Consider the following 144,179-nt stretch of genomic DNA (forward strand, 5'->3'; position numbering starts at 1 on the left):
CCTCCCGCCTCAGCCTCCCAAAGTGCTGGGATTACAGGCATGAGCCACTGCACCCAGCCACCATCTTCCCTTTAAAAATAGCAACAAACACCAACCAATACTAACGTTCCCCAACTGGACACACAAACTTGTAATCTGGGAATCATCACCTGGTTTCTCTTCTTCATCCCTCCTATCCAGTCCTTCACCAAATATGATTAAATCCATCTGTTACCATTGGGTCTCCCTCTTGTCTTTCAGAGGCTGATGCAGTCATCTCCCAGCTCTGGCTCTGGCTCTTTCCCCTACACACCACACTGCTGTCAAATGCATCTTTCCAAATATGTCACCTCTCTGACTATGATCCTTCACAGTTCCTAAATTTGCAATGCCTCCCTACTGTCTACAGAATGAAGTACAACTTCTTTATTATGGACCTTTAGAAAATCAATATCTGGCTCCTGCCTACCTTACCATCCTCTCAGATCACTCAAATAATTTATACTCAGTAAGCGACATATCATGGGTGATTTACCAAGCATCTTATTTGTTTACATGCACCTTTGTATATATTACTCTAGAAAAACTGGTAAACCCCCCTTTATTTCCTACACATGTTCTGATGGTTTTTACTAATATTTGAAAAATAAGTGCAGTAGCTCACACCTATAATCCCAGTGCTTTGGGAGGCTGAGGTGGGAGAATCACTTGAGGTCAGGTTCAAGATATTTTTTAAATTAGAAAAAAAAAAGTTTTGGCTGGGCACAACGGCTCACGCCTATAATCCCAGCACTTGAAGCCGGGATGGATGGATCACCTGAGGTCAGGAGCTCAAGACCAGCCTGGCCAACATGGTGAAACCCCATCTCTATAAAAATACAAAAAAAATTAGCCGGGCATGATGGCGGGTGCCTGTAATCCCTGCTACTAGGCAGGCTGAGGTAGGAGAACTGCTTGAACCAGGAGGCAGAGGTTGCAGTGAGCCAAGATCACGCCATTGCACTCTAGCCCGGGTGATAGAGTGAGACTCCACCTCAAAAAAAAAAAAAAGAAAGAAAATTTTAATGAAAATAATTACCCAAACTATCAATTGACTTCTAATATTTTCAAGGCAATTTTAAGAATATTCCAGGTTTAGGCCAAGTGCAGTGGCTCATGCCTGCAATCCCAGCACTTTGGGAGGCCGAAGCGGGTGGATCATTTGAGGTCAGGAGTTCAAGACCAGTCTGACCAACATAGTGAAACCCCATCTCTACTAAAAATACAAAACTTAGCTGGGCGTGGTGGCACATGCGTGTAATCCCAGCTACTCAGGAGGCTGAGGCAGGAGAATTGCTTGAACCCGGGAGGTGGAGGTTGCAGTCAGCTGAGATTGTGCCATTGCACTCCAGCCTGGGTGACAGAGCAAGACTGTCTCAAAAAAAAAAAAAAAAAAAAAAAGTTCCAGGTTAATACTGCAATATATATTTAGTATCCATCATTACACATACATTATATACTTGATACTACTGTTGATATTCAGACTTAATGAATACATTTACTTTAAGATCCTCAAGGGGGCTGGGCACGTTGTGGCTCATGCCTGTAACCCTACCACTTTGGGAGGCTGAGCTGGAGGATTGCTGAGGTCAGGAATTCAAGATCAGCCTAGGCAACATAGCAAGACCCCGTCTCTACAAAAAATGCTTTTAAAAACTAGCCAAGTATGATGATGTCCACCTGTAGTCCCAGCTACTCAGGAGGCTGAGGTGAGAGGATTGCTTGAGCCTGGGAGGTCAAGGCTGTAGTGAGCTGTTTTCGAGCCACTCCATTCCAGGTTGAGCAACAGGGCAAGACCCTGTCTCAATTAAAACAAACAAACAAACAAAAAACCTCCATGATTCTGAGAGATACAGTAAGTGATTTGTCCAATATAACACAGCTACTATACCTTCTTGAAGTTAACTGAATGGTAATGGAAATAACCCTTAAACCAGATCAACAGATAGACAAAAAATAGACCATGCCACATAATACTTTGATTGCTATTCATTGATAGTCATAACCAATCTAGTTTTGTTGATTGGTTAGTTGGATTTAATGAGATGCAACCAGGCAAACAAATTGAGTGTTTTTCAGTTCTATAGACCACTTATTCAGAGAAACTGAAGTTGGCCTAAAATGCAGCCAATCTTCAAAACTCAAAGATGCCATGATAAAACTATATGAATTCATTTGTTTATAAGTATAGTACTTGCTCCAGGTGACTACACTCAAAATTAGCCATGATTTGGCCTAGACTTCAAAGATATCAGCTGGTTTTTGTTTTGTTTTTCAAATGGACATCTTGAGATTACTTGGATAAGATTTAAATCAAGGTAAGTTTTATTTACCCAACTTTACTGATAATGAAGAAATTCTCAAGTAAGACTCTCTAGGTGATAACACCTGAATAATTTTTAGTCTGGACATATCTAATTCAAGGAGTATTCCTTCCAAAGCTGAGTGTCTTCTGCCAAAACCAGAACTGGAGACAACTGAGGGACCAGATGAGGAAAGTGTCATGAAACCTCTAATGTCTATACACACCAATTGTATATACGCCCAATTTTCCCAGCATGCCTCTCACTTAGCCCAAGCAATTCTCATCAATTTCAAAGGGAGAGATGTGCATCACAGATACGAGTTTGCAGTATCCAGGGCTTACTCAGCAGGAACAGATACTATAAATTACATTACCAGACTTCATTTTTTCAAGCCAAATCAACCCAGCTGGATTTTCAACCTTTAGTTCTTAGAAATAATCAGCTGTCCCTTAAAATATCAGATCTGCTTGGCTTTATTTCATACATCAATCCTGCTGATTACCTAGGATAAGTCATAGTTTAGGTTGATATTCAAGACATGCAATGTAGCTGTATACTTTACTACCATGTAGCTTTATAGTACCAAATCACCAAAACTTTTCTGGAGGTAATTTTATGCATAGCAAAGAGAGAAGCAGGAGATACAATTTCACATGTTTGCTGTTTAACAATATTTTAAAATATATAATTCTGTTTACAAGTATGGTTCTTCAGCTTTAATTTGATACTTTATTACCAGGTAAATTATCTTTTAATGTAATTACTTTTATATAATAATTATGGTCTTTAAAGTCTGCAAAGTGATTAAAGGGTATTTTCTAGGAAACAGATTTCTGTATTTAAATTATGCAGTTTTTCTGCTTATGGTTTTGGTGTTATACCTAATTTATTATTTTCATTATTATTATTACTATTATTAAATTCTTATTAAAAAGCATGTGTAGAGATAGACCTTTACAAATATCTAAGACTTTAGGTCTAAAATGTTTTTAATCATAGATTTTTAAAGTTGACACAAGTATATCCCCACTATCTTTTTTTTAGCACTTATTAGTTTTGACTCACTCTAGCATGTTATACACATCAGCACCTGTGCCCATTTAGCAAAGAATTTCAGTACAAATCACTCTGAATTGAACAGACATCTCTAAGAAGCATTACAATTGTTGCAATATTTTTAGAAACTGAAACAAGGAAATAAACAACTTCAGTAAAAGTGATTTAAATAACAAATAACGTGTCTTTATAAACAGCTTATCTCCTTGAGAACAAAGAATAAACAAGGAGACAAGGGTTTTTTTTTTCTTCCACTATTAAAGCAGATCACAATATGAATGGGTGAAATGTCATGAATAATTGGAGAAAATCACAGAGTAATCTTCGACAAAAACATCTGATTTATTTAAATTGTCACTGTTTGTCTTATTAGAACCTTTATTTAACCTTGTTATCCACAATGCAGTATTCAAGCTGGTTTATCAAAAATATACTTTGGAACTAACTATATTTTGAAAATTTTGACTTTCTCAAATGCAAGTTATAGTAATATAAACCTCTCATGGTAACTGTTTTACTTCAGACCTAGTTAATTGACATTGCATTGAACTGAAATGCCTATGAAAACCAACGTTTTGAATCTAAGACAACAGTAAGTCAAACAGTTCAAACATTCTATCAATAGATTTAAGCTCAGGTTTCCGGTCAAGAGAATAATCAATTCCATTATTAGATTCACCTAGATATAACATTCATTCGCTATCCTCAGCTAACAAACCCAGCCAAACACCACCAAACGCCACTCCTTATTGTGGGATTCAAGGTCTCATTTCAACCATGTTCTTTCTTTCTTGATAAACTCATTTCCTTATTGACTTCTACACAGATTACAGGTATTTCAGAGCTTACCAAGTCTCTGGTGCTGTTCCAACTGTCTTACAAATATTAACTCTTTCAATCCTCGTAACACCCTGTGAATTAGGGACTATTATTGTCCCCATTTTATCCATGAAGAAATGGAAACCCAGACATGTAAAATAACTTGCCTAAGGTTACACAGCTACTAAGCACATCTCTACCAACCCTTGGTTAAATAGAATTGATTTGCTTATAGTACTGTCTTCAAACCAGACAGATTTATATAAAATATAAAATTCTAGGCTGAGTGTGGTGGCTCACATCTGTAATCTCAGCACTTTGGGAGGCAGAGGCAGGGGATCACCTGAGGTCAGGAGTTCAAGACCAGCCTGGCCAACACGATGAAACCCCATCTCTACTAAAAATACAAAAAAAAAAAAATTAGCCAGGTGAGGTGGCGGGTGCCTGTAACCCCAGCTACTCGGGAGACTGAGGCAGGAGAATCGCTTGAACCCGGGAGGAAGAGGTTGCAGTGAGTCGAGATTGCTCCACTGTACTCTAGCCTGGGCAACAAGAGCAAAACTCCCTCTCCAAAAAAAAAAAAAAAAAAAAAATTCTAGCCAAGAAATAATTTATAATATAAAAGCAAAGTATACCAGGATAGTGATATGCACATCATGCTATTATTCACAATGGACTGAAGAGATTAGAGAAAGCAAAGCAGTATATGGAGAGCTCTATAGTCTAACATTAAATAAATTAAGTTATGGCAGGGAGGTGGGGTGACGGGTAGATGAGAAAGACAAAAACATGTCTCAGAGGTATAAGCCCAAGTAATTAGATAAGTAATGATAATATTTGCAGCAGAAAGGTTGTAAATATTGGGAAATGCTTAGGGGTAAATGGCATTAGACTGACTTCAGACAAGTTGAGCTTTATTTAGTGAGTAGGATAACAAACAGAAATAGCCGGTGAGTGCCTGTGTGAGTGTTCGGTGTGACAGGTGGCAAAAGTTGTAATGATATTCTCATACTTCGTTGAGGTAATTAAAGGTTTGGGAATATTGGACAGTTTGGTACACCAAGTCTTGTCTGGCAGGCCTGGTCAGAGTCTCTACCAGACCCAACCCATGGTTTCCTGACAAATATACCTCCTGTGAGGATGTGTAAATGAAAAGTTAGAAGAAATTCCTTTGCAAATACAATTGGGAATCAAACCTGTTGTTCCTGGGAGTACATATCCCTGTGGCTAAGGGCTTTCATTAGAACCCTGAAAACAATCCACAGAGATTTGCCAGGCCCTCCACTCCCAGTGGAAGTCATGGTGCTTTTTATATCCTGACATCTTCCTCTGACCTGGCATCTCACAGACTTCTGGTCTGAGCAATCTTCAGTTGTACCTTCTTTGGGTCAAATCAGAGAAACAGGGTAAGTATTTCTCAAGTCCATTAATTTCTCCACATTCCTACTGCTACTGTCTTTGTTCTGTCACAGTTAGCTTTTTGAGCTAAAAATAAGTTACACTCATTCCATGGTTTACTTTAGAGTGTCTTTAGATAGTGTCTAGAACCATAAACATGGACTATGATGCCCTTCGTGACCTTGTCTCTCTGGCCTGAGTCCTGATCTTCTTTCCCTTTCATTCCAATAGTCCTTAACTACACTAGTTCCCTAAGTGTCCCGTGCTCTCTCTTTCCTCTGGACCTCTTCAGCTGTTTATCTCTACCTCTGGAATATACTTCAGACACTTAAGCACACCCAAAACATATGCAATTTGCCTGTCAAACACCAACTTCATGTCTCAGTTTCCTTGTTGCTTCCTTCTGGAATCCTTCCTCCATTACTCTTCCCCCCAAGACTGGGCTATGTGGCTATTATGACACTCTCCTGACATGGCTTTGTTCATTTTCATGCCCCTATGACCAGACTGAAAGATCGTGGCCGGGCATGGTGACTCCTGCCTGTAATCACAGCACTTTCGGAGGGTGAGGCAGCAGGATCACTTGAGGCCAGAAGTTGGAGACCAGCCTGGGAAACATAGCAAGATCCTGTCTCTACAAAAAATAAAATTAAAAAATTATCCAGGCATGGTGGTACTCACCTGCAGTCTTAGTAACTCAGGAGGCTGAGATGGGAGGACAGCTTGTGCCCAGGAGGTGGAGGCTTCAGTGAGCCATGATGGTGCCACTGCACTCCAGCCTGGGCAGCAGACCGAGACTCTTTCTCTAAAAAAGCATAAAAGACAAAAGATTGTGGAAGGAAAAACTGTATCTTGTTTACCACTTTGTCTCCTCTCCATATGCCTCACACCCACCCTAGCACCTAGCACAGTCCCTGGTTTCTTGTAGGTGCTCAGTACATATTTGTCACATGAATAGCCAGAGGGTCTGAGAATCCTAAGAAATCCATATCTGTTCAGCCAAAGAGATCACATGATGCTAATGGTTCTGGAATGGCACCCTCCACAAGATCCCATCAATTAATCAAATACATCTGGCATTCTTGAGATTCTCTACATCCCTGCTACTCAGTGTGGTCTGGGGACCAGCAGCATTGGCATTACCTGGAACTCGTTAGAAATGCAAAATCTCAGGCCTCATCCTAGAACTCCTGAATCAGAATTTGCATTTTTACAAGGTCCAGGTGACCTGTATGCATATTAGTGTTTGAAAAAATATTGCTCTGGATGGCGAGGTGGCTTACTCCTGTAATCCCAGCACTCTGGGAGGCCAAGGTGGGAGGATCACTTGAGCCCAGGAGTTTGAGACCAGCCTGGGCAAAAAAAGTGAGATTTGGTCTCTACAGAATTTTTTTTTTTTTTTTTTTTTTGAGATGGAGTCTCGCTCTGTCGCCAGGCTGGAGTGCAATGGCATGATCTCAGCTCACTGCAACCTCCACCTCCTGGGTTCAAGCGATTCTCCTGCCTCAGCCTCCCAAGTAGCTGGGACTACAGGTGCACGCCACCATGCCCAGCTAATTTTTGTATTTTTAGAAGAGATGGGGTTTCACCATGTTGGCCAGGATGGTCTTCATCTCTTGACCTCGTGATCCACCCGCCTCAGCCTCCCAAAGTGCTGGGATTATAGGCACGAGCCACCGCACCCGGCCCCCCAACTTTTTTTTATTAGTCAGGTGTGGTGGTAGCACACACCTCTAGTCCTAGCTACTGGGGAGGCTGAGGGTGTAGGATCACTTGAGTCTGAGTTCAAGGCTGCAGTGAGCTCTGATGGTACCACTGCACTTCAGTATGGGTGACAGAGCAAGACTGTCTAAAAAACAACAACAATAACAACAGTTGAAGAAACACTGCTCTAGATAGATACATTGGTGGTTCTTTACTCAGAAAGTGGGTAATTCATCTTCTTGAGAGAAGCAGTGAAAATGCCTGGTTTCCAGGATTCCTGTGGCTGAGAACTTTTTTATTTCTGCCCTGATCCAGGTTTACACTAACATGTAACATGGCCTTACATGGTTGAAATCACACACTCTGCATGATATCAGGCGCTCCCCTATCTCAACAAAAATTCTGTGCCTATGATTTTTCAGAAGCTAACCACCTGACTTGAGACAAGAATTGCACATGTTGCACATGTCATGCTTCCCTTTGACTTTTTCAGACATTGTGTCCAATGTCATCTATAAAGGAATAAGCCTGCCTTAGTATCCCTGATGTGCTTGGCCGTTGGCTGGGAGCAGCCCATGGAAAGTGTAGCCTCTGAGCAAATGCAGTAGTCATGAATTTCAGAGTACAGCAGGTGAGGCCAAAGGTTAATTATGCTTTCCACAGTTGGAGATCTGAGAGACGCAGTCTCACGGCTGCCACAACGCGTAAGGGAGAAGATAAAAATAGGTAATTGATGGAGAAGAACTTGACAAAGGTGGTTCTGATGTTCATACAACCAACCCAGCACTGCCTGATTTACCAACATACAAGAGGCAAGGCGCAAACAATGTAACAGAACAGAAACTTGTGCCTTGGAAGAGAATTTGTAAAGTCTAGCAGGGAGTGAGACCCCTTAATGAGCATGCCTAAAACAAAACAGATGGTCACTAACCTCCCTAACCTACCAAGAGTGAAAGTCAAGTTACCACAAGGGGCCTGGCACAGTGGCCCACGACTGTCATCTCAGCACTCTGGGAGGTCAAAGGGGGAGGACTACTTGAGGTCAAGAGTTCAAGACCAACCTTAGCAACATAGAGAGACCCCCATCTCTATAAAAAAAAAAAAAGAAAATTAAAAGTTACCACCAGGCTTATTTTGCTGAGATGGAATGCAAGCAGGGGCTGGCTCTTTCCTGCTCTTCCCCAGCAGTAGTTAGCCTCTTCTCTAAATAAAACTGAACAAATATACAAATAAATCAGTGTTCAACTAAAGTATTAGCCTCCCAGAGCCATCAAACTCAGGCTGTCCAGAGAGCAATCCATGTGCTGATCTCTTCATGACTGTGGAAGTAGTTAGCCTTTGAGAGCAGGGAGACTGATTGATATGCTACTAGAACACAGCAAGATGAGAAGGGCTCTTCATGGGGGTTGGCAAGGGGTTCCCAGGAGGACCATCACAAAGGAGCAGGTCACATAGGTCCCGTCACAAAGGACTTCAAACAACATTAACATCATCTCCAAGGTTATGTGTGTAGTCTCTGATTCTCCTGGTACCAACTGGGTATCCAACAATTCAATCCAATTCTGACACTAATTATCCAGAGTTAGTGCAGACCCCACAGGTTAAGGCTCAGTCCCATAAGACTGCCCCCACTTCAGATGCCAGTTGCAAATAGGATGTCCAGACTACCCACACTTCTGCCCAGCCCCTACTAATTTGGTGCTTCTCATAACTGCCACCCCCTCCCCCTGCCACACACACATCCTTTTCATACATTCCAACAAGCACTTCCATACATTGCTGAACAGGGTATAAACTGGCAAAACCTATGTCAACCTTCAATAAGGAGATTTGGGAAATATGTTAAATGTAGAGTTTAACTGAGCCCAAAGCTTGAGGATGGCCACCCAGCAATGTTGATTCAAGTCGCCCTGAATATGCACTCCTATTAGCAGCAGTTACAAGTGGGGTGGGTCTTTCTTTTCTTCTCTTCTCCTTCTTCTTCTTCTCTCTCTCTCTCTCTCTTTTCTTTTTTGAGACAGATCTTGCTCTGTTGCCCAGGCTGGAGTGCAATGGTGCCTTCACACCTCACTGCAGCCTCGACATCCTGGGTTCAAGTGATCCTCCTTTTTCACTTCACCCTCTGTAGTAGCTGGGACTACAAGGGCACACTACCATGCCTGGCTAATTTTTTTAAAAAAATTTTGTAGAGGTAGGTCTCACTATGTTGCCCAGTCTGGTCTCAAGCTCTGCACTCAAGCAATCCTCCTGCCCCTCCCTAGGATTATAGGTGTGAGCTACCGTGCCCAGCCACAAGTGGATTTTTTTTTTTTTTTTAAGATAGCAACGAGGTCTCCCTTTGTTGCCCAGCCAGGCTGGTCTCAAACTCCTGAGCTCAAGTGATCCTCCCACCTTGGCCTCCCAAAGTGCTAGGATTACAGGCATAAGCCACTGCGCCTGGCTATAAGTGGGTTTTTAAAGGAAAAAAGAAGACATAGTTCCTAAGTTGTTTCGCAAGAATTTACATGAAAATAACATAAGAAGCTGGGCCTGGTGGTCTGTGCCTATGGTCCCAGGTATGTGGGAGGTTGAGGCAGGGGAATTGCTTGAGCCCAGGAGTTCAAGGCTTCAGGGAGCTATGATAGCACCACTGCACCCCAGCTTGGGCAATAGAGCTAGATCCTATCTGTAAAAAATGAGAAGTAAACAGAAGCTATTGATTGCTTATACTTTATTCTTTTTTTTATTATTATTATACTTTAAGTTCTAGGGTACATGTGCACAACATGCAGGTTTGTTACATATGTATACATGAGCCATGTTGGTGTGCTGCACCCATTAACTCATCATTTACATTAGGTATATCTCCTAATGCTATCCCTCCCCCAACCCCCTCCCCACAATAGGACCCAGTGTGTGATGTTCCCCTTCCTGTGTCCAAGTGATCTCATTGTTCAATTCCCACCTATGAGTGAGAACATGCGGTATTTGGTTTTCTGTTCTTGCGATAGTTTGCTGAGAATGATGGTTTCCAGCTGCATCCATGTCCCTACAAAGGACACGAACTCATGCTTTTTTATGGCTGCATAGTATTCCATGGTGTATATGTGCCACATTTTCTTAATCCAGTCTGTCACTGGACATTTGGGTTGATTCCAAGTCTTTGCTATTGTGATAGTGCCGCAATAAACATACGTGTGCATGTGTCTTTATAGCAGCATGATTTATAATCCTTTGGGTATATCCCCAGTAATGGGATGGCTGAGTTGAATGGTATTTCTAGTTCTAGATCCTTGAGGAATTGCCACACTGTTTCCCACAATGGTTGAACTAGTTTACACTCCCACCAACAGTGTAAAAGTGTTCCTATTTCTCCACATCCTCTCCAGCACCTGTTGTTTCCTGATTTTTTAATGATTGCCATTCTAACTGGTGTGAGATGGTATCTCATTGTGGTTTTGATTTGCATTTCTCTGATGGCCAGTGATGAGCATTTTTTCATGTGTCTGTTGGCTGTATGAATGTCTTCTTTTGAGAAGTGTCTGTTCATATCCTTTGCCCACTTTTTGATGGGTTTTTTTTAATACTTTATTCTTTATATCACAGACTACAGAAACATGAAGATAATGGGTGAGGCAGCAAGTCAGGAACAAAATGCCTTTAAGTATTTGCCCTTAAGAGGTCATGATTCAAGTCCCATACTCATCAGGTTTTTCATTGCTGTTGTTTGTTTTTTTTTAAGACAGAGTCTCACTCTGTGGCCCACGCTGGAGTGCAGTGGCACAATCTCAACTCACTGCAACCTCCACCTCCTGGGTTCAAGGGATTCTCCTGCCTCAGTCTCGCCAGTAGCTGGGATTACAGGTGTGCACCACCATGCCCCACTGATTTCTTTTTTGTTTTTTTTGAGACGGAGTCTCAGAGTCTCGCTCTGTCACCCAGGCTGGAGTGCAGCGGCGCGATCTCGGCTCACTGCAAGCTCTACCTCCCGGGTTCACGCCATTCTCCTGCCTCAGCCTCCTGAGTAGCTGGGACTACAGGTGCCCGCCACCACACCTGGCTAATTTTTGTTGTATTTTTAGTAGAGACAGGGTTTCACCGTGTTAGCCAGGATGGTCTCGATCTCCTCGTGATCTGCCCGCCTCAGCCTCTCAAAGTGCTGGGATTACAGGTGTGAGCCACCACGCCTGGCTAATTGTTTTATATTTTTAGTAGAGATGAGATTTTGCCATGTTGGCCAGGCTGGTCTTGAACTCCTAACCTCAAGTGATCCCAAAGTGCTGGGATGACAGGCGTGAGCCACCACGCTCGACCAGGTTTTGAAGAAGCAATGCACTGATCAAGTTTACAAGGAACTGGCTGTTAAAACAGAATTCCAATTTACTAATTTAAAATAAGAAATATAAACTATCTGCTCCCACAAGGCAGTACCTCCTTTTGCCTATTTAAAAAAAAAAAAAAAAAAGTCTTGTTAGGCATGATGGCTCATGTCTGTAATCTCAGCACTTTGGGAGGCTGAGGCGGGTGGATAGCTTGAGTTCAGAAGTTTGAGACCAACCTGGGCAATGAGGCAAAATCCCAACTCTACCAAAAATACAAAAAGTATATGGGGGTGGTGGCATGCACCTGTGGTCCAGCTACGCAGGAGGCTGAGGTGGGAGGACTGCAGGAGCCCAGGAAGTCAAGGCTGAAGTTGAGGCTACAGTGAGCCATGATTGCACCGCTGCACGCCAACCTGGGCGACAGTGATACCCTGTCTCAAAAAAAAAAAGAAAAAAAAGGTCTTTATTGCTTAAAGTTTCTCTGGGCCTGATAAATTTTGCATACCTCTCCAAGCTCAGGCTGCTTTGAACTATTTTTTTCTCATCTATATGAAAGGAAATTTTTACAATACCTCTCAAAATTACAAATGCATATATCCTTTGCCTCAGTAATTCTATTCACAGCAATTTATGCTACAGATATGCTCCCATGTGTATAATGACTGGCATATTCAAGGTTATTCATTATAGCACTATAATAGTAAAAGATTAGGATCAACATGTATTTGTCAGTAGAAGATAAGTTAAATAATTATGGCATATCATAGAATACTTTGCTCTTGTACAGATATAGATGTGTAACTACCTTGGCATATAACATTTAAGTGAGGTAAGGTGCAAAACTGTTTGTATCCTATCATACTATTTCTCATATATATATGAGATACATAAGAAACTGCCAACAGTGGCTGTCAATAGAGAAGGGAGGATGGCTGGAGACAGGAATTGGCGACAGATTTTTCAATGAACACCCTTAAATACATTTTGATTTTTAAATAATGTAAATGCTTTATCTACTTAAAAATAACAAACAACTCACAATGCCCTTAAATAATTTCCTCAGTACCAAAGTTGAAAATGTCCAGATCCTCAAAAGCTGAAAGTGGTGTGGGTCTGCTTCATGCTCTCAGAAGTTCTGAAATTGACTCATACTGTAAATAGTCTTTTGGTAGTGAGGAGGGAGACACTGAGCTTCATGGTTTTTACTTTTCTTTGTGCAGGAAGAAGTAAGGTTATCTGCTGAGAGTAAGGAAGAAGAATGCAAAATGTGAGAAGAGAATTAAACAGGGGAGGCCAGGCATGGTGGCTCACATCTGTCATCCCAGAACTTTGGGAGGCTGAGGCAGGTGGATCACCTGAGGTCAGGAGTTTGAGACCAGCCTGGCCAACATGGTGAAATCCCATCTCTACTTAAAAAAAAAAAAAAAAAATTAGCTGGCATGTTGGCAGGCACCTGTAATCCCAGCTACTCAGGAGGCTGAGGCAGGAGAATTGCTTGAACCCAGGAGGTGGAGGTTGCAGTGAGCCAAGATTGCACCATTGTGCTCCAGCCTGGCGACAAGAGCGAAACTGCATCTAAAAAAAAAAAAAAGAATTAAATGGGATTTCTGAGATGTGTCTAAGGATCAACTGAAGTTGGAAACCATAAATTTGCAAAGGTGCCAGTAGGTCTAGATTTCCTCCAGGAATGCTCAGCAGCCTGGGAGCAGGAGTTTGGAGGGTAGGTCAGGGTGTGAGATTTGAAATGCTCCACATAGGAAAAATGATGTAAAAGAAACCCACCTGGCACTTGAGAAGTTGACAGATCTCATTAGGTTTGCCACGTAAACCAAAAATAAAATTCTAAGTCCCCTCAACCATCTAAATGGACCCCTCCTCTCAGACAAAGGCATTCCAAAGTTAACCTGAAAAACTATTTCAGGCCATGATGGGAAGGGAGAGTCAGACATGCCTTATCACACCCTCCTCCCTTTTGGAATTACCAATAGAACAGATTCTTTAGATCTGATAAGAAACATTTACAATCTATTTTCTCTGAAGCCCTCTACCTGGAGGCTTTATCTGCAAAATAAAACCTTTATTTCTTCATAACCCCTTATCACAACCCAGACATTCTTTTTTATTGATAGTAACTCAACCAATTGCCAATCAGAAATCCTTTGAATCTGCCTAATGGCTTGGAAGCCCTGACTTCCAGTTGTCCCGCCTTTCTGGCCCAAATCAATGTATATCTTACATGTATTAATTGACGTCTCATGTCTCCCTAAAATGTATAAAACCAAGCTGTACCCTGACCATCCTAGCGTCATGTTCTCAGGACCTCCTGAGGCCTGTATCATGGGCCATTGGTCACTCATGTTTGGCTCAGAATAAATCTCTTCAAATATTTCACACAGTTTGACTCTTTTCGTTGACAGCCATAATTCCAGAGTCTGACACTTCAGAGGTTCAGTGACTTGATTTTATTCTTTTCCTTTAGAAGTGATCAGGTTTTGAGGAAGTGACACATTAATCAAGTTCACAAGGGACCGGCTGATAAAACAGAATCCCAATTAATTAATTAATTATTATTATTATTTTTTGAGGTGGAGTGTCACTCTGTCACCCAAGCTGGAGTACAGTGGTGTGATCTCGGCTCACTGCATCATGCACCTCCCAGGTTCAAGCAATTCTCCTGCCTCAGCCTCCCAAGTAGCTAGGATTACAGGTGCATGCCACTGCGCCAGGCTAATTTTTGTACTTTTAGTACAGACAGGGTTTCACCATGTTGACTAGGCTGGTCTCGAACTCCTTATCTCAAGTTATTCGCCTACCCTGGCCTTCCAAAGTGCTGGGATTACAGGCAAGAGCCACTGTGCTCAGCCAGGAATGGATAATCTTTTTTTTTTTTTTGAGACGGAGTTTCACTCTTATTGCTCAGGCTGGAGTGCAATGGCACGATCTCAGCTCACTGCAACCTCCACCTCCTGGGTTCAAGTGATTCTCCTGCCCCAGCCTCCTGAGTAGCTGGGATTACAGGCACGTGCCACCACTCCCAGCTAAGGAATGGATAATCTTAATGGCCAGAGCCTTCAAACTGTGATAATTAATATTCTACTCAAGGGACATACCTTTCAGGATGCCCACAGCAAAACCAGTACACAGACAACTTACTTGTTTTAGAATTAGGCCATTAAGGAAAACAGAAAATTGATGATAGTTTTCTAACATTTTACCTCCTCCTTAGAATATGTTTGTCTCTTCTCCTCCTACCTCCACTTCAATTGCCACCCTCTTAAGCTACCAGCGCTAATACCCTGGTGTATATCCTTCTATACTTCTCCCCATGCACATATAAACATATACAAATATAAATGTAGGGTGATAGGGTGGGTTTTTTTGTTTGTTTGTTTTGAGACAGAGTCTCACTCTGTCAACCAGGTTGGAGTGCAGTGGCGTGATCTTGGCTCACTGCAACCTCTGTCTCCCGGGTTCAAGCAATTCTCTTGCCTCAGCCTCCCTAGTAGCTGGGATTACAGGTATGTGCCACCATGCCCAGCTAATAATTTTTTTGTATTTTTAGCAGAGGCTGGGTTTCACCATGTTGGCCAGGCTGGTCTCAAACTCCGGACCTCAAATGATCCACCTGCCTCAGCCTCCTAAAGTGCTGGGATTACAGGCATGAGCCACTCTGGCTGGCCTACTGATAGGGTTTTGTTTGTTTACCCAAATGGACCATAGCAGACAGATTATTTTGTGATCCTCACTTACCAGTATCATGGTCTCTAGTAGTCTAGTGGCTAGGATTCAGTGCTTTCACCAATACATCAGGATATTCCCCCTCTAATTCTAATAACTAAAAAATAGATTATTCTAATAAATGAAAATATAACTAGTTAATTTACTTTAATCATTATACAATTTCCCACAGTTTAAATATACTATAATTCAAGCATTTTCTTTTTCTTCTTTTCTTTCTTGAGACAAGGTCTTTGTCTGTTATCTAGGCTGGAGTAGAGTGGCATGATCATATACTTACCAATATACTTACCAATATTTTATGCAGCCTCAACCTCCTGGGCTCAAGCAATCCTCTCACCTCAGCCTCCCAAGTAGTTGGGACTACATGCACACACCAGCATGCCCTGCAATTTTTAAATTTTTTGTAGAGATAGAGTCTCCCTATGTTGGTCTTGACAAGTGATCTCCCTGACCTGGCCTCCCAAAGTGCTGGGATTACAGGTATGAGCCATTGCCCAGCCTAATTCAAGCATTTGTAAAAACTGATACGCCTTGGAGCTGTTTCCAGTTTTTGCCACTACAAACAAAGATGTGATAAACATCCTTGCCCTTACAACCTTGTGTACCATGGACTCTTGCAGCAAAAGTTAGATTTGCAGGTAAAACTACTCTAATAGTCTTACTTTTGATAAATATCATCAAATTACTTTTCCAAAAGGATGTAACAATTCATACTCATGTCATCAAAATATGAATGCCTGTTTTCTTACTTTCCTACTGTGTGCTTCTGTTCATTTGGATTTTTGTCATTCTGATAGACAGAAAAAAGTATTCATGTTTAATGTGCATTTATATGATTAGTAAGTTTGAGTATAGTGGCAGTTGAAGTGGAGGTATGAGGAGAAGACATGAATATATTCTAACAATGAGCTAAAATGTTAGAAAACTATCATCAATGTTATGTTTTCCTAAAGTGGCCTAATTCTAGAAAAATAAGTTGTCTGTATACTGGTATCGCTGTGGGTGCCCTGAGAGGTGCGTCCTTTGAGTAGAGTATTCATTATCACAGTTTGAAGGCTCTGGCCATTAAGATTATCCATTCGTGTTTATTCTGAGCTCACTAAACAGTCAGCTGATAGTAATTTCATTTCTTTTTTATGCTTATTGTCCATTTGAATTCCTGCCTAAGAGGCAGCATAAAATATTGGTAAGTATATAAATTCTGGAGCTAGTTTTGCCATTTCTTTTTTTTTTTTTTTTTTTTTGAGACGGAGTCTCACTCTTGTCACCCAGGCTGGAGTGTGCAGTGGCGCCATCTCAGCTCACTGCAACCTCCACCTCCCAGGTTCAAGCCATTCTTCTGCCTCAGCCTCTGGAGTAGCTGGGATTACAGGCGCCCAGCTCCATGCCCGGCTATTTTTTTGTATTTTTAGTAGAGACAGGGTTTCACCATGTTGGCCAGGCTGGTCTTGAACTTCTGACCTCAGGTGATCCGCCCATCTCGGCCTCCCAAAGTGCTGGGATTACAGGCGTGAGTCACCGTGCCCAGCCGAGTTTTGCCATTTCTGAACGATAAAACCTTTGGGCCAGGTGCAGTGGCTCACACCTGTAATCCCAGCACTTTGGGAGGCCAAGGTGGGTGGATCACAAGGTCAGGAGTCCGAGACCAGCCTGGCCAACATGGTGAAACCCCGTTTCTACTAAAAACACAAAAATTAGCTGGGCGTGCTGGCGGGCGCCTGTAGTCCTAGCTACTTGGGAGGCTGAGGCAGGAGAATAGCTTGAACCCAGGAGGCAGAGGTAGTGAGCCAAGATCGTGCCACTGCACTTCAGCCTGGGTGACAGAGCAAGACTCCATCTCAAAAAAAAAAAAACTTGACTCATTGCCACCCATCCATCCAAGGTAGGAGTGGGTGAGTAAAACTAACCACACTGAGATTCTAATTGTATTAAGTTATTAATTTTAGATAGAGTGATATTTTTCTGATATTAAGTCCTCCCATCCAGGAACACAGACTCTTTTCTCTTTAGGTTTTGTCTTACATCTTTTAATACAATTTCATAGTTTTAGTCCTATGTTTCCTTTGCTCCCTGTAGCTCCTATCCCTTCCTTCCTAGATATTTTGTACTTCTGGTCATTTGTGAACAGGGTATTTTCTTCTATTTCCATTCTAGCTAGATATTGCCTAGACAAAGGAAAGCTATTATATTCTATATTTCTATTCTGCCACTACATTTTGTTAATTCTAGTAGCTTATTCTTTCTGGATTTGCATTCTAGAAATGCAATCACAATTCCTGAAAAATAAAGATTTTTTTTTTCCTGATATTTACACCAAGAAGGTCTTCTTTGGCTATACAACTGTGCTATGATCCTGTGCTGCTGTCCCTCCTAGCCGCTTCCCCACTGCAGGCATTTGTTCCGGCTGCCCAAGTGTGCCCTGAGTGGCCACCAAGGAATCAGACAGAAGCATTCTATGAGAATATTCTATGATTGCTTTGTTCAGGTGTCACCGATGACAACAAATACAGTAGTTCCTGGTCTCTTAGCTTTCATAGACTTCAATTCAGAGCCATTGATATACATTTCTTGAGCTCACATTTCTAATCATACCAGTCAAATTCCCATTTGGTCTGTTGTATTAGGAGACATGCCCAGCATTAATATCTAATGAGCTTGTCTGTCGCTATCTGTCACATTATTCAGTTTTGTCTCATAGCACCAATCATATTGGCAGGTGTATTATTTACTGATTTGTCTCCCTAAGATAGACTATATACTAGGTTATAAACCTGACTTATCTACCCTTTAATCTCTAGCACCTAGAATGAAAACATCTAATAGGCCTTCAACAAATATTTGTTGAATGAATAAATGAATGTTGTTTTCTGGAAAATAATATACATTGTATTTAAGTAATTTCTTTTTCTTTTCTTTTCTTTTTTTTTTTTTGAGACGGAGTTTTGCTCTTGTTGTCCAGGCTGTAGTGCAATGGCATGATCTCGGCTCACCACAATCTCCACCGCCCAGATTCAAGCAATTCTCCTGCCTCAGCTTCCCGAGTAGCTGGGATTACAGGCATGTGCTACCACGCCTGGCTAATTTTATATTTTTAGTAGAGACGGGGTTTCTCCATGTTGGTCAGGCTGGTCTCGAACTCCCGACCTGAGGTGATCCGCCCGCCTCGGCCTCTGAGAGTGCTGGGATTACAAGAGTAAACCACCGCACCCGGCCAAGTAATTTCTTTTTATTCCAGTGTTTCTTAGTGTTATTAAGAATGGTTGCTGTTGGCCGGGCACTGTGGCTCACGCCTGTACTACCAGCACTTTGGGAGGCTGAGGCAGGCGGATCGGCTGATGTTAGGAGTTCGAGACCAGCCCGGCCAACAAGGCGAAACCCCGTTTCTACTAAAAATACACAAAAGTTAGCTGGGTGTCGTGGCGCACGCCTGTAATCCCAGCTACTCGGGAGGCTGAGGCAGGAGAATCGCTTGAATCCGGAAGGTGGAGATTGCAGTAAGACAAGATGCGCCACTGCACTCCAGTCTGAACGACACAGCGAGACTCCGTCTCAAAAAAAAAAAAAAAAAAAAAAAAAGAAAGAAAGAAAGAAAAGAAAAGAAAAGAAAATTTCAGTTCAAGGGATCAAGGGACAGATCAGGCTGAGCACGGTGGCTTATGCCTGCCATCTCAGTACTTATGGTAGGCTGCGGCGGGAGGATCACTTTGATGCTAGGAGTTGGAGACCAGCCTGGAAATCATAGTGAGATCCCGTCTCCACAAATAATTACTAATAACTTAAAATATAAAAAAATGGGGGAGAGGGGAAGATCAGGTTAAAGTAATTATAGGATTAAACTTGACATATTAAAAAATGCAGAAATAGTTGTGAGACCATACCATTAAGAGGGATAACTCTCTGGACAAAGAGAGAAAAATGTATCGTATCTCAACATTTAAAATCTGCATTTCCCATTAGACCATGAGAGATGAACTAGGACCTAATTCCTAATTAACTGGGTTTTCTCCCCGTTTCTTTTTTTTTTTTTTGAGACGAAGTCTCACTCTATTGCCCAGGCTGGAGTGCAACGGCACGATCTCGGCTCACTGCAACTTCCGCCTCCTGGGTTCAAGCGATTCTCCTGCCTCAGCCTCCTAAGTAGCTGGGATTACAGGCGCACACCACCACGCCCAGCTAATTTTGCATTTTTAAGTAGAGATGGGGTTTCACTATGTGGGCAAGGCTAGTCTCGAACTCCTGACCTCGTGATCCGCCCGCCTCGGCCTCCCAAAGTGCTGGGATTACAGGCATAAGCCACCGTGCCCGGCCTTCCTCCCCGTTTCTTAAAAAGGCTTATGTGAGTTGCATTTCCAGTCCTGTAGAGGTACGTTTAATACTTTCAAAAAAAAAAAAAAAACTTACCAGGACTTCGTGAGAAATGAAAGCGGACATCCAAGGCAGCTTGCAGCCGGTCTACTGTTACTTTGTTTTAGCGGGCCGACCTGTCTCCAAATATGGTTTGACCATAATGCTAGGATTTACCTAGGGCTTTTGTTTTTATTTCACTCCCACACTTTACTGGTTTCAACTTATCAATTCAGATGGGTGTCTGGTGGAACGCTCAGGTTTATGGCAAAATCATTTCAGGCATTTGTTTAACCCTCTCCAGAAAGGCATTTACAAGGGTTCACTGTTGGTACAGTTAGTAGGGGCAGTTTTGTTTCGATTTGCTGGCGAATCTCTAAAATCTCCCCGTTTAACTTTCGCCCGCAATTCCTAACGCCGCGAAGGCCGTTTCCGGCGGTCTGCCCCGCCGCAGGCCGAGGCTGGCGCACAGAGACAGGAAGCACCGCCCCTCGGCGTCTCGGTCCTCGCTTCATCGGCCGCAGCCCCGCGGCGGCGGCGCTCGCGGTGCGTTGTGGGCGCTGTAGTCCGGCCGGAACCTGTTTGCAACCGCGAGTCCCATGACACCGCTTCTCCTCACAGCCCAACCCGCAGTGCCCCTCCCTAGCTTCGGCGGGTCCTCCCGGGACCCGAGCGCGGCGTTCCAGCGAGTCAGCTGTTTCTCCCCTGGGCTCGGACGCGGAAGCTTGAGGGGCGCGGGGAGGAGCTTCGCGTGCGGGGTGAACGCCCGCTCTACGTGCTCGTTCGCTTCGCGACCGCTGCGCGCGAGCCCCGTGTCCCCACGGCGGGCAGCAGCGGCGGCGGAGGCTGAACGCGGAGGGGGCGGAGGGAGCCCGCGGCGGCGGCGGCTATAGCGAAATGGCGGAGACCGTGGCTGACACCCGGCGGCTGATCACCAAGCCGCAGAACCTGAATGATGCCTATGGACCCCCCAGCAACTTCCTCGAGATCGATGTGAGCAACCCGCAGACGGTGGGGGTCGGCCGGGGCCGCTTCACCACTTACGAAATCAGGGTCAAGGTGAGGCCGTCTTTCCCCTCTCCCAAGAAACCCCTCCCGCTGGCTCTGGTCACCCCCCACTCGGCCCAGGAGTGAACCTCCGCGGGCAGCCACAGCCGCCCAGGCCGGGAGCCCCCTTGCAGAGGCTGGCCGGGGTCGTGAGCCAGGGCCCCTCTTCCTGTAGGGCTGGTGTGGGGGGCTGCAGAGCGAGCCCGGCGCCCTAGCACTTGGAGAAGGTGCTCGAAGAGGAGGGCGTGGGTTGAGCGCCGCTTGCCCCTCCAGCAGCTGATCTGGGAATGACATTTGAGTTGGAAAGGGGTAGATCTTTCGAGAACACATCCCTTCACTGGGAAGGGAAGGAGATGTTGACTGAGAGAAGGGGCTTGCGCAAAGTTAAAGCCTTTTCCCAGTTTTCTCTTCCTGGAGACTTCCCAGAGGTAGCAAGCCAAGCCCGCTGCTCCAGGCCCTTCCCGAGCTACTAAAGTAACCTAGGTTGTGTAGTCTTCTAAACGGGACTTAATGAAAGTTCACAGAAGCCTGACGATTTTTGATAGGGCTGAGCCAGACCAGAAGGGTGATTGGACATGGTTGACTTAAGCACTTTGGGCCACCGCCCTGCTAAAGGCTGAAGTGTGGTGTCACTTACCTCATAATCCAAAACTACAGTTGCTTTAAGAAAAGCCTATTTATTTAGAGATCTTGCTGTCTTAATTCGAGATTTGCATTTAACTGAATGAAGAAATCAACAGAAATAAAATATACCTAATTTCACAACTAGTGTTTGTTGGCAATAAATAATTCAGATGATTTGAAAGATATTGAAAATAGTGCTTCACTTTCACTCTATAGTTAAGTATTAAAGAATTTGCCCATGTATGGAAGCATCTTTAAAAATTAATTACATTAACTTAAAGATGACAGCAAATTACTTTATTAAAAATTAAGTATGAGGATTTTGCCTTTAATCAAAATTTATATGACAAGCTACTATTAACATTTAAGTGAAATAATTTCTCATTAACTTACGCACTTTGTGTCGTAAAAAACACAAAACGTGAACTTTGCCATCCTAACCATTTTTAAGTGGACAGCTCATTAGTATATTCACTTAAGTTGTGAAACTTAAGTATTTTTTAAAAATGATTCTTATGTAGTTAGTATTGATTTTAAAAAATTAAACTTTAAAATATGAAACGAATAGTTTACTGTTTCAAGCCACTGTTGTCTTCTTATGGATGTGTAAAATGTGAATCATAGGCCGGGCGCGGTGACTCACGCCTGTAATCCCAGCACTTTGGGAGGACCAGATGGGCGGAACACCGAGGTTGGGAGTTCGACACCAGCCTGATCAGCATGGAGAAACCCTATCTGTACTAGAAATACAAAATTAGCCGGGTGTGGTGGCGCGTGCCTGTAATCCTAGCTACTCGGGAGGCTGAGGCTGGAGAATCGCTTGATCTAGGGAGGCAGAGGTTGCAGTGAGTCTAGATCGGGCCATTGCATTCCAGCCTGGGCAACAAGAGCGAAACCCTGTCTCTAAATAAATGAATAAAAATTGAATCATAGGCTATGTTGCCATAGGGAAACTGCAAAATCCAGTCTCCAGTACACCTGGGGAACTACATTCCCACATGAACTTAGCGGAAAAGTGAATGTTTTTCTAATTGTCTGTAATACCTGACAGATGGTTCACTAAAAAGAACTTCCTCTTTTGCCCTATACACCAGTGTTTTCTTTTTTTTTTTTTCTCTTGTGCTAAAACAGAACTTGGTATTCTTGTTTCTAGACTTCCATAGCAGGTACTTCCTGTCACAAAATTGAATTGGAATATCCTGCCTACACTTCCTCCACTTACTAACTGAGTTTATCTTGCCGAGTGCATTATATTAAATGGATTCTAGTATAATAACTTAATCCTCTTTTTTTTTTTTTTTTTTTTTGTAAATACAACTAATACCTTAGCAAATAACTGATGTGACACTTAAAAATGGTTTTTGGGCGTGGCGCAGTGGCTCACGCCTCTCGTCCCAGCACTGTGGGAGGCTGAGGCTGGTGGATCCCTTGAGCTCTGAAGTTTGAGACCAGCCTGGGCAACACGTTGAAACCCCTTCTCCACAAAAAAAGAAATTAGCTGGGCATGGTAGTGCGCATGCCTGAGGTCGCAGCTACTCCGGAGGCTGAGGTGGGAGCATCACTTGAGCCCAGAATAGTCATTTGTATGTTAAATAAAATAATTTTTTTTTTTTTTTTGAGATGGAGTCTTGCTCTGTCGCCCAGGTTGGAGTGCAGTGGCGCTATTTGGGCTCACAGCAACCTCCGCCTCCCAGGTTCAAGCAATTCTCCTGCCTCAGCCTCCTGAGTAGCTGGGATTACAGGCATAAGCCACCATGTCTGGCTAATTTTTGTATTTTTAGTAGAGATGGGGTTTCACCCTGTTGGTCAGGCTGGTCTTGAACTCCTGACCTCGTTATACACCTGCCTTGGCTTCCCAAAGTGCTGGGATTACAGACATGAACCACTGCGCCCGGCCTGAAAATAATCTTTTTTAAGAATGATTAATGAGTCAGAGAACTAACAAATTATACACTTACTTTGGTTTGTATTTTTGTATAAACCAACTCACTGGGTGTTAATAGCTGTTAACAGTCGTAAATGCAGGTGCCTATATGAAAACCTAATTGAGTTTTTAATGCATGAAATGCCTTTGGATTTCTTTCTTTCTTTTTTTTTTTTTTTTTTTTTTGAGACGGAGTCTTGCTCTGTCGCCAGGCTGGAGTGCAGTGGCGCAATCTCGGCCCACTGCAACCTCTGCCTCCCGAGTTAAAGCCATTCTCCTGCCTCAGCCACCCAAGTAGCTGGAACTACAGGCATGCGCCACCATGCCCAGCTAATTTTTGTACTTTTAGTAGACATGGGGTTTCACTGTGTTGACCAGAATGGTCTGGATCCCTTGACCTCATGATTCATCCGCCTTTGCCTCCCAAAGTGCTGGGATTACAGGCGTGAGCCCCCACACCCGGCCTGGATTTCTTTTAGTATGTAATGTGTTAGCTTAAAACTAAGGACACTATATAGTAAGGAAATTAGCCCTTATTTGAGCAGCATATGATTTTTTTAGCGTAATTATAGTCTTGCGTTAAGGCAGAGTGGCTATGACATGAATAGTTTAATATTTTGTAATTTTTTTTTTTTCTTGAAATAAGAGTCCCGCTCTGTAGCCCAGGCTGGAATGCAGTGGCGTGATCATGGCTCACTGCAGTCTCAAACTTCAGGGCTCAAGTGTTACCCCCGCCTCAGCCTCCCAGGTAGCTGGGGACTACAGGGTGCTACTACCCCTGGCTAATTTTTTTTTTTTGTCAGTTGAAACTTGCTATGTTGCCCATGATGGTCTTGAACTCCTGGCCTCAAGTGACCCTGCCCCACTCAGCCTCCCAGTGTTGGAATTACGGGCATGAGCCACCCCACCCAGCCCTGCAATTTTATTATTCTCTAAACTGTTGCTGCTCTCCCTAACCCCTACTGACTACCTTTTGCTATTGAATTTGCTATATGGAAAACCATTTTATGTTCCAGAATTTGAACTTTTAAACTATCTTACAGTTACTGTCTTATTCTGGTCTTGAGAACAATTTTCAGTTTTACAGGATCTGATTGAAATTACTCTAATTCACAGGGCAATTTTATCTGGATGGTGGCACTTAGAATGCAAGTTTCCCAATCTCCATTTATCTTTTGGTTTTAGGATAGTGTTTAAGACTATTAGGATCACTTGATTAGTATCTCTGGGCTTTTGAAAATAATTACACAGTGTTATGTTTTTAAAAATTGTTCTAATGGATAGGTACAGCAGAGAGCGCCATAAATGATTAAAGGTTTAGGAAAGTTCAAGGTCTAGAATTATTTAGGCATATTAAAGAGAAGGCTGAAAGTAAAATTCAGTCACTGTTTATAAGTTTGTGCTGTAATGTAACTTTAATATTCTGGAGATTTTTAAATTAATCAAGATCTATTTTACCTGGAGACCACTGTTTTGAACAGGAATGGAATTAGAATCTTTCTTGAGCTCTGACATAGTCCTCAGTTCAAAGAACAGATTTAGCATTTCCTAGCTGGGTAGGGTACAAAATCAAAGCTCCACTTCCCGTCTGTGAAATAGGTGTGCTAATAATAGTACCTACCTCTTAGGACTAAATGGGATAAGGCACATGAATCTTTCTAGCACAGTGCCTGGCACATAATAAGCACGCAGAATTTAGCTCTTTCTGAAGATAGACATTTTCTAAATTAAACGTCAGTGATCAACTACATTTTCTGTGTTAACGTGTGGTTGAGTTACTAAAATTGTTAGATTTTCTTACCAAGAAACCTACTTGTCTTGGAAGTGTACCTTCATTAAGTAAGCATGGTATAAAAAGAAGCTATCTTATTTGGTACTTAACCAAGTAACCTTTGTGTATGTATTTATTTTTTCAAGGCAGGGTCTCCCTCTGACTCTCAGCCTAGAGTGCAATGGTGCAATCACAGCTCACCGAAGCCTTGACCTCCAAGCTCAAATGATCCTCCCAACCTCAGCCTCTCTAGTAGTTAGGACCACAGGCACACACCACCACACCCAGCTAATTTTTAAATTATTTGTAGAGACGAGATCTCACTATGTTGCCCGGGCTGCTCTTGAACTCCTGGGCTCAAGTAATACTCCCACCTCAGCCTCCAAAACTGCTAGGATTATAAGTATGAGCCACCATACCCGGCTGCAAATAATCTTTTAAAGTTGAGCTTTATTAAAGCATAAAGCTGAATAATAACGTTGGCTGGTAAAAATTTTAGCAAGATGCTAAATAAATGTAGCATCTTATCTTGACTGCTTGCCTTTCTAAACTTGTATGTTTTTTCCTCTGGGTCAGTCATCTAATCTTAAATTAGGAGTCATTAATACCCAGATTGGAAGCTGAGAAATAAATTTTAAAATCTTAGACTTAATATTAGGAATTATAAACATGTATTATTGAAGGGCTAAAATATTAATAGTATTTTAAAGATTTGGGGGGTCGGGCATGGCAAATCCTGTATGTAATCCCAGCACTTTGGGAGGCCAAGGTGGGAGGACTACTTGAGCTCAGGTGTTGCCACACGGCCTGGGCAATGCAGTGAGACCCTGTCTCTACAAAAATTTAAAAATTAGCCAGGTGCGGTGGTATGTGCCTGTAGTCCCACCTATGTGGGAGGCTGAAGTGGGAGGATTTCTTGAGCCCAGGAGGAGGTCAAGGCTGCAGTGAGTCATGATCACACCACTGCACTCTAGCCTGGGTGACACAGTGAGACCCTGTCTCTAAAAAAAGAAAAGAAAGGCCAGGCGCGGTGGCTCACGCTTGTAATCCCAGCACTTTGGGAGGCCGAGGCGGGCAGATCACGAGGTCAGGAGATCGAGACCATCCTGGCTAACACGGTGAAACCCCGTCTCTATTAAAAATACAAAAAATTAGCCGGGCGTGGTGGTGGGCGCCTGTAGTCCCAGCTACTCAGGAGGCTGAGGCAGGAGAATGGCGTGAACCCGGGAGGCAGAGCTTGCAGTGAGCCGAGATCGCGCCACTGCACTGTAGCCTGGGCAACAGAGCAAGACTCCATCTCAAAAAAAAAAAAAAAAAATCAGGACATTTTGATGCCAAAGGACATCTGCAGAAATATCAATTGGCCAATGAGATGTTGTCTGTTATACATGTTCCTGCCAGCTATGGCTGACATATCTAGGATCTCCATCAAGGAGAAGCATGCTATTAGCAGTGAAGATTCTGTTCTTATCTCATCCATCCCTTAAGAGAATGGAGAGTGGGGGAGGAAGACAGTGGCAATTTTAAAGTAGCCCTGTTATATTGAGTTTTTAGGGATTCTGTTCTGTTAAGGGATGTATCATTTGAGTATCTATTATGTGCAAGGCACTGTGCTGTATGTGTAAAATTTAATATTGAGATAACCAAGCAGAGTAGATAATACTCCTGTTTTGCAGATGTAGAAGCCGAAGTCCCAATTGATCCTCATCTCTTGTCCTTTCCTCATTTTGACTCCAGTCCTGAACTGGTATCTCCCAATTAAGCTGAGTTCTTTTGTATCCAGGCCTTTTGCACACACTTCCTCCTCTGTTAAGAACAGGCTTCCTTTAACAGCCTCATCTGGTTACTATGACTTATCCTGCAGGACTCAGCCTTAATGTCCCCTTTTTAGAGATTTTGCTGATCCCTTGACTCTGGACCAGATTTCCTTCCTGTGTGTCCTAGTAGCCTTGTTAGGATTAAATTTGTTTGCTTGTCTTTGGCTTCCTGTAAGTTCCTATCACCCATTATAAGCTCTTAGAGAACAGGGAGTCATAATCACCCTTACTCAATATCTAACACTGCTTGGCACATAGTGAACACTTATAAATAAATGAAGTTTAGGAAAGTTAACTTCCCCAAGGTCCCAGCTATTAAATGGTAAAACTGGGATTTGAACCTAGATTTTTCTGACCTTCAGAGCCCATATTTTTTTTTGAGACAGGTTCTCACTCTTGCCCAAGCTAGAGTGCACGGTGGTGCAATCTCAGCTCATTGCAGCCTCAACCTCCTGGGCTCAGGCAACCCTCCCACCTTCACCTCCTGAGTAATTGGGGCTTCAGGAGCATGCAACTATGCCTGGCTAATTTTTTTGTATTTGTAGAGACAGGGTTTCTCCATGTTGCCCAGGCTTGTCTCAGACAAAGGTTTCACCATGATTGCCCAGAGCCCTCACAGAACATTCATACCACCTGAGGAGCCTTTGAAACCATTCAGGTTTTCTTTTAATTGGGGTGGGGTGGGGTTTGGGCAGTGGTGGGGTTTTTTTTCTTTTTTTTGTCTTTGAGACGGAGTCTTGCTCTGTCACCCAGGCTGGAGTGCAGTGGCACGATCTTGGCTCACTGCAAGTTGCACCTCCCGAGTTCACGCCATTCTCCTGCCTCAGCCTCCTGAGTAGCTGGGACTACAGGTGCCGGCCACCACGCCCAGCTAATTTTTTGTGTTTTTAGTAGAGGTGGGGTTTCACCATGTTAGCCAGGATGGTCTCAATCTCCTGACCTCATGATCCACCCACCTCGGCCTCCAGAAGTGCTGGGATTACAGGCGTGAGCCACCGCGCCTGGCTGGCAGTGGTGGTTTAAAAAGCATCCCAGTAAGGGCACTTTACTGATATGCAGCAAGGATTTCTGCTGCTGTTTATCATGCTCTCTGTCTCACTGAGATAGACAGTAGAGAAGGAGGAGAAATATACATAGAACCACAGTGGTTGGTAGCTTTGATGGGGTTAAAAAAAAAAAAACAGATTCTAAAATAGTAAAACATAAAATGAATAGCAGATCTTGGCAACAGAGAGGAAAACCAGCGACATTTGCCAAAGATAGAAAACTTTTTGGAGGGGAGGCATTTAAATATTAACTGAAAGCATACTGATCTCTACAGCTTAAGGTTTTGGGAAGGAGGGGAGACACAGACTACATCCAGTCAAGCCAGATCTTTTTACCTTTGTCTTGCATCATCCATGTCTACATCTCTATATAATAATCATGAAAGTAAGCCAGAAGTAAAAAACAAAAAAAAAGACAAAAATACATATTCATTTAAGAAAGGGATTTTTTGGAGACAGTGTTATGCTGTGTTGTCGAGGCTGGTCTTGAACTCCTGGGCTGAAGTGAGCCTCCCACCTCAGCCAAGTAGCTGGGATTACTGTTGCATGCCATCAAGCATGCCTCAAAAAAGGAATCTTTTTTTTTTTTTTTTTTTTTTTTTTTTTTTTTTGAGACGGAGTCTCGCTCTGTCGCCCAGGCTGGAGTGCAGTGGCCGGATCTCAGCTCACTGCAAGCTCCGCCTCCCGGGTTCCCGCCATTCTCCTGCCTCAGCCTCCCGAGTAGCTGGGACTACAGGCGCCCGCCACCTCACCCGGCTAATTTTTTTTTATTTTTTAGTAGAGACGGGGTTTCACCGTGTTAGCCAGGATGGTCTCGATCTCCTGACCTCGTGATCCGCCCGTCTCGGCCTCCCAAAGTGCTGGGATTACAGGCTTGAGCCACCGCGCCTGGCCCCCCAAAAAAGGAATCTTTATAAATATTGTCACTTTATACTTTTAAAAGGGGAAAATCTAAAAAAATGCTTTGAACTATCCTGGTGATCACATGTAATAGAAATTTTCCTCTCCTGCTCACCTTCATCATCATGCTTATCTCACCCCTTCCAAAAAGTACTAGACTGTTATTATTAGATACTTTGATGTTTGTACCATGTAATGCTGCTTTCATGTAAACAGAGCCAGCAATTGAATATCAGATAAGAAAGATGGTGTCCAAGAAAATCTTGGAACTGCTATTTTCTTTTTTCCAGAAGTTTATTCCTAGGGCCGGGTGCAGTAGGTAGCTCATGCCTGTAATCCCAGCACTTTGGGAGGCTGAGGTGGGTGGATCACTCGAGATCAGGAGTTCGAGACCAGCCTTACCAACATGGCAAAAACCCATATCTACTAAAATACAAAAATTAGCCAGTGTGGTGGTGCATGCCTATAATCCCAGCTACTCAGGAGGCTGAGGCACAAAGATTGCTTGAACCCTGGAGGCAGAGGATGCAGTCAGTCGAGATTGCACTACCACATTCCATCCTGGGTGGCAGCGAGACTCTGTGCTTAAAAAAAAAAGAGAGAGAGAGAGAGAGAAAGCTTATTCTTACGTGTGCAACAGGCTCCAAGACGTTTCATCCTTTGCTTCCTAGGGTGGAAGCAGAAGATTTTATGGTAGGAAATACAGATATTTAAATAGGAATGGGATCAAGGGTCATCATTGCCTCGGGCACAGTGGTTCGTTTTTTGGTTTTTGTTCTTGTTTTCCAGATTTCTCCCTTCTAAGTACTAACCAGGCCCAACCCTACTTAGCTTCTGAGATCAGACGAGCAATTGGGTGCATTCAGGATAGAATGGCCATAGACTTTTGCCAGATTTGTTAATTCCACCTGTCAAGGGAACCCTTCCCTGTCGCCTTTGCTTTTAGCTCCCCAAGTTTTTTCTGCTCCTCTTTTTGTTTCTGCTTGAAATCCTTGTCTTCCTCATACATCTCCTTGGCCTGTTTCTTGTCAGGGGCTTCTTGCCATAGGTGCCTGTCAGGAACGCTGGCCGTGGTGCCTAGCATTCCTTCCCCAGACCCTGCATAGGAAACTGGAACTGCAGTTTACTATTTTGATTCCTTAGTTAAAAGACATAAAGCTTTCAACCAAAGTTCTACTTCGTTTTTTGTTTTTTTAATTTTATTTATTTTTTTAGACAGAGTCTCACTCTGTTGCCCAGACTGGAGTGCAATGGTGCAATCTCAGCTCACTGCAGCCTCCGCCTCTGTGGTTCAAGCAATTCTCGTGCTTCAGCCTCCCAAGTAGCTGGGAGTATACAGGTCGTGCACCGCCATGCCCGGCTAATTTTTGTATTTTTAGTAGAGATGGGGTTTCACCATGTTGCCAAGGCTGGTCTCAAACTCCTGGCCTCAAGTGATCTGCCCACTTCAGCCTCCCAAAATACAGGCGTGAGCCACCACGCCTGGCCACTACTTCTTTAAAGAAATATTTAACTGACAACCTAGGAATTTGGAATGTGTTGGTAAAATGTGATGTTTGCTATAGCTTGCCAGAAAGGTTGTATCAAATAGTATGGAGTTTGGGCTGTTCTCAGATAAAGAAGATAATTTTGTTGTTCTTTTGGTTTTTTCTCCACATGGAGAGGTTTCAGGCACGGTCCAGAGTTAGTATCGTGGCTTGACTATCAGCTTCTAATATATTCACATTCTAGTCAGGGGGAAGGTTTATTTCTGCCCTTGAAGGACACAACCAGGAAGTTGTATTATTTCTGTTTCTGCCCCATTGCCGTACTTAGCTATAAAAGAAGCTGGGAAATTTAACCAGGCAGCCATGTGAAGAAGGGAAGAGTAGATGCTGTTCTTTGCTTTGCCACATTAACAAATGGTTGTGGTTGGCCCTTCTAGGATATGGCTTTAAGCTACACTGTGATCATCTCTTACTCCTTTTTTTTTTTTGCTGATGCCTGGAATTTCGGTTTAGAGTAAGTTCATTTGATTTGCAAGAAATAAAATTGTACTTTCATTAGTTTGGAAGTCTTAAGTGAGTAAGTTTTGATTCTTTCATGATAATTTTGTTAAGTTGAGAAAAAAGGCAAGCATGAAGACATGGCATATCTGATAGGGGTATACCTTGAGCTTGGGCTAGAGATTCTAAAAATAGTTGATTAACCTTTTTTTCCCCTTCCAAGGCTGCTTAAAACTATATTGGTTTTACTTAGGCCCACCATTGAAGTTGCTGACATTGAATGATGGGAGTATATAATTTGAGCCACCAAAATAAATGAGGCCAGTGTCTCTTAGCAGAGAATCACTTAATCTCCTAGCAGAGAAGTAGATAATTACTTAAAATAATTTCGTAAAGTTACTTTGTGTCCAGCAGTATCGGAATGGTCATTCCATAATTATTTGTTCTGTAAACTTAGATTTTATCACTGATGGAGCATTTCTTTTGGCTTTCGTAAAGTTATTTTAGCACCTGTCACCTATAGCTTGTTTGCTTTCTGTTTTTTCTAGTCCTGCCCTTGTGGAATGACCTTCTCTGTTGTACAATAAGTCTCATCCATACTGAGAAACAGTATGTGTCTGGTCTTGGTATCTCACCCCTCTCTTGTGTTGACTTTACTGGTTATCTTCAAGTGGAAACAAGTAGAGAAAAATCTTGTCAGCTAGGCATGTATGTGTATATCACCAGGTCTTGTCTTAAATTTACACCCAAAGATTCCCCTGTGGTATATAACTGAGGACATTCGTAGGACACTAAGGAGTATAGATAGAGCAGGGGTTGGCAAACTGTGGGCTTACCTTTTTAAATTTATTTTATTTTTTATTTTATTTTTTTGAGACGGAGTCTCACTCTGTCGCCCAGGCTGGAGTGCAGTGGCCGGATCTCAGCTCACTGCAAGCTCCACCTCCCGGGTTCACGCCATTCTCCTGCCTCAGCCTCCCGAGTAGCTGGGACTACAGGCGCCCGCCACCTCGCCCGGCTAGTTTTTTGTATTTTTTAGTAGAGACGGGGTTTCACCGTGTCAGCCAGGATGGTCTCGATCTCCTGACCTCGTGATCCACCCGTCTCGGCCTCCCAAAGTGTTGGGATTACAGGCTTGAGCCACCGCGCCCGGCCCCACCTTTTTTTATAAATAAAGTTTTATTGGAACACAGCATATCCATTTCTTCCCGTATTATGTAAGACCACTTTTATACTATAAGGGCAGAATTGAGTAGTTGAAACAGTATGTTTACTATCTTGCCCTTTAAGAAAAGGTTTGCCAATTTTGTGTCTAGAATTTGCTCATGTGACATTGAAATAATGGAAATCAAAAGGTACTTGGAGAATCTTTTATCAAAACATGAGGCCAGGCATGGTGCCTCACTCCTGTAATTCCAGCACTTGTGGAGTCTGAGGTGGGTGGATCACTTGAGGTCAGGAGTTCAAGACCAGCCTGACCAACATGGCAAAACCCTGTCTCTACTAAAAATATAAAAATTAGCCAGATGTGGTGGTGTGCCCCTGTAGTCCCAGCTACTCAAGAGCCTGAGGTGGGAGGATCACTTGCACCCTGGAGGCGGATGTTGCAGTGAGCCAAGATCACACCACTGCACTCCAGCCTATGTGACAGAGTAGAACCCTGTCTCAAACCCTAAAAAATATCTTGAGGCTATGGAAAGAATATTCATTTAGGAAGCCAGTAGTAAACGACTGAGGAAATAGTCATTAAATATAACACTGCACATTCATCAAATAATAGGATCTTAATGCATAGCCCTATTGTTGGGTGGTGAATGAAATATTAGATACCATTCTTTCCTCCTAGAGGTCCAGTTTTACATAGAAATTGTAACTTTGTGTTGTCATCCCACTGGTAATACTAAGGCCAGGCACAAGGATTTTCAACTTTTGAAGTTTATTTTCTCACTCGAAGCCATTTATGTAAACTCCTTTGAATACCCACATAAAGCAAAGAAAGTTGGTGCTGATAAACTAGTGGGCACCAGGTTCATGGTGGTTCAGGGTCGGTCAGCAAACCAGTGCCAACACTGAAGATGATGCAAAACAAAATTGACTGCAATCAGTTCTAGCCAGGATCATGGTTTAGATATTTTCTAGCCAGAATTAATTAATTTTTTCTTTTTTTGAGACGGAGTCTCACTCTGTTGCCAGGCTGGAGTGCAGTGGCGCGATCTTGGCTCACTGCAACCTCCACTTCCCGGGTTCAAGCGATTCTCCTGCCTCAGCCTCCCGAGTAGCTGGGATTACAGGCGCGTGCCACCACGCCCAGCTAATTTTTGTATAATTAATTAATTTCTTATACAGTATCATCATTTAATGATTTGTGGGGTTTTATGTGTGTGTGTGTTTTTTAAGAGACAGAATATCACTATGTAGCCCAGGTTGGTCTTGAACTCCTGAGCTCAAGCAATCCTCTTATCTGCCTCAGTCTTCTGAGTAGCTGGTACTACAGATGTGAGCCATTACACCTGTCTTAATGTTTCGTGTTCTTACATGTTAAACCCCTATGTAACAGGGCAGTGTGCCATTGTATAAATAATAGTTATTAAAATTTAAATTAGTCTTGGTTGAACTATTAGGTAAGTCCTTTCTACAAACTTTGTCTGTCTGTCTAAAAGCTGGGTGTGGTGGTGCACACCTGTAGTCCCAGCTACTCAGGAGGTTGAGGTGGGAGACTCATTTGAGCCCAGGAGGTTGAGGCTGCAGTGAGCTATAATGGTACCACTGCACTCCAGCCTGGGTGACAGAGTGAGACCCTGTCTCAAAAAAAGAAAGGAAGGAGTTAAGTGGAAAATTGAGAAACTGTGATACCGACTCTAAATGGGACAACGCAGTAAACTGATAGAATTTTTGTCTTAGTTTATAAGGCCAGATTATGTTGATATACTTAAGTTGGGATAAATTGCCATTTTAGAGCGTTTTTCTTTAGACATCAGGATATGATTCTTATCTATAATTGATATTTGCTGAGTTTTCTTCCTTCAAGACATCTGATCAATTGTTTTTTTCTAACTAAATTTCTTTTTTAGAGTTGTTGATTTTAACTTGAGTAGCTCCTGTGGGTCAGTTGCTTTATCGAGTACTTGGAATGCTAAGTTTAATAACATATGTTACTGCATTTAGTAAGTTCCCAACCGCCTGAAACAGGGCTAGATTTCTCTGATAAGTTTTCCCCAGAACTGTCCAATAAATGAACATTTATGAACTGTCTGCTATATTCCAGACATTGCTAGATGCTTGTTTAAGAGATGAATAAGACATGCCTAGCCTTTAGAAGCTTCCAAACTGGTGGTAAGGAGAGTAGGGAGAGGTAAATTCGTAAAATATGCATAAGGTGTAGTGGAAACCCAGGTCTGCCCTGAGGGGCCAGAAGTGTGTGAGGGCAAAAAGAGAGCCAGTAGTGTTTTAGGTAGGGGGAGCACCTGTCTCTTCTGCCCTTCACTGCCAACATCTGACGTCAATGGCCTGCCAGAATCGCACAGTAATAATACTGGAGTGGTTCCTTGTTACTCTCTGACTCAAACATTTTTCTCGATTTTTATTTATAATTTTATATATAATGTATAATTTGGTTTTAAAATTGTTATTTTAATTTTATTTTTTTAATAAACAGAGACAGGGTCTCGCTGTGTTGCCCAGGCTGGTTTTGAACTCCTGAGCTCAAGCAATCCTCCTTCCTCTGCCTCCCAGAGTGCTGAGATTACAGGCATGAGTCACTGCACCTGGCTATAATTTGTTTTAAGCATCTGTGTTCAGGCGGTATGGTAGGCACTTTCACTCTGTGTTTTCTCTGATATAGTTTATTCTACTGCATTTTCTTACAAACTGTAATCACTATTATTTCCACTTAAAACAGATGATAGACTGGACATGGTGGCTCATGCCTATAATTTTAGCACTTTGGGAGGCAGAGGTGGGAAGATCACTTGAGCCCAGGCATTCAAGACCAGCCTGGGCAACACAGGGAGACTTAAACTTTTTTTTTTTTAATTAGCTGGGCATAGTGGCATGGACTAGTAGTCCCAACTACTTAGGAGGCTGAGGTAGAAGGATCACTTGAGCCCAAGAGGTCGAGGCTACATTAAGCCGTGGTCATGCTACTGCACTCCAGCCTAGGTGACAGAGTGAGACCTGGTCACACACTCAAAAAATAGATCATAGATATCGACCACTTCATCGTTCTTACTTAGCAATAATCGTTTCCTGTTTCCTCCTGTCTTACTCCATTTTCACACTATAAATTTACTACCTGAGACTGGGTAATTTATAAAGGAAAGAGGTTTAATTGACTCACAGTACTGCATAGCTGGGGAGGCCTCAGGAAACTTACAAGCATGGAAGGCAAAGAAGAAGCAAGTACCTGCTTCACAAGGCGCCAGGAAAGAGAAAGTGAGCAGAAAGAGCCCCTTATAAAACCGTCAGCTTTCGTGATAACTCACTCATTATCACGAGGAGAGCATGGCGGAACCGCCCCCATGATCCAGTCACCTGGGGGGTTACACGTGGGGGTTACAATTCAAGATGAGATTTGGGTAGGGACATACAACCAAACCATATCACTTCCTGATCATGCTTTATGATATAGCTAAGAAAGTTTACTTGCTCTTTTCCCATGCTAAACTCTAATGATCTTTCCTGATTCCTCTTGCCAAAAGGTAATCCAGTGTGGACTTGAGCCTGTAGTCTTAGCTATTTGGGAGGCTGAGGTAGGAGGATCGTTTGAGGCCAGGAATTAGAATCTGCACTGAGTTATGATCTTGCCACTGCACTCTAGCCTGGGCAACACAGCAAACCCTATCTCTTAAAAAAAAATAAAATAAAATGCTGAGAACACATTCTCTTCTATAATGAGTTTGTGTTCCCAGGCAAAAAAAATAAAAAGAATCAACACAATTTTAAGAAAAAAAAAAAGAGCAGGTGCAGTGTCTCATGCCTATAATCCCAGCATTTTGGGAGGCCAAGGTGGGTGGATCACCAGAGATCAGGAGTTTGAGACCAGCCTGTCCAACATGGTGAAACCCTGTCTCTACTAAAAAGACCAAAAAAAAAAAAAAAAAAAAAAATTAGGCAGACATGGTGGTGTGCGCCTGTAATCCCAGCTAGTCGGGAGGCTGAGGCAGGAGAATCACTTGAACCTGGGAGGCAGAGGTTGTAGTGAGCTGAGATTGCACGTCTGTAGTCTAGCCAGGGCAACAGGGCATGACCCTATCTCAAAAAAAAAAAAAAAAAAAAAAGGAATGCTCAAAGCTCTTTTAAGAATTTCTTACTTAGAGGCCTCAGAAATAACACCACACATCTACAACCATCTGATCCTCGAGAAACCTGACAAAAACAAGCAATGGGGAAAGGATTCCCTATTTAATAAACAGTGCTGGGAAAACTGGTTAGCCATATACAGAAAACAAACTGGACCCCTTCTTTACACCTTATACAAAAATTAACTCTGATGGATTAAAGACTTAAATGTAAAACCTAAAACCATAAGAACCCTAGAATAAAACCTAGGCAGTGCCATTCAGAACATAGACATGAGCAAAGACTTCATGACTAAAACACCAAAAGCAATGGCAGCAAAAGCCAAAATTGACAAATGGAATCTAATTAAAAAGGTTCAGCACAGCAAAAGAAACTATTATCAGGGTGAGCAGGCAACCTACAGAATGGGAGAAAATTTTTGCAATCTATCCATCTGACAAAGGTCTAATATCCAGAATCTACAAGGAACTTAAATTTACAAGAAAAAAACAACCCCTTCAAAAAGTGGGTGAAGGATATGAACAGACGCTTCTCAAAAGAAGACATTTACGTGGCCAACAAACATATTTTAAAAATCTCATCATCATTGGTCATTAGAGAAATGCAAATCAAAACTACAGTGAGATACCATCTCACGCTAGTTAGAATGGTGGTCATTAAAATGTCAGGAAACAACGGATGCGACGATGTGGAGAAGTAGGAACGCTTTTACACTGTTGGTGGGAGTGTAAATTAGTTCAACCATTGTGGAAGACAATGTGGCATTTCCTCAAGGATCTAGAACCAGAAATATACCATTTGATCCAGCAATCCCATTACTGGATATATACCCAAAGGATTATAAATCATTCTCCTATAAAGACACATGCACACGTATGTTTATTGCAGCACTATTTACAATAGTGAAGACTTGGAACCCACCCAAATGCCCATCAGTGATAGACTGGATAAAGAAAATGTGGCACATATACACCATGGAATACTATGCAGCCATAAAAAAGAATGAGTTCATGTCCTTTGCAGGGACATGGATGAAATTGGAAACCACCATCCTCAGCAAACTAACACAGGAACAGAAAACCAAACACCGCATGTTTTCACTCATTAGTGGGAGATGAACAATGAGAACACATGGACACAGGGAGGGGAACATCACACACCAGGACCTGCCAGGGACTGGGGGACAAGGGGAGGGAGAGCATTAGAACAAATACCTAATGCATGTGGGGCTTAAAACCTAGATGACGGGTTGACAGGTGCAGCAAACCACCATGGCACATGTATACCTATGTAACAAACCTGCACGTTTTGCACAAGTATCCCAGAACTTTAAAAAAAAAAAAAAATTTTCTTGGCCGGGCACAGTGGCTCATGCCTGTAACCCCAGCACTTTAGGAGGCCGAGGTGGGTGGATTACTTGAGGTCAGAAGTTCAAGACCAGACTGGCAACATGACGAAACCCCATCTCTACTAAAAATACGAAAAATTAGGCGGGCATGGTGACGAATGCCTGTAGTCCCAGCTACTGGGAAGGCTGAGACATAATTTCTTGAACCCAAGAGGTAGAGGTTGCAGGTTGCAGTGAGCTGAGATAGTGCCACCGCACTCCCACCTGGCAACAGAGCCAAAAAAGAAAAAAGAAAAAATTCCTTATATTCTTACAGACTATATTATTTTAAATGTGGATATTCTAGAGATTGATGGTGGTGATGTTTGCATAACAATATGGATTTACTTAATGCCACAGAACTCTGTACACTTAAACATGCTGAAAATGATAATTTTATGTTATGCATATTTTACCGCAGTAATAAATATGGAAACAAATAGTATGGAGGGGCCAGGTACAGTGGCTATCTCCTGTAATCCCAGAACTTTGGAAGGCCAAAGCAGGAGGATCACTTGAGGTCAAGAGTAAAAAACCAGTTTGGGTAACATAATGAGACCCTCCTCTCTACAAAAAATACAAAAATTAGCTAGGTATGGTGGCGTGCACCTATAGTCCCAGCTACTCGGGAGACTGAGGTGGGAGGATTGTTTGAGCCCAGGAGGTCAAGGCTGCAGTGGGCCAGGATTGCACTACTGCACTCCACCCTGGGTGACAGGGTGAGACCTACCATCTCATAAAGAAGGAAAAAAAAAGGGGGGGGGAACTGGAGAGGGCAGTTTCTTTCCCTTCAAACTATCAAAGCAAGGAAAAAAGTAGTTCTTTATGACTTTTTGCCAAGAACCCTCAGTTCTTACTCATCTGTTGTGTTTTACAGTCTACTTTATCTAACACTAATATAGCCAGTCCAGTTTTTTTATGAGTATTTGCAGGGTATGTAATTTTCTGTCCTTTCACTTTTAACCTGTTTTGATTTTTGAGGCAGAGTCTCACTTTCTCACCCAGGCTGGGGTGCAGTGGCACAATCTCGGCTCACTGCAACCTTCACCTCCCAGGTTCATGCGATTCTTGTGCCTCAGCCTTCCAAGTAGCTGGGATTACAGGCGCATACCACCACGCCTGGCTAATTTTTGTATTTTCAGTGGAGAGGGAGTTTCACCATGGTGGCCAGGCTGGTCTCGAACTCTCAACCTCAGGTGATCCACCCCGCCCTTGGCCTCCTAAAATACTGGGATTACAGGTGTGAGCCACCACACCTGGCTCTTCATGTGGATTTCATTTACCATCTGGTATCATTTTTTTCAGCCTGAAGGGCTTTCTTTAGTATTTCTTTTTTCTTCTTCTAAGGTTCCCATCAGATGGGTAATGTGCTGAAGTCATAACAAGGTTTGAAGGAGGCATGTCACACACATGAGCATGAAAACCCAATCATCATGCTTACAAACTACAGAAGGATTTCTTTAGTATTTCTTATAAGTCAGGTCTGCTAAGTATGAAGGCTTGTAGTCTTTTTTTTTTTTTTTTTTTTTTGTCTGAGACTGTCTTCATGTTTTTATTTTTGAAGGATAGTCTTGTTAGATGTATTAGTTTTTTATTGCTGAATTAAAAATTACCACAATTGTAGCTCTCAAAACACCCCCAGCCAGGTGCAGTGGTTTGTGCCTATAGTCCCATCTACACAGGAGGCTAAGACAGGAGAATCACTTTAGCCCAGGAGTTTGAGGCGGCTGCATTGTGCTGTGATCATGCCTGTAAATAGCCTGTACTCCAGCCTGGGAAATAAGCAAGACACTGTGTCTTTGAAAAAGTAAAAATTTAAATAAATAGATTGAGTTTTTAATTATTTAAAAAACACCACCAAATATCTCACAAGTTTCTGTAAGTGAGAAGTCTGAATATGGCTTATCTGGACATTTTGCTTGGAGTCTCACAGTGCCTATAATCAAGGAAGGTTGGTCAGGGTTGTGGTTTCATCTAAGGCTCCGGAGTTCTCTTCCAGGCTTACACAGTTGTGGGCAGTATTATTTTCCTGGAGCTGTAGAGTTTAGAGTAGCCTTCCTCTTAAAGGCCAGTGGAAAAAAACCTCTTTGATCTCAGTGAAGACTAAAGCCCCTTTTTAAGGGGCTCACCTGGTTAAGTCAAGACTACTCACAAAAAAACTCGGTGAAGTCAAAGTCAAACTGATTAGGGAGTTTAATATCTGTAAAATCCCTTCACCTTTGCCATGTAATGTAACCTAATTATGGAAGTGACATCCATCTCATTCATAGGCCTTTCTCACATTCTCAGGGAGGTGTGTCTGCCAAGTGGTGGCAATTTTAGGCACCATCTTGGAATTCAGCCTACCACACTGGATAGGGAATTCTTTGTTGATTTTCTTTTTTTCTTTGAGCACTCTTAATATGCTACTGCTTCCTTGTCTCCATTGTTTCTGGTGAGAAGTCAGCTCTTAATCTTACTATGGATCCCCTGTATTGATGAGTAGATTTCTCTTGCCACTAAATTCAAGATTTTGCTTTTCTTTAGCTTTTAACAGTTTTACTGTGATTGTTGGGTGGGGATCTCTTTGTGTTTATCCTACTTAGAGTTCATTGAGCTTCTTGGATGTATAGATTAAGGGTTTAGTCAAATTTTTAAAGTTTTGAGCCATTATTTATTGTTTCTGTCATCATGGGACTCCCGTTACATGTGTGTTGATAGGCTTGTTGGTATCCTACAGGTCCCTGAGACTCTGTTCATTCTTATTTTTTTCTTTCTTTCTGCTTTTCAGATTGGACAATTTCTTGATGTGTCTTCAAGTTTGCTGATGCTTTTGTCTGCCAGTTTGAATCCACTGTTGATCCCCTTCAGTTAATTTTTCGTTTCAGCTATTATACTTTTCAGCTGTAGAGGTCCAATTCAGTGTTTTTTTTTTTTATAATCTTTTTGTTGAGATTCTCTATTCCTTGAATCATTGTCATCATGCTTTTCTTTCAGTTCTTTAAGCATGGTTTCCTTTAATTTGAACGTATTGATAGCTGCTTGGAAATCCTGGACAGCTGAACAGCTGAACCTCCCCAGAGACAGTTTCTGACTTTTTATCCTATCTATGGCTCACACTTTCCAGTTTCTTTGCATGTCTCATAATTTTTTGTTAAACTGAACGTTTTAGATAATACATTGTGGAGACTCTGAGTTAGATTGCCTCCTGCCCCTTCCCAAAGGGAGGTGGTGGTTGCTATTTTTTTTTTAGGGAGTTGCCTGCATTAAGTCTGTAGTATGAGGTGGTGATAGCAGAGATCAATTTTTTTTTGCCAGGTTTTCTAAGGGTCACCCTGAGTCAGTTTGTCAGTTTCTCTTAGTGGTCAGAAATGACTGGTCAAAGGTTATGCGTAGCTACTGCAGCCAGTGAGGCTTCAGCCTTTTTCTTTTTTAAGAGACAGGGTCTTGCTCTGTTGGCCAGGTTGGTCTTGAACTCCTAGCCTTAAGCAGTCCTCCCACCTTCGCCTTCCAAAGTGTTAGGATTACAGGCGTGAGCCACTGCACCTGACTAGCTTCTGCTTTTTGCCAATGCAAGTTGGAAAACAAAGTCAAAGTTCAGGCAGTTTACAAGTTTGCCCCAGCTTTTACTTCGTGCCGTCTTCTCATGTCCATGGCTGTCCTGTGTCTGTTAAAGGTGTCATTGAGCCATGGATGTTTCTATGACTAGGGTCCTTTCCAGCTGAGCATGCATACAGCTTTGTGTAAGCACACATACTTTTTTTTTTGAGACGGAGTCTTGCTCTGTCGCTCAAGCTTGAGTGCAGTGGCGTGATCTTGGCTCACTGCAGCCTCCATTGGACCTCCTGGGTTCAAGAGATTCTTCTGCCTCAGCCTCCCAAGTAGCTGGGATTATAGGCATGTGCCACCATACCCAGCTAATTTTTTGTATTTTTAGTAGAGACAGGGTTTCACCATGTTGGCCAGGCTGGTCTCATACTCCTGACCTCGTGATCCACCTGCCTCAGACTCCCAAAGTGCTAGGATTACAGGCGTGAACCACCGCGCCTGACATCACACAGACCCTCAGACCTCCACAGATACCTGGGAGCTAATCAAGGCCCACCATGGCTATGTAATTCTTCTGGTAAGTCTGCTGGTTTGTTGCTTGCCCCCAATATTGCAACCTTGGGTTGCTGCAATATTAGCCTTCCCAACTGTTTGCTGCCAATATTGCTGTTGGTTTCAACAATAGTCCCGCATTTGGGACTTTTCTATATTCTACTCCTAACCAGTGGCCCCCCTCCAGCAGTGATGGTGTTGGTTTTCACAGCTTGCCCCATCCTGGTAGAACTACCATTGATAGAGCTGGTGGAACATGGTAACAATAGCCCTAGGTTAAAACACACAGACTTCTGGCTGGGCACGGTGGCTCATGCCTGTAATCCCAACACTCTGGAAGGCCGAGGCGGGTGGATCACCTGAGGTCAGGATTTTGAGACCAGCCTGGCTAACATGGTGAAACTGCATATCTACTGAAAATACAAAAATTAGCCAGGCGTGGTGGCGGGTGCCCGTAATCCCAGCTACTCGGGAGGCTGAGGCAGAAGAATCGCTTGAACCCACAAGGCAGAGGTTGCCAAAAGCTGAAATCGCACCACTGCACTCCAGCCTGGGCAACAAGAGCGAGACTCCTTCTCAAAAACAAAAACAAAAAACTCACATGCAGACTTCTGCTCTTCTTAACTGAGTTGAGTAGTTTTTCTTGAATGATCACTTTTCAATTTGTTATACGCCTGTGCCCACTTTCCAGAGTTCTGATATGGTGGTTTGGTGTGTTTGTCTAGTTTTTTTCATTGAATTTTGGAGAGAGGCTCTGTTGAACTTCACTCTACTATTCCAGCAGTTCCCCCTTTACCTTTTTATTTTATACCTTTTAGGTTCTCATATTTTTAAGAGAAATGGTCTTATTCATGTTATGTTTTTCTTTACGTTATTATGCTTTTACTCTTAATTTATGGGTGCTCAGAAACACTTTTTATGCAGTGTTTAAATGTTTTTAGAAGCCTCTTAATCAAATATTCCCATGCCCCTTGAACATAGTAGTTGTCGAGGTAGTCATTAAATGCTCATTTAGTAGAGTTTTAAAGCTTTATTTAATATCTGCTTTGGGTCAGGTACTATAACCATAGTATGACTTTAGAGCATAGACTTTAAAGTTGAACCTGTGCAAGAATCCTCTCTCTTGTTAATGGAAATGTGACCTTGAACAAGTTGCTTAATTCTTCTCTTTTGAATGTCTTCAACCATAAAATAAAACTTCAGGGGAGTAAATGTGACTTAAGGCATAATATTTGCCCTACATTAAGTATTCAGTAAGTGATAACCTGTGACAATATGTGAGAAGAATGTATAATAATAGTTTCTACTTAATTATTAAGGTAATTGACAGTATTTTCTTTCTTTTCTTTTCCTTTTCCTTTCCTTTCTTTTCCTTTCTTTTGCTTTCTTTTCTTTTCTTTTCTTTCTTGAGACAGGGTCTTGCTATGTTGCCCAGGCTGGTCTTGAACTCTTGGCCTCAAGCAGTCCTCCGGAGTAGCTGGGATCACAAACATGAGCCACTGCACCTGGCTCATTTTAAAGATGGTAAAACTCAGATTAGAGAAGGAAAGTAATTTGGTAATTTGGCGTGATCATACTGTTAATGAGTTCCAGAAAGAGGAGTTGATCCCGGGTCTGCTTGACTAATCCATTTTTCCCTGCTACTTCTAGGAATCAGAAAAGGCATCAAGGGCTGGGCACAGTGGCTCACGCCTGTAATCCCAGCGCTTTGGGAGGCTGAGGCGAGTGGATCACTTGAGGTCAGGAGTTCGAGAACAGCCTGGCCAATGTGATGAAACCCCGTCTCTACTGAAAAATACAAAAAACTAGCCGGGCGAGGTGGCGGGCGCCTGTAGTCCCAGCTACTCTGGAGGCTGAGGCAGGAGAATGGCGTAAACCCGGGAGGTGGAGCTTGCAGTGAGCTGAGATCCAGCCACTGTACTCCAGCCTGGGCGACAGAGCGAGACTCCGTCTCAAAAAAATAATAATAATAATAATAATAATTAGCAGGATTTGGGGGCACATGCATGTAATTCTAGCTACTCAGGAGGCTGACGTAGGAAAACCGCTTGAACCCAGGAGATGGAAGTTTCAGTGAACCGAGATTGCACATGGCAGTCCAGCCTGGGTGACCTGTGAGGCTCTGTCTCCAAAAAAAAAGAAAGAAAAGGTGTCACGGGTTTGTGGTTAGCTCTTATCATTGGTACAAAGCAAATATTTATTTGTTTGCATTTTCCCCCCACCTCATGCAACATGTCAAGAACTTCCACTACAAAAGTGATACACCAATTATTTGAACCTTGTTAAGATACAGCCTTAGTGAATAAAACCTGGAATTTCTTAGGTGAGCGGAAAAATAAGAGACTTTAAACTCTTCATCCACAAATGTGAGCATCAAAACTGGGACACTTTTTTTTAAAAAAAAATTTCTTTTTTAGGGGGGTTTGAGGTGGAGGTTTCACTGAGTTGCCTAGGCTGGTCTCAAATTCCTGGGCTCAAAGGATCCGCCTACCTTAGGCTCTCTAGTAGCTGGGACTACAGGCACATGCCACTGTACCTGGCTCTCACAAACGCTTTTGATACATAATGGTGTAAGTAGCTATAAAAAGTATACTTAGAACAATTTTGTTAGCTTTAAAGCCTCTGAGACTGAAACATTGTACATACATGTTTTTATCATAATGTACTCCAAAAATTGTGTACTGTCTTACAGAAACCTCCCTAGTGGTATTCCTTCTCTTTAATTCTCTTTCCTGACCTATTTTTGTCTGTACTGTGACACCTACTCTGCTTGGGTATCCTCTTATAATTCTTAACTGTGTCATAAAATCAGCTAATGCAGGGACACAATGTTCATGTACGTAGTTCATGGTAGATTCTTTTTGGGGAAGAGGGATATCCATTATAGTTGATTCTTTTTTTTTTTTTTTTGGAGGCAGAGTCTTGCTCTGTTGCCCAGGCTGGAGTGGGCAGCTCACTTCAGCCTTGACCTCCTGGGCTCAGGTGATCTCCCACTTCAGCCTCCCGAGTAGCTGAGACTACAGGCGTGTGCCACCATGCCTGGCTAATTTTGTATTTTAGTAAAGATAGGGTTTTGCTATGTTGCCAAGGCTGGTCTCAAACTCCTGAGTTCAAGCAGTCAGCTTACCTCAGCCTTCCAAGGTGCTAGGATTACAGATACGAGCCACTGCACCCAGCCTATCATGGTAGATTCTTTTTTTTTGAAACGGAGTCTCACTCTTGTCCCCCAGGCTAGAGTGCAGTGGCGCAATTTCAGCTCACTGCAACCTCCGCCTCCCTGGTTCACGTGATTCTCCTGCCTCAGACTCCTGAGTAGCTGGACTACAGGCACTCACCGCCATGCCTGGCTAATTTTTGTATTTTTAGTAGAGATGGGGCTTCACCATGTTAGCCAGGCTGGTCTCGAGCTCTTGACCTCAGGTGATTGATCTGCCTGCCTCGGCCTCCCAAAGTGCTGGGATTACAGGCGTGAGCCACCGCACCTGGCCTCATGGTAGTTTCTTCATGCCTTTTATGCTGTGTACTTATTAGCATTCTAAGTAAAATCATTTTAATGGCTAATGAGCTGTCATAATCAATATTGATAGATGTCATGGTTTAAAATCTTACCATGCTTCCAAGTAAGATTTGAGGGCTAGAGATAAAGGATCTGGAATGATTTCCTTTTCTTACGAACTCTGCAACTCAGAGTAGAGGGGAAGGTATTGGAAGGTAGAGAGAAAGGTGGCCGAAGTACTTAGAAATCAACTTTAAATTATGAGGAAAAGAACCAGAATATTCTGCTCTCCAGCTCCACCTCAAACGCTTATTATACCTAACAGTTAAAGAAGCCAGAAAATATTTTAAATTGTGCTGACCTGATTATGTATTGAAACTTTTGATGGCAAGTCGCAGCTCCTCTTAACCATGGTTTATTTGGGGGATTCTTAGACAGTTACTTTCCATTTCTAATAAACAGATTTTTATGTTAGTGATTTGAGTACTCTCAGGCTGTTAGAACAATAAACATTCTTTGTGGAGCTTTATGAAAGGAGTAAAGTGTTGTAATGGCACTACTGTCAATCTGCAAATTTAAAGCATGCATGTGTGTAGTGTTTAATGTCATTGTCTAGTTGCTGTTATAGCTAATCACTCTGACTGGAAGAGTTTATTACTATATGTATCACTCATGTGTTAGAGAATTTAGACTTATTAAACATTCATTTTCATGTTTTTTATAGTTTTCCAGGTAATACTTCAAGCTTTGAAGAAACAGCTTAGTTTTGTTCTTTTATAATATAGGTGGCAAACTATTTTATATATATATAGAGAGAGAGAGAGAGAGAGAGAGAGGTAGAGAGAGAGACAGGGTATTGCTGTGTTGGCCAGCTTGGTATTGAACTCCTGACTTCAAGCAATCATTCTGCTTCAGCCTCCCAAAGTGCTGGGATTACAGGCACAAGCCATCATGCCCGGCCAAAACTGTTTCATACAACTATTCTTAGAGGTTTAGTAAGTTATTTATTGTAGAGAGCAACTCAGTCTTAAATTACAGTTTTTATTTAGAATCTTACCTTTCTTTAGCATAGAAAAACTTTAGCTCATTTTATCAGATTTCTAAATTATGAAGGAATTCTTTCCTTGCTGAATAATCCAGAATTAATTGACTTTTCTGTATTACTGAGGAACCTCAACTACTCAGAATATAATCAGAAGCTAATTAAGGAATTAGAAAAGAAGTAAAGAGCAAAGAGTTAAATAACAAGTCTTATATACTTTTTTTTTTTTAAGGTAGAGTCTCACTCTGTCGCCCAGGCTGGAGTGCAGTGCGTGATATCAGCTCACTGCAACCTCTGCTTCCCAGGTTCAAGCGATTCTTGTGCCTCAGTCTCCCGAGTAGCTGGGACTACAGGCATGTGCCACCATGCCTGGCTAATTTTGTATTTTTAGTAGAGACGGGGTTTCACCATATTGGGCAGGCTAGTCGTGATCTCCTGACCTCAAGTGGCATCCCAACATGCTGGGATTACAGGTGTGAGCCACTGCACCTGGCCCAAGTCTACATACTTTTGAGTTACCAAGTTTTTAGAGATGAAATACTATCCTCTCATAATCTGTGTCTTGTTTAGCATAACTCTACCAAAGTCAGGTTATTGCTTCAGTTGATTATTGCTATGTAAAAACCCTAAAAGTTGGTGACCAAAAACAGTTACAATTAAACATTCACTTCATTACAGTTCTACAGTTTGGTCAGGTCTTAGAAGTCATGACTTGTCTCTATTCCACTTGATATCTGTAGAGACACTTGACTGGGACTGGAAGATTTATTTTCGAGATAACTCAGTCATATGGCTGGCTGCCAGCTGGGAGCTCAGATGGGAATGTAGATCAGGTCCTCAGTTCTTCATGGGGAGAGCTAGACTTCTCACAGAATAGCGGTGACAGGATCCCAAGAGAGAATGTCTTTATGAACAGATGTTCCAAGAGGACAGGCCCCAATTCACAAATGTTTGATCAAAGGCAGTCACATGGCCAAGCCAGTGTGAGAGAGGATACAGAACAATATTTAAATATTGAGTGTTATGGTTTATTGTAGGCTACTAAAGTAAAGTAGCTACTACTACTGCAGTGTTCTTCTCATTTTACAGCAAAGTAGCCTTTCTGGAGGACAACTTGAAGACTTAATATTTATTTATTTATTTATTTATTTATTTATTTATTTTTTTTTTTTTTTTTTTTTGAGACGGAGTCTCGCTCTGCCGCCCAGGCTGGAGTGCAGTGGCCGGATCTCAGCTCACTGCAAGCTCCGCCTCCCGGGTTCACGCCATTCTCCTGCCTCAGCCTCCCGAGTAGTTGGGACTACAGGCGCCCGCCACCGCGCCCGGCTATTTTTTTGTATTTTTTAGTAGAGACGGGGTTTCACCGTGTTAGCCAGGATGGTCTCGATCTCCTGACCTCATGATCCACCCGTCTCGGCCTCCCAAAGTGCTGGGATTACAGGCTTGAGCCACCGCGCCCGGCCTGAAGACTTAATATTTATAGTCTTTGGCCTAGGAATTTCACCTTTAGGGTTTATCCTAAGGAAAATATTTAAACTCCCTGGATCTGTATCAAGGCTTCATCTAGTTTTCATCCATAGCATTTTGCCCAGAGTTAGATAGCTGGTTAATGCAGGAATTCAGATTAAAACCAGATTTTCTAGTTCCAGAACTGTGTGCTTAATCATTGTACTATACAGCCTCTCACCCAGGGATGCCTATATATAATCATGTCAATGATATGAGAAGCTGATAATGTATTTAATAAAAATAAGATTTTTTTGTTTGTTTTTTTTTGTTTTTTTGTTTTTTTTTGAGACAGAGTCTCGCTCTGTCGCCCGGGCTGGAGTGCAGTGGCCGGATCTCAGCTCTCTGCAAGCTCCGCCTCCCGGGTTTACACCATTCTCCTGCCTCAGCCTCCCAAGTAACTGGGACTACAGGCGCCCGCCATCTCGCCCGGCTAGTTTTTTGTATTTTTTAGTAGAGACGGGGTTTCACCGTGTTCGCCAGGATGGTCTCGATCTCCTGACCTCGTGATCCACCCGTCTCGGCCTCCCAAAGTGCTGGGATTACAGGCTTGAGCCACCGCGCCCGGCCAAGATTTGTATATATAAAAATCTAAAAGGCTGTATACTGAAATGGAATATCTACAAGCCAGTATGTATGTTTTTTAATTGTAAGGATATCTTTTGTACGTCCACCATGCAAACTCAGTATATTCACATGTATATGTTTTGTTTTGTTTTTTGTGACAGAGTCTCACTCTGTCGCCCAGGCTAGAGTGCAGTGGTGCAATTTTGGCTCACCACAACCTTCGCCTCCTGGGTTCAAGCGATTCTCCTGCCTCGGCCTCCGAGTAGCTGGAACTACAGGCATATGCCCCCATGCCTGGTTAATTTTTATACTTTTGGTAGAGACAGGTTTTGCCATTTTGGCCAGGCTGGTTTTGAACTCCTGACCTCAGGTGATCCACCCGCCTCGGCCTCCCAAAGTGCTGGGATTACAAGCGTGAGCCACCGCACCCAGCTGTCACATGTATATGTTTTATATATATTTTAATTTTACCCTGATTCTCAAATACTGGTCTCCACCCTTTCATTCAAACATCAAAGAGCTATGTGATTGTGGTTGTAAATGCCACATGTAATGAATCTTGGAAGAGTATTCCATTCTCCCGTCCCCATCCCCCCTTCACACTGTAAATATAATGTAAATATAACCCTTGAGGAGGATGTCTTGAGATCCCTGTGGTCCATAGCGGCCTGATGCTCCATATGTAGAAGCTTAGAAAATACGAGTACTTACTGAATAGAGCTTCTTAACCAATATTCTTTAACTGGCTTCCACATCATAGTTTTACTTATAATGACTTTACACTCCATTCTCACAGTATTATTCCAAATCACTACCCTTAAAGAGGTAAAATATTATCGCCCATATCTGTCCCAGCTAAACCAGAATTACTTGGTGGTTGTACGAATTCTCAAGTTCCTACCCTCTTTCACATTTGTTAAGTCTAGGGCAGCAGTTATTCCCTCTGTCAGCCAGGCTGGAGTGCAGTGGAACAACCTTGGCTCACTGCAACCTCTGCCTCCCGGTCTCAAGCGATTCTCCTGCCTCAGCCTCCCGAGTTGCTGGAATTACAGGTGTGTGCCACCACGCCCGGCTAATTTTTGTATTTTTAGTAGAGACAGGGTTTTGCCATGTTGGCCAGGCTGGTCTCGAACTCCTGGGGCAGCAGTTCTTGACCCTGGATGCACTTGAGAATCATTTGAAAATGCTGATGTCCAGATTCCACCCTAGATCAGTTGCAGGAGATTCTCTAGTTGGTGTCACTTGAGTGTGTTTCTTAGCATGGACAAGTTGGGAAGATACAGAAAATAGTTTTGCATTTTAAAGATTGTCCAAAAAAGGTGTTAGACTATTAATAGACAGTTTTATTTCAGCATAAGCCTGTAGGATTATGTAAATCTGCATGAATTGTTGTGAATGAATTTTCCTTTAAAATAGAGTTATTATTGCACAGTTTCATTAGAGATTACTCATTGAAAACCTTGTGTGAGCTCTCCAGTGAGTCTTGTTGCTAATTCACAAATGAAGAATATGGGCAATGTAGGAAAATATCTGGAATTCCTTGGTTTATGGATTTAAGCTAGTCTAGATAATTCTCTACTGTTTTGGAAATTATACCATAAAGGATACTTCTTTTAAAATAACGAGGAATTGTATCACTGGAAGGCCATGTCCTTATTTTTTAAAGAAAGAAACTAAATACTTTGGCTTAGTGACAATCTACATTTCAAAGGTTCTCGGGACTAAAAGCTTATTCTTCATTTAAATGACTTCTTCTCAGCCTTATTAAGAGTTCATCTAGGTTATAAACCATATCTCCAGTTATTCATGCTGTTCCAGATTGGGTAAAACAGGTATCAAAAGTACTGAAGGGAGAAGTAATAGCTTAAGCACTTCTCAGTTTATCTTTTATCTCTAGATGTAGATATTTGGAGAAATGCGGCTGTTTAATGAGAACTGTAGTGGGGCATCCATTTACATCTCTTAGGATTGGTTGAATAGAGTATGGCCTATTGAGTATACTTTTGATGTTGTTGCCAGTCTCTTTTCAAATGTACACGTGACACTATCTGAAGAAATACTAGAAACACCTAGTAAACATTTTTCTAATATCTATTGTTAAGCTATATTCAGGTGATCACATTTTGAGGCTTGGTTTTCTGCTTGGCTATCAGTGATAATCAGGTAACATATAGGGTATCTGTGAGCTGCTGACTTTAATAGGTCAGCCTGTGTAAGTGTATAAGACCTACCTTTTTGGAGACCAATAATGTGGTAGTTTCTTATGCTTAGACTTGAAGGGAGCACTTGTTTTAGACCTCTATACCATGGTTTCAAAAATCTTTTCCTTAGTATGTAATGTCCATTTGCATTCCTGATGATCTTACCCTGTGTGATTAGTAATACTTTTTGTAGAAAATGGCTGGTTTAGTATCTGGCATACACATGTGTCTCTTAACATTTTATCACTTTGCAGTTTTGTTCCTGGTATATACAAATAGCAACAAAATAACATTGAACAATTCTCTTCAGGTTTTTAGTCTTGTTCTTTTCTAGTTCTTTGAATGTCCCAGGATCTTGTAATTATTTCATCACTTTTTCATGAGCCAAGCAAAATATATTCTCATCTTGCAAATGAAAAGCAAGATACCTACTAGCTTGAGCATTACCCTGAATTTCTCCAGAAGAGTACAAATATCGAAGTAGACTATAAACCCTTCTTTAATTCTGTTTATTAAATCAACAAATTGAGAACATACTGTACTTAATACATCTGTATATTAATACTGTATTTGGCAGGGAGTGGGGCTTTCCTTCAGTAAAGCAATTTCTCTCCTAATGGTTAAAGTTAGATAAATAACTTCACCTAAAAATGTGAATTCTCCAAGAAGCAGAGTTTATTCTGTGGTCTGATAGTTTTGTAAGTTCAAATTCGCTGGGCAAATTCTAAATGGCACTAAATTTTATTATGAAGGGCTGGTTCAAGAAAAAGGTATTAAAAGGTGGGAAAGATAACTATTGGAGGAATCTGACCTCTCCTTACCAAGTGACCCAGTCATGGGACAAACTGACATTATATGCCTTGTGATGTGATGCCTCAGAAAACATCAACATTCCTGTGGTTTAGGAACATTACTGCCAATAATGCATAACAAAACTGGTCATGAGGAAACAGACAAACCCAAATGTAGACTGTAGCTCAGATAGCTAGCCTGAACTCTTTATTGTCAATGTCTTCAATGACAACAAGGCAGGGGCGACTCTTCTAGGTTAAAGATGACTAAAGAGGCCGGGCGCGGTGGCTCAAGCCTGTAATCCCAGCACTTTGGGAGGCCGAGGCGGGTGGATCACAAGGTCAGGAGATTGAGACTATCCTGGCTAACATGGTGAAACCCCGTCTCTACTAAAAATACAAAAAACTAGCCGGGCGCGGTAGCGGGCGCCTGTAGTCCCAGCTACTTGGGAGGCTGAGGCGGGAGAATGGCGTGAACCCGGGGGGCGGAGCTTGCAGTGAGCCGAGATCGCGCCACTGCACTCCAGCCTGGGAGACACAGTGAGACTCCGTCTCGTGCCTTGAAAAAAAAAAAAAAAAAAAAAAAAAAGATGACTAAAGAAACAACGTGCAGTATATAATTCTTGAATATTCTAAAGCGTAGGGAATGGTGGGAAATAAAACCGAAAAGTTTAAACTGCACTCTAAATATGGGGCTAAGGTGTCTACCTGTGACCTTGAGATATGGTTTATAACCTAGATGAACTCTTAATAAGGCTGAGAAGAAGTCATTTAAATGAAGAATAAGCTTTTAGTCCAGAGAACCTTTGAAATGTGCAGTGGCTCACGCCGATAATCTCAGCACTTTGGGAGGTCGAGGTGGGGGGATCACAAGGTCAGGAGTTCAAGACCATCCTGGCCAACATGGTGAAATCCCATCTCTACTAAAGATACAAAAAAATTAGCCAGGCATGGTAATGCGCGCCTGTAATCCCAGCTATGCGGAAGACTGAGGCAGGAGGCAGAGGTTGCAGTGAGCTGAGATTGCGCCATTGCACTCCAGCCTGAGTGACAAGGCAAGACTCTGTCTCAAAAAAATAAATAAATAAATAACCACCAGAGGTGGGAGGATCCCTCCAGCCCAAGTGTCTGTTGTATGCTAGGATCTTGCCACTGTACTCCACCCTTGGCAACACAGCGAGACCCTCTGTTTTTTCCTGTCGTCTTTGATAATATTGGTAATCTATTTTATAGTTTTCCAAAGAAATGTTACTAAGTAGTGGTAACAGATTAGCATTTGGCAAATAACAATTAACAAAGGCATATTTTGAGTGTGGAATAAGATAGTTTTATAGACTCAGTGGATTCCAGGCAACGAACTTAACTTTTTTGAGATGCAGATAATTATAATTATCTGCTCTTTAAATGTTAGTTTGGGCCCTGACATAGCTTTAAGTGACTGTTAATATTGGGTTTCTTACATAGAACCCTTGAGAGCTATCCAGATTATTTGAGCCTCTGTCTTTGCTTCAGATATATGATGAAACGTGATTTGCAGAACTTTTGAACTCCATGAACAAAACTGAAGTCTAAAGTAGTCCAGGGTTACTCAAACTCACTGTCTTCGGCATTTGCTAATATATACCTATACAAATAGATGAAGGCTGTGGCTTACTTTTTGGTTCTTGCCCCATGCTATACTTTTGCTTGTCTCCCATCTTACCTGTCTGTGATCACTGTGCCCATATTGGCTGATCTATTGTTATTTACCACAAATAACATATTTCTTGTATTTCCTACAAATACTATTTCATACAGATGGTTGTATTTGACACTTTTACCTGTTAGGAAATAAAATGAACAGTAGCTAGGAAGAAAATTATGGCTTCCACTTCATACTCAGCCTGATACTAAGAAACTTCTCTTAAAATTGGGGGAAAATATGAATATTGGGGTGAGAGAATACTAAATCTTGCTGTTTAAATTTCAAAAGTTTTAGTCATCTTAAAGTAAGTTAACAATATTTAAGCCTGATTTACATTTAATTTCAGAATTCATTCTTTCTGGATAAATCTAGAGCATTTAAAGTGACATCCAAGATAAAACCTTTAAGGGATTTTTGCTGTAATTTGCCTCAGTAGTCTGACTCTTGTCCATACACTTCAAAGCAGATAAACCTAAGAATTAACTAGAGCCATCTGTTCTTAATTCTACACCTTAAACCTACATGCAGCTCATCTGTGGCTTCTACTTCTGTGGTAACTTCTCTGTTCTATTTTTTCTGTTCATAGCTATCATTTTTCTATTCAAACATATTAACTCCCGGTGCTCACAGGTAGGCACCTTAGCCCTATATTTAGAGTCCAGTTTAAACTTTTCAGTTTTATTTCCCACCACTGCCTATGCTTTAGAATATTCAAGAAATATATACTAAATATACCCTGTACTTACTTCTTCTCTGCATTTAGCTCACACCATTGTCACCGTTTTCAACTGTCTTATAGTATGGCTAGCTCTGTCCTGGCTGAGGCCATTGCACTCTAGCATGGGCAACAAGAGCGAAACTCTGTCTCAAAAACAAAACAAAAAAGAGTCCCGGCTGGCTGTATGCAGTGGCTCACACCTCAAATCCCAGCACTTTGGGAGGCTGAGGTGGAAGGATCCCTTGAGCCCAGGAGTTCAAGACCAGCCTGAGCAACTTAGGGAGACCCTGTCTCTAAAGGAAGGAAGGCAGGGAGGGAGGGGAAGCAGAGAGACCGAGGAAAGGAAAAAAAAGGAAGGGAAAGAATGAATGAATCCGGGCCAAATCAATTGTCAATTCCTTCGTGCTTTTTGTATTACACAAATGGTATTATGCTATGGAATATACTGTTCTGAAATTTTTTTGTTGTTGTTGAGGTGGAGTCTCACTCTGTTGCCCAAGCGGTAGTGCAGTGGCATGATCTCACCTCACTGCAACCTCCGCCTCCCGGGTTCAAGCGATTATCCTGCCGCAGCCTCCCGAGTAGCAGAAATTATAGGCTCGTGCCACCTCGCCCAGCTAATGTTTGTATTTTTAGTAGAGATGGGGTTTCACTGTGTTGGCCAGGCTGGTCTTGAACTCCTGACCTCAAGTGAGCCACCCGCCTCGGCCTCTCAAAGTGCTGGGATTTGAGGCATGAGCCACCGCGCCCGGCCTGAAACTTTTTATGTGTCATACATTCTAGACAGCTTTTCTGATTAACCTATGGCTGAGTTATATTTTGTAAAAGGCTGTGTAATGTAAGTTTGTAATGTAAGATTTATTGTTTCTGGTCTTTTTTTTTTTCTATTACAAACAATGCTGAAATATTTTTGTATGTGTGGAAATATTTGTAGGATTAATTCCCATTGAAATTGTTCATTCAAAAGTTATGTGCATTTAATACAGTAATGGATAATGTATTCACCAAAATGCCCCGCCTTCCTTTTTTTTTTTTTTGAGACAGTCTCCCTCTGTCACCCAGGCTGAAGTGCAGTGAGTGATGTGATCACAGCTCATGCAGCCTCAGTCTTGAAGGCTGAAGCCGTCCTGACACCTTATCCTCCCACTACAGGCATGTGCCACCATGCCCAGCTAATTTTTTTTTTTTTTTTTTTTAACAGAGTTTCGCTCTTGTTGCCCAGGCTGGAGTGCAATGGCGCGATCTTGGTTCACTGTAGTCTCCACCTCCCGGGTTCAAGCAATTCTGCCTCAGCATCCCAAGTAGCTGGGCTTACAGGCACCCGCCACCACGCCTGGCTGATTTTTGTATTTTTAGTATAGACAGGGTTTCACCACGTTGGCCAGGCTGTTTGCGAACTCCTGACCTCAGATGATCCGCCCACCTTGGCCTCCCAAAGTACAGGGATTACAGGCTTGAGCCATCATGCCCAGCCAGTTTGTAGTCTTTTTAACCATGGAAATTCAACTTTTTATGTGCTTATTTTCTAACCTCCTTGGTTGGTATATGTTTCATAAGGGCCAGGTCTGCACCTTATTCATCATTATAAATAATGATTCTACCTTATCTAGCATGGTGCCTTTTATAGATGATCAGTAAATAATAGTTTAGTCCTCCTGAAGCTGTAGGTAAAAAACCTGTCCTCCCTTCAGTCATTTTATAAAAGTTGAATAAGTTGAAAGTGACCAATCACAGGAGTTTCAGCAGTGAACAAACAACAACAAAAACCCCCCACATTTTCCACTTACTTATTTTAATCGGTGACGTTGAATTACAAGTCCTTGTAATGATCAGGAAGATGTTTAACAAGCTAAGTTAACCACTGCATATGTAATGGGCAAGTGATGTTCGAATTTCTTGATGTGACTTTAAACTCTAAAGAAGTCCTCATGCAAAAAGAAATCATAACCAGTTAAGAAAACTAAAAGAACTTTCTTAAGCTAATCATGATCCTCTGTAAGTATATAAACTATCAAACTATTAGCTAATCAGAGAAGGGAAAGGACTTTTCCCCCATCACCCCTCCCCTTTCTATTAGAGTGAATCAGATATAATCATGATTGTGTCAAAAGTTCAAAAGGGAAAATGGAAGGTAAAATGAGCTGAATTGGCACTCTTCTCTCAACATTGTACCTGTAAGCTTGATATGTTGTTTCAGAGATTAACTTTATAGACTTCCGTACCCAGAAGTATGAAAATTCTTAGGGGACTCTTTTCACAAGCTTGATCTTAACGTATTTGAATAAAGAGAGCAGTTAATCCCCTTTGTAAAGTAATTTGAGAGGAGGGAATTCAGAATGTAAAATCTCACCTGCAGAAAACACTCAGCTCTGTAAAGGCCTTTTTATCTTTAAGACACTTACAAAGACTTAATATTTTAATGCGGAAGGGTGAACTTGGTTAAAAAGCCAATAGGTGAAATTAGAGAGAAATAATCCAGTGCTTTCTTTCTGGGAATTATTCTACTCTCCAGGGGACCTAATTTTATTCCCTGTGGGGAATGAGAATACCCTCTGTACAACAAGCCAGCATCTTTAAATATAAGCTTGACTTTTAGTATAATAAGAGTCTTGTTAGGTGCAATTATTTCCTTAGTCATTAATACAATGAACAAATGTTGTGGTTACCTGGGAAAGAAAATTCAAGTGCTTTTAAATCTCTTGTGAGATTTGGTTTCATGCTTGAAACCTATACGCTGTTATGCCCAATAGCATCTGTTGAGAATTCTAAGCTATAAGGTATACAACATAGAGAAGTTAATACACTTAGGAAAAAATTGAGACCACTACAAAATGGATGTAAGGTCCTTAATAAAAAGCTTTTATTGTGTTGAGTGACAGCTATTTACCAGTGGCATTAAGCTTAACAAATAGGTAGAACTTTCTTAGGAGTTAATATTACAAGATGATGTCCCTGTATACACAGTAGGAAGCCAGTCTTTCCTTCAGGTGGCACTTAACTTTTTTCTTCCAGTTGTAAAACACTTTGCAGTTCTATGCAAATTCTGTGCTAATTAATTCAAGGTCTGAATTAACAGACAGAATATAATCTAAGAGAATATATAGTGTTGAGTAGTATTTTTGGTAGAGTATGGCATTAGTTATTGTGTTAAGTCATTTCTGTCACCTACAAACTCTGTGATATTTTGCACATTTTAAAATCTTTTTGGCTGGGCACGGTGGCTCATGCCTGTAATCCCAGCTCTTTGGGAGTCTAATACAGGTGGATTCCTTGTACTCAGGAGTTCAAGACCAGCCTGGGCAACATGGTGAAACCCTGTCTCTACCAAAAGTACAAAAATTAGCCAGGTGTGATGGCATGTGCCTGTAGGCTGAGCTACCCAGGGGGTTGAGGTGGGAGAAATCACTTGACCCTGCTGTGATCATGCCGCTGCTCTCCAGCCTGGGTTAGAGTGAGATCCTGTCTCAAATAAAATAAAATCTATCTTCTTTTTTTTTTTTTTTTTTTTTTTGAGAGAGGGTCTCGTTCATTGCCCATGCTGGAGTGCAGTGGTACAATCACAGTTCACTACAGTCTTGAACTCCTGGGTTCAAGAGATCCTCCTACCTCAGCCTCCCAAGTAGTTAGGACCACAGGCACATGCCACCATGCCCAGTAAATTTATTTTATTTTTTGTATAGATGGAATCTTTTTATGTTTCCCAGGCTGGTAACTCTTGGCGTCAAGCAGTCCTCCCACCTCAGCCTCCCAGAGCACTAGGATTACAGGCATGAGCCACCGTGCCAGGCCTGAAATCTCTTCTTAATTATAAAATACTGGTCTCATACCACTCCTAATAGTCTTTAGTGTCTTTAGTCATAAACCATTTCTTATTGGATTTGGTAACATCTTTTTTTTTTTTTTTGAGTCAGAGTCTTGCTGTCGCTCGGGCTGGAGTGCAGTGGAGCGATCTTTGGCTCACTGCCACCTCCACCTCCCGGGTTCAAGCAGTTCTCCTGCCTCAGCCTCCCAAGTAGCTGGGATTACAGGCGCCCGCCACCATGCCCAGCTAAGTTTTATATTTTTAGTGGAGACGGGGTTTCACCGTATTGGTCAGGCTATTGGTCAGGCTGATCTCTTGCTGGTCTCGAACTCTTGACCTCGTGGTCCTTCCACCTCGGCCTCCCAAACAGCTGGGATTACAGACGTGAGCCACCCCGCCAGGCCCAGCATATTTTTTCTTTAAAAGGAATCCAGTAAAAGATAATAGAAATCTTTCTTGTTACTTTTTTTTAAATGTAGAAGTTGACTGAAGTGGCAACAAGTAGCCTTTGCAATCTTATAAAGAACAAAGTCTCCAGAAATTTTCTTACATTCTGGTGTAACTTCCAAGTACTGGGTGTTATGTTTTCGGTTCTTGCCCTCGCTTTTAAAGCTCTGGGTTTATGAGCTTGGTCTACTGAGTACGATTTAATTTCCTACTAGTGGTAAGACCACAGACACTGTATGCAGCACTTTCCCTGCTGTTTTTGGCATTTTTTAGGTGGCCGTTAAGAATAATGTTTTATTTAGGTCTTTTTTTATGCAAGATCTAATCTAGTCCTCTTAACAAAATATTTTGTTTTCCTTTAAAAGTAGCTAAGTGGGCGGGTTACGGTGGCTCACGCCTGTAATCCCAGCACTTTGGGAGGCTGAGGTGGGTGGATCATGAGGCCAGGAGATGGAGACCATCCTGGCTAACACGGTGAAACCCGTCTCCACTAAAAATACAAAAAATTAGCCGGGCGTGGCGGCTGGGCCTGTAGTCCCAGCTACTTGGGAGGCTGAGGCAGGAGAATGGCATGACCCTAGGCTGCGGAGCTTGCAGTGAGCCGAGATCGTGCCACTGCACTCCAGCCTGGGCAACAGAGCAGACTCTGTCTCAAAAAATAAAGTAAAGTGAGCCAGCACAGTGGTATGACCCTGCAGTCCCAGCTACCTGGGAGGCCAAGGCGAGAGGATTGCTTGAGCCTAGGAGTTTAAATCCAGCCTGGGCAATGCAGTGAGACCCTCTCTCTGGGAGAAGAAAAAGAATTTCTACATCAATGGGCAGTGATAGGCATTGAGACATAAGTTGGGGTTTTGCTATAATGAATGAGCACCAAGAAAATTAAATTTTAAAATTGAAAAGGTTAATTGTATTTCCCCTATGAGGACTGTTTGCTGAGGTACTAGCTAGAAGAATAGTCAAGAGCTAACCTTTTTTCACCCCTGCTTAGTTGACATTTTTAAAGCTCACCAAAATAATAAGAAAATGACCTACATTTATGCAGATAGCCCCAGGCAGAATGACATCCAAAAGCATGCATGCAAAGGTACATTTAAAAGTTGTATTCTTGTGTAAATACTTTTAAAGAACTAGTGGGCCAGGCAGTGGCTCAGGCCTGTAAGCCTAGCACTCTGGGAGACTGAGGCGGCAGATCACGTGAGATCACGAATTTGTGATCAGCCTGGCCAACATGGTGAAACCCCGCCTGTACTAAAAATACAAGAAAATTAGCCAGGCCTGGTGGCAGGTGCCTGTAATCCCAGCTACTTGGGAGGCTGAGGCAGGAGAATCACTTGAACCCAGGAGGCGTAGGTTGCAGTGAGCCAAGATTGCATCTCTGCCTGGGCGACAGAGCGAGACTCTGTCTCAGAAAAAAAAAAGAACTAGCAAAGTTTTTTTTTGTTATGGGTAAAAGGTCATCTTAAAAACCTCATGATTTCGGCCGGGTGTGGTGGCTCATGCCTGTAATCCCAGCACTTTGGGAGGCCGAGGTGGGCAGATCACCTGAGGTCAGGAGTTCAAGACCAGCCTGGACAACATGGTAAAACCCCATCTCTACAAAAATACAAAAATTAGCTGGGCATGATGGTGGGTGCCTGTAATCCCAGCTACTCAGGAGGCTGAGGTGGAGAAATCACTTGAACCTGGGAGGTGGAGGTTGCAGTGAGCCGAGATCGTGCCATTGCACTCCAGCCTAGGCAACAAAGCGAGATTCTGTCCCAAAAAAAAGAAAAAGAAAGTCATGATTTCTTTTGGTAAGGTAATCAGATTTGCCATATTATCAATTGGCAAGCCTAGATTCCCCCATTCCTCCATTTTTTTGACGTTTCCTTAATGTACTTCAATTTAGGAGTAACTTTTTTTGTTTCAGACAAATCTTCCTATTTTCAAGCTGAAAGAATCTACTGTTAGAAGAAGATACAGTGACTTTGAATGGCTGCGAAGTGAATTAGAAAGAGAGAGCAAGGTAAGAATGATTCGAAATGCGGTTTTAAAGCAAAACATTCCAAGTTTTAATGTTTAATATTTCTCAGGAAAATGATCTTGAATAAAATGGGTAAAAGCAAATGTGATTTCTTTTTTTCAGATAGTTCGATGTCATTTTATAGAGGTAGAGTCTTTGTAAATTTTCCTTAGAACTCTTTCTCTTGTCTACTTTGGCTCAGTTGAGGTCTTTGCTGACTCACACTTGAATAACACTTCTTAGAATCTTCTTGCTATTACTTCCTTCCTTTCCCTCATCGTCCTATTCCATCTTCCCCTCTCCACACACTTAAGCCAGGTTTCTCTTTCTCAGTACATTTTATAAATGTCAGTGTATTTCCAATTTTGTTTTACTGACACATAAGTTTTTTTCATCACACGTGTTCATGTAACAGAAGTTTCATAAAGCAGTAAAAGACCTCACTCTGTGTGATATATGTTGATACTTTTCAGATTAGCGTTTTTAAATGATAGCCGTGATCCACTAGTGGGTTGCTGCCTGCAATTTAAAAACACTGTTACATGCCTGATCTTCTTAGAATAGAATTTGGTAGCTTTGGCTTCAAAATAAGTTAAAGCAAGGTCTCACTCTGATGTCTCTCATTTCAGCCCTGCCTCAGAATGACATCAGAGGCAAGGAGTCATGGAAGGACATGGTATGCTCAGAATGATGAAAAGTTATTTTGTGACTAGAAAGTAGGTGAAAAGAAGTGGGTATGGTAGGAGTCCTGAACTAGATGAAGGCTAGTTTGTACTCATTTCTCAAGTTTAATAAGTGTTTTGGTTGTTTTTTTTGTTTTTTCTGTTTCTAGCTTAAAAATGGCTGCATAAGAGCACAAAATATGCAGATAATAGCATTCCAACAAAAATATAAAGAAGGCCAAGCATGGTGGCTCATGCCTATAATCCCAGTACTTTGGTAGGCTGAGTCAGGAGGATCTCCTGAGCCCAGGAGTTCAAGACCAGCCTGGGCAACATTGTGAGTCGCGCCCCATCTCTTCCAAAATGTTTAAAAAGGAATAAAACTAGAAATACAAAATCCATGTTAAGAAAGCTCTAAAACTTTACCAGAAAAAATAAGACGTAAATAAAGAGCGACCAGGTGCAGTGGCTTACGCCTATAATCCCAGCACTTTGGGAGGCCAACGCCAATGGATCACTTACGCTCAGGAGTTCGAGACCAGCCTGGGCAACATGCGAAACCCCATCGCTACCAAAAATACAAAAATTAGCCAGGCATGGTGACATGCACCTGTAGTCCCAGCACTCAGGAGGCTGAGGCAAGAGGATCACTTGAGCCCAGGAGGCAGAGATTGAAGTGAGCTGTAGTCTTACAGCTGCACTCCAGCATGGGCACCAGAGCCAGACCCTGTCTAAAAAAAAAAAAAAAAAAAAAAAAAGTGTGATACTGTATTCATTGTAATACTGTGTTCCTCGTTTGGAATATTTACTTTTGAAGATTTGTTTATTTTATGAACATTTTAGAGAGCTCATTCTTTGTGTTCTAGGAGTTATGGGTAGAGCTATGAACAAATTAAGGTCCCCTCTTTTATGGTGCTTATATCTTATTAGGTAAATTGCAGCGGGGAGGGGGTTGTTGAAGAGAAGGCAGGAAAAATGTAGTAAAATATATAGATGTCATATGATGAGAAGCTCTAAAAAAAAAATAAGACAAAGCTAAACTAAGGGAAGTAGGAAGTGCCAGGGGAGCCACTCTCATATAGAGCGCAGGGAAGGCCTCGCTCTAGGTGACATTAGCAGAGACCTGCATGAAGTAGAGCAGTATCTTCTAACTTATTTATAAATTCATAAGATTCTAGTAGAAATTTCAGTAGGGGTGTTTATAAACTTGAAGATTTATATATGAGCTTTAGAATCAGTAAAAACTCAAGAATAACCAAAAAATATTTTCAGTATATAGTGGGCAGCAGGTGTTTGTTCTACCAGACGTCAAAACATATCTTAAAGCTATAGTAATTCAAACAATGTGGTGTAGTCATATGGCACTTAATGATGAGAATACATTTTAAGAAATGCATCCTTAGGTGATTTCATTGTTTGTGCAAACATCATATGAGTATACTCACACAAACGCAGGTGGTGTAGCCTGCTACACACCTAGGCTATATGGTACAGCTTATTGCTCCTAGACTACAAGCCTATCCAACATGTTACTGTACTGAATACTACAGGCAGTTGTAACACAGTGGGAAGCATTTGTGCATCTAAACATAGAAAAGATATGGTAAAAAATACAGCGTGGAAGAATTTTTTTTTTTTTTTTAAAGCACTGACAATTTTTTAAATGGTACACCTGTATAGGGCACTTACCATAAATGGAGCTTGCAGGATTGAAAGTTGTTCTGGGTGAGTCAGCGAGTACGTGGCAAGTGAATGTGAAGACCTAGGACATTCCTGTTTATTACTGCAGGCTTTATAAACACTGTACATTGAAATTTATAAAATATTTTTCTTCAATAATTAATCTTAGCTTAGTTTTTAAACTTTTTACTTTAACTCTTTGACTCTTGTAATTTAACACTTAGCTTAAAACACAAACGTATTGAACAACTGTACAAAAATATGTTCTTTATATTCTTATTTTATAAGCTGTTCTCTATTTAAAATTTTTTTAACTTTTTCTTAAAAATCAAGTCACAAATATACATAGGAGCCTAGGCCTGCACACAATCAGGATCACCAAGACATTTCTAGGCAATAAGAATTTTTTACCTCCATTATAATCTTATGGCACAACCATTATTATCTTATGTGGTCCATCTCTGATGGAAACTGTTATGCAGTGTATATTGCTTTAGGTTGGGCAGATAGATGAGTGGAATGTAATAGAGTTTAGACTTTGACCCATGTATTTATAGGGAATTTAGTTCATAACAAAAATAACATTATCATTCAGTGGGAAAGGAATTCAGCAAATGGAGTTGAAATATTTGTCTATTAGGAAATAAAGATTTGTATCTCACTATATACAAATTACAGATGGTTAGGAGATTGATAGATTAATTGATTGACAGAGTCTTGCTCTGTTGCCCAAGCTGGAATGCAGTGGTGTGATCATAGCATACTATAACATCCTCCAACTCCTGGTCTCAAGTGATTGTCCTGCCTCAGCCTCCCAAGTAGCTGGGACTACAGGCATGAGCCACCATGTCCAGCTAATTTTTAGAATTTTTTTGTAAGAACGGGGTTTCACTATGTTGCCCAGGCTGGTCTCGAACTCCTGGCCTCAATCCTCCTGCCTTGGCCTCCCAAAGTGCTGGAGTTACAGGCATGAGCCACCACACCTAGCTGAGAAGTGTCTTGATTCATAGGCTTTGGGCTTTGCTTCACATACCATGTGGCACACTGGAAATGTTTAATAAACTTTTGCTGAATAGTATATTTTGCTTTTTTAAATTATTATTATTTTTATTTTTAGTAGAGATGGGGTTTCACCATGTTAGCAAGACGGTCTCGATCTCCTGGCCTCGTGATCTGCCCACCTTGGCCTCCCAAAGTGCTGGGATTACAGGCGTGAGCTACCCCGCCCGGCCGCTTTTGTTTTTAGTAACAGCTTTATTGAGATATAATTCACATACCATGCTCTTCACCCATTTGAAGTGTATAATTCACTGGTTGTTAATATGTTCGCAGAGTTGTGCAACCATCACTATTTTAGAGCACTATTCAATTTCAGAGCATTTTTATCACCCATTAAAAGAAACCCTGTCCCCATTAGTAGTCACTACTGATTTTTCCCCAACCCTTCCTCACTCAGCCTGAGACAACCACCTGCTAGTCTCCTTTCTCTGTGGATTTGCCCATTCTGGACATACATAAATGAAAGCCCAGAATATGTGATCTTTTGGGTCTGGCTTCTTTCACTTAACATGTTTTCACAGTTCATGCTTTTCTAACATGCATCAGTACTTCATTTTGTTTTATTCCTAAATAATATCCTATTGTATGCTTATACCACATTTTATTTATCCACTTATTTGGTGGACATTTGGTTCTACTTTTTGGCTGTTTTTAGTAGTGCTGCTGTGAACATTTATGCATAGGTTTCTGTCTACATGTGTTTTCATTTCTTTTCAGTATATACCTACCAGTATATTGCTGGGTCATATCATAACTCTTTTTAACCTTTCGAGGAATTGGCAGACTGTTTTTCCAAAGCAGCTGCATGATTTTAACATTCTTACAAGCAATGTGAAGTTCTACTTTTCTCCACATCCCTACTAATTAATTGCCTGTCTTCTTTATTATATTGCCTGTCTTCTTTTTTTTTTTTTTTTTTTTTTTTTGAGACGGAGTCTCGCTCTGTCGCCCAGGCTGGAGTGCAGTGGCCGGATCTCAGCTCACTGCAAGCTCTGCCTCCCGGGTTCACGCCATTCTCCGGCCTCAGCCTCCCGAGTAGCTGGGACTACAGGCGCCTGCCACCTCGCCCGGCTAGTTTTTTGTATTTCTTAATAGAGACGGGGTTTCACCGTGTTAGCCAGGATGGTCTCGATCTCCTGACCTCGTGATCCGCCCGTCTCGGCCTCCCAAAGTGCTGGGATTACAGGCTTGAGCCACCGCGCCCGGCTTGCCTGTCTTCTTTATTATAGCTATCCTACTGTTTGTGAAGGGGTATTGCATTGTGGTTTTGATTTTTATTTCTCTGATGGCCACTAATGTTGATTTTTTTTCATGTACTTACTGGCCGTTTATGTATCTTCTTTGGAGAAATCTTTATTGAGATCTTTTGCCTTTTTAAATGGGTTCATCTTTTTTATTTTAGAGTTATGTCGAGAATATATAAGACTCTTAGAGTTCCCTATCAGATACGTATTTTGCATGTATCTCCCAGTCTGTGGGTTGTTTTTCACTTTCTTGGTGTTGTCTTTTGAAGCACAATACTTCACATTTACCATTAGACCAGTTAAATAGATTGAGAGTTAAATCCATGTGAAAGTTGTACTCGTATTACAGTATTGGAAAGAACAATGTAATCAAGTTATTTTGTGGTATATTAGTACTTTTAACTAAGATCTGTTAAACTAAGCTAGAAATTAGCCGACATGTATTGTGGTCAGATCTTTTAGCTTTTATTCTAGTTTACTTTACTTTCAATATATTATGCTCACCAGATACTCTGTTTCTCACCCCACATGTATGCACATATCTTTGCATTCGTGACCTTTTAATTAGTATTAGATTTTTTCTTTTCTTTTTTTTTTTTTGAGACGGAGTCTGGCTCTTGCCCAGGCTGGAGTACTGTGGTGCAATCCCGGCTTACTGCAGTCTCTGCCTCCCAGGCTCAAGCAATTCTCCTGCCTCAGCCTCCTGAGTAAAGGGGTTACAAGCGTGCACCACCATGCCCGGCTAATTTTTTGTATATTTAGTAGACACAGGGTTTCACCATGTTGGCCAGGCTGATCTCGAACTTCTGACCTCAGGTGATCTGCCCACCTTGGTCTCCTGAAGTACTGGGATTACAGGTGTGAGCTACCGCACCCAACCTGGTGTTAGAATTCCAATTAGGTGTTTTCAGACTGCTTTAGCAAAAATAATTTGATGTAGAAGAGAATCTTAGCTGGATAAGCCATTTATGATTTTTATAGGTCATTAATCCTGTTGCCTACCACCTCACCATCCATTTGAATGACTAGTTTGAATATATTAGGAAGAATGTATCTCTACAGAGGATAATATAGCAATCCTTTTCTTAAATTTCCCTTATATATGAAATTTATATATATTTAATTTTATATATATATTCTTAAATTTTTTTTTATCATTTTCCTTCTTTCTTTGACATCCTCGAGCCATACTTTTCTTAAGTTTCATGCTAAATTCTACCCTGAATTAATGATGGTCGTTTATTTAACACACTGGTTCTAGATTCTTTTTCTAAATAATAATTGTGTAGATACAGATATTTTTCCCTGCTCACCAGATAGCCATTCTACTGGAACTTAATGGTTAGCATTCCTTTGTTTCTCAGTTATAAAAGGTCCCTGCAGATTTTAACTCTTAGCTAAACAGATGCTAACATGGGAGTGAGATCTAAGAATGCTAGCATAAATTTACAGAGATAAATCCTTAGATATCTTCATCATTGGTCATCTGGGGAGAGTAAATCTAGGAAGGGATTATAAAGTTTATTTGGACGTTTCGTTTTTTTTTTTTTTGAGGCGGAGTCTGGCTCTCTTGCCCATGCTGGAGTGCAGTGGCCGGATCTCAGCTCACTGCAAGCTCCGCCTCCTGGGTTCACGCCATTCTCCTGCCTCAGCCTCCCGAGTAGCTGGGACTACAGGCGCCCGCCACCTCGCCCGGCTAGTTTTTTGTATTTTTTAGTAGAGACAGGGTTTCACCGTGTTAGCCAGGATGGTCTCGATCTCCTGACCTCGTGATCCGCCCGTCTCGGCCTCCCAAAGTGCTGGGATCACAGGCTTGAGCCACCGCGCCCGGCCAGACGTTTCGTTTTTTGTTTTTATTTTGTTTTTTGTTAATCTACATGAAGTCGAGTTGTTCTTTCCCTTTTTTACCCTATTGAATTTTGTTTGAGGATAAACTCCTTGGTGTAGAAACTGTATCAAGGGTTTAAAGTTTTAATTTTTTTGAATATGTGTAATTTTTATTATTAGTGAAAAGAAATATATATATGTATCAGTTTACTATCTATATTTCTCCTTGTTCTAATTGTTTGCTTACACATTTTTCTGTTTGGTTTTAAAGTAAGGATCCAGCTAAGTGGTTGGTCATTTAACAGATATTTGAGCTTCTGTTGTATGCCCAGTTTTTCTTAAAATAACCACAAGAAGCCTAAGACAGGGGTCTTGATTTGAAGACATTAGTATGATAGATTGGTGGTTTTCCACCAAAGACAGTTTTATCCCCCGGGAGACATTTGACACTGTCTAGAGACAGTTTTTATTGTCTCAGCGGGGGGTGCTATGATGTCTAGTGGGTAGAGGCCGGGGATACAGCTAAAGAAAAGAATGCCAGTCTGGACAACATGGTGAAACACCATCTCCACAAAAAATAGAAAAATTAGCCAGGCATGGTGGCATGCTGTGTGCCTGTAGTGTCCCAGCTATTCAGGAGGCTGACGCAGGAGGATCACCTGAGTCTGGGGGAGGCTGCAGTGAGCCATGATTGCACCATGGAACTCCAGCCTGGGTGACAGAGCAAGACCCCATCTCAAGAAAGAAAATAATGCACAAGAAAGCCCCCCTGTACAAAAATTACCTGATTCTCAATAATGCTAGGATAGAGAAACCAAAGAAACCTGTGAAATAGCTAGGTGCTATTTAATCAAAACAAGTATTTTGAGCTCCAGAATAACATTTTTTAAAATTTATTTATTTTTTTTAAGACGGGGTCTCGCTGTCACCTAGGCTAGAGTGCAGCAATGTGATTTTAGCTCACTGCAGTCCTGAACTCCTGTATTCAAGTGATCTTCCCACCTCTGCCTCCTGAGTAGCTGGGACTACAGGCTCACACCACCACACCCCGCTAAGTTTTTTTTTTATTTTTGTAGACATGTGTCCAGGCTTGTGTTACTCCTGGTCTCAAGCAATCCTCCCGCCTTCCTTGGCCTCCCAAGTGCAGGGATTGCAGATGTGAGCCACTGCACCTGGCCTATAATAATATTTGAGCTCTGGATAATTCCCAGAAGGGAGAGATCGCAGGAGTTGACCCTTGGTTAGGCTTTGAAGGGGAAAATTTGGGATCTTCCTATAGTGCGGGAAGGGAGAAATGACAGGTCTTTGGGAAAATACAGCAGGATAGGACATTTGGGAGAAAGTTGACTTGTTTCTTAATTTAGGAAACAGAATAGTGACAACTAGAGTTATTGATATTTTGTCATCACCTCAAACACAAACAGGAAAGACTATAATGCAGACGGTAAGAGGTTGAAGAAACCAGAATTCTTTTTTTTTTTTTTTTTTTTTTGAGATGGAGTCTCGCTCTGTCGCCCAGGCTGGAGTGCACTAGTGTGATCGCTGCTTACTGCAAGCTCCGCCTCCTGGGTTCACACCATTCTCCTGCTTCAGCCTCCAGAGTAGCTGGGACTACAGGCACCCGCCACCATGCCCGGCTAATTTTTTGTGTTTTTTAGTAGAGATAGGGTTTCACCGTGTTAGCCAGGATGATCCTGACCTCATGATCCGCCCACCTTGGCCTCCCAAAGTTCTGGGATTACAGGCGTGAGCCACCGCGCCCGGCTGAAACCAGAATTCTTATCTAACCATGTTGCAGAGAGAACATTAACATTTCTTCATTTAATTGAGAGTTGATTTTGATCTCTGCAGTTTCTATTGCAAGAAGGCATTGCCTTCTCCAAGTGGCATCACAAGTGTCTGAGGGGCATGGTAACCTTTATTTCAGTATTGTGAGTGTTCTCTTTGTATACCTGTGCTTCGATAAGGCCAAGAAAATTAATATAAGCTCTGGGCCCTGCCTTTGAGTTAGGAGCTTTTGTCTGATGGGCTATTCTGCATTTATCTAAACATTTGGTCTTTTTTCAGTGTATTTTTTGCTCTTTTATATTTAAACTAGTTTGACCAGGTGATGGCTGCCATAGTGAGGACTTGCTTTGTGTTCATGCTGTGCTCTATACATTTTCACAACCAGTCATCATGATCAAGAACTTTCCGTCTTCATGTTTTAGGTCGTAGTTCCCCCACTCCCTGGGAAAGCGTTTTTGCGTCAGCTTCCTTTTAGAGGAGATGATGGAATATTTGATGACAATTTTATTGAGGAAAGAAAACAAGGGCTGGAGCAGTTTATAAACAAGTAAGTGCTTCCTATTCCTCAAAGTGTAGCAGTGAGGTATGTTTTGAGACTACTTGAAGTGACTACTTATAGTTTAGATGTTAAGCTAAACTGCACTGTTGCCTTTTAGCCATTTCCTAACTTTTCATATCATTTAAACAAAGTAAAGTATCCGACAAGTTGAATATCATGTGATAAATATTAACACACTTGAGTGATTGAAATGAGCATCTTTGTGTTGACCTAAGTTTTGTATTTGTTTTTCTTGGTTAATTTATGCAAATTACATTTAAAATTACGGCATTTAAAAAATACAGTTTTACTTATGATTCTTTCTGATTTAAGGTATGTTCTAGCATGAACAATAAAACTTACAATATACTTGCAATCATCTTGTCTGATTGCAGATGGAGGTATTAGCATGTCTTGTATAAAGGTGCACATTTTTAATTTTCATGGTAAAATGTATTCTTTTAAAAATGTAAGAGGACTTAGGATTGTTTCTCTCTTACTTTAGAAACTCTTGATAAGCTCAAACCAATATTTTTAGCTTTTAATTTTATTCCCGTTTGAAATACAGCTATTTTGTAAAGTAATAGAAAGCCAAAATGATAGAAAGATTTATGCCAAGAAAGACCTCACTGTAATTGTGCATTGGCCTTAAACTAGGAAAAGTAAATCAAATCCTACAGAATATGGTAATATGAGCTTACACTTTAAATTTTATCTAGTGATTTGAAGATGCATGAGTGGTAAACAGAAGAGAAAGGGTTACATAAAGCCCTTGGTTATCTACTATAGCACTCAATCTTCATTGTCTGTAAACCTTTTTTTTTTTTTTTTTTGACAAAGTCTTGCTCTGTCACCCAGGCTTTGGAGTGTAGTGGTGCAATCTCGGCTCACTGAAACCTCCACCTCCCAGGTTCAAGTGATTCTCATGCCTCAGCCACCTGAGTAGTTGGGATTATAGGTGCACACCATAGTGTCTGGCTTATTTTTGTGTTTTTAGTAGAGACAGGGGTTTGCCATATTGGCCAGGCTGGTCTCGAACTCCTGACCTCAAGTGATCTGCCTGCCTCAGTCTCCCACAGTGCTGGGATTACAAGCATGAGCCACCACGCCTGGCCTATATTAGATGTTTTTAAGTTGTAAGATAGGAGTCTGGTTGCCCAGTCTGGTTTTAAGCAGGCAAAAACAAAATGCCTGGATATTTGTGCCTGTTTTTTTAGTATTTGGGGCTTTTATTGAACTTCATTGTATTTCTAACTTCAATCCTGTATCTTCTCCTCTTTAAAATAGATTCTGGCCTGGTGCAGTGGATCACACCTGTAATCCCAGTACTTTGGGAGGCCGAGGTGCGCAGATCACTTGAGGTCAGGAGTTCCAAGGCCACATGGCAAAACCCTGTCTCTACTAAAAATACAAAAATTAGTGGGGCGTGGTGGTGCACGCCGGTAGTCTCAGCTACTCAGGAGGCTGTGGCAGGAAAATCGCTTGAACCTGGCAGGTGGAGGTTGCAGTGAGCCGAGATCACGCTACTGCACTCCAGCCTGAGTGACAGAACAACACTTTATCTCAAAAAAAAAAAAAAAAAAAGGTTCTTACGATCAATTGACATGTTTCACTTTTAACATTAAAATTAAAGTTTCTTATGAATACACCAGCTATATGTAAAGCTAATTGGATACATGTACCACATGCAGTGAAAAATTTGTGATTAAATGTTTTCTAAATTAAGAGTTGTGAACCAAACAAAAGAACATATGCTATTAGTTGATAGTGCATAGCTTTATGGACAGTCCAGAATAATACTTATTAGTAAACTGTACATGCTTCTGGGCCAAGCATGGTGGCTCATGCCTGTAATCCCAGCACTTTGGGAGGCTGAGGTGGACAGATCACTTGAGGTCAGGGATTTGAGACCAGCCTGGCCAACATGGTGAAACCCCGTCTCTAGTAAAAATTAGCTGGGCATAGTGGCACACGCCTGTAGTCCTAGATACTCAGAGGGCTGAGGCACAAAATCACTTGAACCCAGGAGATGGAGGTTGCCATGAGTCAAGATCAGGCACTGCACTCCAGCCTGGGCAACAGAGCAAGACTCCATCTCAAAAAAAAAAAAAAAAATTATACATACTTCTTAACCTTAAAATATGTGTTTTGAACTCCCCCACCTTGTGTAAAATGTTGGACTAAATTTATATTTTTTATTCTTAGGGTCGCTGGTCATCCTCTGGCACAGAATGAACGTTGTCTTCACATGTTTTTACAAGATGAAATAATAGATAAAAGCTATACTCCATCTAAAATAAGACATGCCTGAAATTTGGCAAGAAGGGGCAAAAATGTGACTATTAATGATTGATAAGCACCAGTGAAGAAGTTCTAACTTTTAGCATGCTGCACAGAAACTGGTATAACATGCCTTCAGTATACTAACACTCATATGCTCAGTTTTGTTTTGTTTTGGCAGTTGACAAGAAGTTAATTTGCTTTAGTGAAAATCCCTCATTCCAGCCTTTCTATATAAATAGCTCTTCCTTGCTGTTTTAATGTGGTGCACACTGTAGCCTCACAAACCTGTTATTCCAATGTAATCTGCAGTGTCCTAACTAAAGTTACTGGCTTGGTCTTATTTGCACAGTTTTTGTGTCTTGTTTGCTTCTTGCATCTGATTAACTAGAATATTTCTCTTTCCCCCTTTTAATGTGTGATGTCACTTGACCCAATTTATGTGTAGGAGCACTACACCATTGGTTTCCAATACTGCACACGTAAGATACATACTTGTGTGCAGAAAGTATCTTCCTTCAGGCTTGTAATACCCTTCACATGGAAGATTAATGAGGGAAATCTTTATATTCTGTATAAAAACAAAATCAAATTTATATACTAAAATCATTTGTCTAAAAATTTAAGTTGTTTTCAAATAAAAATTAAAATGCGTTTCTGATATGCACTGATTGTGTTGCCTCCAGCTTTTCTTTGCTCTCTATGAGTGACTGCTTAAGTCACTTGTTGAGAGGGATTATTTACTAATTATATACTTCTCATTCCTGTCATTCCATTCCCTTTAAACAGTGGTGACATCAAATATACTTCCACCCATTGAATGGGGTGTTTTCAACAACAACAAAAGTGATATACTAAAAAATTTATTCCTTAAGACTTACTGAATCATTTTGAAGCACTTTTGTGTATTTCAAAACTGTTTTATAATCTCAAGTCATTTATTAAAAGGACTTTTAAAGATAACTCAATACCATTTCTCCTATTTTTCAGAAGTTTTTTCCTAGTTCAACTGAGTGACTTGTTTAAATAAATTTAGCAGGGGTGTAATAACTCTTCTTAGTCAGCAGGTTTGTGCTTTCTCTTTAATTTGGTTTGGGATACTAGCACACTTTATCCTCTTTAAGAGAAGGGCACAATCTTGTAGCCTGACCTGCAAAAATGATAAGATACCAGAAAATACATGACTTCTTGCTGCCTAGCTTGTGTTGTGGTCAGACCTTTCAGCCAGAATGTGGTCTCTAGTTTGAGTCTGTACAACTTCTGGTGGTTTGGGGACCCGTTGTGACTTGGAGTTAAATCCCAAGGTAAAGAAATTTTGTCCTCCTACAACAGAGGCGTCTCCTCTGAAGATGGATCAGTCCATTTAAAAGGAAACAAGCTTAGGTCTTGGCCAAACTAGGACGTCCACCAAGCAGATGGAAGTCATAGGAAGAAGTCATAGTTGCCCCATAAGGCCTTTCGTTGCTCAAACAGTATTTCACAGTTCCCTAATACTGGAGATTTCAATTACCGTAAAGTAAGAAGGTACAAAGCTAAGCAACACGTAAGTTTTATTTCAGTGAACTGAGAAGTAAAGTCAAAGGCTGTCAGTTTTGGGTATGCAGAACAGAATAATGGTAGCTCTGCAAAACCAAATAATTCTTTAAAGCAGTGGTTCTCAGCAAGGCACAGTGACTTGCACCTATAGTGCCAGCATTTTGGGAGGCCAAGGCAGGAGGATTGCTTGAGGCCAGGCGTTCTGAGACCAACCTGGGTAACATAGTGAGACTGTGTCTCTACAAAAAGTTTAAAAATTAGCTGGACATGGTAGTGTGTGCCTGTAGTCCCAGCTACTTGGGTGGCTAGCCGGAAGTGTATCTTGAGCCCAGGAAGTTGAGGTTGCGATGAGGCAAGATCATGCCACTTCATTCTAGCCTGGGTGAGAGTGAGACCCTGTCTCAAAAGAATTTTTTTTTTTTTTTTCTGTTAAACATTAAAATAAAGCAGTGGTTCTCAACCAGGGATGATTTTGTCCCCCAGCGGATGTTTGGCAATGTCTGAAGATATTTTTGGTTGTCTCAACTAGGGAATGTTACTGGAATGTAACAGGTGGATGTCAGAGATGCTGCTAAACCTCTTACAATGAACAAGCCAGCCTCCCACAACAGAAAAATGTCAGTAATGTCAAGGTTTCCACTCACCATGGAGTCTTGATTTTGATCACTCACAGACAAGGAATAGTGTGGTTTAGGATGGTTTGTACCAGCCTGCCCACTTTTAACCTCTACCACAATTTCCTAAGGGCAGGCATGCTCTTGAAAAGTCAATGGTTTTAAAGTAGGCGAAAAGTTTATTCCAGGTAACATGTTTTTGCCTAATGGAGGAGGGTACTTTTCAGTGATGTCTCGTAGGAAATTGAGACCATGGTTTATAGTAAAACTATGCCTTTAATCCACTAAAGTAAAAATACAGGTGCTCATAATTCTAACTACATAGGAGGGGATTCCAGAATCCCTTAAGAATCTTCCTAAAAAAACTAATTTGGCAGTGAATTACAAAGCAATAGATGGGTAATTCTAAGGAATCTCAGGCTCTGTGTCCATTGTTTAAGTATTTAATTGCCTTGTCTCAACTCCTGCCAGTTATAAAGGGTCAATATTGGTGGTAACTTTAGTAACTTACATTGAGGATTACATGTAAAATTCATAGAACAGTGTCGGAACATATAAAAGCATAATAATAGTTATTAGTTGACAGTGGTAGTCATGGATACAACAGTAGTAGCAGCAAATGGTACCACTCTTACTCATTTACCATGGCAGTTCCAGAATAGGTTTATCTGGTATTTGGTTTGCTACCCAGAGGTTCTGCCATCATGACCCCTGGTAGTGATTATGACTTGGGGGAAGGGGTGTTAGGGGAGGAGGAGCATCTCCTTTTTATTACATCCCATGGTTTTTCCACTCAGCCCTCTTTGCTAGGAGGCCACCCTAGATTAAAAGCTGTCCTGTTGTGTCCACTTGCTTTGCCTTTTTTGGTTACATGAGTGGGGTGAATATGGCCAATGAAGGAATAAGGCTGTGGCCCCCAGGCCTTTACAGATAAAATGTGTTTGAGCTATGGATGGACAGAGTTTAGGCCACTCCCTGGCATATAGATTAATATTCAGTGGGTGCCAGCTGCTATTATTAACAAAACGCCAGTGTTTAGGCTAGGAAAGGAGTTAAAACTGTTTTAGGATAGAGATAATAAGTTTGTAATAATTCCACTGTGATCTCTGTCACAGAACTTCCCTATGAGGTACATAATGTTATTTTTACAAATGAGAAGACTGAGGTTTTGGAAGCTTGAGCAGAATTTTCAAGGTTAACCGGGAGAGGATGGTACTGGATATAAACTGTGAAGATGTTTGATTCTAAAGGCCATGGCTTGGTGTACTTCCTTGTGGACAGGGCCTATGATTTTTTTTTTTTTTATTGAGATGGAGTCTCACTCTTCCCCAGGCTGGAGTGCAGTGGCATGATCTTGGCTCACTGCAGCCTCCGCCTCCTGGGTTCAAGCAATTCTCCTGCCTCAGCCTTCCGATGTAGCTGGGATTACGGGCGTGCGCCACCATGCCCAGCTAATTTTGTATTTTTTTTAGTGGAGACGGGGTTTCACCATGTTGGTCAGGCTTGTCTGGAACTCCTGACCTCAAGTGATCCACCCGCCTCAGTCTCCCAAAGTGCTAGGATTACAGGCGTGAGCCACCGCGCCCAGCCGTGCCTCTGACTTTCAATACAGTTACTGAATGAGTGAAAGGGTGAATGTTAAGAAACAATTCCTATATCGTTTGTTATGAATGAATAGGTTTGGTTTGGTTTTTCTAATAGTATTTTTCACTTTGTCTCCCTAGTATGTTTTTTAGTTTTGATTTTAAGTTTAGGTGTAAGTAGCTCTTTTGGACATGGCACAGCTTACTTGAAGTATCGTATTTTCCTAAACATAGCTACCCACCACAATTACTCTCTTAGGACTGAGTTTAGGATTTTCTTTTTTAAAGCTTCCCAAGTAATTCCGAAACTGTCAGGTTTGGTCATTTAGCTCAGAGGCCCTGTGATTTCCTTGAACTTGGTCAAATCTGATCTTACCTGGCTACTTAAGTCATTACAGAAAGAAATCAAGAAATTGAGAAAAAAGGATTTATCAGAACTTGAGAAATCACTTTTGTAAATCCTAATTTACAGGAAGTGAAGTTTGCTTTATTCCAACCTTGCTAAGAAAATAAGACTGACTTGGAGGCCAGGGAAATGAATTTAAAAGCACAAAGGAAGCTTAGAGGGTGCTGGGCAATAACACCTCATCCCAGATGCTCTTTACTGTAGAGTGAGTGCCAGAAATGAAAGCGACCCAGTGGACTCAACTAGCAACACCAAGCACTTGATTGTGCAAAGTGCTGACAGACAGGCGAGATCAAACACCAGCCCTTTCCTCAAACCTAGACATGAAAAGACTAAGAGGTACAGTAGTCACGGCAAATGTGAGGACAAGAAGGGACACAGTAGTTCAGGTGGATGGAAGGGAATGACCAAAATGATATAAATAATTCTGGTTTAAGCTTCTACAGGTAAAAAGCTTGAAAGTTGGCACCAAGCCTGGCACAGTGGTATGCACCCGTAATCAACAGTACTTTGGGAGGCTGAGGCAGGTAGATTACTTGAGCCTAGGAGTTCGAGACCAGCCTGGACAACATGGCAAAACCCAGTCTCTATAAAAATTAAAAAATTAGCCAGGGATGGTGGCACGCACCTGTAGTCCCAGCTACTTGGGAGACTGAGGCGGGAGATCACCTGAGCCTGGGAGAGTGGGGCTGCAGTGAGCCGTGATTGCGCTGCTGCACTCCAGCCTGGGTGACAGAGTGAGACCCTTTCTCAAGAGAAAAAGTTATCATCTTGTCCTTACAACAAGAAAAATCTGGACAAATGGAAAATCAGTGACTTTTCTTGGACCCATCAGAGAATTGAGGTTGAAGGGCAAACCATCATCCTAAAGTCTGGAGAAACGGCTATCTAGAGAGAGACAGCCAAAATCTGCTTATCTGGAGCAAAAGCTACTGGAGCCATAAGCTAGTTGGAAACACTTAGATGGTAATGAATTGCTAGCAGCTGAGTGTGGGCGAGTATGAGAGTGAGAAGTCCCTGGGGATCATAGTCTTAAGAGGGGTCTCCACAGGTTCGTGAGCTTTACCTCCAAGAATCCCACCACATTCTCGGTGAAGATCTAGTAAGATCTGTGGCTCTGATGTGGAAAAGGGATCAATGTCCAAAACCTTTATTACAAAGGCTTACTCTCCAGGGTGAAAGACTGCCAGAGCCTTATCCCAATTGGCGGAAGGGCGTTCTTCCCACTCTAGCCCCTCCCCTCTAGGCTTCCTGTCTTTCTTAATTGGGGCGGGGATGGGGACTTAGTCAAGAGGGGTCAGGATTTCAAGGAAATAGACTGCAAATGCTGCAGCCAGAGAAGGGAGTAGGAGGCCAGAAAGGAAAAGCTCTACCACTGGAAAAACACTTGTGAAGCTCACAGGCCCACTAAGACATAGATTTAATCTGAAGATTATAGAATATCCCGCTTCCCACAGTTTACCACCGCACCAGTGGGATTCCAGTGTAACCGTAGTGGATTACAGCTGGAAGTCCCCCTCTGTGGAGGAGTAACTAGGGAAACCCAAAGTTAAGAGACAGGCAAAAGCAAAGACACTAGAGGAAGGTGAAACCTCTGGCACCTGTAACTGCAGCAAACATTTAACATAGTCCATCCTCTAGCCAGATTACCATGAACCTTCACACTTAAGGCCTGTCTACCTCAGTTTCTATTACCCAGTGCAACATACTGGCTTTCAACAAAAAAATTTCAAGGCATGCCAAAAAGAAAGAAAAAACAGTCTGAAGAGAGAAAGCAATCAGAACCAGAGTTGGATATGACACAGATTCCCTGTTTGATAATTACAACCTAACATATTAAAATTTGTAATGGAAAAAGTAGACATGTGCAAGAATAGATGGGTAATCAGAGAGATGGAAATTCAAAAGGAAATGCTAAAAATCAAAATCACTATAATAAAAACGAAGAATGTTTTTGATGGACTCATAAGTAGACTTGACAAATTTAGGAAACAATTAGTGAATTTGAAGGTAGGTCAGTAGGAACTTCCCAAACTGAAATGGGAAGAGAAAAAGTAGGAAAAAAAACCCAGACCATCCGAAAACTGGGATCATTTCAAAAGGTACAGCATATGTGTAATTGGAACACGTGAAAAAGAAAGAGTAGAGCAAAAAAATACATACAGTTGAACAATGCAGGGGTTAGGGGTGCCAACCCCTCATATAGTTGAAAATTTGCATATAACTTTTGACTCCCCCAAAATTTAATAGCCTACTGTTTTCCAGAGGCCTTGCTGATAACATAGTTAACAAGTATTTTGTATGTTACGTGTATACTGTATTTTTAAAGTAAGCTAAAGAAAATGTTACTAAGAAAATCCTAAGGAAGAGAAAACATTCACTATTCATTAAGTGGAAGTGGATCACCATAAAGGTCTTCATCCTCATCTTCACGTTGAGTAGGCTGAGGAGGAGGAAGAGGAGGAAGAGGAAGGGTTGGTCTTGCTGTCGAGGGGTGGGGAGGCGGAGAGGTGGAGGAGGTGGAAGGGGAGGCAGAAGGGACAGGCACATTCTATTACTTTTATTGGAAAAGTCTGTGTATGAGTGGGCCTGCGCAGTTCAAACCCGTGTCGTTCAAACTGTCTATATGTTTGAAGTAATAATGGCTGAGACCTTTCCAAAGTTAGTGAACCAAACCGCGGATCCAGGATGCTGAGAGAACACCAAGCAGAATAAATTTAAAAATAATAACCTTGTTGGTAAAAAAATAAAAATAACAAAAACACCTAGGGATGTCATGTTCAAACTGCAAAAAAACCACAGACCAAGATAAAATCTTGAAAGAAGTCAGAGAAAAAAGTAAAATAAGGGAGTGCTGGCATGACAGTTTGTAAGTATCTTTTATCAGCAGTCTTGAGAACAGAGGTGGTAATATTTTATAATACCTGGAGTCTAATTTGAATGGGAAAATGGTGTATCTTTAATATTCTTTTTTTTCTTCTGCTCTAAGGGAGAGAGAGAGGGGGTCACCTTTAATAGTCTGTAACTAAAATTTATTATTTCTTCCATTATGAATGTAGAAGTAAACCAGAGTATTCGTAGAAGCAGGACTTTTGACTGTCACCAATTAAAAAATGTAAGTATGTTAATTATATCACATTTGTTGTTGCAGATCTTGAAATACATTGATCACTGCTTGAAAATTATTGTAGTTATCAGACTCACCCCCAGATCTTGTTTAATTTTTTTCTTCTTTCTTTTTTTTTTTTTTTTTTTTTTTGAGACAGGGTCTCAATCTGTTGCCCAGGCTAGAGTGCAGTGGTGGGATCTCGGCTCACTGCAGCCTCCACCTCCCGGGTTCGAGCGATTCTCCAGACTCAGCCTCCCAAGTAGCTGGAACTATAGGTGCACACATGCCTAATTTTTTTTTTGTTTCCAGTAGAGTCAGGGTTTCACCGTGTTGGTCAGGCTGTTCTCAAACTCCTGGCCTCAAGTGATCCGCCCTCCTTGGCCACCCAAAGTGCTGGGATTACAGGTGTGAGCCACCACACCCAGCTTGTTTAACATTTTCCAAAGAAGCACATATTTTATCACAAGTTTTAAAATATTTTAATAAACATACTTCAATAAGTTGGTTTCTTTTATAATCCTATGTATTTTATTTTATACTTTTACAAACAGATATGTGAGTAGGGGTCTTTACAAAAATGTTTAAGACTCTGAATGCTCCTGTCACAGAGTAAGATCTGAAGTGCCTGGAGTTAGCCTGATGTGGAACAGGTTCACTTGGTGCTCCGGTGTGTGTACAAGGGGAAACAGGAGCAGGAGAGACAGAAAGACAGAGATTGGTGATCCGACCACCTATTGAGTGTTTAGGTTTCGGTGTAGGCTTTTACATGTATTACCTCATTTAATTATCGAAACAGCCCTATTGGATGGGTATTATCTTCATTTTACCAAGAGAGGAAATGGAACAGAGTTTAATTTGTCCAAGGTCACACAGCCAGTAAAAAGTACAATTGGGATTCAAACCCAAGTCTTTGTGATTCTAAAACCTGCACCTGTGTGATGGATGCTGCCTCCAATCTGGACCGTGTGCAGCTTGGCCAAGGCCCATGCCGAACACTCGCCCTGACAGCTGGTGCCTGCAGACTCCTGGACTCTACACCCCTCGTGCTCGCACAGTTGCCTTGGTGCCAGTGTTATCAAAGAGGCCAACATGAGCAGAGGCTCATGTTGAGCTAAAGAAAAATTAAACATTTAAGAGAATTCAGTTATAAACCTGGAATGGTCGTTCCTGCTTGACAGATGTAAACACCGCAGCTTTGTCATTGCTTAGCGCTCTCCGCACATTTCCTTTCCTTTCTAGCTAGATTATACTTTAATCCAGTTGTTTTCATGTTCACTCAATCCAAACCATGTTTAACCGGTTTATTCATTGGAGTGTCTCTGAGGTGAAGAAAGTTTTGTCCTTTCAACTTCACTGGGGATTTGCTGTCTTCTTTCTGCAAAGGGATTTTCCTGGATCTGTAATCTGAACACTTTGACCTGTGAGGGTTTTTCCCCCCAACTAGGAGCAAATTTGTGAGGCTTGACCCTTTGTGTGCTGTGAAGCAGAGACAATGCCCTTCTGTGAATGTCTTCTCCTCTTGAGGACAGTAGTAATTGGCGACAGGAATGTTAATCATTTGGCGAGCGCTTCTTCATGACCTTGCTGCCCTTTGCCACTGCAGCCAACTCCCAGCTTGCCTCTACTCCCTCCTTGAGAATGGAGCCGCCATTTTGTGGCAGCTTTCTAGAGAGGTTTTGTTCAAGAGCACTTTGAGAGTTGACAGTCTGACTTAAACTGAAGTAAGTGAATACCAGTTCACTCTCAGATCAGTCTGAGCTGATGAGACAACAGGTCCTCACACACATTGTCTGGTGGAAGGATAGATTGTTACAACTTTTATGGAAGGCAATTTGGCAATAACTATGAAAACTATATGCCCAGGAATCCCACTTCTAGGAATTTATCTCAGAGCACACTTTCTATTTGGAGATACATTTGTAGAATATAGATTTTCTTTTAATATTAATTGAATATATCTTAAAGATTATATAAGAAAGAGATAACATTGAACATTGGTTGTCTGGCTTGGGGACTGGGTGGCTCAAGGACAGGGACAAAGGGAAAACGTTACTTTAAAAACAAAAAACACAAAAACGCTTTTTATTTTTGAATAATTTTTTTTTCTTTGAGACAGAGTCTTGCTCTTGTCACCCAGGCTGGAGTGCAGTGGCACAATCTCAGCTCACTGCAACCTCCACCTCCCAGGTTCGAGTGATTCTCATGCCTCAGCCTCCCAAGTAGCTGGGATTACAGGCACGTGCCACCACGCCTGGTTAATTTTTGTATTTTTAGTAGAGATGGAGTTTCACCATCTTGACCAGGCTAGTCTCAAACTCATGACCTCAGGTGATCTACCCGCCTTGGCCTCCCAAAGTGCTGGGATTATAGGCGTAAGCCACTGCGCCTGGCCTGTTTTGGAATAATTTTAGATTTACAGAAAAGTTGTAAGAATACAAAGAGTTATATACCCCTTCATGCTGACATCTTACAGGACCATGGCATATTTGTCAAAACTAAGAACCAAGCACTGGGACCAGGAGTGGTGGCTCACGCCTGTAATCTCAACACTTCGGGAGGCCAAGGCAGGTGATCACTCGAGACCAGGAGTTCGAGACCAGTTTGGTCAACATAGTGAAACCCCCTCTCTACCAAAAACACAAAAATTAGCCGAGTGTGGTGGTACGCACCTGTAATCCCAGCTACTAGGGAGGCTGAGGCCGGAGAATCGCTTAAACCCAGGAGGCAGAGGTTGTAGTGAACTGAAATTGTGCCACCGGACTCCAGCCTGGGCAACAGAGTGAGACTCTGTCTCAAAAAAAAAAGAAAAGAAAAGAAAGAAAGAAACTAGTATTGGTACATTGTTACTAACCAAATTCCAAACTTTGACTTTCACTAGTTTGGTTTTTTTTTTATTATTTTTTAAATTTTTTTAGAGATGGGGGTGCGTGGCTCACTGTGTTGCCCATGCTGGTCTCCAACTCCTGGACTCAAGTGATCCATTCACCTTGGCCTCCCAAAGTGCTGGGATTACAGGTGTGAGCCACAGTGCTGGACCACTTTCACTAGTTTTAAAGAATATCCTTTTTCTGTTCCAGGAGCCAATCCAGGAAACCATATTTCACTTAGTCCTCCTATCTCTTTAGTTTCCTGGTCTGTGACATGTATATCCTTTTGAACTTTGTATCATGTGACTATTAACTATTCAAAAACAAGTAAATTAATTTATTAATTATTGCTTTTTTTTTTTTTTTTTTTTTTTTTTGGTAGAGTCTCACTCTGTCGCCTAGGCTGGAGTGCAGTGGTGCCATCTCGGCTCACTACAACCTCTGCCTCCCAGGTTCAAGTGATTCTCCTGCCTCAGCCTGAGTAGCTGGGATTACGGGCACGTGCCACCATGCCCAGCTATATTTTTGTATTTCTAGTAGAGACGGGATTTCACCATGTTGGTCAGGCTGGTCTTGAACTCCTGACCTCGTGATCCGCCTGCCTTGGTCTTCCAAAGTGCTGGGATGACAGGTGTGAGCCATCGCACCCGGCCAAAAACAAGTAAGTTTTTTAAAAGAAATAGACTTGGAAAGTGCTAGGATGTTAGAACTGTAACAAATCTTAGAAGCAATCTCATCTAAGCCTCTCATAATGGGAAGGGACTTGTCCAAGGGCCTCCCCTAACAGCAGACCTGGGGCTCAGACTAGAAACCAAGGGGAGGGGCCCTTGGAGAGTGGTTGAAAGAACACAGGCTTTGAAGTCACCCAGTCTTGGGCCAGTCACTACACTTCTATTTGGACTGGCTTCTTTCGCTCCACATAATGTTTTAAGAGTCATCCATGGTGCACACATATCAATAATTTCCTTAAAAGACCAAAAAAATTAAAAACAATTCCTTGAAGAAGTATTCCTGATTTCTAAGAATTTTCTGAGAAGAAGAAGTGTGTTTCTCTATCCTGGATCTGTACTTGTGCAGAAATGCGACACCACTGACCACTCTCTAACCTTCCCATAGACATTCCCGCACATTTCAGCACCAAACAGAAGCTGGCTTGGTGCACTTTGTCCTCAGCCCAGGCACTGTTGCTGGGGGGGCCTGCAGGGAACCATGGTTGAGAGCACTGTGAGACAAAGCCCTCAGGCAGGGGGAATCAGAAGAAAGCCTCAAATGTAAACACTGAGTCAGTACCTCCATATTAAGAAAGAAGCAGGGGAAATTAGCTAGGCGTGGTGGCGTGCACCCATGGTCCCAGCTACTCAAGAGGCTGAGGTGGGAGGGTGGCTTGAGCCCAGGAGGTGAAGGCTGCAGTGAACTGTGCACCACTGCACTCCATCCAGCCTGGGTGATAAAGTGAAACCATGTCTCTAAATAAACATATAAAATAATGCAAATTAAAAACCACATGATAGATATTTTGGAAAATGTAGATGAAAAGAACTTAAAGGCCCACATGGGAAGATCCCTTGAGGCCAAGAGTTTGAGACCAGTCTGGGATTCTACCCTGTCTCCAGGCAGGAGAATCGCTGGAACCTGGGAGGCAGAGGTTGCGGTGAGCCAAGATCATTACTACCGCATTCCCACCTGGGTGACAGGAGCGGGACTCCGCCCCACCCCCGCCAACCGCCAAAAAACTTCAAACTGTCCAGACCTTGTCTTGCAGGCCTGCTGACCTCCATGACTGCACCTCTCTGGAGGATGAAGGCACCGACTGTGTGAGATTCAGCCTCCCGGGCCCCGGGGGTCAGGTCATAAAGCTTCCTCTTCTCTCTGATTCTCTCTCCAGAGATGGACAGCGCCTCCTAGAGTGAATGTGTGCACCACATAAAAATTCAAAGCAAATGGAAATTTTAGTAAACTTGCCAATTCCACTAAAACATGCATTTGAGAATCCTTTTTGAAATAAAGGACTACCGTCCTAGAGAATAATTTGTTGATTTTTCAGAGCTGATGTATCTAGTTTCAATTTTTTGGGTAGGTTTTACCGTTGCGCCCTTCCTTTCATGCCGTGAATCTGCATTATTAAGGCAATTAAAGCCAGTCTCGGTGGCCCGTGCCTGTAATCCCAGCACTCTGAGAGGCTGAGGTGGGTGAATTGCTTGGGCCCAGGAGTTCGAGACCAGCCTGGGCAACATAGGAAGACCCTGTCTCTACAAAAAATACAAAAATTAGCTGGGCGTGGTGGTGCCCACCTGTAGGCCTAGGTACTCAGGAGGCCGAGGTGGGAGGATCACTTGAGCCCCAGAGATGCAGGCTATAGTGAGATGAGATCATGCCACTTCACTCCATCCTGGGCAACGAAGCAAGCCGGGTCTCAAAAAACAGTAAAATGAAATAAAATAAGGTAATTAAGAAAGAAAACTAAAATTAAGACAACATGAGGGATATGAAGATGATGAGAAGATGTAAGTCGGTTTTTATCCCCTCAGAAACCAGGCAATAGATATATTTAAAGTATCATCCCAGTTATTTTGTTACTCATTTATAATGATTCTCATGGCCTGTACTTAAATGAAGGCAAAGTTGATGGCTGTGGCTGCCGCCATCACGCCGGCTGCAGCAGGGAGGCGCGGCTGGGACTGCACGCTCCATGGAGCCAGTGGGAGCCCCACCGGGAGCTCTGCTCTGTCTTAGTTGGGATGGGAACTCCTGGAGCTGCCACAGCCTCCCAAACCACAGCTGCAGACCCAGGCCTCCTGCTCCATGGAGCAGGCAGGAGTCCCCCGACTCCTGGGCAGGGCTATAGCCACCCAAACTGCAGCTGTGGATTCGAACCTCCTTATGCTCTTGGAGGAGGGCTGGGTGCAGGCAGGATCTGCTGAGACTGCAGCCACCCTCCTAGGCACAGGACCCGTCGTCTCTGCAGCCTGTACCCTCGAAGGCCCCAGGAGGGAAACTCCCCACCCCAATCCCTGCAGGCTCGGTGGTGTCTGCTCCCGCTGCCTCGCCCTCCTAGGTGCAGGACCTCTGCGTGGCTGCAGCCTGCACCTTCGGGGGCCCCAGGAAGGACACTCCCCACGCCCTCCGCATCCCTACAGGCTCGAGGGTGTCTGTTCCACCGCCTGGCCTCTCTCCACTTCTGGCGCCTGCTCTGATCTTGGAGTGGGGTTGGGGCTGAGCCCCCAGGCCTTGAATGGCAGCTGGAGACAGAGTCCTGGCCTGAAAGGGGCCGGTCCTCAGCAAGGCCCCACCTTCAGGCCAGAGAGGGCTTGAAGGCCGGGCTGCCAGTCCCACAGACTGAAGTGGGGACTGGTGGTGCTTCTTCCCGGCACCCATGGCCGCCCATGGACCAATTGGCACCCACTTCCTCCCCTCTGAGGTCCATGAAAACTGGGCTCAGCCAGAGCAGGGCAGAGGATGGCCATAAGAGAAGAGGGTAGAGAGACAATGGGAAGACAAGACGCCCCTCTCTGCTGAGAGCTTCAGAGACCTGCAGAGACATCCAAATGACCTGCCTGCAGAGAGGAGCCAGCCTCTCCAGGGCCGCTTCTCTGCTGAGAGCTCAACACTCCACAGGATGATCTGCCTGGAAAAAGGAGCTACCCACTGTGGGTCTCCTCTGAGCTGTTTTAACACTAAATAAAACTCTTCATCTTCTTCACCCTTCACTTGTCTGTGTGCCTCATTCTTCCTGGACACAGAACAGGAACTCAGGCCACAGAGGTTTCTAGCCAGAAAAATCGACACCCCAGAGATCTCATAACAAAGCAAAGAATACGCTCACAACTGTGGCCCTGAAACGAAACTCAGGCTAGGACATGGCAAGTGGCTGGGCTGGTCGCTGACTTGATTTTTCAGAGGTGGCAGCTCCCTCTCCCTTTCTGAAAGAAGTTGAGCCGCAGCCAGATTTGGGGTGGAATCACATGGCAGTTACTCCAAGTGCTCACCACAGTCTACTCGTGGTCATCTGGTGGTTTCTGGAGCCATTTTCTGGGCCCAGTCTCACTCCCGGGGCCTGCTTGCTCAGCCTCTGCTTATAGCTGGGCTAGACCCAGATTTGGGAGGTTTAAGGCAAACAAAGGAAGGTAAGGCAGGCATTTTCCTTTTTGCAGATAATTCTGACCACCAAGACACCAAAGAGGAGGAAAGAGAGCAGGTTGAAGAGACTGCCAGACGGTTTCGGCTTGGGAGAGAAGAGATGCTGGCAAGTGCAGCCTGTGTGTGCAGAGAGAGAGGCCCGGGCTGCCGGAAGTAAGGCGAGCCCAGCATGAGTCAAGCAATCCCTCACTATCCCCTTCCTTGTGCTGACTGCCCAGATCTCCACCAGCTGGAAAATGTGGGTCCCCCCCACTCCCCCATCATCTGAGTATTGAGTTACTGGAACAAAGGCACCTGGAGCAGATGTGACCTAGGGCCACAAGGTGCTGACATGTCCTGTGGCACCACCTTCCAGGAGAGCGAGTGCCCAGGTGGGGAAGAACAGCCCCATGGAGAAGAAGCTCCAGTGTAACCCACAGTTGTTTTTCTTTTCTTTTCTTTCTTTTTTTTTTCCAGGGTCAGGATCTCACTCTTTTGCCTAGGCTGGAGTGCAATGGCACAAACAAAACTTACTGCAGCCTTGAATTCCTGGGCTCTAGTCATCCTTCTGCCTCAGCCTCCCAAGCAGCTAGGATTACAGGAATAAGCCACTGCACCTGGTCCACCCACATGTGAGACACACACACACACACGCATATATATGTGTGCGTGTATATGTATTTCATATATATATATTTTTTTTTTTTTTTTTTTTTTGAGACACAGCCTCATTCTGTGACACAGGCTGGAGTGCAGTGGCATGATCTCCACTCTTTGCAATCTCCTCCTCCAGAGTTCAACTGATTCTCCTGCCTCAGCCTCCCTAGTAGCTGGGATTACAGGTTTGCACCAACATGCCCAGCTATTTATATTTTCTGTATTTTTAGTAGAGACGGGGTTTCACCATGTTGCCCAGGCTGGTCTTGAACTCCTGGCTTCAAGTGATCCAGCTGCCTTGGCCTCCCAAAGTGCTGGGTTACAGGCATGAGCCGCTGCGCCCAGCCCCTACACATGATGTTTGAAGAGTTGTTAACTCCAATCTTCTGCCCAACCTTGGTGTTAAGTGGAAGGGAAGATGAAAGCAATTGCTCTTGGTGTTTCTGTGGTGGCTATAACCAAGCCCCTATCATTGATGGTCCCTGAAGAAACTCAGCAAGCCTCAGGGCAGTGTTTCAGGAAGTATGGAGTGAGGACCAATGGCATCAGGGTTGTGAAATGCAGGTGCCAGGGCTCCACCTCGCACTTGCTGAGTCCCAGTCTCAGGAGGTAAGGACTGGGAATCTAATCTCCACGGGTAAGTCATATTCATGCTGTTTCATATATTGCGAACTGATTTTTTAAACATTTTTGTTGGGCCTAATTAGCCAAAACAGTGAGTGGCAGGTAAAATGATGGCACATACCAACTAACAGAATTATTATGCAAACACCAAAAGGAATTCTAGACTTCATAACCACTAGTAACAATGCCAGAGATCGAATGTTAAGAGGGCTATCAGAATGCAAAACATGTTTACTCTGATTACAATTATGTTAAAATACATAGGTACACGTGTAGGAAATAGAAAAAAAAGGCGAAAATAAAATAGTTGTATTAGAGAAGTAGAATTATAGGTGATTTATCCGTCTCCAGATTTTCCTATAGTGTTATCAAAAAAAAAAAAAAAAAAAGGCCAGGTACAGTGGCTCATGCCTGTAATCCCAGCACTTTGGGAGGCTGAGGCAGGCGGATCACCTGAGGTCAGGAGTTCGAGACCAGCCTGGCCAAACATCGTGAAACTAAACTACAAAATTAAAACACAAAAATTAGCTGGGTGCGGTGGTGGACACCTGTAATCCCAGCTACTCAGGAGGCTGAGGCAGGAGCCAAGTTGAGGCTGGAACCAAGGAGATGGAGGTTGCAGTAAGCTGTGATTGCACCACTGCACTCCAGCCTGGGCGACAGAGTGATACTCCATCTCAAATAAATAAATAAATAAAATAAAGATAAAAATAAATCACTTTCATGTGGTTACAATATTGTAATTGAAATAAAATAGGGCTGGACATGGTGGCTCATGACTGTAATCCCAGCCCTTTGGGAGACTGAGGTGGGCAGATCACTTGAGGCCAGGAGTTCGAGAGCAGCCTGGCCAATATGGTGAAACCCCATCTCTACTAAAAAATACAAAAATTAGCCGGGCATGGTGGTGCGTGCCTGTAATTCCAGTTATTTGGGAGGCTGGGGCAGGAGAATCGCTTGAACCCAGGAGGCAGAGCTTGCAGTGAGTGGAGATCGCACTACTGCACTCCAGCCTAGGTGACAGCGTGAGACACTTTCTCAAAAAAAGAAAGAAAAAAGAGAGAGAGAGAAAGAGAGAATAACTACCCTATCACCTCTGGCATACATGCCACTTACCATGTATCTGTAAAATAAACCACAAGGCACTGCATGGGTCAGAGATGTCTTCAGACAGCCCAGCCCTCCCAGAAGGGAAGGTCAGCCCTTGTCCCAGGGCACTGCGATTCTGCAGCTCGCTGCATGTGGAAGGAGCATGGAGTTGCCTGGGCTGTGGGGAGCGGCGGAGGGTGCATTGCATCAGGCTCAGCTGTTGTTTTTGTTGCCCTAAACAAGGTTCCAAGGGGACTAGGGAAGGATGGATCACCTTCTTAGGCCTGACAGTCTCAATCCCACTTCTGAACTACAGATTATCTGGGCCCACTGCCCCTCCCCAGCCAGACCTGGGTTGCCTAGTGTATACAAAATTCCCTGATCTTCCTTATCCCAGGGATGCCTTGAGAGACCTTCCTTCCTATGGCAGAGCTTGGGGTGAGCCTGGAGTCCCGTTGGCAAGAACTGGCTTCCTTATTTTGATATTCAGGGAGGAGGAAGACTGAAACTCGCTAGCCCCTGGGGGAAGCTTTAGGAGTCAGCTCAAGGGGGGCAGAGCCCCTCCCTGCACCCCAGGCCTTCCCCACCTCCAGCCTCCCACAGACCCTGGATGCTCTGCTCCAAATCACAGGCTGCTGCCAATTACAAAAGGACTCTTAACTCCTTTTTGCAGCCCCTTGATTGATAGCACTGGTGAGTAAAATTATAAGCCTTAATGATCATGTTAATTTCTGGGGAAAGGGAAGCGGTCAGAAGAGGTTCTCAATCATAAGCGCCATAATCAGCTGGGTGAGTTCAATGACAAGCCAGAGCAAAAAAGAGGGGAAATAATTAACTTTTTAAAAGGTCACCAGAAAGTAGGGGGAGACCAACCAGGCATGACGGATGAGGGCACAGACGACTCTGGAGCCTGAAGATGAGCCCCTTTTCCAGGGTTCTTGACCAAAGGCCAGCATCAGGGCTTCTCATCTTTAGTTGCACACTGGAATTGCCTTAAAAACACTGATGCCAGCTGGGCGCGGTGGCTCAAGCCTGTAATCCCAGCACTTTGGGAGTCCGAGGTGCATGGATCATGAGGTCAGGAGATCGAGACCATCCTGGTTAACATGGTGAAATCCTGTCTTTACTAAAACTACAAAAAAAAAAAAAAAAAATTAGCCAGATGTGGTGGCAGGCGCCTGTAGTCCCAGCTACTCAGGGAGGCTGAGGCAGGAGAATGGCGTGAACCCGGGAGGCGGAGCTTGCAGTGAGCTGAGATTGTTTCCACTGCACTCCAGCCTGGGCGACAGAATGAGACTCCGTCTCAAAAAACAAACAAACAAGCAAACAAAACAACACTGATGCCTGGGCCCTGGCCCAGAAATGCTAGTGTAATCTATCTGGGGTACAGCTTGGACACTGAGCATTTTTAACACTCCCCAGGTGATTCCATGTGCAACAAAGATTGAGAAGGACCAGTCTAAAAGAAGCAAGTGGCCAAGGTTGAACACATTTGCAAATGTGCTTAATCTGATTGGTTCTTTTATTCTTTCCTTTCCCTTTCCCCTTCCTTTCCTTCCTTTCCTTTCTCCTTTCCTTTCTTTTTCTTTCCTTTCCTTTCCTTCTTCTCTCTTTTCTTTCTTCCTTTCTTTCTTTTCCTTTCCTTTCTTTCCCTTTCCCTTACCTTCTTTCTTTTCTTTCTTTTTCTCAGCATGTTGTCCAAGCTGGTCTCAAACTCCTGGCCTCAAGCAATCCTCCCGCTTTGGCCTCCCAAAGTGCTGGGATTACAGGTGTGAGCCACTGCACCTGGGCACTCTGATTAATTCTTCCACAAAAGAGAATTTCTTCTGGGGTCTCCTAGCACCACACCAGTTAAAGATGATGATGAGATTTTAGAACAGAAGGAGGAAAATTAGGCATCACTGAGCCTAATACTCCTTTCACAGACGAAAAACCCAGCGGTGCAAACAGGTTAGCTGACCTGCCAGAGATCACACTGGTCACAACTGGAACCTCAGTCTCTTCCCCCTGGCCAATGCTCCTTCTACTAGGCCCATTGCTGTGTCAAACAGGATGCTCTGTTCTGACCGTCGGGGGTCGGGAGCTGTGAGCTGTTTTCTAGCCTGCATGGTGGAAGAGTCCAGGTCTCTCCTGACTCTTGCTCAGTTTCCTGGGACATAGTGATCGACAGATAGTAGAGATATCAGTTCCATGGACAGAATAAGGCCACCTGGTTCACCTGAAAATGCAAACTATGACCTTAGTCTCCTCAATACATTGACTCCACCCATGGTTTCCCAGCAGAGCATTGCAACATCTTGGCACATCATGAAGATGCCCAGGATATGTGGCAACATCCTGGTTTCTTCATCTGAGAGTCTGCCGTCTGCCACATTGCTGACAAGCCTGCCTCACAGTGTACGGTAAAAGATCTGATGAGGCTCCCTGATGGTCTATATTGAGGTCAGCAATATTCAATATTCAGCAATGTTACAAAATGAGTTTCAAAAATCTAAAAACATTATTAAAAATGAAGACTACATTGAAAAGAAATCATTTGTGGTTTGTGGTAAAGGTACTGGAGTTATTCAGTTAAAGAGAGTTGTTGTTCTTCAATTTCTAGAACTGATTGTTTTCAGAAAGGTATTGTAAAATGCGTAGTACAAGATCCTTAGAGCGGCATCTTAGTAGTAGAAAGCATAAGCCAGCCAAGTGCAGTGACTCACACCTGTAATTCCAGTGCTTTGGGAGGCTGAGGTAGGAGGATCAGTCAAGGCCAGGACCTGAGACCAGCCTTGCCAACATAGCTTAGACTCTGTCTCTGCAAAGAAAAAGAATTTAGTAAAAAATTTAGCTGAGCATGATGGCATGCACATTTACTCCTAGCCTACTCAGTAGGCTGAGGTGGGAGGATCCCTTGAGCCCAGGAGTTGGAGGCTGCAGTGAACTGTGATTGTATCACTGCACTCCAGCCTGGGTGACAAAGCAAGACTCTGTCTCAAAAAAAAAAAAAAAAAAAATTATCACGCCTATAATCACGGAACTTTGGGAGGCTGAGATGGGCAGATCACTTGAGTCCAGGAGTTCGAGACCATCATGGGCAACATGGCAAGACCCCCATCTCTACAAAAAAATTAGCCGAGCATGGTAGTATCAGTTACTTGGGAGCTGAGGTGGGAAGATCACTTAAGTCCAGGAGGCAGAGGTTGCAGTAAGCCTAGATGGTGCCATCGCACTCCAGCCTGGGTGACAGAGTGAGATACTATCTCAAAAAAATTTTTTAATTAAATTTTTAAAATAAAATAAAAAGCGTCAGCCAACCTGGTTCTACATTTTCACATTTTCATTTACCCTTTCTCTCAAACTTCACTGTAGCATGGGCACTCCCAGAAGTTCTTAGAAGTGGCCTGCACTAAAAATTTGGTGGAACCAAACTCTGACTATCAGTACAGGGTGAGACCTACTTAATGAGTCCAGTAAGCATTGTAGCAGCGGCATATTCACAATAGAAACATATGCATTCTCTGTATTTTTCTAACAGCTTCTGAAGTGTTCATCAAGCCCGTGTCTGATTAAGCACTTTTAAATTCTGAGCAATGAAATGGGCCCTCTCATACCCTCTTGGCAGGAGTGCAAATTGATACAACTCTTTGGAGAGCCATTTGGCTGTATCTGTCAAAATTAAAAATGCATATAATCTTTGACCCAGAAATGCCACTTCTAAGAATTTATCCTGCAGAAACACCCCCCAAACCCACAAAACTGTACGTGGAAGGTGAGTTCTTTGCAGTTTAATTTATTATAGTGAAACACTGCAAGCAAACCAAGTTCCTGAACAAGGAATTAGTTGGGTACACGGTGGTCCATCCTTAAAATGGAATACTAGATAGATGTTAAATTGAATGAGGTAGAGCCATATGTATTCATCAGGAGAGATAGCCTTAGGCAAAAAAAGAAACTTACAGAAAAGTAGTGTTACCATTTTTATAAAAATGTGTAAGGAAGGCAGCCATGAGCAATCTCTGGCCATTGGATTCAGTGCTTGGGCTCCTACATTGCAATGAAAACCTAATCTATATGTAAAATAACAGGAGTCTCAATTCAGTGCCTGAACTCACCCCCTGTTCTCTCTCTTCTCTTGTATCAAAGGATAACTAAAAGTAAGTTAAACGCAAATGTAAGACATGACTCCTAATTGCCATGATATGTAAATAACACTTTTGAAAAGTGACCCTCCCAGATTTAGAAAAAACATTTATCAAAGGAGAAGCTCTAGGCTGGGCGCACTGGCTCACACCTGTAATCTCAGCACTTTGGGAGGCTGAGGCGGGTGGATCACCTGAGGTCAGGAGTTTGAGACCAGCCTGGCCAACATGGTGAAACCCCGTCTCCACTAAAAACACAGAATTAGCCGGGCGTGGGCCTGTGCCTGTAATCCCAGCTACTCCAGAGGCTGAGGGACGAGAATCACTTAGAACCCGGGAGGCAGAGGTTGCAGTGAGCCGAGATCGGGCCACTGCACTCCAGCCGGGGAGACAGAGTAAGACTCTGTCAAAAAAAAAAAAAAAAAAAGGAGAAGCACTGAAGACTTTTTTTTTTTTTTTTTTTTTTTTAACTGCAATAATCACTTGGCTGAATGCATCTCTTATTTGGATTGTATATGTTGAACTTGTGTATTCACAGACCACTGTTGAGCCTCCCCCACATCACCGACCACAGAGACCATGGAGAATACCTGCCTTAAGTCCATGCACGTAGTAATGTTCTTTAAGAACCCAAAGGAGCCCATCGTCAGGCTACATCCAGCAGAAACCCCAAAATCCCATAGGAGACTGTTACTGAGTTTTAAATGCTTTAAATTCTGGGCTTTTTCAAATGTTGGAGGCCAGGCTTGCTTTTTTTTTTTTTTTTTTAAATAATGGCAGAGATGCCTGAAACAAAAGTCATCCCAGTAGGAATCAGTATTCTGTGGCTTGTTCCAAGAATCTTACTCTCTTTTAATTTTCCTGAGAATATTTATAATAGACTAAAGTAGATTGTGATTGTACTAGGTTTTGTTACAGTTCAGTGAATCTTCTCCCCTCGCTCCACCTCCATAGGAGGAGTACACTTCTCTGCCCACTTAAGATTGGGAAGGTTGGCCATCGATCTAGCTGTGGCCAGGGGAAAGTAAGCAATGTGAAGTCAGTAGCAGGTGTAAATGTCTTTGCATCAGCCTCTTGCACTTCTGCATGTTGCCATGAAAAGAAGTTATCCTAGGAAAGTTGCTAGTCTAGGATGAGGAAACCCTGAAGCTTATTTATTTATTTATTATTGAGACAGGGTCTCACTCTGTCACCAGGCTGGAGTGCAGTAGCATGATCACAGCTCACTGCAGCCTCGACTTTCTGGGCTCAAGTGATCCTCCCACCTTAGCCTCCCAAATAACTAGGACCACAGGTGCACATGACCACACCTGGCTAATTTTTTGTATTTTTAGTAGAGACTGGGTTCCACCTTGTTGCACAGGCTGGTCTCGAACTCCTGGGCTTGTGATCTGCCTTCTCAGTCTCCCAAAGTGCTGGGATTACAGGTGTGAGTCACCTCCCCCAGACTCCCTGGAGCATATTTAAACCCAAACTATAGCCTGGAGTCAGCTCCAGCTGATCCCAGCCAAGCCCTGCACACGCACACGAGACTGGCAGTCCTGTGAGCAAGTTATAAGAGTTTGTTGGTGTAAGCTTTGAGGGGTGTTTGTTTTTCAGTATTATTGAAGGAAAACTTGACTGATACAGATGAACAGCCTCGGACCCATCACTCAGCTTTACTAAATCTTGTCATTGATCTCATATTTGTTTGAGTTTTTTTTTTTCTTATGAAATTAACCATTACAGAAACATTTGAGGGTCCTCTAAGTACCCTTCACCCATCCCATCTCTTGGAAGTAGCCACTATCAAGCAGTTAGTATTTATAACACTCATGCCTATTTTAAATGTTTTCTATACATATTTGTTTTTTGAGACGGAGTCTCGCTGTGTCTCCCAGGCTGGAGGTGCAGTGGCGTGATCTCCCTCACTGCAAGCCCGCCTCCCGGGTCTTTCATTTGATTCTCCCGCCTCAGCCTCCCAAGTGGCTGAGACTACAGTGGCGCCCGCCACCATGCCCGCTAGTTTTTGTATTTTTTAGTGAGACGGGTTTCACTCATGTTAGCTTGTGGGATAGTTCCTGATCTCCTGACTCGTGATCCACCTCGCCTCGGCCTCCCAAAGTGCTGGGATTACAGGCTTGAGCCACCGCGCCCGGCCATGTTTTCTATACATTTGTATACCCATAAACATTGTCTAGTATTGTTCTGTAGGTTGTAAAACTTTATATAAATGATACTAAGCTGTATGTGTCCTCTGCAATGTACTTTCCCCATAACACACACAAACACACTGTATTTCAGATTTACCCATGTTGATACATTAGCTCTAGCCATTCACTTTGCCTATGGCGACATTGTCTGTATTCACTACAATGTACCTATTCTCTGTCAATGGATATTAAAGTTGTTAAATACAAACGGTGTTGCAAGGGACATTTTGCACAATCTTTGAGTACTGTGCTTTTCTTTAAGACCAATTCTCATTCTTTGTAGAATAAGTAGACAAGAAGTGCACGGCTGATTGAAATTTCACATATGCAGTCTGTAAGGCCATTTTAGCAAGAGCAGAGGCACGAGCATCTCTTGCTGGAGCTGCCACCCAAAAGGAGTCCACAGTGCCTGTGGCCTTGGGCACCTCTGATTTCTATCTCTGGCCTTTGCTTGTGGGACCAGTGCCTTAAGGCTTGCTGGGAACATCTGGATGACCTTTCTACTGCTCCTTCCACATCTTACTCACCATATGAACTTCATCATACTTCATATTTTTGATCATTAAATGGTTTCAAGTGTCTGGTCAGGATTGAAATGTTAGCAAGAGAGTTAGAAACAGAGGAAGGAACGAAGACTCCGTTAATCGGCCTCTTTCTTCCTCACACAGCAATTTTTCTAACAGATGCAATTACATTTGAGAGCTGTAGAGAACAGAATCTTATGTTTTATTTCTTTATTCATCATTTTCCAAATGGTATTCACTGTAAGAAGGAAATTGCCTTTGTAGTTCGGTTCTGCAGGCTCTGTGCTGGAGTGCTCCGAGCTTCAGTTTTAACACCAGCTGTTGCCCCTACCTTGTTTCTGGTGAGTGAGAACCAGCCAGAGAGGGAGGGTAAGAAATCAGGCAGAGTTCATTTAAATTCAATATATTTTTATTCTTTGTAAATACAATGAGTACAACCTTTTAACTTCACAAATCAGTTAATTCACTTTGTACAAGGAAAGTTTTACTCCTCCTATGATAGTCCAAGTGCTGAATGTTTTCCCTCAGTGCTAGTACCTAATAAATCAAAATGTGAAAAGTACAGCAGCTATTTAAAAATGTTTGTTTCTACATTTCCATAAGTATAGAGTCATACCAAAGGAGCAGCTTAAAGTGTAGGACGGGGTGTGTGTGTGTGTGTGTGTGTGTGTGTGTGTGTATGTGTGTGTGTGTGTGTTCATTCAAGGCTTTACTAGAAACCAGTTTTCGGAAAGGCATTGAAGAGTCTCAGGCTGTTAGCAATGGATCAATCAAGAACCCTCTTAGCATTCATCTCCTTGAAGTTCCTTCTGCAATTACGTCCATACTCGTTTCCTGTCTGGTGTGACTTGCTGCACCACGAGTTTGGACCCCCACTGCCTTTGGTTTCAGCACTATGTTAACGGGACAGCAATCTACCTCACTCAATCACTCATCTCCACTTTATTTGGTTTTGCTGTTTTGATTCATCCTCCCTTGACTTATGTTCTTTTAGTAAAGCTCTTCTCTTTTTGAGATGTTATCCAACCTGAAGTCCTGGTGAGAATCTCGTTTTGTCCACCAATTCCTTTGACAAGGTTGCCTGGCCTATGGTATTAAAAAAGAAGAAGAAGAAAGAACAAAAGAAAGAGAAAGAAAAGAAAAAAGAAGATAGCGAAAAAGCAAATCACATAGCATAAGCTACTTTTCACTTATTAACTCAGTTCTGAAGGCCATTTAATAATGTATTACAATAGAGGGGAAACTTTTGATAACACTTTTAATTTAAAACCTACCATTATTTTTAAAATAAATGCTCCAACATAACGTAGTTCTGAAGGCCGCAGTATGATGTTATACACAGAGCTATATTTGGTTACCAAACTTTATATGCTAAAAAGGAAAAGAAAGCACTACTTATGTTTCAGCTTTTGATCGTTCAGCCTGATCTTCCAGGTAAGAGGCAGAATGGCATGGCCTGTGGCAACCCCCAGTTTGCCCCCTCCCAGGGCATGGCAGCAGTGAGTTTTCAGTGCAGGCGGTCCTGTTGTACCCCTCTCCTTCCCAGCCTCCCTACCCTGGTCAGGGCGGCAGGTCATAGCTACTGGAATGTTTCATGTCAATTGGCATTTTTTCCTGAAGGCTACACATTCCCCGGTGTATGCTTCCTGAAGGGTTTGTTAGTTGAGGCTTGTTCTCCACGGGTCGAAGTTCATCTGATACTGTCCCATCCTGAAAAGTGGGTACCTTGTGAGCTTAGATATCACTGGATTTGTACATATCTGAAAGCAGTCTTGTAATTGGCACGTTGCCAATGGTTTTTTTGAAAAACACTTCTTCTATAGTTGATGGGCTAATAGAACGTAAAGCTGGCAAAAGCAACAGGAGTTTTCCAAAGCGACAGGGTTGAGTGGGATATCTGGAATATGAGAAGCCATGAAAACAAGGTCAGAGTCCATTACTCATGGAAACTAACGTGTTATACTTGAACATACATCATCTCCTGCATTCCTGATCTGGGTGTCCTGAATAACACAGTCTCCCGCAGCAGAGTTCTGGACAGGCACTGTTGTCCCTGTTTTGCAGGTAGACTGCTTGAGGCAGGGAGACCATAAATGATGCTGCCAAAATCACACAGACACTCTCTCTACATTAACAAAAGGATTGCATTTTGTTTGGGGAAAAAAAGAATTTTAAGAAACATAGTACTAATTTTAAGCCAAATAATAAATTTAAGATTTCCATTATAGAAAATGACCAGGACGTTGAGGATAAAGCTAGCAACAGAATACACATTTTCAAATTCTCAGGACTCCTTCACAAGGCTATTTCCCTCACATAAAATGGCTTCTTTTTCTAAGCAATTCTCCAAATTATTATTCAGGCATTATACTTAGTCTCTCTCAGGAATAATTCCATCCTTATTACACTGCAAATTAAAGACTAAGTTCTGTTGGGGCAGTGCCACCCAACTCTCATGTCAATGAAATTGGCATGTAATTAAAGATGTGAGAAATTGCTTAACAATTTCCTCTCTTGATGTCCAACATATATCTGTGCTCAGATGTGCAAGTTCAATCTTCTGCTGCCTTTAGATGCCTGCACCCACCTCCTCACTGCAGCCCTGATACTTCTTCAGCCAATAGTTAGAATTAGATATCAATATACATAAGGAAGGCTCCCTCCACTGAAATGAAACACCCAAAAAACTGACCTTCCGGGATACACATCTGTGACTAAGCTGGGTTCAACCCAGGCCACAAGGTGCTAGAAGCTAAGGGATATCAAAATTCCTTCAAAGGAGTCAGGTGGCTGTGTTTAACTACCGAATAACTCCACCCTGCAAATAAAGTTCAGGGGAGCAACTTTCATGCTTGTCTATTTAGCTTTGGGCACATAAGAGTCCTTCTCTTCCACAGAATACAAGGCTTATAGTTCATTCTGGGCCTCTCAGGACCTCAGCTGACTCTTTCACTGCCCAGCTTCATGACCACCTGGGGACAGGGGCCACCAGACCACATCTAGTAGTGTGGTGTGGAAATGGCGAAGCTTAACTACGTTTAAAAAAAAAACAAAAAACTTAAATCCTACCACTTGTTCTCCTTGTTGAATGTATTTCTAATGTTTCTTGGAAAGTAATCCCCAAATCCATGTCTCCCTTTCACATTGGCCAGTTTTTTCTTCAACAGCTCTATTTCCCTTCCCAGGACCAGGCATAGTAGAGATAATTCTGCAGCAAGTTGGAGGCAGTGGCTGCCTGGACGACCTCTGCCATCTGCGCATCCACCCAACATGCTGAACGTTTCCCATGGTGATAAACCACTGCGAGAAATCATCACCTTCGGAAACGATGAATTTGGGGGAATCCATAGACAACCAGCTCCTGATTTTCTGCAAACAGATTACCCACTCATCTACTCTCCCACTTATTTTATTCTCTAGTTGGGAAAGGGTTGGTTAGTCAGTCAACAAAAATTAATTGTCTATTATATGTAGCATACGGTACTACCAGAAATAGCAATGTATGAGGTCAGGTGTGGTGGGCTCATACCTGTAATCCCAGCACTTTGGGAGGCTGAGGCAAGAGCATCGCTTGAGCCCAGGAGTTCAAGATGAGCGTGGGCAACAAAGCAAGGCTCATCTCTACAAAAATTCACTGGGCACCTGTAGTCCCAGATACTCAGAAGGCAGAGGTAGGAGAATTGCTTAAGCCTAGGAGGCAGAGGTTGCAGTGAGCCACGACTGCACCACTGCAACACAGCCTGGGCATTCAAAACAAAAATATATGTGTGTGTATGTGTGTGTGTGTGTGTGTGTGTGTGTGTGAGAGAGAGAGAGAGAGAGAGACAGACAGACAGACAGAGAGAGAGAGGGAGTCTGACTAATCAAAATTATTTTTTAGAATATCTATGCCCTTGTCTTCATCCATTAGCATCAATAATTGGATTTTCTTTCAGGTTTAAGTGTTTTAGGTCTATTATAGATTTGCACATTTGATCTTCAGTATAGCATATAGTTTGTGTGGAATGTCAATTCCTAGGCTCCTTCTTACATCCTGGATAATTAGAGAAATAGCTTAGAGAGCTGTAATATACAATTAGGCTCAGTTTCAGTTTGCATGTTAACTTTTCATTTCAATTTCAGATTTTATTTTTCTAGACAGGAAAGTGCTGGAGGCAAAAGTGTTCACTGATTTGAAGGGCTAAGAAATAAGGCATAGTCATTTTTGTCACATGTATGACCCTAGATATAAATATTAAATTACAGCTGTAGCTGATAACAGAATGAAATAAGAATTCCATAAAATAAGAAATTCCATAATTCCATTATTTAATAAGAAATAAGATACTTATTTAATATTTACTATTCTAATATTTAATAGAAATAATACGAATTCCATGGCAAAGCAGATGTGTTTTTTCCACACATGATTTTCTTCTTTTGGGGTGTTGGGGAGATGTAGTTTCCTTGCCATTTCTCTAAAATAGGCTGTTGTTAACCCATGGTTGAATTCTCTTGGGCCACCCTATCAGCAGCTCCCGGCACACCAGGCTCCCCTCCTCACTCACCTCCCTGGCACTTCCCACAGGACACCTACCAGCTCCTCCACCGCTCTCAAGACACAACTTCTCTCCTGCTGAAATCCTCCTCCTATTGAAGGACCAACTCTCATGTTCCTTCCTCCACCAATCAGACTTTCAGCCTTTCCAATTGTCCCTCACTCCCTCTGTCTAGGATTCATCTCTCACACTCTCCACATTGCTTTCCTCTCTTCTCTATTTGGATTGGAGTGACACTGCTGCCCACTGCTTGAGATGATAAGGGGCAGTGTCTTGCTCCTTCTGGTATCCCATAGTGCCCACCTGCAGCCCTGCATGTGGCCAGTACTCGGCAAAGGCTTGACTGAATCAATAACTGGATACCATGTTCTTCTCATTTTTAAGTTCTTTTTTTTTTTTTTTTTTTTTTTGAGACGGAGTCTTGCTCTGTCGCCCAGGCTGGAGTGCAGTGGCCGGATCTCAGCTCACTGCAAGCTCCGCCTCCCGGGTTCACGCCATTCTCCTGCCTCAGCCTCCCGGGTAGCTGGGACTACAGGCGCCCACCACCACGCCCGGCTAATTTTTTATATTTTTAGTAGAGACGGGATTTCACCGTGTTAGGCAGGATGGTCTTGATCTCCTGACCTCGTGATCCGCCCACCTCAGCCTCCCAAAGTGCTGGGATTACAGGCATGAGCCACCACACCCGGCCTCATTTTTAAGTTCTTAATACCATAATGGTTCTAAATGTCAAAGGTCAGTTAGGACATACAAGTTAGTTTTTGGTTTTTTGTTTTTTTATTTTTTTTTTGTTTGTTTTTTAGACAGAGTCTCACTCACTCTGTTACCTGGGGCTGGAGTAGAGTGGCACACTGCACTCTACTTCCCACGCAACCTCCACTTCCCAGCTTCAAGCGATTTTCCTGCCTCAGCCTCCCGAGTAGCTGGGACTACAGGTGCATGCCATGACACCCAGATAACTTTTATATTTTTAGTAGAGACGGGTTTCACCATGTTGGCCAGGCTGGTGTTGAACTCCTGACCTCAAGTGATCCGCCCTCCTTGAACTCTCAAAGTGCTTGGGATTACAGGCGTGAGCCACTCTGCCTGGCCTACAAGTTAGTGGAAGTACCCAGATTATGTACTGCTCCATTTAATAATTTTGAACAAATATTAACTGCCTACTATATATATTCTGTAATTCCATATGCATTAAAAATTTCAAATCCTGGCATTTTAATTTGGAAAAACATATACGGGTGCACTATCAACATAGTTTCAGTGATATTCCATGGACAGGGAACAGTTTTATTCATTTAGTATTCAAAAGAGGGTTTATGATAGAAACAGGGAGACCTTAGCAGAAGTGGTATCACCCCAAATGGACAGAGTTGACTTGGGATTTCTCTGACCCATTAGTTGAGGGAGGCATTAACAACCTCTACCCATTTGATGTATTTATTCCCACCACAGTGTCTATAGCTGATGTTGAGATTATGGAGATGGGCTTTCGCAGGTTCCTTTCAAATCAGCCTAGAGAATAGCAACTGTATTCCAACCTCAAATCTACCACAGTCCTAACTCAGGAAACTAGAAAGGTTCCATTTATCTTTAAAAGCCAGGTTTTTTGTTTTTTTTTTCCTTAATGGCATAATACAATTTGTACTTCTTTTTTTTTTTTTTAATTTTTGGTGGAGACAGAGTCATGCCATGTTGTGCCCAGGCTGGTCTTGAACTCCTGAGCTCAAGTGAACTTCCTGCCTTGGCCTCCCAAAGTGCTGGGATTACAGGTGTGAGCCGCCTCAGCCCCCAGTCTATACTTCTTGATGGGCTTGCCCAGTGCTGGGCCAGGAGGAGCTTTGTTGGAGCCCCAGTCTCTGAGAATTCCTACAAACAGTCAAGAACAGCCTCTGCATGTGGGCCCTGCATGGCCAGAAGTAACCTGGTAGATGTTATGACTCAAAATAACAGATACCAGTCACCAAGGCCAAACAACAGTTATGATAGGTGAAAAGATGACTTCTCTAGGCTGGGCATAGTAGCCCAGGCCTGTAATCCCAGCACTTTGGGAGACTTAGGTGGGAGGATCACTTGAGGCCAGGAGTTCGAGACCAGCCTGGGCAACATAGCAAGACCTTGTCTCTACAAAAACTTTAAAAATTAGCTAGTTGTGTCAGGCGTGGTGGCTCACACCTGTAATCCCAGCACTTTGGGAGGCCGAGGCAAGCAGATCACAGGGTCAGGAGTTCAAGACCTGCCTGGCCAACATGGTGAAACCCCACCTCTACTGAAAATACAAAAATTAGCCAGGTGTGGTGGCAGGCACCTGTAATCCCAGCTACTTGGGAGGCTGAGGCAGGAGAATCGCTTGCAGGCGGAGGTTGCAGTGAGCAGAGATTGCACCACTGCACTCCAGCCTGGGTAAAAGAGTGAAAGTCCATCTCAAAAATAAATAAATAAATAAATAAATAAATAAGCTGGGTGTGGTGGCATGCACCTGTAGTCTCAGCTACTCAATAGGCTGAGGTGGGAGGATTGTATAAGTCCATGAGTTCATGGCTGCAGTGAGCCATGCTCACATGCCACTGCACTTCAGCCTTCCAGCCTGGGCAACAGAGCAAGACCCTGTCTCAAAAGAAAACCTCTCTGGAAAGTTCTCTCATCCTTTCATTTGAGATTGGCATCTGAAGAAAGGCACCTGTGTTTTCTCAAGGATGATGTGGCCACTCTCTCACATACCAACCATGACACTCTGGGCTTCATTTTTTTTTTTTTTTCTTTTGAGATGGAGTCTCACTCTGTCACCCAGGCTGGAGTGCAGTGGCACAATATTGGCTCACTGCAAGCTCCGCCTCCCAGGTTCACGACATTCTCCTGCCTCAGCCTCCCGAGTAGCCTGGCTAATTGTTTTGTATTTCTCAGTAGAGACGAGGTTTCACCATGTTAGCCAGGTTGGTCTCGATCTCCTGACCTCGTGATCCACCTGTCTTAGCCTCCCAAAGTGCTGGGATTACAGGCGTGAGCCACCGTGCCTGGCCTGGGCTTCATTTTTGACCCCTCCATACCCATTCACACAAATGTTGTTCCATTATTTTGATGGATTAGTTTGTTCCACCAGGACAACTGTAATATGTCTGACAGTGCTTTCAGTTTGATCATCTAATTAGATTTGCTGCTCTCACCCACCCTGAGAGATAGGTAACGACATGGATTCTCCCTAAATTAACTGGCTGGCAACAAGATAATTAGTCACAATGTCTGAACTGGCTTATTACCGCCTGCTCAGACATTCACAATGGAGGCAATTTTCTTAAGTGCATGTTCAAGGCAAACAAGGGTCACCTGGTATGGATGTAGCTGTTGAGCGTTAGCTGAGCCTCATCTTGAAGGGCCGCAATGGCAGCAGCATTCCGGAAGCTTCTCAGTTCAGAACCACTATGTGTAGGAACTAGAAATGAAGACCAGGAAACTGTGATAGACAGCATAGAAATTGCATCTGGGAGCCAGGCACGGTGGCTCATGCCTGTAATCCCAGCACTTTGGGAGGCCGAGGCAGGCGGATCACTTGAGGTCAGCAGTTTGAGACCAACCTGGCCAACATGGTGAAACCCTGTCTCTACTAAAAATACAAAAATTAGCTGGGCGTGGTGGCACGTTTCTGTAATCCCAGCTACTCGGGAGGCTGAGGCAGGAGAATTGCTTAAACCCAGGAGGCAGAGGTTCCAGTGAGCCGAGATGGTGCCATTGGACTCCAGCCTGGGTGACAAGTGCAAGACACCATCTCAAAAAAATTTTTTTTTAATTAAAAATAGACAGAAAAAGAAGAAATTGGGTCTGGGAATGCACCTCTGTGGAAGTGGATGCCCAGCAAAACATGCAGGTTCCCATAGCAATCAAAAATGGGGCCAGATTAAGATTATCAGCTCCCTTGAAAACCATCACCTCTTTTTGCAAAGGTCAGTTCAAACTTCGAGATGGCTGAATTAGTGAGGTGGCAAAACTGGGGAAGGAGAAGAAACAGGGGTCTGTGTCTGCTTACCGGCTTTGAAAGTGACGATGCATTTTAGACAGGCAAATTCAGTAGCATCTAACCGGAGTTGTCTAAATCGAGCCACCACCTCTTGTAAAGCCTGTATTTCAGATATGATCTTGTTCAGCTTCTGGGAATCTGTGTTGTCACCGTTCATGCCTAGAATAAAAATATGGGATAAATACTCTAATATGAAGGCATTTTCATGATTTAATATTGATTTTTGACAAAATCCTGCATATCAATATCTATTCAATTGTCACTCTAAGATATCTGATTCCATGTAAACTGGCTATATTGTATGAAAGTTAATATAAAATCTTCTCTTGGATGATAACAAACACAGTAATTTGCATTTAAATAACAATGCAAGCAGTCATGAATACAACAAAACAACATTATTTGCATTTAAATATAGATTTATAAATGACAGGTATACTCTATTGTTCAGCAGGAATTTGTTATTCTTTACATGTTGTTCTTTTTTCAGTAATGTATTTTTATGGTAATTTCTACAACAAAGTCATTAAATTGTGCAATTCTTACCAGATACAGCCAGTAGAGTGTTAGCATCAACCGGAATGGCCCATTGTGCTATTCCTAGAACAAACAGTTCTCTCCAAGCATCTTCCAAAAGCATCAGCTGTCATACAATAGATGTATAATATAATATAGTGTGTAATTTATAAATTTATAAACAATTTCACTATGTAAATTTCCATTATTTTAAAAAGTGTTTTAAATGCCTGTCTTGGTAATTTTTTCTGAATATTCTAGCTTTCCCTTATTTTCCCATATTTTCCTTTTGAAAAGGTGCCTATAGATATGCACATGGATTTGAGAGTCAGCCATTCCAATTCTCCAAAGTTTCCTGCTCTCAGAAAAGGATTTGCCCTTCTTGTCCTTGTGTCCACCCATTCCTGACCACCTAGAAGCTCCTCTAGAGACCGAGGCTTTATGAAATGCCAGCAGCCCAGCAGGTGGATTCCCCTCACAGAGAATGCTGCTATTAGCAGGGTTGAGGATTCCTCAGACACTTGCAGAGCTGGGTCCCCATCTTCCTGGAGGGTTGAGGGGGCTGGGCTGGGAGAGAGACAGAGATCACTAATTCCCAAGAGGCATTCGGGGGAAATCAGGGTGTAATTATGTTAATCGGGTTTTGCTGAGTTTTCCTCGTCTCACTGCTTGATTTTTCTGAGACCCATAAATGGACAGCATCAAGGTGCTTGTCATTTTTATTCTAACACAATGTGCTACTGAATATTTAAAATGAAAATCTGTCTCTTTTTCCAAATTAATATACCAGATTCCATTTCACTGCAGTTTGCTCTTTGTCGAAGGATTTCTACCAAAGGGCTAAGTGGCAGACAGTAAGTAAATTTTGTTTGGGTGAGAGTATACAAATACTTGTTTTGGAAAAAAAAAAAAAGCCAATCTATATATACACACACACAAACACACACACACACACAGCAAATGGTTAGAGTTAAGCAGTAAACCTGTTCAAAGATAGGACCTAACTACCTTAAAAAATCTCAAAACTAAAAACCAGCCAATTCTAAATGATTTATGTAAAAGGATTTCTTTTGGGAGCTAAGTGCTGAATCATGAAGGCTTGTAACCAAAATCACAATTAGACCAAAGGGTTTAATTTTTATATGTTTTATTTTTAGTTTTATTGCATTAAGTACAGGAAATAATTGTAAAATGCAAGGTAAACAATATCTAATTCTGGCCATATTTGAAAGGGCAGGCCATGAAAAAAAGAACATCTCATGCTAGAAGATGAAATGCTTTTAGCACATTGCCTGATCTTTCCGTGGGAAACATACTTCATATAAAGGGCCACTATTATGCTTTAATTAGGTATGAAATGAATTGAAGAAATAAATCCTTTGCTTTTAGAACTACATATTAGCCTTTTGGAAAATTTGTCATTAATTCCTGTGAATGCACTGGTAACAGCCAACGGTTGAGAACACTTTGTTTTCTTTCCTTCCTTTAAGGTTAGAAAAATGTTAGCATTTCTAATATTCCTAACAACAAAATTTCTGGGTCTCAGTACAATACAATACAATGTTTCACTGCACACACTTTTTCTTCCTTTGAATGTCATTTACAACCACAGAATTATGCAAAATGCCTATTTGTTTACAAAATGTCTAAAAGCACATGAAGAACATGAAGAATCGAGGAAGATCCTAGCCTGCAGGAGGTGTGCACTGTGCCTCTTGGTCTTACAAGCTGATCAATTAATGACCAAAACTGGGAGCATCACAATGGAGAACATAAAGCTGAGAATATAAATAATAACATCAGTTCCGAAAATCTACTACTCTTACCACCTTCTACTTCTCTCAGTTCCAACGCTCTTAGTAAAACATTGTTTCATCGACAGTTTTAGAAAATCATTACAATTTTAAAATTGGTATTATATTTGCTCTTTCAATCAAACAGAAAGAGGTAATGTTCTTGTATGTGTGTTTTTCATAGACTGGACCCAGCTTTTCTGAAATAATGTAATTGTGTTTCTTACTAAGGATCATATAGGTAGATATTTTGAGCCCATGGGAAGAAGCAAGTAAAAACAAGTAGTTTCCACATTGCTGTTAAGAATGGATGCCTGCCTTGGGTGGTTTACCCGGGGATGGAGTGAGTTTTATAAGACTGAGTGCTACTGCTTCTTTCCCAGCTCTCTTTTTCCCAAGGCCTCAGTGCTCTGGTGGTCATACCTGGTCCTGCAAAGACAGCGTGGAGAAGGCTGGCACACTCTTAGCCCACTTGATGCTCATGAAGAGAAGTCTGGCAGCTGATTCACACACTGACTCTGTGGCCACTTCATAGAGATACATTGGGGTCCCATTCACTTCATGGGGATACTGGGTGGGGAAGAAAGAAAGACACCTAGAAGTGAGGAAACCACAGCTTTGCAAGAAGAGACAAACTTTTACTTTCTAATTAAAGCAAGGAAGGGCATAAAAAGGAATTTGGATGTTTTGCTTAAACATGCAGTTGCCATCCATAGGCAAAAAAATCAAACATCTCTATCTATAGAGTCTGAAAAGTAATACTGGTTGGGGGAGGTCCATTTCCATTCTTTGGGAGCCTCTCCCTTCCAGAGGGTCCTCTGGCTTTTCTATCCCCTGCAGCAAATTTTCCTTGGGCTGAGCCAAGTGCCAAGTCTGGCTCCCAATTTAGACAAGAGCTGCTTGCATTTGTGTAAATAAAAATAGATGTGAAAAAGTATAAATTAATAGGCATCCCAAACACAAATATGCATATGAGTATTTTTAGAAAGGATTAGTATATTATGGAAATATTTCAATTAGACATCTTAATCATTCACAGAGCATTCCCATTCATAACTGACAACATATTCATAACACTACTTCCCCGAGCTTATTATACACATCAAGGGTAAGAAAGCAATATTAAATATTGTGCGTGTGCATGTGCCCAGGTGTCTGGCTTCCCTGCAGTGTGCGGCTGCAGCTGGCCCTCCTCTGGGGGACATCCTAGCCCCTCATCGACCTCGAGGGGGGGTCTTAGTAGGTATCAGCTGGAGGCCTGGAGGGTAGGCCTTAGGTGGCAGCCTTTCCAGGTGGTTCAGGCTGGGCCCTGCTCCTATGGCATCAACCCTGCTGTAAATCCACCTGCCTCAGAAGTAGGTGAGGAAGCATGGGAAATGAACTCAGATTCCTCAGACTGTTCTAACAGTGTGATCTCCACATTTCTCTCTTGTGTTAGAAACTCATGGCTTTGCCCAAGAGCATACAGGCCAAGATCTGGAATTCTGGGGCACTTCCTCCAGCTGTAGCCAACTCCTCTCCTCTAAAAATGAACGTTGGTTCTTCTGGCCTTTAGGAACACCTGAGGCTGCCCTCTGGGTTTAGACGAGGGCTCCACCTACCACCGATCACCAGTGGGTGTTTCCTAAAGGTGCAGGTTCCTGGACTCCACCCCAAACTTGCAGAAACGAAATTTCTGGGGGGATAAGATCGGGACTGCACACTTGTAGCCACTCGGAGGTTGACTCTAGTGTGCACTCAAGTTCGAGCACCCCTGGCTGAACAAGGCAGAGCAGGGGGGCTGGAGCTCCATGCAGAGACCAGCCAAGCACCCTGGAGTTCTCTCCCCAGTATGCCTGAGCCGCATCACAGCTCAGAAGAACCGGGTGCGTCCCTCTCCTCCATTCGCTGGCACGAGTCTCTTTGGGCCCAGCAAGGCCGCTGACCTTGGGCGTGGGCTGAGCCAGGCTCACGAGGGTCTGCCGCTCAGGGGTGGTGGACACCGCGGCCAGCTCCAGGCCGTGCGGCTCCAGCTGCGTGACCGCAGTGAAGAAGGCCGGCGCTGGGAGCGCCGCGGAGGGAAAGTGCGCGGCCGCCCCGTTCTCCTCCTTGTGTCCACGGAAGTAGAGGGCCACTTGCTTGCGGATGGTGGACGTCCGAGGCCCCCGCTCGTGCTGCACGGCTGCAGAGGCAAACAGAAACGTATGCGGGCCATCAGAGACGTCGCGACACAGCTGCTGCGGCGCTCCCCCCAGCCCCGCCCCAATGTCAAGTCTGGGCAGGCAAAACCGCCCAAGAGGTGAAAAGAAGAAGAGAGAAGGAATCTGAGGGAGGAAGGGATTCTGAGATCGTCTAACCACTACTCTGAATAGATTCGGAAGCTGAGACTTAGAAGAGGGGCCCGTGCTCAAAGTGCCATGATAATGGCAGAGCCTCAAGCAAGAGTAAGTGTGTTCTCGGTCGGTCCAGGGCTCCTCCCGACCAGGGAAGGGGATTCGCAGGGAAACCAGAGACCCTCTGGGCCGGAGTGGGCAGGTATACTCGCCCCCATCCAAAAGAGAGGGAGCGTCGTGCACGCCAGACACCTCGTCTCTGCAGAGACTTTTCCAGCTCCGCCCAAGAACAGCCCTCCCTACCCCCAGGCCCCGCCCCCAGCGAAATGGCTTTTGGCCTCTGAGGGCCGCAGGAGAAAAGGAACCGAGTCCCGGGATTGCTAGGGGATGGAAAGAGGGAGAACCCGTCTCCTAGTATGCTGGAGAAAGGCAGGGGAGATGTGACAATTACCACCAACAGTTTAAATAAACAAATTAATTCAGGGCAATCTTCCGCCCGCCGAGCTTGACAACTTGTCAATACACAAGTTCAACAGGTTGGACGCTCCCTCCGGCTTCCTGCGCCGCGGAGGAAGGGGCGCTCTCCTCCTGGAGCTGCCACCCGGCCCGAGCCGCCTCACAGCAAAACCCACTCGCACCCTGTTCCCAGGCCCCACGGTGTCCTCCAGCCCATTACCCTCGCCCCCTGCCTGAGCCTGGGGCGCCCTCGACAGGCTGCAGCGGGGGCCGCAGCTCGGACCGTACTCCAGGCCCAGGAAGCACTCTGACGTCCTGGTTCTTGCTGCTCTGCGTTTAAGAGCCTTGGGAGAGCTGGGTGTCCGAGGCACCCACGGGCGTCACCCTGCCTCTCCAGCCCCCTTTCCCTCTTTTCTGTAGAACAGAGAGAAGGCCCTGGAAAAGCTCACATCGGCCCAATGGCCGTACTGATCTTGAATTTGCAAATGGGCTGGAAATTGCGCGTTTTCGCGTCTCTGCCCTCCCTTTTCCAACACACCGCGATCTTCCAGTCCGTATGATCTCCTCTCCGTGAGACTATCCAGACTTTAAGATCCTAGGGGAGGCTAGCAGGCTTAAGGGTGGCCACGAAGGGCTGCAAAGAGGGATTAGGACCGGAGGTAGAAAATGCGCCGCGATCCCCTAGAGAGTGGGGTCCCCCTAAGGGCTGCCTTTGTGGAGATGACTGTGTGGCGCAAGTTCCTGATGTGGGCATGGGTCTTGCCCTGGGGAATTCTAGGGGTCGCCAGCGGCTCCTGCTGACAGACGGGAAGGATACGACTGAAAGCCCGAGGCCAATTCCCAGCATCTGGAAAGAAGTGCTCCGAAGTTGATTTACATGCATAGGAGTGCTGAGTATTTTCTGTACATATAATTTCCTTACTACTCAATCAACAGTGGAATAAAGGGATGCACTGATTACCGTCTTTGTTCATGTTGACTTCCAAACACTTCTTCAGCCGACACGCCCTGCACTGGTTTCTGTGCGTCTTGTCCACCGGGCAGCCCCCCTGGAACAGAGCGCAGGGAGTCAGCGGTCCCCCTGGCCTTTAGGCTGGAGACCCGGAGCCGGCACCCGGGCGGGGAAACGGCGTGGAGGCGCGACCTTGCCCGACCGCAGGCCCTGGAGCCCCGAGCCTGGGCCTGCAAAACGCGAGAGCCTTGGGCATGAGCAGGGCCAGATCAAGAAGGGGCTGGGACGTCCCAGGCTACTTCAAGAGGGCCAGTCCCGGACCCCAAGAAAGCGGACAAGGGGAAAACGTCCTTTTCCAAGCAGGTGAAGGATAGAGAGCCGGGTTAGCAGACCCCGCAGCCCTGCGGGGCCCTGGGTAGGGGAATTTCCGCCGGTCGCGGAGTGGTGGAACAGAGATGAGACTTCAGGACCGAAGACAGCGACTTGGCCCCAGAGAAGGAGGCCTCTGAGTTCCGTTAAGAGCTGGCTTTTGGGTCAGGATTCACGCCATACCGCCCTCCCGCCAACGATCCTTTCTGCTTTCAGTACTTGAGTCTACCTTTTTCTGCCGCTTTCTGGGCAAGCCCGTTTATCTATCAGATAAATCTCTCCCATTTATTCTTCACTCTCCTGTTACCTCACTTCTGCTTTTGTATGAAGCCAACCTTATTATCAGCCAGTTGAGAGTTGCCTTAAATACTAGCCTTGGCCCAGGTGCATAGAAACACAGCCCTTCCTGGAAGGTGAGGGGTTAGGAGGGCAAGGCCTAGAGAAGATGAGGGTGAAAAAGGAAGAGCTCAAGGCTTGAGCAAAATACAGAAATGCCCACTATGTAAACAGGACCAGGAAGGTAATGTGACGGACTGTCAGTCTAAATGATAATATGGACTAAGAATGTTAGCATGGTAACTGAAAAAATAAAGGTAGTCACTTCTTTAGAAATATTTATCTGAGATGCATGAGAAAATAGATGTTTTACCTAATGCAATTTTCTGAAAAAAAAAATTAGCCATTGAAAGAGGAAATCTGCAGATAAAGTTTCCTTTGGAATTTATTCAGTGTTAGGTGTCATTACTGAGGGGACATGTGCATGGATACATAAAGAGTCATGTTCATGAGTTTTATACACAGAAAATGTTTAAGACATTGTGTGTTCTCCTATATTTATAGAAGTTGCTACTGTTACATTTGTAGTGAGGAAAGATAATAAATGTATTTTTATTTTGCTTCATAATCTCAAAAATTCATATACTCTGAAGTTGGAGTATTTTTTTCCCCCGAAGCCCTTTAGGGGAAAATTACACATCAGAATGCAGTTTCATGAGTTCATGCTTCTCCAATTTAAAATATGATGATTTATTTAAAATAAAGGTGGGACAGATGTTCACATCCATTTCTAAATGTCCCCATTACTGTTAATCATACATTGGAATATAATTTAATCTTAGAATAAGAGAGAAAGGAAATAATTTTGGGATCCAAAGTGAATCATTTAGGGCATCTTTGCTGGCCAATGTAATAGTTCATGGTAAATAAGTTTTTTAAACTTATTATTAAATGTAATCATATATCTATCCTCAGATGGTATCTTTCCAGTATTCTTATAAACATGCAAATGCAAAATGGAAACCTTCATTAGTTCTTAAGTGTGTCTTCAAATCAGATCAAATGTATATAAATATCTAGTGCCAGAGGGAAGGATGAATGCCTCAGCTATGATCATTTACTCTCCTTGCAAGAAGAACACCAGGCCTGATGAGTCTATTATCAGTCCTTTACAAGCACTTGGACTGATATCAATATGCTTGAATTGATAGCCATCCCCTTTTAAAAGATCAAGCACAACATCAGAGATCTTGATTTTCCAATTCTGTTCACTGCATGAAAGCAAAAGACAATCTAAGTAGAAGTTCGTTCAAATCTGACAACCCCCAGTAATTGCACAATCCTGTGGAGTTATTGGGATACAGTCCTATGCATGTAAAATGTGATGTGTCCATATGGTGAAGCTAGAAACTGATACAGTATCCAATTAAACAGGTAACAGGGCTAGAGAGCTCAAAATGTATCTCAATGTAAACATCTTCTGTTTTTGTGGTTAATCCAAAACTATTAGAAAATGATATGAGCAGACATGACTTCAGAAAAAGACATCAGAACAATTCGCTAGCAGCAGGCAATGTATGCGTGTGTATACATGTACCCTATATTTACTAATTAGTGAAAAGTGTTTTACTATTTTGTTACCAAAGGATGACTCCTGACTAATGCACCCTCAGGGATCTTTCCAGGAGTGAAATGGAAGCCTCTGTGCTGAGGGTCTGAGTGGCTGGTAAGGAGAAGGCAAAGTGTGGGACAAGAAGGTTGATCTCCTTAGTTAAAATCAGCCTATTACTGAGCTGGAAACTGAGTCAAGGGGTTCTGCTCACTCTTTCTAGAAGCTTTGGCTCATACTGAGCCCATGCCAGATTCCTCTGTCTCTTTGAGACAGTTTTGCCTACTCAAGACCAAAACAACCAACTGGGTCCATATTCTAAGCAGAGAAGGAGAACAGGGATATGGAAGCTTGAGGAGGATCCCAGTTGCACCTTCCTTTTGAATCTTCTCTTCTTCCTCACCCTGCCCTTTTCTGACAAGGCACAGCTAAGGTCACATGGGTGCTGAATTCCCACTGCCCACTTCCAGAGCAGCCCTGATTCTCTGGAGTCGAAAAGGCACAACTCCTCAGAAAGCACTGCCTCTCTTCCAAGTGGCCAGCACTCACTTGGTGGTCTCAGCTAAAGGTGGTGGTGACCTTGACTCAGATGTCTGTGTGCCACTTACTTCTGCATCCCAGGCAAGTGATAAGGGGCCTGAGCTTGATGCTGCTAGGAGTGAGGGTGGGGTGGGCAGGCACAATAACAAAGCTCTTTCTCCTGCTGGCTACTTGTGGTTTAGATGCTAAATTCTTTAGGTCCCTTGGACCAGCTTTAGAGCCACTGGGTGTGGGCCTTAACCAGTGTCAAAATCTGTCAGAATTAAAAAAAAAAAAAAAAAGTGTAGGGAGGCTCTAGGACTTCAGACTTCCTTCTATAAACTCATATCTTCCTTACCTCTTCCCGCCTTTCCCCAGCCAAAGGGCCTCCAAGAGTTGAGGCAAGAAGGAGGGGAGAGGAAGGGAGAGGTCAGGGCTGGGTCTCTCCTCAACAGCGTGGAAACTCAGAGGAGGCCTTGGCACAAACAAAAGAGTGAGGAGGCAGCAGAGGGGAGCCGAGCAGTGCAGCCCTGGCTAAGGTACCTGGTTTCCAGATTTGCAGACATACGTCCTATTCCTTCGGATGCTCCGTTTGAAAAAACCCGAGCAGCCGTCGCAGGCGTAGACCCCGTAGTGTTTTCCCGAGCTGCGGTCGCCACACACTTTGCAGGGGATATCTAAAATGCGGCCTGAAATCGCAGGAAAGACGGGGAAGGGGGGAAGGGGCGAGAGGGAAAGGAGGGCGGAGAAGAGGGAGAAAAGGGGAGAGGGAGAGAGAGATGCTAAGCAATCTGACCTCTGAAGGGATTAGCACCGAAGCTGCGGTAAAAGCAAATAATGAAGTGATTTTATAGCCAAACTTTTTTTCCTTGAGCAAGTGTCAGTTTCCTACAATGAGCATTATTCATGCACCGCTACATGTATTTGGGTCTCCTCTAATCGCCGAGACCCATTTTGGAATAAAAGATGACAGCAGGCCCGGGCGGCAGCGCGGCCCTCCACTGCCTTTCTGCTCCGCGGAAAGTTTGGCCGCCTCCCTCCTTCGCTTTTGCATTTAACAGAGAAAGTTGTTAGTGAGCGCGCGAGGAGACAAACTTGAAATGTAAAAGGGAAAAGAAGAAAAACAAACACGGCTGGAACCAGTGGTGGCAGCTGGAAGGCAATCGAGTTTTCTCTGAGCTCCGCCGGGCGGTGTTATTATTAGGATTATTATTGTAATGCTAATACTTGGATTATTAATGATAATAAGGGTAGTGGTAATTGGCCAACTTTCGCTTTACCTATTTAAAAAATGCTTGGTGAGTCGCTTTGGAGAAATTATTTCTTTTAGGAAAAAATTATTTTCTCCGCAAAGTGGTTCAGGGCTAGGCAAGGGAGAGGGGAGCGACGCAAGTTGTTGGTTCCCTGCCGGGTTAGCTTGGGACAGGCGTTCTTCTCCCTCCATTTCCTAAGCCCTTTCTCCCTAGACGACTGGCCTCCACACACTTGGTCCTGTATGGGTCTCTTCCTCCCGGTTTTTCCAGTGCTGTGTGAGCCTGATTTTTTTAAAATTAAGAATCTGACCGATTTTTCTAGGCTGAATCCCCCACCCCCCATGGACCCCACCTCAAGAGCACTTTCCCTGGAATCCCCTCAAGCCTGGGGTGGCCACAGACCCTGGAGGAGTGTCAGGGAGAGGGTAATATTTGGCCTCTTTAGAATCTTTGGTAATATTTGGCCTCCCTTTAGAAAGGGAGGAATTCTTTTCCTCTAAGGTTCAAGAGTCCAACAAGTGCCTGAAGCGGTTTATAGGGACTTAGAAATGCTTCCTCCCGCAAAACAAAGGGAGTATTAAACTGTTAATTAACACTTTAATTTTAAAAATAACAATAGTTGATAACAATTGACTTATTAACACTTGCTTTTCTCTTCTTCTACCCATCCGAAGACCTCCAGTTTGGGCCCCAGCGGCCTCAGGCCTCCCTGAAATTCGACAGCTTCTGCGGAAAGCGCTTGGGTTGGGGACTACGATTAGATTGGGGTGGGGAGGGGCGGCAGTGAAACATCTGGGCAAGGGGAGCAGGGGAGGTGAGGGCGTGGCGCGGGGAGGGCCTCGAGGCGCCGGAGGTGTAAACTTGCTCCTGGAACCCGAGGCGTCCGGGCGAGCTTGCACCCTGGGTCCCAGCCTAGTCTCAGGTGGAGGGGGTGGGAGGAGAGAGCGCGCGGGGGACCGTGCTTGGGGGTGGGGGGTGTTCGGTAACGACCAGGCTCGGCCGGGTAATTACAACCCCGCGGCAGCACCTGCCTATAGAGCCACCAGTGACCCGTCAAAAAGAGTAGCATGGGAATTCGGACGGCGACAAAGGCGGGCAGGGGAGGCGCGCGGCGCGGCGGCCACCGGCTCAGCGCCCCCTCTCCCACAAGGCGGGAGGGGAGATTGTGCTGTGGGAGGGAGGGGCTGGAGAGAGCCAGGCGAGGGCACAGCAGGTCTTGTCCTCCACTCCTTTGGGCCTGTCACTGCGCCCAAGGGAGTTCCTGGTCGCTCAGGAACCGGGTCTGGAGCTCCGCCGCACGGCACTCACTCTGGAAGCAGTAAACTTGGTTTCCATATTTTACAACCATCCTCTGCATAACACGCGCCCTCTGACCGCTCCAGGGTCCACGTTTGGGGCCCAGCAGTACTGTCACCCCAGCTGTCCTCTTCCCCGTGGCACTGTTGAAGATGCCAAGATGAGTGAGTGGGAGGAGCAGTGATGGGGTCTCTTTTTCCCCACTTCCCATCCGGACAGGAAGCCCATGACAGCATCGCTGGAGAACCCGACAAGGGTGGAGGGAAGACCAGCGCAGGGTGGGGGCCCCTCCTCGGACTCCCCCGCCCGAGCTTCCGGACTGTTGCCCCCTAGGCCACCACCAGTGCGAGTCCTGCCTCTGCGCAGACCTCCGAGCCGCGGCTCCTGGGGCAGATTAGAGACAGGCAACCGGGCTGGGGCGGGGCCCAGGAGGGAGGGACGCGAAAATTCCGGGGCATAGCGGGTCTGTGCCTCAGACTCCGCCACCCAGCCACGTTAAGGTGACTTGGGGTCACGAGACAAGCTGGTTGACCCCGTTGCAAAGCTCCTCTCATTTAGCAAGCCGAGTGAGCTCCGACGTGAGGCGAGCCAGAGTTTCCTGAAGCTGGAAAACCGTTCTTAACTTCCCTCGCCAGGGGGTCCCCTCGGGGCTTTTTGTGTGTCATAATTGCCTAAAGATATATGGCAGCTTCGATTACTGTAATTACCATCAGAGACTGTTGAAAGAAGTTAGTCTGGGCTGCAGGGGTGACTGGCCAGGGTCTCGTTACCACCCAGGCGGGGCTCCGGGTGACATCGCTCTGCTCTCCAGCCGCGAGAAGCCGGGCAAGGCGGGGGCTGCAGCTCTGGCTGCTCGACCCAGTCCTGACCCGGCCCGCTGCGCGCCGACCTCCTCGCCGCCCCGGGCCCGAGGGACGCAGGTCTCGGGTTGGCTGCCGCCACCGGTTTGGAAAGGGCCTAGATGCAGCGGCGCCACGGGCGGGGGCCTCTGTCCTGCGGGCCTGAGAAAGCTCAGCAGCCGCGTCCCGACCTGAGCCGGGGCTGGAGGCTTCCAAGGCCTCCCTCAGGCTCTTGGGAAGTTGGAACGGCCAAAGTTTCCGCAATGAGCCCACTGTGGTTTTTCCCCCAAAGTCTGGAGGGTTGGCCTGCCTCCTAGTCCACAGCAGGGGCGCAGCCGCAGGCGGGCAGAGCTCCCCGCTCACCCCTCCCTCGCCTCTGAGGCCTCACCTTTCAAGGGCCCCAGCGGCTCCGCACCCTGAAATGGACGAAAGAGCCCGGTGCTCCTTACTTCCAGGGGTGTAGGCGAGGGCCTGTCCCGGGGCGAGCGAGCTAGGAGGCCTGCCGAGACCCGCGGGCTTCAGTTTTTGCAACGGAGGCTCAGAATGCAACAGAAACGGCCTCCTGTACCTCCTGGGAAGGACACTCACGCCCGGGAATGCGGGCAACAAAAATCGAGGTCGCTTTGCCTCCTGGAAATTCCAACAGCGAGGGCCAGAGTAGGCCCGAGCCTAACGGGAAACTCAGTCCTGCGCCAGGGTCCGCTCTGCATTCAGGCCGCGGTTAGGGCTCCTTCTCTGCTCCCTCTGCCCCAGCTCGAAACATTTCTCCTTCTCTTTTTGTTCACGTTCATTTTACTCTAATTTTTAAAAGATCAGCACCCAAAGCAAAACCAACGGACAAAGTGAAAACACAACCTCCTTCTTGGAGGGGGGTAGGAGGGCGGGAATTGCATCCCACTTAAGTGAGACTTCATTACCAGTCCTCAGAAGTATCTCCGATTCTCCCAACTTTCAAAGACTCAGGACAATGAGGGCGAGTGAAAGGGGGAGGGGGCGGGAAGGAACGCATAGAGCGCCAAAAATGCTATCCGCGAAAACAACACCGGCAGCAGGGCAACTTCGGGATATGGGGACTGCGGCAGCAACGGTCGTCCCCAGCCTCAGACCCTGGAGCCCTCAGCCGTGGGCCACGGGATGGCGGGAACAGAAATGCCCCCGGGAGATCTGAGCACCGTGGTTGCGCCTGCTCAACGCTGGCTCGGGCCTGCACATTCTTGGGTTCCGCAGGCACGGTGCAAGCAAATGCCCTCGCACACACACTTAGCCCGGCGCTCCTGAGTCTCGGGGTGGTGAGAGGTCAGCTGCGGCCTGGGGTTCGGAGAGCCGGCAACTAAGGAAGTTCGAGAAAGGAAAGAAGCGCACGGAGTGAGCAGGCCGAGCACTCCTGCCTCTGCTGGGCTCCGGCTCGAAAAGTCCTTGGGATTAGGGATTTGGTCCTCTCTTTGCTAGAGTGGTTCGCCATACTTTAAATTCCCCAGTTATGACCTACGCGGATTTAGGATTAAGGAAAATGTGACTTTTAAATTGTTTCTGCTTCCCAGTTTGCAGGATTATTTGAAATAGCTAGAAACGGGGTGCAAAGCATTCCATTCAAAATCCGCTTTGCACAGAGTTGCTTTTGCGCGCTGGAGCTCGGAGTTTTGAGCGAGTGTGTTATTGTGCTATCGCCTGAAACTGCGGCCCAGTTCCCGCCCCCATGGCTCCCCCCACCCAGCACCTGGCGGCTAAATGTAGGCAACTCATCCGACTGGTGGGCTGCGCGGGTCGTAACCTTCTCACCGCACCAGACAGGGGGGATCAAGCAATCCAGAGGCAACGAAACAGCTCTCCCCTCACCACGAAATGCTCCAACTCACGGTCTACAGGGCTGGGCCGAACGCACACGCCCGTTGGAGTCCCGGGGCTCGGAGTCGCAGCGCTCCAGGCAGGACCTCCCCAGCCTCCCTGCTCGCCCGCCCCAGGCTGCGCGTCTAGGCCCCACGGCGGCCGGAGAGGTACCCACTTGTTGATCCGGCCGGCTTGCTCATGCTGGCTGTCCCGGGGCGGAGCGGTTGGTGGGCGCTGCCCGAGTCCCGGCCGGCAGCGCCCGCCTCGCCGCTCGGCGCCGCCGCTCTCCAGCCGCCCTCCAGCCTGCAAGGCTCCTGGGCAGGACAGGTGGGTGTCAGTCGCGCGCTGCGCTGCTCCCTGGGCGCTCAGAATTCGTTCCACAGTAGAAATTTAAGCATCCTTAAGTTTCTTCCCGGCTCTTGCAAAACCGCAGCTGCTGGGAATGCTGCTTGATATGGACACACACATGGACCGACAGATGAAGAGATGGACAGGAAGACTGAGAAAGAAGGGAGAACAGCAAGAGAGGGATGTTGAAGGACAGAGATGGAGACAGGAAAATGGCCTTCCTACGGAGCGAAATCCCTCTTTTTCCCCATTCCTGTAACTCAGTCTTCAATCTCTCCCTCTACATAGGTATGCAGAGTGTGGGCAATCTCTGCCGACCGCTGGTCTCCCAAGGAAAGAAGGAAAACACAACCGCAGTCTCAGAGGCAGACGGGCTCCGCGCTGCCGGAACCCAAGCGCAGAGTGGGGTAACTAGATTGCTGGGAAATCTTCCGAGGGAAGAGGCGGCCAGGTCCGGGTTTCCGGGGAGAGCCGCGCACGCAGCGGCGAAGGGTCCCCGAAGTTCATTACCCCGTGACTTTGTGCCTGTCGCTGCGGGCTGGGTCCCCTGTAATATCTCCAGAAGCGCTCTGACAGGCAGCCGCGGGGAGGGGAATAGGGCGTCCCTGGCCCACTTAGCTTTTCCCCCAACTCCTGGCGGGGTCTGACGTCAGCCATGTGCGGGGAGGGGATGGGAAGAGGGAGGGGGTTAAATGCTAATGATATTAATGAACCTCCAAGCGGCTCCCAAAGAAAATGCAGGCGCTCTCGGAGCTTACGAGTTAGAAAGTGTGAATACGGGAGTGTGGCTCTGTGCGTGCGTGATGGTGAGGACGGTGCGGCTCGTAATAAAAATGAATTCGTATATTTCACAGCAAGAAGGAAGGGGAGGGGTGACGGGGCTTTCTCAAAACGCTTTTCCCCCTCTCTCCAGAGTGCCAGATAGATTCGCGGAAGAAATTGGGTGGCTGTGTGCTGGCGTGTGATTGTGCGCGCCGGACACGGCCATGTGAGTTGGTTCATTCTTGGTCCCGTGCCCCTTCTGTTGGGTAAAACTTGGATCTGGCCCGAGGTGAGTAATTTACTCATTTTGCACATATCTACGGAAAGTCAGGGCTGAGGATGGGGTCTTCCGGAGGTTGCGCGTTCCTTCGGCCTTCGCGAGGTGGGTTTGGTCTCCAGCTGAGGGGAGGGTGCCGCCAGCTTCCCCAAGCGGCGCTGGCCCATCCGACGCTGAACGAATCTCTTGTCGGCTCCATTATCTGCACCGGGGCGGCAGGAGGGCAGAGCGTTCCCTCCCGCGGCTTGTCCTCTGCGGGCATCGCGGGTTCCCGCTCTCCGGGCGGAGGGATCATGAAGAGCGGGTCTCATCCCTTACCCTGGCCCCATTCCGTTTGCCTTCCCGCGGTTCCTGAGCTCTCTCGCGCCTTGCTCTGTGCGCAGTGCTGGGAGAGCGCATGCCGAGGGAGCGATGATCCCCGATCTCTAAGAGATTAATTCTATTTAAGCTCTCTCGGCAGCTTGAACTTGTCGAACAAGGGCTTCCCAGTCTCTGCTCAGGGCGTGGGCCCGGCCAGAGGTCAGAGGTTACACCTCCCGCCCTCCGCTCGACGTTCGCTGGGAGGGGAGCTGTGGCCCCCGCTCTGCAATTCCGCCAGCCCACCCCCGGTCCCTCTTCCTCCAGACTCAGTGTCATCCCGGGCTTTCAATCAGAGTTTGCCTGTGCGTGCAAGTGAATGCTGGAGTCCCCTGAGCCCTGGGAGGGCGCAGCAGGTCCTCCGCCCGGGCGTCCCAGAGGGAGCGGGCTGTGCGCTTCCGTGGGCTGCGATAGCACGTGATTGCAACTTTCTGCCCAGCCTTGGCTTGGCCTCGAGCTCGGGGTCGCTCACACCACACACACCAGAGCCTGTGTCCTCCCGAGTGGAGCGCCGCCACGAAGGCTGGGGTCCGCTGGAAAGAGCAAGATGGGGGACCTGTATCTCTCAAGTTATTCCCTCCTCCTCCGTTTTACGAATTGGGACGAGATTGGGGAATTGTGGGACGAGGCCATAGGCGCGTAGGGTTTTATTAGGTGACAGGATGAAAAATCAGCGTTTTTTACAGCCAACTTGTACAGCTGCTTGTGGAGCTAGCCCGACCGGCGGCGTGGCACTTTCTCGAACTCGGCGCACAGAGAGGGGAGGAATTTCGGGCAGGATTTGAGAAACACAATAAGATACCAGGCTTCGTTTGGAATCCTCAGGTTCTGGTTCACGCCAGAAATCCACTTACTTCAGCCACCACCACCACCACCCCCCCATAACGCGGACGCGAAAGACGGTGCTTGGTTAAGGACAAAGAACTTCAAGGGTGGAACTAATTTATCTCAGGCGAAGATGAGGGCAGTTTGGGGGGTGGTGACTAGACCCAGGCCTGTCTCCAGGGGAAGCATTTAGGGGTCTGTTTCGAGAGGAGAACTACGAATTGCTTTGCCTGTGCGGGGACTGGACGATGGCTTTCCTGGGCCCCAAACCACCTCTTCCCCTACTCTCGAACACTCCCGCCAGGCTGGCTCATTTGTAGGCACCAAAACTTCTGGAAAATACTCCCAAGGCTCATCAAATTATCTCAAAATCAAAATGGGTATCTTCCCTCTTTTTCCTGTCACCAGTCCTTAATCAAGCAGGGTGTCAAGAAGATGCCTAGGGAATACACATACATCCCATTCAGCCCTGGCAAAAGGCACAACACTGCGCGCACACACCCGCAGCATATGCATCCTGTGTTCTGTGCGCCCAGCTGTAATTATCGGCGCGCTTTGCATAAATCACAATACAGTTCTGAAATCATCGTGATGACTTTCTGGCATGATTGGTTCAGTGGTAACGGCGGCAACAAGCTCCAGGGTAGGCGGGAGGGGCTGAGGCCCCGTTGCCCACCAGGTCCCAAAGAAGCTTGGAGCCTTAGTGCCGGCTGCCTTCTACTCAGGCAAAGCTCCTGCAGGCCACGGGGGACCTCGAATTTAAGGCGTAGAAACTTGGGGCTACCATGGGTACAGCTCAGAGAAGAAAGCCTCTGCAGGACAAAGACTGTGGTTCTTCATCTTTCTATCCACAGGCCCCAGCATGCTGCCTGATTCATAGTAGGTGCTGCATAAATGTTGGGCAAATGAATAAGGGAAGCCACCTGCAGATGCCCTGAGGGGCCACGGGAGGCACAGCCAGGCTAAATGCTGGAAACCACAAGATAGGGATTCAGGGCTGTGCCAACAAGCTGTGTGACCTTAGGCAAGTGACTAGACCTCTCTGGGTTCCAGATTGTTATTTGTAAAAGGATTCTCACCCTGTTCAGTCTTAACTTTCAAAGATTTTTCCTGTGTTCTATTAAAGGAAATGATTGATAAGGGGCAAATGCCATCTGTCTTCAGAATTATCTTTTAACAGAGACAAGACCTTAAGTTACAAGGATAAGTTTATAGCTTTGGAGGGTGATGGGGATAGCCACACCCTCAGAGGTTCTGAAACCCTTCTAAACAGGTTCAGACATAGCCCCTAGTTTCCTCTGTAGGCGCTTGTGAGTATGGAGCTCTCAACCAAAACCAAAGCCTAAAACGCAGGGAAGGTATCTTTTATTGAAGGATGTTTACATTTTGGTCCAAGAGATAGGAAAAAAGACCATGAGAAGCATGAGAAGACCATGGATCAAGAGGTATTTCTGCCCATCCATCAATCTACCCGCTCATCAAATACTGTACGCCAGATCCTGGGAATATAGGAGATTAATGACATGACTCCTTTCTCAATGTAGCGGGGAGCAGACACATAAAAGATGATAAATGTTTTAGATTGGGATGAAACACAGGACACTGGAAATATATGGCAAGGAGCCCTAAACCAGTATGCAGTGGGATAGGCTGTCCAGAATTGCCCTGGAAAGCTGGCCTTGTGTTAGGAGAATCTACTGATTCTACAGTCCTCTCAGGACTGTATTGTATTATAGCTCATTCCTCTGCTAATGCCCTGTTAAAGAGAATCCTACTAACTAGGTTGTATGAGAGAGGCAGGGGTACAGAGCACCCCTCTAAGTTTCAGAATATCTGAGGTTGACTGCTAACTCCGCCATTCACTAGCTTCTCTAAAAATGGTGACTTTTTTTCCATTAACACCCCCTCCAAACACACACATTCTTCTAAATTAAAATACTAAAGGTGAAAGGACAAGTTTTCCCATCAGCAAGTAGAGCTGATGGAATTGGTGTTAAAGAGACCCCTTCCCCAACCAGGGACCAACCCCCTCACAGAGGCCATTCAGCCTCTAGAGAGTCACTCCTTTAAAATACCATTCCCCTTACCGACATGCAGAGTAAAGAGATGCTCAGACCCAGGAAATGGCTGGGAAAACCTACCAGCTGAGCTTGGCTGAGTTTTGATGTTTAGTATCCAAAAGACACTCTGACACAAGTTTTTGTTTTTGTGTTTGTTTATATGAAGGAGGAAGTTGATTTGCATTTGCTTCCACATCATAATTCAACCTATGGCTGTTGTTTGCCCAATGGATGATGAGAGAGGAGGTGGGTCATGGAGCAGTGTCTGGCACATAGTAGGTGCTTGCTAAGTGCCAGAATGAAAGAAACAGTGTTTGCAGGCTTGCTCTTGATTCTGCTGTGGATCTCTCTACAAGTTGTTTGATTCCTATCCAAATTTACCCCCCAAATAAACAAGACCAATCCAGAAAAAGGACCTTGTTCTCTAGAATCCAGTGGATCCTGAGTTGCAGGGTTTTTTCTTGACGCTTTTGAGCACTCTGTTGCCAAAAGTAGTCTGTTACTCCCCACAAGTAGGAAGATGAACACTTGCTAACAGCAACAAGAAGACAGTGCTCTGTGTGACCCCCCGCACATACACACACACACACACACACATACACACACACACAACCTTAACAAATAACAAATCATGTCTCTCCATTTATTCACACCCTTGGTTGGGTAAAAATTCAGTTCTAAGGTCAGGCTGAGACTCCGAGGCTTCTAGAGTCCTGCTGCATCTTGACATTGGCTCCGAGAATAATCAAGTAGAAACATCTTTCTAGTCCTTCGCACCCTGGCACATAGTGGTGCTTTGTAAATGTGGAATGTTATGAGTGAACCTGCCTGATGATACTCGATGAAAGCTGCTGAAGCTTGAGGTGAGGGGCTCATTTTTGCTCAGCCTCAGCAATGGGGTAGGAAGGGAACAGGGACAGGTCCTCTGGATCTCCAAAGCTTTGGAAGCAGTGCAGGTCATTTTTGGCTTTCTGAAAACAAAAGAATGACTAAAGAAAGCAGAGCGCAGACTACATCCAGGGAGATACTGGCTGCCAAGCTTTCTTCAGTCTCCTAATTTCCTGTGAATTACACAGTCTGACTTGGCTTCCATTTAGCCTGGAATCACAGAACACATAAGTCACAAGTCACTCCTCTAATGTAGTCATTTTATGGATGAGGAAAGTGAGAACCTTAGAGACAACTTGTCCTTACTTACTCACTGAGAGACAGAGACCATCCCCAGAACCCAGAGCTCCTGATGCTGAGTCCAGTGCTCTTTGAAATACTCATTCCACTGCATTCCACTGCATCGAGCTACCTCTCATTTCCCAGAAGGGCTTCTAGAAGCTCCAATTAAAGCAATTTCACTTACTTACTAGTGAAGTAATCAGAATTAAGAACAGTGTTTTGTGCATCTTGAAACTATAGCTCAGTATTTGTGCAATGTCAGCCTCCTTTTCTTCACAGGGTTATTTTCTAAATTCCCTTTCTGCCAGTACTTTACATTTGCTGTGTTCTAAGGTATAGAAAACCTGTGAGGTGTCCTCTCTGTTTTATAGAAGGGATGATGTGACCTACAGGAGCAATACTTAGAGACACAAATCATAGATGCTGAGAAAAAGTCAATGATTAGATTGAGCAATTAGTCACTGAATTTGATCTGCCTGGATTGCCAATCTGGGCCTTTCAGGTTTGAAAAACATCGCGGTCTTCCCTTCACAGCAGGTTTAGGACCTACTTTATCCAGGTTACTGTTTCAACATTTGTAGAAACAATTGTTATGTAAAATCAAGTACTCCGGTTTGAATGTGGCCAATATATTTGAGAATAAGCTACAATTCTTTATTATGTGGATGAGTATATCAGGACCACATATTTGATCTCTGCCAATGAAGTGAAAAGCATCATACGTTCTCCTATGCTTTGTTTCCAACAGATCTAGTTCACACAGTACTCTGTTGTCCTATTCTAGTAAGTAATTTCAGAATTCACATCACTTACAAAGATGCCCAGTGGCTATTTAGGGAACTCTGATTCAAAAAAAAAAAAAAAAAAAAAAATCCTCCAAAACAAAACAAACCTCCCTCTCTCTTCTCCCTCCCCCAAACCCCACGTGCTTTGTGCAAGACGGAGTCAACCAGTGGGATTCACAGGAGGTCCCCAAGTCAAATGCTGCAGCTGCGTTTTAAAAAAGGGTTGGATAAACTACAGCCGTTAATAACATCTGTATCTATGCAAGCTAAGATGATGATAGGGGTAATCAGATCTCATGCTTCAGGGCATAAGATGATTGCCTGCTGGGAGGAGGAGGATTTGGCCTTTCAGGTATAGGAGTTTACAACTGAGGAGGTAGGTTGCAGACATTTCTCCTCAGCCTCTAAAATTTCAGGTGTAACTGACATGAATTTGGGGTAGATGAAACAGTGATTTGAAATCTAACATTTCTATCAGATCAGGACATTAAATAATGAGATATTTGAAACACCAACATGCACTACATACAACATATGTGTATCTTTCTAGGATGTAAGTATTTTGATGCCTTTTTGGAAGGCTGACGTTGTTTGATATATTTTGACCACCTTTTAGTGCCAAGTGGATACTCATTAAGTACTAAATAACAATGAAAACAGTGGAGGCAATTTGACTTTAGTCCATGCATTAATGGTTAGTTACAATGTATAATTACCCAAGTATTCATAATTGTACATATCTGTGTCCCTAAATATATGTATTTCCAGTTGCAGTAGCTAAATAATCACTGGAATTGCATATTTGGGGTGTACAGAAATGCATTCATTTTAATCTTTGGATCACCAAGTAATTTTAAAAATGTAATATTTGTCTGGAAGAGTGAGAAAACAATTTTGCAAAATAATCTTACCCTCTCTTTTGATTTCTTTAATATTTTCAAACCCCAAGAAAGGTACACTTAAGTACAGTTGCACAACTTAATCAATTTTGAAAACACTAGTGCACGTGTGAGCAGGGTTAAATAATTCCATTTATTTAGACATGTAAACCATACTGAAGGTCACACGGGAGCAGGCAACTGTCTACATTTCAGAGAGTAAAATCTTTTAAAGTAGCCCATTTCTAGCAGAGTGGTTAGAGTTCTTTTGGCATGAAAGACCTTCTTACTACTTACTGGCTTCATCGCTATTGCTAAACCATTCACTTCAGTTCCACACAGAGGGACTGTTCTGGAGAATATGGCTGTTAAATGCAATTTTTAAAATGATGCACAAACAGTTTTTAAAGGGGGAAAAATCCTGCAGCTGTTTGGCTGCAGACAGACATGGGAAATTAGTCAGAAGCCCAAAGCATCATAGTTAATAACCATTATTCTGTTGTCTGGGATGTTTGTTTAAATACTATTGACACTGTGTATGTATTGTCATCTTTTCTAAATTGTAGCTCTTAACCACTGAAATCTTGCTAAAGACCACCTAGGGTTTCCTCTGTATGATGCTGAAGTGTGTATTCACCTGATGGATAAACAAAAAACAGATTTTTTTTTTTTTGCTTCAATTTTTCTCTCATGTGCAGCTAGCAGGAAATTTTCTGGACTAAAGGCAGATTGCTTAAGTACAGTAGAATTAGACGCTGTGGAGTCCCAACCTTTGTATTTCTCATCTAGTGATAGAAGATGAACAAACCCATCAACTGATTAATACAATTCAGTTCTGCTTAAAATTCACAGATCTGTTTGGTATGAGACTGTATTTTAAAAGACTCCTACGTGCCATTAAGTGTGAAGAAATCAGTAACTATTCTTTTCATCCACAGCGTGTTGAGTTCCCCCCACCCCCATTTAAATTTTGCTTATTAAGTGAGGTCATTTGGGAGAAGAGTGGCTCTGGTGGGTGGGGAAAAAAAAATCTAACAGCTCGACTCCCAAGTTGAGAGCTCCAGATCATGGGCCATTCAGTACAAAGCGTTTTATATCTTGACTTATGAGGGGACAATAGCTGGTCTTACAAAGGCACCACCTGTGATTTCGCACGGTTGACATCTTTGTTAAGGAGGAGTCGGAGGGCAGCGGCGAAACAGCACATGCACGATCCGGAGCGCGTTACCGTGACCCACCTTCAAGACCGTTTCTCGCCTTCGCGGAGGCCTGGCCAGGTTTTCTGGCTCACGGTTTTTGGAAAGGGTGTGGGGAGAGAGAAAGGAAACGAGCGTCGTACACGCTGGTGGAGCCAAAGCTCTTGGACTTACGGCTTGCCAGCGCCCAGCTGTTCCATTTTACAGATGGGTAAAACGGAGGTCAGGTCCCCGGAGTATCTGGCTCAGCAGGTGCGGTGGTCGGGACCCCCGCGGGGCTTCGGGGCCGCAGGGCAGGGGGCGCGGGGAAGGGGGCGCGGCGCGAGGGGCTGGGGGCGGCGCGGCCGCGGGTGGGACGCAGAGTCCCTGTTTCGGGCCCAACCTTTGGGCCGGTGGCTTTTTGCTTCCTTCCCGAAGGTCGCTTCTGACAAATCTATCTATTTGGGGCAAATTGTCAGTGAGAAACTTCCGCTCGAACTGCCCTGGACAAAACCGGCTGTTTGAAAAGGGTAAATCCCGCGGCCCGGCGAGGCCGAACAATGGGCCGCTGGTGCGGCTGCGGCGGGGGCGGCCGGGCGGGCAGCACAAAGGGCGGATTAATTGGGGCCGCGGCTGAGCGGTTCGCGCTAGCTCCACTCAGCCCGCGCCGCGGGGCGCCCCATTGACTGGGCCCCGAGCCCCACTTTTCACAAACTCCAAACAAAAGTCAATTTCTTTTTTATAAGGCGGGGGAGGGGGCCGCGGCCAAGATTCTCCACTTGTTCCTGCGACTCGCTCTTGCCGCACGGGGGGCTTGGGGGCTCAAGGAACTGGAGGCAGAAGGGCCCTCGGGGATGCCCGGGAGGGGAAAGAGACGCGGGTGTGGCTGCCGCGTCCCTGTCCCCGCCTCCGCTGCCCGGCTCCGACGCGTGTCGCACCCGCTGGGCCGCACCTACAGGCAGGAGCTGAGATCCCAGCCCGAAGCCTGGAAGCCGCGGAGAAACGGGATGAGGTGGTGGCCGGACCGAGGTGAAGGCTGGGGACACCTGGCTGCGGGAAGCCCAGGCAGGTGATTTCGGAGGAAAGGACACGCCCCTTTGATATTCTAAACCCCGGGAAGGGTGGCCATTCATCAGATAGTTATTGAGAAACTACTGTGTTCCCGATGGCGAATTTGCCTTCAATGGACAGACAAGTGGGTGGGGGCAGATTTACAAGTCAGTCAGTCAGTAGGTGAGTGACCGCGGTCAGTATGGGGGGCTAAAGGAAGTCACCATCCCGCTGTAAAATGATGAGATGGACTTGCCGGTGTAACATACGGAAGATATCTAATTGCTTTATAGACACAGACTTTGTACTTGGAGAAATGGCGGTGATTAAAAAATAAATAAACAAATAAATCCAAATTGTAGGACTAACATTGTCACTGGTCTAAACACCCCGTAGGTAGGAACCAGGAGTTGGTCTCCTCTTGTTTCACTTCTCTCAAAATAGGAGAATGACTGCAGAGGGCCCTTCAGCTGACACTGAGAGGAGCAGGAAATTTCTTTAACAATACAAATCGATACACTCCCTAGCCCACAAGCCTCTGCTGGAAACCGGATTGGCGGTAGTTGTACAAGACACTCCAGGCCTTGTCATTTCAAGGACTGTCTTCCAAAGTGAATGAACAGGAAAGAGAGACCATGTGCTGGTGTAAGGGAATTCATGTGTTGGCTGGAGCCATGTGGATGATATCCCAAGGCTTTATCCAAGGTGTTTCTTTGGGGAAGGTAGGAGGCTTGGATCTGCGGGCACTTGTGTGCTCTACAGCTGGCAAAGTGACTTTATGAGAGTGTTGAAGTCTTCAATAGCCAGGCTTTATTGTGGAGTCCCTCCAGCAGCATCTGGCTAGTATACTGGCACCCCTCTGGGCAGGCGCAGTGAGAGGGGAGCTCTGATGCCAGGTAATGAATCTGTGGCAGGCTCAGTAAATGAGGTGAAGCAAATCCTCAAGGACAGGCTGAAACAGGGCTGGAGGAAGAGACCTAGGCATTGACAGTGGGGAGGTAACAGCGGCCAGCGGACCTGCTGGCAGGATCCAACCTGGGCTCCTTTTCAACCACATTTTAAAGCTGTAGATTTAAAACGATCTTCTCTGGGCCAAGCTGTGAACCCTTCCAGATTTGTGTTGAATCAGAGGCTGTGAAAATCAAGGGCAAATATTTATCTAAAGATGTCACAACTTTGAATTTCAATGATAACTTATCTGCTAATCTCTGATGGAAATCTAGAACAGCTGTTGCTCTATTGTGTATTTTGAATTTCCAAAAGATGAATTTGGGAATCGACATTTTTTTCCTCCACCACATCTCAGTATGCTTTCTTTTAATTTATTGATGCCTTTGCAAGTTCAAATCAAATAAATGACAGTCATGGTAGCTCATTATGAAAGTTATTAAAGCCTGCCAAAAAATAGTATAGGTTTTACCTTTATTAGCAAGTGTGGCAATGCTGAGCATGTCCGTGCCAGAAGAAGTTGAGTGAGGGTGTAAAGGCTGGGCTACTGAATTATTAGAAAGAAAAAAGAAAATATGAGTCAGACTGATGAAACTTCCAAGTTAATGTATAGATTTACACAGAGTTGACAACAGGCTCTACTGTCTGTTAATAGAAAGTTTATGACCACGCCTTCTAAGAACATTCAGCACAGTTGTTTACTATTTCTGTTTTACAGATGAAGGTTTTCAGAGAGGGGGACACTGGGTGATTTTGAAAAGGTGCACCCATGAAAGCCATGAGTGACATACAGGTATCAAGCCTTTCCATCACTCACTCTGGTTGATATTCAAGGCCTTGAATTACTCTCTTGTATGTATGTATGTATGTATGTATGTATTTTTGAGACAGAGTCTTGCTCTGTCACCCAGGCTGGAGTGAAGTGAAACGATCTCAGCTCACTGCAACCTCTGCCTCCAGGGTTCAAGCGATTCTCATGCTTCAGCCTCCCAAGTAGCTGGGATTACAGGCACGCACCACCACGTTTGGCTAATTTTTTGTAATTTTAGTGGAGACGGGGTTTCTCCATGTTGCCCAGGCTGGTCTCGAACTCCTGAGCTCAGGCAATACACCCGCCTTGGCCTCCCAAAATGCTAGGATTACAGGTGTTAGCCACCATGCCTGGCCAGAATTACTCTCTTTTAGAATGAATAATTATTTTGGAGTCACTTGATGTGGACATCATTAGAGGAAAGCAGTTCCTGGAGAAGTGATTATAATTAAACCTCTTTTTTTTTTTTTTCCTCTTGTACTTGCAGGCTGAGCAAACACTGTTGGAAAGGCAAGAGGATGATCTTGGTACCCTCTAAGCTTAGGTTGCCAGAAAAGTAGAAAAATCTGACTGCTGATAATGGTGGAGCAGGGACAAGTACAACACTTGATTTGGAATACAGTAGTAATAAGCCAAAGGGAAAGGCTTATCCAGAGGTCGACTAGATTTAAATCAATAAGAGATTGGAGTTTTCATTTTTAAAATTTATTATTTATTTATTTATTTATTTATTTATTATTTTTTGAGATGGAGTCTTGCTCTGTTGCCCAGGCCTGAGTGCAGTGGTGCCATCTCTGCTCACTGCAACCTGTGCCTTCCAGGTTCAAGCGATTCTCCTGTCTCAGCCTCCCAAGTAGCTGAGATTACAGGCATGCACCACCATGCCCAACTAATTTTTGTATTTTTAGTAGAGACTGGGTTTCACCATGATGGCCAGCCTGGTCTTGAACTCCTGACTTTAGGTGATCCGCCCTCCTCGGCCTCCCAAAGTTCTGGGATTACAGGCGTGAGCCACCGTGCCTGGCCAGAATGGAATTTTCTAACTCATTTTGGAGAGGGAGACAGAGGAGACATAGCCCAGCTTCAATGCGTTTAGTCGAGATCCCAGAAATAACACACAGTGGCCACTTGTTTTTTGTTTGGTTGGTTTTTGAGACAGTCTTGCTCTATTGTTGCCCAGGCTGGAGTGCAGTGGCACAATCTTGGTTCACTGCAACCTCCACCTCCCAGGTTCAAGCAATTCTCCTGTCTCAGCCTTCTGAGTAGCTGGGATTACAGGCACATGCCACCACATCTGGCTAATTTTTGTATTTTTAGTAGAGACGGGGTTTCACCCTGATGGCCGGGCTGGTCTCCAACTCCTGACCTCAAGCGATCCACCAGCCTTGGCCTCCCAAAGTGCTGGGATTACAGGTGTGAGCCACCATGCCTGGCCACGTTGACCATTTGATTGTGAAATGTACCATACATATAAAATACAGTATGAATGTTTTTGAACAATTAAAAGAATGAAATAAAATGAATCTTTATATCCTAGCAGCTACATTAAAAAAATAGAATCTTAGTATCCATAGGGGACCTCTTCATGTCCCCTTAGGTGGTGTCTCCCCTACCCACCAACACATACCAGAGATAATCACCACTCTGAGTTGTGTTTTATTCATTTGCTTGCTTTCTTTATAATTTTACAACTTCTATATATACATCCCTAAAATCATGTGAAGTTTTGCTTTTCCTTTTTGAATGTTTCATAAACAGAAGCATACATTATATAGCTTCAGTGATCTGGGTTTTCCCCCAACACTCTGTTTAATGTTGGTATTAATTGTGTTACATTTGCACAGTGGGGTTTCTTCATTCTCATTGTTGTATAGTATTCCACTGTAGGAATATGCCACAAATGACTACTCCTTGCACATTTGGGTTCTCCCTTTCTCTGTCTCTCTCTTTTTAGTAATTCTGATCAATGCTGCTATGAGAATCTGTAATGCATGCCTCCTGGTGTACATATGCAAAAATTTTTCTAGTATATAAACCCAGGAGCAGAATTGACTTTCCTACTGAATTTTACTATCAATCTGTTTCTCTAAATGGTTGTATTAATTTACACTCCCACCAGAAGGTAGTAAGAGTTATTATTGCTCCCCAGCTACTCAGGAGGCTGAGGCAGCAGAACCTCTTGAACCCAGGAGGCACAGGTTGCAGTGAGCTGAGATCGTGCCACTGCACTCCAGCCTGGGTGACAGAGTGAGACCCTATCTCAAAAAATAAAAAATAAATAAAAAATCAAACTTCCTAGTACCATTGATTGCCTTTCTTTTTTTCTTTTTCTTTTTTTCTTTTTTTTTTTTTTGAGATGAGAGTCTCTCTCTGTCGCCCAGGCTGGAGTGCAGGAGAGCAGTGGCGCGATCTCGGCTCACTGCAACCTCCGCCTCCAGGGTTTAAGCGATTCTCCTGCCTCAGCCTTCCGAGTAACTGGAACTACAGGCGCCTGCCATCACGCCCAGCTAATTTTTGGTATTTTTAGTAGAGATGGGGTTTCACCGTGTTAGCCAGGATGGTCTTGATCTCCTGACCTCGTGATCCACACTCCTCAGCCTCCCAAAGTGCTGGGATTACAGGCGTGAGCCACCCTGCCTGGCCCATTGATTGACTCTTTACTCATCTCTGGAGCCCACTCTATTATAAAATCAAGTCTCCATATATGCATTGGTTTGTTTCCAGGTTCCCTATCATCTTCCATTGGCCCCTTTGTGGGATACTTCTGTTAGTATCACAATGTCTTATTTACTTAGTAAGTATTGATATCTGGGAGGGCAAGTCTGCTTACCTTATTCTTTTTCCTAGGGACACTTAGCTATTTTTGACCTTTTGCTGTTCCATTTAAATTTTTGAATTAGCTTGTCAAGTTTGGTGAAAAATATTGTTGATATTTTCACTGGAATTGGATTTAATCAGTTTGGGGAGAATTAACGTCTTCACGCTATTGATAAAGCTTTCTACTAACAACTTGCTATTTTTCCATTTATTTAAGTATTTTAAAAACGTCTTTTCAGCCTGGTACAGTGGCTCACGCCTATATTCCCAGCACTTTGGGAGGCCAAGGTGGGAGGATTGCTAGAGCCCGGGAGTTGAAACCAGTCTGGGCTACACAGGGAGACCCCATCTCTACAAAAAACAAGACAGATTAGCTGGGTGTGGTGGTTTGTAGCTGTAGTCCCCTACTTAGGATGCTGAGGTGGGAGGATTACTTGAGCTCAGGAGGCTGAGGATGCAGTGAGCTATGATTCTGCCACTGCGCTCTATCCTAGATGAAAGAGCAAGACTGTCTCAAAAAAAAAGAGTACATGATTTTTGACACATATGAGCATAGAATTAATTGGTCTATGTTCTTTGTGAATTAGGTAGCAATCCTTTTCATTTCTAGTAATGCTTTGGCCATAGTCTCTTTTTTATATTAATGTAGATAGCCCCATCATATTTCTTCTATTAATATTTGTTTTCTTGTCCTTTGAATTTCAACATTTCTATGACTTTATGTTTTAAAAATCTCATGTAAACAGTATATTGCTGATTTTCAGAAACCTAGTCTGACAATCTTCATCATTTAAGTGGAGTCTTTATTACATTTATATTATTGTGAGTACCAATATATTTGATTTGTTACTACCATCTTTTTAGTGCTTTATATTTCTATGTTTTGCTCTTCCTTTATGCCTTCTTTTGCATTGACTGAGAATTTTTTTCCCCTCTCAGTCCAGTTTTTCCAGTTCTTGTTTGGAAGTTATATTCTTTGTGCATCTATTCTTTTAGTGGTTACCTATTTTAATATTTTCAGTTAACAAAGTTAACATCTTTCTGCCTCTTAAACAATATGAAAACCTTAGAAGTCTTTATATATTATCATCTGTTTCTAGTACTGGGATCCAGTTCTAGCTTAATCTTCCCCCCACAAATTAGCTATTATTATTGTTCATACAATCACATAGCTTTATATAGGGTTGCCTACATATTTACCTATATCTTTGCTGATTATTTCTTCTTCTCAAACCTTCCATCTGGAAAAGTTTCTATTTTTTTTTTTTTTTTTTTTTTGGTTTTAAAAATTTTGGCCGGGCATGGTGGCTCATACCTGTAATATCAGCCTCGGGATTTTTTTTTTTTTTTAGACAGAGTTTTGCTCTGTCACCCAGGCTGGAGTGCAGTGGTGTGATCTCAGCTTACTGCAACCTCTGCCAGCGGGGTTCAAGCAATTCTCCTACTTCAGCCTCCTGAGTAGCTGGGATTGCAGGTGCATGCCACCACGCCCAGCTAATTTTTGTATTTTTAGTAGAGAAGAGGTTTCGCTATGTTGGCTAGGCAGGTCTTGAACTCCTGTCCTCAGGTGATCTGCCCACCTTAGCCTTCCAAAGTGCTGGGATTACAGGTGTGGGCCACTGTGCCCAGCCCTTTGCTTCTTTATGAAGCATATCCTTTATAATTTTCTTTAGTGAGAGTCTGCCAGTGGGAAAGTCTCTCGATTTTTGGTTAAGTGAGGCCGGGCGCGGTGGCCAAGCCTGTAATCCCAGCACTTTGGGAGGCCGAGACGGGCGGATCACGAGGTCAGGAGATGGAGACCATCCTGGCTAACACGGTGAAACCCCGTCTCTACTAAAAAATACAAAAAATTAGCCGGGCGCGGTGGCGGGCGCCTGTAGTCCCAGCTACTCGGGAGGCTGAGGCAGGAGAATGGCGTGAACCCGGGAGGCGGAGCTTGCAGTGAGCTGAGATCCGGCGACTGCACTCCAGCCTGGGCGACAGAGCAAGACTCCGTCTCAAAAAAATAAATAAATAAATAAATAAATAAATAAATAAATAAATAAATAAAAATAAAAAAATTTTTGGTTAAGTGAGAATATTTTACCTTAAGGAAAAATATTTTACCTTCATTCTGGGAAGATATTTCACTGGGAATATTATCTTATTATTTATTATTTTTAGAGACCGGATCTCACTCTCTCACCCAGGCTGGAGTGCAGTGGTTTGATCATAGCTCACTGCAGCCTTCGACTCCTGGGCTTAAGTGATCCCCCTGCCTCAGCCTCCTGAGTAGCTGGGACTACAGATGGGATATTATTTTAGATTCATGGTTATTTTCTTTCAGCACATTGATGATGTGATTTCACTATCTTTTGGTTTTATCGTTGTTATTGTTGCTGTTGGAAAGTCAGTATTCAGTCTAAGGCTGCATCTTCAAAAGTAACCTGTCAGACAGAGTGTGATACCTGTAATCCAGCACCCTGGGAGGCTGAGGCAGAAGGATCACTTGAGCTCAGAAGTTTGAGACCAGCCTGGGCAACACAGTAGGACCCCGTCTCTACAAAAAAAAATTTTTTTTTAAATCAGCTGGGCATGGTGGCATGCACCTGTAGTCCCAGCTACACAGGAGGCTGAGGCAGGAGGACCACTTGAGCCCAGGAGGTTGCTGTAATGAGCCATGATCACACCACTGCACTACAGCCTGGGCCACAGAGCTCAAGATCCTGTCTCAAGAAAAAAAAAAAAGTGACTTTTTCCGCTCTGTCTACCTTTATGGTTTTATCTCCCCTTTGGGGTTCTGCCTTTTTAATTTTTAATTTTTGTAAGAGACAGTCTTGCTCTGTTGCCCAGGCTGGAGTGTAGTGATATGATCACAGCTCACTGCAGCCTGGAACTCTGTGGCTCAAGTGATCCTCCTGCCTCAGCTTCCCAAATAGCTGTGACCACAGGCATGCACCACCATGCCCGGCTTGGAGTGCTGCATTTTTACAATAATAGTTCTACATGTGGATTTCTTTTTATTTATTTTGCTGGAGATGCACTTGGCTTCTTGAATCTGAAGGTTGGTGTTGTTTATAATTTTGGAAAATTCTCAGTTATTATTTCTTTGGAAATGTTCTCTTCCCTACTCTATTATTTCCTTCACAAACCCTGATTATGAATTATAACTCTCATCTCTTTTATATTTTCCATCTCTTTGATTCTGGATGTATTCTGGAAAATGTCTATGCCAGTTTTCCAGTTCACTAATTCTCTCTTCTGCTGGGTCTAACCAGCTGTTTAAGGCCCTCCTCCCTAATTTAAAAAATGGATCATTGGCTGGGCATGGTGGCTCACACCTGTAATCTCAGCACTTTGGGAGGCCGAAGCAGGCACATCACTTGAGCCCAGGAGTTTGATACCAGCTTGGCCAACATGGCAAAACCCTATCTCTACTAAAAATACAAATATTAGCTGGGCATGGTGGCATACGCCTGCGGTCCCAGCTACTCGGAAGGGTGAGGTAGGAGGATTGCTGGAGCCTGGGAAGTTGAGGCTGCAGTGAGCAGAGATTGTACCAATGCACTCCAGCCTGAGTGACAGAGTGAGACTGTCCCAAAAAAACAAAACAAAACTGAATCATTGGATTTTTCATTTTCTAAAGTATTGTTTGTTTCTGTTTCAGATCTGTTTGGATTTTCTTTCTAGTCTCAGTTCCTTGCTAATATTTTAAGCTCCTCTGTTATTTAATTAACATGTAATATTTGTATTTGGTAACTAAAAATGCCAATATTTGATGTCCTAGAGGGACTACTTTTGTTGTCTACTGCTTGCCTCTTCTAATTCACTTCCTGGTGCTGTGTTTTCTCCTAGGTTTTGCCTTGGCACTCTATCTGGGGATTCTTGGAGGTTGAGGTTAAAGATGAACTTGTGTGAAGATTTGCATTTGCTCTTTATAGTCAAGTCACCTGGTTGCACTACTAATGTGGAGTCCTTTTATATTGAAATACTGTATTATTAGGGTTCAGTTTTTTTGGACCACATAAATGGTGGATCTAGATATAAAATCTGTGTGAGACCTTGTTGTATTAATAGTTTCAAATTCTTAGAGGAGATCTTTTTTCCTGTCCTTCCTTTCCTGTCAACATCAAGATAGACACATGTCCTCGCTAATGGCACTCCTCTTTGGGACAGGGTTTATTTATTTATTTATTGAGATGGAGTTTTACTCTTGTTGCACAGGCTGGAGTGCAATGGTGCAACCTCGGCTCACCGCAACCTCCACTTCCTGGGTTCAAGTGATTCTCCTATATCAGCCTCCCGAGTAGGTGGGATTATAGGCACATGCCACCACACCCAGCTAATTTTTTTTTTTTTTTGTATTTTTAGTAGAGACGGGGTTTCATCATGTTGATCAGGCTGGTCTTGAACTCCTGACCTCAGGTGATCCGGCTGCCTCAGCCTCCCAAATTGCTGGGATTACAGGCGTGAGCCACCGTGCCCAGCTTATTTATCTTTATACTGAGGATATAACCCTTTGTGGTTTCAGCTTTAGGCAAGGATTCTCCTGACAGGTTCCCCACCTCGGGCAATACCTAAACATCATCTCAGAGTTGAGATTCAGGGTCTCCAGAACCTGACAGAAACTTTCAGGGTGAAAGCTGGAAGTGCTTTTTGGAAAATACTTACCTACCATGGTTCCTGCTTTCATTTATTTTTTGGGATATGAAAATCCCTCCCTTTTGTGCCAGCTCAGTGATGCATTTTAAAAGATACCTTAAAAGTATTTTACCCAGCATTTTAGTTATGTCTGTTGAGACTGCCTTTCAGTATGTCTGTATTAGTTAGGGTTCTCCAAAGAAACAACCTATAGAATATATAGGATAAAGAAGATAGATACATATGTAAGATACATGTGTATCTTCTGTTTATCACATATATGTATGTGTGTCTGTGTGTGTGTGTGTGTGTGTGTACATATATATGAACACACACAGAGAGAGACAGAAAGACAGAGATGTTTATTTTAAGGAATTGACCCATGAAATTGTGGGGGCTGGCAAGTCCAAAATTTACAGAGCAGGCTGGAAGGATGGAAATTTCACATGAAGCTGATATTCCAGTTTGAGTCTGGAGGCAGAATTCCTTCCTCTTCTAGGGACCTCAGTCTTTTAAGGCCTTCAAGTGAGTGGATGAGGCCCATCCACATTGTGGAGAGCAATCTGCTCTATTCAAAGTCTACTTTAAATTTTAACCATATGCAGCCAAGCACAGTGGCTCATGCATGTAATCCCAATGACTCGGGAGGCTGAGGTGAGAGGATCACTTGAACCCTGGTGTTTGAGATCAGTCTGGACAACATATTGAGACCCTGTCTGTAAAATACATACATACATAAATAAAATAAGCCAGGATGGTGGTGTGAGCTTGTGGTCTCAGATACTTGGGAGGCTGAGGTGGGAGGATCACTTGAGCCTAGGAGTTTAGGCTGCAGAAAGTCATGATCGCACCACTGCACTCCAGCCTGGGTGACAGACTGAGATCATGAGTCTAAAAATAAAAATAATTGTTAACCACTTCTAAGAAATATCTTCAGAGTAATATCCAGACTGGTGTTTGACCAAACAACTGGGCACCATAAACTGGCCAAATTGACACATAAAATTAACCATAATAGTACCTAATCTACCAAAGTGCTGGAAACAGAAGGCAGAGCTACAATTATCTCATAAAGTGTTAGTATGATCAAGAAGCCTGGTATTGTCATGCTTAGAGACTTCAATGAAAAGAGGCCCAAGGAGATACTGAATGTCCTCTTAGGAGGCTGACAGACTGCTCTGTTTGTGTAGCCTAGTGCTCACTATAGGCACTATAGGGCATGTGTTCTTCCTCTGCGGAATTACAGGAAAAGGAGGATACATGTAATTGTCTCATGTTCTAGGCCATAGTGATGCAAGCTACTCTGGAAACTGTGTTATTTACTCAAACTTGCAAAAATTCTAAAAATATGAAGAAGGCTTAACTGCAGAGTGATTACTGGATGGCCGGGAGGTCAGAATAATGGTCATCTTCGTGTTAGAATGTAAAATATGTTTTCAGGGGATTGAAAAAATCCTTTGGGGAAAAAAAGATATTCATGATTTCTTAGAAGCCTAAAAACACATCGTGATAGAAATGCAAACATCCAGAAATTACCTAGCCATCATATACACTGATATTTTCCTCACAAGGAATAACAGGAGACTGGCTTGTGATGCTTTTTGGGTCTGGAACAGCTTTTTTATTCTATTTGAAGGTTTGGGGAATGCCTCCAGGGGAAGAAGGTGTAGGGGGTCAGTGCCAGCAGTCAAAGGGAAAGGAGGCGAGAGGATCCGGCTGCGTGCCTCTTCTTGTTTCTTTCTTTTACCAATCCTCCAAGACATCTGAATCTTCCTCATTCTTGATCTCTCTCTCTCTCTCTCTCTGCCTCCTCCTTATTATGAAAATTGAGCCATGCCTCAGCATGAAACATTATTGGTTGCTTTAAAACAGGACAGTGAAAATCTTTAAAAGAAATTTCAAAATGTCTGCATAGCCAAGGGACTGGGAGAAAATATGAGCAGTAGTTATCTGGATGGTAGAATTATTCATGATGTTGTTCTTCTTTTGTTTTTTGTTTTTTGTTTTTTTCTGAGACAGAGTCTTGCCCTGCCGCCCAGGCTAGAGTATAGTGGCATGATCTCGGCTCACTGCAACCTCCACCTCCCGGGTTCAAGCAATTCTCTGCCTCAGCCTCCCAAGTAGCTGGTATTACAGGCACCTGCCACCACATCTGCCACCATGCCTGGCTAATTTTTGTATTTTTAGTACAGACAAGGTTTCACCATCTTGGCCAGGCTGGTCTGGAACTTCCTGACCTCGTGATCCACCCATCCAGGCCTCCCAGAGTGCTGGGATTACAGTTGTGAGCCACTGTGCCCAGCCCCATTTGTGTTTAAAATGAAAATTCCAGGCTGGGTTCAGTGGCTCATGCCTGTAATCCCAACACTTTGGAAGGCTGAGGCGGGAGGCTCACCTGAGGTCAGGAGTTTGAGACCAGCCTGGGTGGCATGGAAAAACCCCATCTCTACTAAAAATACAAAAATTAGTTGGGCCTGGTGGCACATGCCTATAATCCCAGCTACTTGGGAGGCTGAGGCAGAAGAATCGCTTGATCCCAGGAGATGGAGGTTGTAGTGAGCTGAGATCATGTTACTGAAATCCAGCTGGGGAAACAGAGGAAGACTCCATCTCAAAAAAATAAAACAAAACAAAAAGGGTTTTTCTCATGCACAGTAAAATTTATTTTTATTTTATTTTTATTTTTATTTTTTTGAGACACAGCGTCTTGCTGTGTCGCCCAGGCTGAGTGCAGTGGCACAAGGCCCGGCTAATTTAATTTAAAATATTTTTTTGTAGAGACAGGGGTCTCACTAAGTTGAACTCCTGGCCTCACTCGATCCTCCCACTTTGGCCTTCCAAAGTGTTGGGATTACGAGAGTGAACCACCATACCTGGCCACATGCACAGTATATAAAACTGAGCTTTTGTTTGCTATAAAATCATATATAAATAAGATATTTTAGTTTCAAAAAACTTATTTTCATGCCAGCAAAATTAAAACTTACCAAATAGTAACAAATTAACATAATTTTATAAACTTGTGGAAAGTTTTAATATTTTAGCTCTTCTCTAGAATTTATTAATTTTACATTTACATTTTTGCTAAAACAAAAATATTTTTTCCAGCTGGGCATGATGGTTCATTCCTGTTATCCCAGCATTTTGGGAGGCTGGGGCAGGAGGACTGCTTGAGCCCAGGAGTTTGAGACCAGCCTGGGCAACAGAGCAAGACCCAGTCTCTACCAAAAAAAAAAAAAAATTAGCTGGATATGATGGCACGCACCTGTGATCCCAGCTACTTGGGAGGCTGAGGTTGGAGGGTTGCTTGAGCCTGGGAGGTCAACGCTGCAGTGAGCCAGGATCACACCACTGCACTCCAGCCTGGGCAACAGAGTGAGAGCCTGTCTCTCTCTCTCTCTCTCTCTCTCTCTGTCTCTCTCTCTCTCTCTCTCACACACACACACACACACACACACACACACACAAACCCAGCTTCCAATTCAAGCTGGTATTTTGCTTGTCGACGATGTAGCTTAAAAGGCTGCAGTCTTCTTTTAAACCCCTATCATCTATACACAGTTTAGCCGTAGTTAGAGCTCTTAGAATTCCACATCAGGAGGCAAATTCATCTGTAAAAGCTGTGATTCTTTGAACTACATAATTACGGAAAGACCAGGAAGATCAGTTTAGGGGCACAGAAGCTCAAGGTAGTTCCTTCTGGAGAGTAATTACATAGTTAGGAAATTTGTAAATCTGTGAACCCAGATACACTTGTAAGTTTCTCTGCAGAGGGTAACTATTGACCGAGCTGGGAGAAATTAGTATTAGTGATAAGACCTCCTAGGACTTGACTGGCTTTTCTTGAAAAGAAAAAAGAATACTAAATGGTTAGTAGTTTAAAAAAAAAAAAAAAGGGTTCTGCACTGGCATGCCATTGTTTTCTGGAGGGTTATCGGGATGGTGCTCAGTGACCTCTCTAATGTCACAAAGAGCAGCGGCATCTGGATTAGCAGAGAAATTAACATGCAGAAAAGACTTCAAAGGTTTCTACCACATCCAGAAAATTCTTTAATATGTATGTATACGTAAATTGCATGTATTCTGAATTCAGCTCCACAAAATAGCTCTAGATAGACATAGGGCTTCCTTGTTTGGTGGATATGAGAAGAAATGCTGGACCACTTGCAGTTCTTAATGTTAAACCCATCTTTTGTCCAGCAGAGCAGTTAGGGTTTCAGAAGCAAGACTTTCTCACTTTGGTGAGAAACATTAAATATACGACTAAAGATTGATGTGATAAAAGAGAAGGGAAGAATGGGTAAGAGAAATAAAAATAGAGGTGCAAAATAGGAGGAAGGAGGGGAGAAAAGAATAGAGAAACCAGAAAGGGTAAAGGAGGAAGAAAAAATGTGAATTGAATGAAAGGATTAAATTGGGAGGAATGGGGAATAATACTTCTCCACAGGGTCCTTCTTCCCATGAACTTTTAAAATAGAGACTCCAACCCATAAACAAGATGTAACCTTTCAGCAGAGAAAACATCCAACTTTCTCAGTTGTTAGGAAGTTTCTTCACACTGGGAGGAAATCTTGCCCCTTGTCGGTGGGTCTTACTGATACTGAGAACAAAAAAAAAGGAACTGATACCAGGGATGCTGTGCAATGGTGGGGTTGCCATCCATTATTTTTGGCCCAGTTTGGTGATATCTCACCCCGTTCATGCCTGGGATTAGAAGACTCTTCTATACACACACACACACACACACACACATACACGTGTGTGTGTGTGTGTGTGTGTGTATATATATATATATATATTAGCCAGGCTGGTCTCTAACTCCTGACCTCAGGTGAGAAGACTCTTCTTTCTATCCTGCCCTCTGCTCTCTCTATTTTTGTCGGGTAGGTGGGATGGCTATGGTGTGAATACACGGAATTGATTCTAGCAGAGATATCTAATCTCTCCAGCAAAACACTTCCTTGCTCATCATTCCCCTGCTTTTCCCTAGCGATTGTATTTTCCTCACAAAAGCAAACAAGAAGGCTAATTGAAGCATATTGATCTAATGAAAACTTGTGACCAGAGAAATGATCAAAACCTGCATTGAAACTTGGAAGAATTTCCTTGAAAATCTTGTGCTTTTCCCCATTGTGCTTGTCCCTTCTCCTAATACTTGCCGTCATGGCTGCTGGGAGATGGTTTGTGGGGGGTGCTTGTTGTCCCTTGTTTGTCCGTGTGATAGAGGAGGTTTATATGTTGTAGTAGCAGGAAAAAAAAAGTGGCTTGTCCTGAGTTTTCCTTTCAAAGTCCCTTTACTAAGTTATATGATTTTGGGTCAATCACTTACCTCCGCTTGCTTTTCTCTGTATGAGATGGAAGGACCAAAGTCTGGCCTCTAGCACACCCCTACCTACCCCAAACAGTTGTCAACTCAATTTGTGTCCTATCAGTATGTGTTAAACTTCACGCAAAGTGAAAAGCATTGCACTCAAATAAGGCACATCTTATAGCCTGATGAATGAGGGATACAAGGGTTGGGGAGAAGGAGGGACATCCCTCAAACACTTGTAAGCAGCACAGGCCGAAAGCTCACCATTTAACAAAAAGGCCTTTGGTATTTAAACTTCATGAAGTAACTGAAAAAAACAGTAGAAATTTAGAAAGCTCTTTCAGACTAAATCATTTATAGGAATTCAAATCTATATTTTAGATTTTTTTCACATACTCATAGACTTGTAAAATCTTATGGTTGTTGAATTCCAATTTCCATGATTTTGTTTCAAAATCTGAAAATTGCTAATTCCATTTTCTTCCATTTTGTAATAATAACGACTATATATTCTAAAAATAATCACTCAAGATTATTTTTAGGAATAATAAATAGATAGGAAATTTCTTATCTCTTGTGATGAGTTGACACAAAGTCCCAAAATACAATCATCATAATAACTACATAATAAAACCGCAATAACTACTTCTTACTGACTTTTACTATACCAGGAACTATGTAAGCTTTAGCTCCATTATCTTATTTAATTCTCACATCCATCCTGTAAGGTAGTTACTGCTTTAACCCCGTTTTACAGATAACTAAACAGAGGCCTAAATTTTAGAGGCTAAGCCCACAAGTGTTCATTAAGAAGATACAAGAAGATCCACTCATTTGTATGTGTAATCCATTTGAACATGCTGGCACAAAGACACATAGGTGGATCCTGTCTTCATGAAGCTTATAGTCTGCTGGGAGATAGAATCTTCACTCATTTTGCTTAAATGACTACAAAAATCCAAATCTAATTAGAGAAAAAGTAATCTTTCTATTAAACTGGTTATATTTAATTTTGAAAGTTGGCTCTTAGTTACATGGTAATTTTGGGATCTTTTAAATCATTATAAGAGGCATTTATTTTCTTAATTCTTTATAACAGTTTGTTGTCGTTGTTGTTGTTGTTATTTGAGACAGAGTCTTGCTCTGTCACCCAGGCTAAAATGCAGTGGCACGATCTTGGTTCACTGCAGCCTCCGCCTCCCGGGTTCAAGCAACTCTCCTGCCTCAGCCTCCCGGGTAGTTGGGATTACAGGAATGCATCACTATGCCTGGCTAATTTTTGTATTTTTAGTAGAGATGGGGTTTCGCCATGTTGGCCAGGCTGGTCTTGAACTCCTGACCTCGTGATCTGTCTGCCTCGGCCTCCCAAAGTGCAGTGATTACAGGCAAGCCACCACGCCCGGCTTATAACAGCTTCTATTGAGATAGAATTCACATACTATAAAGTTCACCCTTATAAAGTATAAATTCTGTAGTTTTTCATGCATTCAAGGTTGCATATCCATCACTACTCTCAAATTCCAGAATTTTTATCACTCAAAACAGAAACCCCATACTCATTAGCAGTCACTTCTCATTTCCCCATACCAGCCCCTGGCAACTACTACTAATTTACTTCCTTTTCTGTTTTATTTTATTTATTTGTTTATTTTGTGACAGGGCCTCACTCTGTCTCCCAAGCTGGAGTGCAGTGGCGCCATCTTGGTTCACTGCAACCTCCACCTCCCAGGCTTCAGCAATCCTCCCACCTCAGCCTCCTGAGTAGCTGGGACTACAGGTGCATACCACTATGCCTGGCTAATTTTTTAAAAATTTTTTGTAAAAAAATTTTTTTGTAAAAAAATACTATCATTGCGACCCAACTTCCTTCCTTTCTTCTGTGTCTCCTTAGCATGCTCATTTTGTCTGTATGCTTACTGCCTTTGTAGTGGTAAGGTGGCCGCTGGAATCCTGGGCAGTCTATCTAGACCTGAAAATATCCAGTGGAAGAAAACCTTTCCCAGAAACCTCTGGCTGTCTTTTATGACACCTCAAGGGCCTAGAACTTTATTACATATCCAAATCTAAACCCATCACAGGCAAAAGAAGTCGGAATTCCATTTCTATGATTTAGCTGAAGTGAGGTTTACTGCCTTCCTAAATGGGAACTAAATGGGAGTACGAACAGGGAAAAAAGGAAAAATAGATGTTGGACAGGCAACTAACAGTGTCTCTGCTACAGGCTACAACATCATGATGATATGAAATATTAGGTTGAATCTTAAAATTGCTGCTATTGGGACTGGGCCTAGTGGCTCACACCTGTAATCCCATCTGTTTGGGAGCTGAAGGGAGAGACTCACTTGAGGCCAGGAATTTGAGGCCAGCCTGGGCAACATATCAATACTCCATCTTTTAAAAAAAGTAGACCAGGCCCAGTGCCTCATGCCTGTAATCTCAGCACTTTGGGAGGCTAAAGTGGGTGAATCACGAGGTCAGGAGATCGAGACCATCCTGGCCAACACAGTGAAACCCCATCTCTACTAAAAATACAAAAATTAGCTGGGTGTGGTGGCGCGTGCCTGTAATCCCAGCTAGTCGGGAGGCTGAGGCATGAGAATCACTTGAATCCAGGAGGCGGAGGTTGCAGTGAACCAAGATCACGCCACCGCACTCCAGCCTGGCGACAGAATGAGACTCCATCTCAAAAAAAAAAAAAAAAAAGGAAAGAAAAGAAAAGTAAAACAATTAGCCAGGCATGGGGGCATGTGCCTGTAGTCCTAGCTACTAGGGAGGCTAAGAGGGGAGGATTTTTGAGCCTGGGAGTTTGAGGTTACAGGGACCTGTAATCACACCACTGCATTCCAGGCTGACGAAGTAAGACCCTCTCTCTAAGAAAAAAAAAGTGCTGGTATTAAACCACTGACACAACACTAATTTCATATCTTCAACCTAGTAATTTCCAATCCTATTTATACAGACAGCCTGGGTTGAGGGGTGGGGAGAGAATAATATTGGCCCTAGGTTTTAGTTCAATCACTTAATATAGCTCATGAAGTGTGAATCACTTACATTGATTGATACAAGTAAATCAGACTCCT

At 43.6% G+C, this 144,179-nt stretch overlaps 2 protein-coding genes, 1 long non-coding RNA gene and 1 other non-coding gene across 5 annotated transcripts; 1 reads left to right on the forward strand and 3 right to left on the reverse strand.

Moving 5' to 3' along the window:
• Positions 1 to 20,243: 20,243 nt before the first annotated feature.
• LOC116275388 (sorting nexin-3) lies at positions 20,244 to 71,863 on the forward strand. 2 transcript variants are annotated; one of them, XM_031667552.1, is made up of 4 exons: positions 20,244 to 20,746; positions 59,730 to 59,825; positions 68,505 to 68,629; positions 70,826 to 71,863. In XM_031667552.1, exons 1-4 carry the CDS (start codon positions 20,585 to 20,587, stop codon positions 70,929 to 70,931), a joined length of 489 nt encoding a protein of 162 aa, XP_031523412.1. In that variant the 5' UTR covers positions 20,244 to 20,584; the 3' UTR covers positions 70,932 to 71,863. The 2 variants fall into 2 exon arrangements, with proteins under 2 accessions (XP_031523412.1, XP_031523413.1); XM_031667553.1 differs by lacking the exons at positions 68,505 to 68,629; positions 70,826 to 71,863 and adding an exon at positions 60,452 to 60,781.
• Positions 38,839 to 38,942, reverse strand: LOC116275591. The gene has a single exon (XR_004184706.1). It is a non-coding gene; the product is annotated as a small nucleolar RNA U13 (small nucleolar RNA).
• LOC108585642 lies at positions 60,259 to 73,128 on the reverse strand. Its single transcript, XR_001902243.2, has 3 exons — positions 73,081 to 73,128; positions 62,174 to 62,285; positions 60,259 to 60,341 (listed from the first exon to the last, which is right to left on the reverse strand). It is a non-coding gene; the product is annotated as an uncharacterized LOC108585642 (long non-coding RNA).
• Positions 73,129 to 96,075: 22,947 nt separating this feature from the next.
• On the reverse strand, positions 96,076 to 117,105 carry NR2E1 (nuclear receptor subfamily 2 group E member 1). The gene is made up of 9 exons (NM_001168986.1): positions 117,081 to 117,105; positions 112,234 to 112,379; positions 108,927 to 109,014; positions 107,123 to 107,358; positions 105,621 to 105,767; positions 103,435 to 103,531; positions 102,898 to 103,047; positions 102,201 to 102,306; positions 96,076 to 96,238 (listed from the first exon to the last, which is right to left on the reverse strand). Exons 1-9 carry the CDS (start codon positions 117,103 to 117,105, stop codon positions 96,076 to 96,078), a joined length of 1,158 nt encoding a protein of 385 aa, NP_001162457.1.
• Positions 117,106 to 144,179: the final 27,074 nt, after the last annotated feature.

Source organism: Papio anubis, chromosome 6, assembly GCF_008728515.1.
Source record: "Papio anubis isolate 15944 chromosome 6, Panubis1.0, whole genome shotgun sequence".
Taxonomy (NCBI): Eukaryota; Metazoa; Chordata; class Mammalia; order Primates; family Cercopithecidae; genus Papio; species Papio anubis.

What these genes read in the sequence shown, in the direction of transcription:
- LOC116275388 (XM_031667552.1), top strand. Translation starts at nt 20,585, where the DNA reads ATGGCGGAGACCGTGGCTGACACCCGGCGGCTGATCACCAAGCCGCAG. An exon ending in AATTAGAAAGAGAGAGCAAG is followed by an intron (nt 59,826 to 68,504) that starts GTAAGAATGATT and finishes TTCATGTTTTAG; the next exon opens with GTCGTAGTTCCCCCACTCCC. An exon ending in CTGGAGCAGTTTATAAACAA is followed by an intron (nt 68,630 to 70,825) that starts GTAAGTGCTTCC and finishes TTTTATTCTTAG; the next exon opens with GGTCGCTGGTCATCCTCTGG.
- NR2E1 (NM_001168986.1), bottom strand. Translation starts at nt 117,105, where the DNA reads ATGAGCAAGCCGGCCGGATCAACAA. An exon ending in CAAGCCGGCCGGATCAACAA is followed by an intron (nt 112,380 to 117,080) that starts GTGGGTACCTCT and finishes CTGCGATTTCAG; the next exon opens with GCCGCATTTTAGATATCCCC. An exon ending in CGCTGTCTTTGCAGGACCAG is followed by an intron (nt 103,532 to 105,620) that starts GTATGACCACCA and finishes ATTGTATGACAG; the next exon opens with CTGATGCTTTTGGAAGATGC.